Source organism: Petromyzon marinus, chromosome 66, assembly GCF_048934315.1.
Source record: "Petromyzon marinus isolate PM22_M1 ecotype Great Lakes invasive population chromosome 66, UKy_Petmar_22M1.pri1.0, whole genome shotgun sequence".
NCBI classification, from domain to species: domain Eukaryota; kingdom Metazoa; phylum Chordata; class Hyperoartia; order Petromyzontiformes; family Petromyzontidae; genus Petromyzon; species Petromyzon marinus.
Genome location: NC_133732.1, coordinates 7,020,556 through 7,123,860, shown reverse-complemented (window position 1 = coordinate 7,123,860; position 103,305 = coordinate 7,020,556). Strand labels below are relative to the sequence as shown.

The 103,305-nt window shown below is 48.7% G+C and overlaps 3 protein-coding genes and 1 pseudogene across 5 annotated transcripts; 1 reads left to right on the top strand and 3 right to left on the bottom strand.

Moving 5' to 3' along the window:
* Positions 1-2,272: 2,272 nt before the first annotated feature.
* On the bottom strand, positions 2,273-46,529 carry LOC116956634 (uncharacterized; annotated as a pseudogene).
* A 13,338-nt stretch (positions 46,530-59,867) lies between these two features.
* LOC116956627 (odorant receptor 131-2-like) lies at positions 59,868-64,455 on the top strand. The gene is made up of 2 exons (XM_032978391.2): positions 59,868-60,627; positions 61,214-64,455. Exons 1-2 carry the CDS (start codon positions 59,868-59,870, stop codon positions 61,537-61,539), a joined length of 1,086 nt encoding a protein of 361 aa, XP_032834282.2. The 3' UTR covers positions 61,540-64,455.
* Positions 64,456-65,197: 742 nt separating this feature from the next.
* LOC116956573 (uncharacterized) lies at positions 65,198-79,458 on the bottom strand. 3 transcript variants are annotated; one of them, XM_076054610.1, is made up of 5 exons: positions 79,372-79,458; positions 72,555-72,660; positions 69,521-69,604; positions 68,012-68,149; positions 65,198-66,379 (listed from the first exon to the last, which is right to left on the bottom strand). In XM_076054610.1, the coding sequence occupies exons 2-5, from the start codon at positions 72,658-72,660 to the stop codon at positions 65,295-65,297; spliced, it is 1,413 nt and encodes a 470-aa protein (XP_075910725.1). In that variant the 5' UTR covers positions 79,372-79,458; the 3' UTR covers positions 65,198-65,294. The 3 variants fall into 3 exon arrangements, with proteins under 3 accessions (XP_075910725.1, XP_075910726.1, XP_075910727.1); XM_076054611.1 differs by lacking the exon at positions 79,372-79,458 and adding an exon at positions 74,486-74,616; XM_076054612.1 differs by lacking the exon at positions 79,372-79,458 and adding an exon at positions 70,842-70,983.
* LOC142906532 (uncharacterized) lies at positions 79,276-102,063 on the bottom strand. The gene is made up of 10 exons (XM_076054544.1): positions 101,646-102,063; positions 99,770-99,875; positions 98,583-98,666; positions 97,169-97,309; positions 94,696-94,821; positions 92,071-93,392; positions 88,212-88,562; positions 85,690-85,801; positions 84,341-84,481; positions 79,276-83,190 (listed from the first exon to the last, which is right to left on the bottom strand). The coding sequence occupies exons 2-10, from the start codon at positions 99,873-99,875 to the stop codon at positions 81,629-81,631; spliced, it is 3,945 nt and encodes a 1,314-aa protein (XP_075910659.1). The 5' UTR covers positions 101,646-102,063; the 3' UTR covers positions 79,276-81,628.
* Positions 102,064-103,305: the final 1,242 nt, after the last annotated feature.

The following is a 103,305-nucleotide window of genomic DNA, read 5'->3' as shown; positions in this document are numbered from 1 at the left end:
GGCTTTTGTTCGTGTGGCACCCAAGCTATGGAACGCCTTGCCACTTGAAACCAGGGCAAAGTCGGTCGATATGTTTCAGTTTGGTAAATATATTTAAGTTCGCTTTGAAAACCCATCTCTTTAAAGTGACCTTCCCTCTTAAGTTTGGTCGGTTGCTCCATTCCATGCATTGCGCATTGGGATCCTAGGATATAATGCGCATGATACATTTTGATTATATTGTTTCGTTTTTCCAGCAAGTTGGGACTTTTCAGCGAGCCAGACCAGAGCTCCCTACTCTGTCAATTCCTGAGAAATTAGATCAACAGTTAATTCACGACCCCCTTGAATTAAGAATTTTGGGAATCAGTATGCGAGTGCAGTCTTGTCCGTGTCTCGAGTGAGGAGTAGGTGTCCGTGTTTGTCTCCGTATGTCTCCTTGTCTCCATATCTGTATGTGTGTCTCTGCTGCAGCAGAGGTGTAGGGAATTCCAACAGGACCTGCACCTCTCCTTTATTGATCTGATCAAGGTCTATGATACCACCAATACGCCTGGGCTCAGGGATGTTCTTCCTGCTTTCAGTCCCCGATCCTCTGCTCACAAATCATTACGGACCTTCATGATGGTGGGCATTGCACATTGGGGCCGTGGCCGGGAGTCAGAGCCATTCCCTGTTCACCTTGGGGTGTGACAGGGGATGTCCTCTGGCTCCCACATTATTTAACATTTTTTTCGACCACGTAGTTGGAGAAGCCTTCCATGGCTGTACCGGAGGAATCTCCTTCTGGTGCAGATACAGTGGGAGTCTGATCAATGCCCGGGTGCGGTTGAGGGATGGCTCCCAATTTGTCAACCATGTTATGTGTGCTCATGATCTGGTGATTGATGCTCACTCAAAGGAGGAGTTGGAGGCACTGCTTTTGAGCCTGGAGCGTGCCACTAAGAGGTGGGGCCTTACCATTAGCCCCACCAAAACTAAGCATCTGCCTGGTTATCTTGTGTCATCAAACACTCCGCCCCCTCAACTCTCCATTGGCGAGGCAGTTGTTGAGTGTTAGGGTTTTCGTACATGGGCAGTGTGCTCATGACCAGCTCCGGTTTGACAGCAGATGTCTCACTCCAAATCAGTCGAGCGGCATTATCTTTCCATCGGCTGCTTACAAGAGGATATGGAGCTGAGTGGACTTGTCAATGGCTGGTACCAGCGGTGTTAAGATTGGCCTCTGGAGGAGGCTCATTGAGGACGCTACTGGGTAGTTGGATGCAGTCGCCCTCCAGCAATAACGGAGGGTAGAGGAGCGACGCTCACAACAATGAGCGGAGCACCGGGCAGCTAAAACACAGCAAGTTTGCACAGTAGGGGGCACAGTCATCTCAGTCAGTCAACCCATGGTACCTGGGTCTATCCCATGACATCCTGCCAGCGAGCCTTCGACACTTCACGTGGCCTTAAAGTGCACATAGGCTGGCACACGTGCCGTGCTGATGTTACCGCTACTTAGTGGCGAATGGTGGTTGCTATTGTTGTTGTGTCTCCGTTTGTATGTCTCCATGTCTAGTAAGTATATTTATGCCTGTGTCTGTTCCTGATTATCTGTGTCTCAACATCTCTCTGTGACTCCGCGTCCGTTTGCCCAACTGCACCATCACTTGGTAAGGTGGCACCTTAACACAAAGGTAGGCTTCTCTGAAATCTATCTTTTTTTTGCGACCGTGACTTCCACAATGCTTAAGATTACCCTGTTTCTTGGGAAGGGGCTATACTTCAAGTCGTCAACCCACTACTGCTTAATTTTTCAAATACAGTCCGACTGGACATGGGTCCCAGAAACCTATCAGGCTTCTCAGGTGGGTAGATAGTGAGTTGGACGAGAACAGGAACCTGTTGTATAGGCCTTTTTCCAAAAAATATATATTAAGAATGATTCTGCCTTTTTTTTGTAATAATCGATTGAGGTGAGCATGGGGCATGAAAGGGTGGAGGCACACCCCCACCCCTCACACTCCAGCTGCCTTGCCACATAAAAGCGACTGGAGGGAGGTCATGAAAATCCATTAAATAATAAAACCCCGGGGCAAAGGGAGGTTTAATGACAATCTGGGAAATCTCCACGGGGCGGGGGACCATGGGACACGACCTCCACGGACGTTTTGGACACATTTCACAAACAATCCTCCAGACCCACTGGCATCTAGAAAAACAGCCTGGTCTCACATCGAAACTTGCTGACACAGCCTTTACACCACCTCCAGTCGGCTCTCCACGGACGGCGAAAGCCGCAGGGCAAAGGGATATTACAACCGGCAGTTTATTTAACAACGGCAAAAGTTCGAAATTTAGTGACAAGAATAAATCGACATTATAGACTGCCAGTACACTCCCAGATTAAGAACCAGACTGCAGTCTACATTAGTGGCTTTTATTATTACTTACATTACCCTTATTCACCTTATATATTTTCATTCTTATTGTATCTTTCTATCTACATGACTTTACCGAAAGAACCAAATAATATGAATTCCGGCAGTCACGAAAACTTAAGACAAAACTTGGCTATATCGTCAAATGCAGGATATCAAAATATAACTAGAATAAGATGCACGGATCCCTGGTGACACAGACGGTGAACAAAGTTTAATAAAACCCTCGGAATACCTGAGGAAACAACTATCGTACATCACAAATTTTGGTTAAACAAACCATATAATAATGAAGTATTAGACCTAGCGTAATTCAAAATAGATACAAGGCGAAATAGGTCAAACACACACGACCAAGATAATATGTATTCCATTGGGCCAGGGCCTCCAAACCGCCTTTGTCTTCCAATAATTTGACACAACACATGGTAGCAATAAATTAGGTATGAAGGGAGGGCCTCCCCTTGAGATAGCAAACACAACGAAGGCAGGGGGGAGGGGGACGCAAACCAAAACATAAACATGGTGATGGAATTTCGATTTAAAGCTTTCGTGACTGCAAGGATTCATCTTCTTTGGTTATTTCGGTAAAGTCACGTAGAATGAGAATAAAATAATAAAAAAACAATAAAATTCTCGACAGAGCTTCAATAAATTTATTGAAGCTCTGTCGTCCCAACAGGTCTGTCCCTTTCACCTGAAGGTCACTTGTGTTGTGGCCGAAACGTCGTGAGAATTTTATTGTTTTATTTTATTCTCATTCTACGTGACTTTACCGAAAGAACCAAAGAAGATGGTGATGGAAAGCAGCCAGTCAAAGGTCAAAAAGGGGGGGGGGGGGCAACCAGGCGGCTGCAGCAACGGGAGGAGAACAAGACAGAGGGATTCTGTTTTTCACAAGAGAAACGCAGAGGGGGGGAGAATTTCACACATAAGCAAGGACACAAAACACGCAACTCAGTGCTGCGAGGGCCAGGCTTCGGGGCATGGCCTCGAGATCAACCATGGGTGTCGTGTCTCGCAGAGAGAAGGGACGATGCATTGTTAAGAGCCGAGTTTGGCATGGACCGACAGAGTGTCGCTGAAAGTTTTATTCGACAGCTACCCTTGTGTTGGGTCGCTTGCCGAGTCGAGGACTGCGATAAAAGCTGTATTATGCTAAGCTATAAGAGTTGTGAGAAGCTAAAAAGATGCTAATACAATCAACGAGTTTTGAGAGCTAGTGATCCAGCCAGCGACGAGCAGCTCACAGCAGGAGCCCTCTTGGAAGAAGGGCGGAGAGCACGAGGCAGTGGAAAGAGCCTGAAGGAAGGGTGGGAGAGGCATCACTGGGTGCCCGCGTGAAGCTGGCAGCTGCACACCAAAGGAGAGAGCACGAAGCAGTGGAAAGAGTCTGAACAGGCGCAGCCCTGAAGGGCGGGAGAGGCATCATTGGGTGCCCGCATGAAGCTGGCAACTGCACGCAAGGGTATGGAGCACGGAGCAGTGGAAAGAGCCTGACCAGCTACCAACAGGAAGAGTGTCGGCGTTGGCGAGAGCGCCGTGGGTTCGACCCACACACACCGACAAGCACCAGCTGGGAACCAAGACAAGAGTGAGGAACGGCGACCAGCGGACGAGCTGCGAGCGTTATCCGACGACGGCATCATCGCGCCAACTCAACTACCAACCAGCAGTGGAGAGAGCTGGCACAGCCAAGAGGAAGAGTGTCGGCGCAGGCAAGAGCGCTGTATGTCCAATACACACACGCCGTCCCAGCGGCCCTGCTGGGATCCTGAGGTATTTTCAGTACAAGGAATGCTGTACTGCGTTAGCCGCCAATTCAACAAGTGGCAAAGAAGACACGCACACCATTGGAAACCTCATTTGCCAGTAACAAAATACGATAATTGGTTTTTTACCCTTTTATCTGGCAACAAAACTGACACCTTTTTTACAAGGAGTCATGTTTACATTGACCACAATACCTGCGGTCGGAACGCAAACAAAAAAACAACAACTCTAATAATGTATTGGCACTGTCCTTGAAATTGATTGGTCCACACCCGAGACAGCTTTCTTTAGAGCCTCGTCTCACGTTGGTGTTGGACCAGAAGACGCCAAAAGGCGCACAACTCAAAAGACAATGCACCATCACAGTATGAGAGCTCGGGGTAAGCATTTACACCACCAATCAATTTCAAGGACAGTGCATACATTATCAGAGTTGTTTTTTGTTCGCGTTCCGACCGCAGGTATTGTGGTCAATGTAAACATGACTCCTTGTAAAAAAGGTGTCAGTTTTGTTGCCAGATAAAAGGGTAAAAAAACAATTATCAAGACACGCACACACAACACGCATATTGGGACTCATAAGATTGTTCCAAAAAGTTTTCTTTGTCTTTCGAAATGGGGTGCCATTCCAAGGTGGTGCGTTAAATATTAGCCGATCGTGAAAAGCATCGCTGCCCATTGAGTTACATGAATACGGTCGTTTAGAGTAATTTTAGTAATTTGTTTCCGTTAACTGCATAATCTTACCAATGAATTAATTGATGACTACTTTTGCTTTAGGCACATGTTTCTTTATTACTGTTCGTATGAATATTGTCACAAATTTTAAGGACCTTTTCCCATCGCCGTGTATGCTCGCTGTACTCTGAGGGATTAGCCGATTGTTTTGTGCTCAGTTAACAAACCTAACCAGAGGGTTATTTGTACGGATAAATGAATAGGACGTCTCGAGGAGGACTGTGTTGACAATTCCGAGCATAAGTGTTCGCATGTTAAGAGTGTTTTTAGATATTAAAGTTGCTTAACACAGAAGAGTCTGAGTGGTTCCTTCCTAAGTTCATGCATAATAATCTTAATTATAAGAACTGTTTCCTGCGGTGATATCTGAATTGTGAGACCTGACATAAACACACTAAAACATCATCAGTAAAAGTTAGTGAGAATCATTGTATTATCCCGATTGATACTATAACCCTAGACAACAATGCCAAGCCTAATTAGCATAATTACATACACTTGCATAACTTCATACAATTACACCTTCATTTTATTATCACGATTGGTAATACCCCTTGGCAACGAAACAGGGCCTCATTAGTATTAAGTAATAATTTGCATAATTACATAAATTAGCATAAATTAAAAAAATTAAAGACCGAATATATACAAGAAACCCCTGTATGGATCTAGAATGACTGTCAAAAATCGCAACATTGTACAAACCCCTTCCTCCTCTCCCTTTAGATGTGTGGCTTCTCGCGGAAGTGTGTTTCAGAATGCCGATTTAAGTGAGAATGATTTGGAAATCCTTCCCCACACTCCTTGCACACGTGCGGCGTCTAGCCGGTGTGCGTTCTCACGTGTTTTCTCAAAGTGGAACAACGTGAAAACGCCTTGCCGCACTCCGTGCACACGTGCGACTTCTCGCCGGTGTGCGTTTTCGTGTGTCTTACCAAGCCGGTGCGCAACCTAAACTCTTTCCCGCACTCGCTGCACACGTGCGGCTTTTCACTTGTGTGCGTTTTAGAGTGCGTCTCTAAATTGGAGCGCTGGGTAAACCTCTTTCCGCACTCCTTGCACACGTACGGCTTCTCGCCGGTGTGCGTCCTGGAGTGCGTCTCCAGATTGGAATTCTTTGAGAACCTCTTCCCGCACTCGTTGCACGCGTACGGCTTCTCGCCCGTGTGCGTCCTGGAGTGCGTCTCCAGATTGCAACGCTGCGAGAACCTCTTCCCGCACTCCCTGCAAACGTACGGCTTCTCGCCGGTGTGCGTCCTCGAGTGGATTCTCAAATCGCAGGGCTGCGCGAAGCACTTGCCGCACTCGGGGCACACGTTCGGCTTCTCGCCGGTGTGCGTTCTATAGTGCTTGTTCAGCGAGGTGCGCGCCGTAAACCCCTTACCGCACTCCCTGCACACATGCGGCCTCTCGCGGGTGTGCGTCCTCAGGTGCGTCTCCAGGTTGGTCCGCTGCGTGAACCCCTTGCCGCACTCGCGGCACGTGTGCATCCTCTCGCCGCTGTGTATCCGCGAGTGCGTCTCCAGGTTGGAGCGCGTCGAGAACCCCTTGCCGCACTCGGCGCAGGCGTGCGGCCTCTCGCCGCTGTGCGTCCTCGCGTGCGTCTCCAGGTTGGAGCGCTGTGCGAACGCCTTGCCGCACTCGGCGCAGGCGTGCGGCCTCTCGCCGCTGTGTATCCGCGCGTGGTTCTTCAGGTCGAAGGGCCTCGCGAAGCCCTTGCCGCACTCCTCGCACTCGTGCGGCTTCTTCCTGTCGACGCCGAATGCAGAGGCCTCGAGCGACTGCCGCCGCCCGCTGCAACGCGAACAGCCTCGCAGCATCCCGCCGGTGCGCCTTTCCCCGCGCCCCTCCGTCGGGAACCATCCACCCGGCTCCCTTGCACACTCTGCGCAGGGTGGTCCCGTCGCACTCTCGTCGTCTAGGCAGCACGTTGGTTTCAAAACCGACAGACAAGGTACAGGGTAAAATATAAAAAAAAAAGAATTAAAAACCTCGGTCACGCGTGCCATCCCGGTAGATTACGGATCAACCTCGCTGCGGTCAACACTACGGCTCCACTTTGCGGACAAACCAAAAATCAAACTGGCATATCGGGCCACACATGGCAACTTTGATTTGTTTACCTCTGTCGGATGGCGGAGGGTCAATAATTAACCAACATTATTAGACCTACACGTTTTTGTGTTCGTTGCACCTCCGATTAGCACAGCTGGCTATGTATGGTGCGAAAGAAGTTTAACGTACATAAACCATCACGTGAACTCTGATCGTACTTGCAGTGGCTTTTGGCTGGCCATCGAACAAGTACAGCCACCGCATTGCGCGGCGCTTTCAGGTGCGATATATACTACACTATACTATACACTACATTAGTCGCTACACTATACCCGACACTATACACTACACTATACTTTTGGCTGGCCATCGAACAAAGACGGTCACCGTATCGTGCGGCACTTTCAGATGCGCTTTTGGGGCCGTCTGAACGCTCTTCCTTCCGATATTAGGAAGCCACTGGGAGCAATGCACTTTTAAATCATCGAGATTGAGATACTCATTGTTTTAGAACTTCTTTTTGTGTTTAGTTTGTTGTCCCCCCGCCCCCCGCACCTCCGAGTAGCACGGTTGGCTACGTACAGTGCCGAAGAAGTTCAACGTACATACATGCACGATCTAACCGAAAATAAACTAGAGTCGAACCTCTCTTAATGATGGTAATTGGTTCCATGAAACCGGTCATTAAGCGAGTGTAGTGACTGACTTGGAGAGGTAACTTCTTGGAGGCAATTCTTTAATTAAACACCGAGCAAATTGTTACCCACTCTCTGCTGTTACACGACGCTCTGTCTGCCGCTTAAACGCAACTATATACCGGTTGCTAGGCTACAACACAACGCTAGCCATCTGACACTGACGACGCTGAACTAAGACAGCCACCTACTGCTAGCAGCGCAATTATCAAGTGGACGACGACAGTGACGAAGGGGACAGCGACGAAGGGGACGACGACGAGGGGATCCCAATGCAACGACGGCCCCGATCCCCCGCTCGGGGTCCCCTTTTATCCTGTTAGCGTGGCCTCGCTCCACCTCGGCCACGCCCCCCTTTTGAAACCCACGAGCGGGTTCTGGACGCGTCCCCTTCCGTAACCTTCACCCTAGTTCCCTCTCGGGTCGGTCACGTGGCCTGCTGTCAATCAGGGCTGCTTCACTCTGCAGATCCCCTTCGATGCCAGCAGCCAGCGCTATTCTACGTAGTGACCCACTTGATGTCACTACACAAGCACAGGAAATACACGTTAAAGGCTGAATTCTTTCCGATACCATCGAAAGTTATAATTTTTCACCCAGAAAACGTACTTTTAAATATTTAAACAATGGATATACATATAGAAACAAGATTATAAACACGTAATATTAAAAGAAACGTGAATAATCAATGTGTAGTGACTGACTTGGAGACGCACGTCCTTGGAGGCAGTTCTTTTATTAAATCGAGCACCCTTTGAACAATACACACCCTACGCTGGTACACACTCTTCTCCCTCTCGTTTATACACAACTCTACTACGTAAGTTGCTAGCCTATTCACAACACTAGCCGTCTGACACTGACAGCGCTGAACCGAGACAGCCAACTACCGTCTAGCAGCGCAATATCAGGTGAAGACGAGAGCGACGAAGGCGACGAGACGGCAGCGACGTTGGCGACGATCTTTAACAGCAACGACGGGGATCCCACTCCAAACGACAGCCCCGAGGTCCCCTGCTGGGGCCCCTCTTATACTCCGCTCCGGCCACGCCCCCCTTCTGGAACCTACCAGCGGGTTCTCGATGCGCCCCTTCCGTAACCTTTCCCCTGCATCCCTCTCTGGTCTATCAAGTGCCCTGCTATCAGTCAGGGCTGCTGCAAGCTGCAGATCCCCTTCCCTGCCAGCAGCCAGCGCTATGCTGCTACGTGACCGATTCTATGTCGCTACACATGCATTCATGTTTACTGTACCTACAACAGCCCGTCGTTAACAGGGGAATGAATGGTAAGCGAACACATTGGGCTCTATAGAGGTCCGTCGTTAAATGATTAGTTAACAGGGGTAGTCGTTAAGAGGAGTTCTATTCTACACTACTATACACTACACTATTATACACTATACTACTATACACCACACCAGTGGCAGGCCGTGTGTTTTACACCTAGGCCTTCAGAGCTATCCTCCCGAAATTAAACCGCCTTCGAATAACCTCACCATGACATTAGGGCTATAGGCTATTGCCATTCGACGTAACCACCCCATATTCACAGTGACTGTAACCTTTATGGAGTGTAATAAAGTGGCTTAACACGTGAGCGTTACAATACACTAATTGCAGAGAACATGAATACATGGTGACTGAAACCATCAAGGATGTACCACTATTACGCAGTTTGACAGGATGCTGCATCACAAATAGACATCGCATAGCCCAAATCAATGTCATTACAAAAAAAACAAGAACTCACAACAACCATTCGCATTTACTCATACGACCACCAAGCAAGCATAAATGCCGTAAAATACCAAAAACACAATCAGGATTCAAGAGGCTTCCCCACATATTCCAGCCAAGCTGCTGGACCTAAACGCACATTCCACCATGCACACTCAAAGGCACAGCCAGGCCATTGAATCAGAACATCATTCACACCAGCAGCAACGATCTAAAGCAATAATAATAAATAGCTAGTAACAGGCCCGGCGCCAGGATGAAGTCTGTCTGTCTATCGATCTCCTCCGCTCCGTTTCAGTACTATGGATATCGCGGCACCTACACACAACAAATAGCACTGTCTATGGGTGCTGAAACAACAGCTAAGCGATAGTCACGTGTATCTCGGCCAATAATTTTGCTGTCTTTGCAATTTTTCCATAGATACATGAGGCTTAAATAGAGGGGACAAAAAAATACAACTAAATACAAAAATACTAAAGCTCCCTTAAAACCCCTCGTGGTGCCGGGTCCGACTCGTAAAGATACATAAAAATCCATTAACCCAAAGCTGCTCATCATTTGAAGACAAAGTCCATCCTCCTTTCTTTCTTTACAAACAGTTCAATGACACGGTTGTACAGTACATCGGTGCGTTTCAGTTCCAATAAAAGGTCCTTCTCGATTGCCATGGAGGCCAGTGCTGACAGTCGAGCCTGCTCAGTCTTATTTCTTGAACCTGTTTTCATGCGTTTTAGGGCTGAAAATTTCCGCTCGACAGAGGCAGCGGATACTGGGATGGTCACCGCCAAACATGCCAATGCGTAAAGTTGACGCATGCTCCCGCATAGATCTTTCTGCTGAAGGAAAGCGAGGAGGTCAGCAGGGCTTTTTGCTTCAAAATCTGTCATGGCATACATCACAGTCAGTTCTGTTTTAAGCCGGGGCAGGTCGAAGAGAGTTCCGTGGCTCTGCGTTAAGCTGGAGAAGGCCGCATCCGGGAATTTTTTCCGGTATGTCTGAAACTGCCGAGGGTCGAGGAGGGAGAGAAACATGACTTTCTCGTGGTCTTTAAACCGGTTCCGTATCTGGGCAAGGATGTTGTCCAAAATGTCGCTGTGAAGTTTCTGGTACCTTGCGCGAATGTCCCCCTGCGCTTGGCCTCTCCGTGTGCTTGGCGCACCTGCTTCGCGCAGAGTAGATTCATAAATCTCACCAAATTGCCCTCTCTCCCTCTCAATGGTGTCACAAAACTCGTCCATTCTTGCCAGACAGAATTGTACATCGAGTGTTTTGTTCTGCAGTATTCCAAAAAGCACATCCGAATACTCAAAAATCACATGAAAAGTGGAAAGCAAAAAACAAAACTCAAAATCACTCAGATGTGCATTGTATCCGTCAGCACAGCGCACAGAATCCTCGTCGTATTCATCATGGTGCTCTAATATGTGCTCAAATAGCGCCTTTAGGGCAACTCTCGTCTCAAAGACTGTGCTCACCAATCTTGAACTATATTGCCACCTTGTTGGTGCCACACGAGGGAGATGCCGCTGGCAGATATCGTCAAGCAGCTGCGTGCGCCGAGGGGATCTGGAAAAAAACGCAGCTAGGCCATTGAGATGCGCAAAAAAGATCCTACATTCCCTAAGCTTCGATGCCCCTTGAGTCAGTACTAAATTAAGTCCACGTGCATAGCAATGTATAAACAAAGCCATAGGAGCCCTCACCTTAACTTTATCCTGCACCCCATTCAGTCCAGATGCCATGACGACAGTGCCATCAAAGCACTGTGCCACAACTTTATCCAGGCATTCGTGTTCCTCCAGGAATCGGATAATGAGAGCAGCAATGTCATCAGCCTGCTTGCCGCTCGTAACATCGTCAAATCTGACAAACCTCTCCTTGACACCAGTGTCTGTCACATAACGGAGCACCAGTGGCAGCTGGGCTGCAGAACTCACGTTTATAGTTTCGTCCACTATAACTGTGACAAAAGGTGCTTTATTGATCTCCCTTTTTATCTCCTCTCCTATCACTTCAGCTATAGCATTAATCAGGTCGTTTTGTATTTTGCCTGAAGTACCAGCAAACACTTTGTTAGTGGAAAGGTGGTAATGCAAGTCTTTGTCGTGCTCGGCCAGGAAGGAAATAAGCTCGACAAAGTTACCCCTATTTGTGGACTCCTTGCTTTCATCGTGTCCCCTAAATGAAAGCTCTTGTTTACCCAGAAAGATGACACAATCGATCAGTCTTTTCAGTATTTCCCTATTTTTCTTGACTTTTTCGTTGTGGAGCTCCGTTTCCCTTCGCATTTGTTCGTTGAGTTGTTGATCCACTCGGGTGTCTCCGAACGTTTTCAATAGCACCGTTGCTTGCAAGTGTCCTGCCGTGCTTTGGTGTCTCGTTGCTGCCTTGGTTAGGCAATTCAGGTTTGCAAACCCAGCGTGGCTCCAAACACCATATCGGTCGGTTGCAAATAACAGGCATTCCCAGCAATACAATTTGCAATGTTCCTTCGACGCTGTAAGCCAGGTGTACCTTTCGTAGTTGCTCGATTGAAAGTGCCGCACAAATCCTTTCCCTGGCTGGGACAGGGCTGCTAGCTGCGGGGTTGGTCGACCCTTCCTCACAATTTCCAGCTTTTCTTGAAAGGTCCTTCTCGTAAAAGGCTTTGCCAGTAAATCCGCCACCAAATCCATTTCTTCTCCTCCTTCAGCCAGTGCGTTAAAAAACAACAGGGCTAAGTAAAAATCTAAACAAAAAAATCTAAAGCACTACATCTAAAAATCTAAACGTCACGAAAGAAAGTTAAAATAAATCTTAGATGATGCTACGTTACGTGCTAGCTAGTTTTACTTCAGTTAGCTAACTGGCCCTCCGATCTCGCCACACGAAAAATGCTAACGTCTGGGGCTAAGCAAACTAGAAGGCTCCAGGGTGTCAAAGAATATGCCCAACCTGGCAAACTCGAAATCTGATTGGTTAAAGAATATGACAATCAACAACATCGTCCCTATTTGCTTCAACAGCAGAGGGGATTCACTCGAAATTCTGAAGGCCTCAGGGTAGATTTTTCACCCGGAGACAGCACAGGCGGAAAATCTGATTCGATAAAAGCTCGAATTCATATGAGCTGCACTGAAAGCAGTGCAACTGAGGGAGATGGTAGCATTGAAATGACGTTAATAGACCGATAGGAACAAACTTTGTAAAATACAAATAGCATTAATGAAAATATATATTAAATTCTAAGAATAAACTTTACTGACTTAAAGCTTTAGTAACTGCAGGAATTCATATTCTTGGGTCTTTCGGTAAAGTCACGTAGACAGGTTCAAAGAAAATAATAAAAAGTAACAGAAAACAACGACGTGTTCGATCGCAACGTCGAAGACGACCGCTTAAGTTGCGATCGAAACGTCTTAGTTTTCTGTTATTTTTTTTATTAATTTCTTTTAACCTATCTACGTGACTTTACCGAAAGACCCAAGAATATAATTTTCTGATTCTGACAATCTCTAGCCCAGCAGAGAAGGCTTTGCTGGCCCTGACGGCCCGCCTCTGCACTACACTATACTACTATACACTACACACTACACTACTATACATTACACTAATATACACTACACTATACACTACTATACACTACACATTGGGCTCCATGGAGGCCTGTTTTTTTAAGCGATTAGTTGTTAACAGGGGTGGTCGTTTTGAGGGGTTCTACTCTACACTATACTACTATACAATACTATACATTACGCGACTATATACTACACTATACTACTATACACTACACATTGGGCTCTACGGAGGCCTGTCGTTAAGTGATTAGTCGTTAACAGGGGTGGGTCGTTAGGAGGGCTTCTACGGCACTTTTTAATCAATTGTTACTCACCTCGACCGATGTCCTCTTCCTCCAATTCCACCTCGATGAAGTTCTGGTCTGCGGTGGCCGGACATCCTTGGGAACTCCCCGTCTCCTCTGGCCTCTCATCGCTTCTCTCAACTTTAACATTCTTGAGGTCTGGATCTATCAAGAAGAAGAACAGCGTGATATCGAGAGGTTTAACCCTTTCCTATTCGGAAGGAAAACTCTACTAAAGTAACCTTATCGGTACACCGAGGCTCCCACCACAAGGCCACGTGCGAGGGCGTGTGGCACAGTTTTTGTGCTGGCTATCGTAGTAGAGTGGCGGCGGTCGTGTCGCTGCTCCGTGCACGTGGTTCTAGCTCTCCTCCCTGCATCCCAGAACCCTGCTTTTTCCCCAACCCCCTTTCCCTATACCATACCTGTCAAGCCATATGGTTTACCCCGTATTCTTGTACAGGGAAATTGAGTTTTCAGGTCCATACGGCGTATAACCGTTTCAATACGGGCAAAAGAAAATTGTCTATTTATTTGTGTTTCTCCCTTGTGATGGGACTTTGTAGGATTAACTTTGAGATTTTTAAGGGCACGCGGTGACGAATAAGGTCTGAATTGCTCTGTAATAAGGTAGGCACTAATAAGGGGTTGACAGGTATGTTATTATCATGTGTAGTGGCGAGTGTAGTGGTGAGTGTACTAGTGGCGAGTGTACACGTGGTGAATGTACTAGTGGTGAATATAGTGGTGAGTGTACAAGTGGTGAGTGTACACGTGGTGATTGTCTATTTGATTGTGTTTCTTCGTTGTGATGGGACTTTGTAGGATGAACGTGGAGATTTATAAGGGGCATGGGGGTGACCAATAAAGGTCTGAATTGGTCTGTAATTGGGTAGGCACTGATAAGCGCTTGACAGGTATGAGCATCTCTGTTTTTGAGCTCCAACCAGCAGTGGAGAGAGGAGCGGTCCAAGGAAACGGCCAAGCTTCAGGCTGTTAGTAGAAGCTCGGCAGGACTATGGACCGTGCGGTTAGAGCGCTGATATTAAAACAAATATATTTTTGTAATGCACCAGGGTCTTTGCGTTAACAGTCCCTGTGTGAATTTCGGTGGACGCCCGGTGGGGAGTAGGGATGGGCAAAGGAACTTCAGCAGAAGGGAAGGGGAGAGGAGAGGAGCACAAGGAGGCTGCCTCTGACGTCACCCTATGGTGGGAAGGAGCCAACAGGTGCCTGGCTCACTTCCTCTGCTCTGGCGACAGTGTCGGGCAGGTGGTGGTCCACAACACGCGGGGTCGAGCTTCACCTGGAGTCGGGGTTGTTTGTGATTGCAGGCCAAAGCGGGTGGTAAATTCGAAGGCGAAAAGTTCCTTATTTAAGGGTGTGCGAGTGTTCGGGAACACGTAAGCTTAGGTGCGAGTGTCGGGATAAAGGGGGGTCATTCTGAAAGATATTGAGTGTGCACTGTGGTGTTCTAGAGATACGCTACTGCTTGAAAACTACCATAGTGGCTCGTCTAAAAATTAAAGACAGACCAACCCTATTGAATCGCCTCAGATGCAGGGTCTCAATTGCTCTTGCTAGACTCGACCCACAATAACACGGGAGTGACCTGGCTGACGAATATATAAGTGACGCCAATAAAGGTGAGCCTGTGAAAGCAGACAAGAGACTAAGCGTCACATACACTATACGCTACACACTACACTACGATATACTACACTATACAGTATATACACTATACACTCCGCTACACACTACATTTCTATACACTATGGTCCACTACACTATACACTACACTACTAAACATGACAGTATAAACGAAGATACACTACACCACTAGACTTAATTGAAAATTGATTTCTTTAGAACTTATTATTTTGTGCGTTTAGTTTATTGTCCTTCCCCCGCACCTCCGGTGAACAGTTAGCTACGTACGATGTGGGAGAAGTTCCGCGCGCATACGTACATACAGCACGATCAGGCTATGTCTGGCAATAAAACAAGAAGGCATTCAGTTTTTTTTATCCGTGATCAAAGTGGGAACCCACCTTGACCAATGTCCTCCTCAAAGAACTCCGTCTTGATGAGGCTCGGGCCAGGAGTGGACAAACGTCCGTAGGAATCTCCCGTCTCCTCTGGTCCGTCGCCGGCTTCTTCACCTGAAGCAAAATTCACATCCCGGCCTGTCATTTTTGGAAATGAGAAACACTGTTTATGATAGACGGTGGGTCTAATTTATGTGTAATTTATAATAACAAGGTAGTCCAATTGTATGAAAAATAAGAATAGGTTTTACCCTTTCTGGCAATAAAACAGTTGTGTTAAGATGTTCAAACGCCAAACAGATACCTTTTGCAAGGAATCATGTCTGCATTAACCACATGTACTTGTGGTGAACATGCAAACAAAACATGCTCTACATCATTAGACCTCCTTTGCCAGTACCAAAATATAATAATATGGTTTTTCCCCTTTTTTCTGGCAACAAAACTGAAACCTTTTTAAAAGGAATCATGTTACTGCACGTATTGTGGTTAATGGACACATGATTCCTTGTAAAAAGGTTTCAGTTTTGTTGCCAGAAAAAAGGGGAAAAACCCTATTGTTATAAAACATGCTCTGATAATAATGCATGCATTGTCCTTGAAGCTGATTGGCCTACACCACAGACAGCCTTCTTTATGGCCGAGTCTCAACAATGTCAGAGCAGAGACCACCAAAAGGCGAACAGTACAAAGACAATGCAGGTATCAGCGCACGAATAACTTGGGTTGAGCAGCTATATAGTCAAACAGGACCGCTTGGGATTCAAATTAATTTGCTGCTATGCATTTCCACATGATATGCCACTTTGTTAAGCTTATCATTTGTGATAGCCAGGTCGCTTCTGAAAAATAAGTTAATACCTCAGTGGGCTTTACCTGGTCAGATAAAAAAGTCGTTTAGTTTTATTTGTATATATATTTTTTCAAGAAATTTGTTTACCTTTCCTATACTTTGTACTACTATCAAGTCGTTGTATTATGTTTGTTGTCAAAACGTTCAGACCCCCGTGCCCCTGATTGGACAATTATAAATGTTGCAGTGGGTTTTACTCTCCAACATGCAACCGGTTCGTGCTGAACTAGTAACTAAATGGCCACGTTTTGTTTACGTGACAAACCCCATACTGATTGGCCATGTCGGGTGGTGGCGGCGGGTTTAACGACACATTTACATTCACGCGATCTAACCCCATGCAAACCATCGTGGTGACGAAAAATGCTACGTAAATTGAAAACACATGAAAATTATTGTAAAGTTTCCACAGTAACAACCATTCTATTTAGCACGTTCTTAAGACTGCCATCCACCGGAGCGTCGGCTGTGTAAATTAGGCGTCGCGGTTTCGGAGATCCGAGGCATCTCCGGCCGATCTCACCAGCGGCAAGGAGAGCATCTTCGCGTTTGACCCGACAATCGTAGCGCACGCCAAAACTCGCGTCGTCTTCGCGTTCTTGTTTGATGAATGGCAAGTCGATTCGAGAATCCATCTGAGAAAGTGCAGACAAACAAAAAATTACTATTATCTATTTCATTTATTTGGTATAGCCCTGTGAGCCATTCGGCTCTTGAATCGGGTGCAACCGCAACAAACAAAAAAACATGAACAAGAAAACATCTTAAAGTGACTATGTGTGACTGCGCAAACAGAAAATCCAGGAAAAACAGCAAAATATTGCTGAAAAAGCACCGTACACCAACGCTGTGTGCAAAAATCCCAGTGGGATGCAAGTCAAACAACAACCACAAGACAACTTAGATTAAGGCCATCAGTCTAACTCCGTACTACAATAAACAAAAACATGGCCAAACCAAAAAACGTTTTCGACATCACCAAAATAAAGCCATAAAAGCAATGTAACAGTGATCATAGGAACTGTGACCGAATTTTTTACAATAAACTACATAAACAACATGTAACACCAAACCATAGAGCCACAGCTGACTGCATGAGTCACTCCGCAAACAACAGGAGCATCAGTTGGAGTACCAAATTTTTTTCAATGCACCTTTAAGATCAGCACGCTAAATCAAAATACAGATCATACTTTGCAGCGGTCATCCTGGAGCGAAACATTTTATTTTATGCCACTGATTAACAAATGATTAACAAAATAACATCTCTCCCCCCACCCCCCTTATATGTAGCCTGTAATAGACTGTTGGGGCAAGTGCTGTTAGCGAGTAGCAGCGCCTCTGAAGGCAGGCACGGCACACCAAGGGGGTGGGTGACCAACACCACGCCCGGCCGCCTTTGTCTCTCCCCAGTGGCGATATTGCGTTGTGCACTACCACTCCCCATACCGGCACACGCGTTTAGAGCGATTTGCCTGCTTGCCAGGGTCGCTTCTGACAAAAAAAAATAGCTATTACATAGGAGCTCGGTGGGCTTAGCTGGTAAAAAAATATACAACACACCACACACCACTTCTGCACCGTATCACACACACACACACGATAAATAAGATACCTGTCAACCCCTTACCAGTGCCCTACCTTATTACATACCAATTCAGACCTTATTGATCATCACGTGCCCTTGTAAATCTCAACGTTCATCCTGCAAAGTCCCATCGCAAGGCGAGATACGCAAATGGACACATCTTTGTGCGCCCGTATTGAAACGAATGTAATGCCGTTATGGGCCCCTGAAAACACAAATTTCCCCTGTACAAGAACACGGTGAGGTGGGTGGGGGTGGGTGGTGGTGTGTGAACCGTACGGGTCGGCGAGCAATGCTAACAAATTCACCTCCAGGCGAGGCTAACCCGGGCGGCTTGCTCAGCAGCGTCTTTGAAGATTCACCCGCAGGTCTCAGCGATCAGAGGCAGCCGCCATCGACGTGAGGAGGCAGAGGAAGAAGAGGAGGAGGAGGATGAGGGCGTGGCCAATGACGCGGAGGCTCCAACGGACAGCGACGAGATGCGGGCACAAGACGACCGGACGGAGCTGAGTGCGTAAGGGGGAGGAGCTTTGCACAGGGATGGGGGATGGGGGAGGGGATTGCCAGTACGGCCAGTCTTCTTTGGTTCTTTCTGTATGCTTTAACTTAGCTATTTCAATGCTAAATTCTATGCTAATTCCTTTGTCAAGGGGTGCCTCTGCGGATGTGTATGCTTTAACTTTAACATAGCCATTTCTGTGACCAGTCACAAGCTAATCACTCAGCCATTTCAATGCTAAATTCTATGCTAATTCCTTTGTCAAGGCGCTTTGTTTCTTCTCACACAGCTTAAAAGGTCGCGATCTGAGCGTGGCTTTTTCACTCCAGCGCTGTCCTCCAGACAGTCTCGTCCCTTCACCTGATGGAGGCCGCTTGTGTTGTGGCCGAAACGTCGTGATAATTTTATTGTGTTATTTTATTTTATCAATTTATTATTTTATTCTCATTCTACGTGACTTTTACCGAAAGATCTTCTTCAAATCATGTAGAATGAGAACAAAATAATAAATTAATAAAATAACACAATAAAATTCTCACGACGTTTCGGCCACAACACAAGTGGCCTTCATCAGGTGAAGGGACGAGACTGTCTGGAGGACTTTACTGAAAGAACCAAAGAATATGAATCCTTGCAGTCACGAAAGCTTTAAATGGAAATTTAACCGCCAGTACGGCCAGTCTTAGTATATATGAAAAATCTTGATTTGAAGAGGTATAATTTTTAGGTATCAAATAATACCTACGTGACTTTACCGAAAGAACCAAAGAGTATATATTTAGAAACTAAAAATTTGAAGGCCGTAGATTTAAACCCTTTCTGGAAATAAACCGGGAGTTGTGTTAAGATGTTCAGACGCCAAATAAATACCCTTTTGCAAGGAAATCAAGTCTGCGTTAACCGCACACGGTACTTTGTGAGCATGCAAACAAACACGCTCTGATAATAATAATAGACAGGCATTGTCTTTGAAACGAATTGGCCTATACCAGAGACAGCCTTCTTTTTAGGTCTAGTCTCACTACAAGTGTCAGACCAGAAAACAACGCCCAAAGGCAAACACAGTACAAAGACAATGCACTACCAGATGTTCTAAATCGAACCAAACATTAAACTAATTTTCAATGGTACAGTATATTTTTTCAAGTAGTGGTACCCCAAACTTTCGCAGCCCTTAAAATTCCCTTTTCACACCATCAATAGGTAAACTCCCCCTCCCCCCCTCGCCAACCGGCATGTTCACCCGCATGTACACCACCTCTACACCGTTCATCATGCTAAGTCGGCCAATTAAATGCTATTTTTTATGCTAATTCCTTTGTCAAGGCACCTTAATTTCTCTCACACAGCTTAAAGGTCGCGGTCTGAGCTTGGCTGTGTTTCACTCCAGCGCTGTCCTCGAGACAGTCTGGTCCCTTCACCTGATGAAGGCCGCTTGTGTTGTGGCCGAAACGTCGTGATTTTTGTTTTATTTTTTACCTGCGTGACTTTACCGAATAGAACCAGAGAGTACTACCAGATCATTTAAAGCTCGGGGTATAACAGTCTTGTCTCTAACGCCTCGTGTTTAGTTAACGTAAATTTGATGTATATACAACGCGGTGAATGTTATTATAGGTGTAACCAGTGTGGTTGTTTAACACGTGGGCTTTCGCGACCCAATATCCATGAGGTTTTTGGGTTAGATCGCGTTAATATAAACGTGTCAATAAACCCGCCACCACCCGACACAGCCAATAAGTAAGGCTTTGTTCCGTAAATGTATGTTGATTACCCTATAAATAAGCCAACCAGTAATTCGATATCCCTTGTAATGTTTATGCAAACATTAACCCCCCACCCTCTAACCTTCGCACCTGATTGACTCACAAGTGTTATGTATCTTTTAATTTTATTGTTTGTTGCGGTTGCACCCGAATCAAGAGCCGAATGGCTCACATGGTTATTCCAAATAAATGAAACTGAAAACTGAGATTACATTTATCCCTCTATTTAAGACCGAAACAAGAGAATTTCTCCCCAAATCTGGCTGTCACCTGATGATGCTGGTTGTAATTACTGGCCAAACGTACTCAAATTGTAAATGTCGTGGGTTTATTCTCCAACACAACTGTGTGCTGGACTAGTAACAAATTGGCTACGTTTTGTTTACGTGACAACCCCGTTACTAATTGGCTGTGTCGGGTGGAGGCAGGTTAAACAACACATTTTCCTTTACGCGATCTAACCCAAAAAACCTCTCATCATGGACAGTGTGGTTGTGTTACCAATAAATGGTGCGTACATTCGCGCTGCAGGATAATTAGTGGGTGTTAAACCCGTGACTTGCTGGTTCACGGTTGGCTTGGGATAGCTGGGTTGGTGCGTTAGAGCCACGATCCTTCGTCAAACAAACGTTAGGCGATTTAAAGCTTTCGTGACTGCAAGGATTAATCTTCTTTGGTTCTTTCGGTAAAGTCACGTAGAATGAGAATAAAATAATAAATTGTCCTCCAGACAGTCTCGTCCCTTCACCTGATGAAGGCCGCTTGTGTTGTGGCCGAAACGTCGTGAGAATTTTATTGTTATTTTATTTTATCAATTTATTATTTTATTCTCATTCTACGTGACTTTACCGAAAGAACCAAAGAAAACGTTAGGCGGGCACGTGACTCGATTTCCAGAGCCACGTGACCACCGGACAAGGGATTTTCAATATCAGGAGGCTCGTATCGAGAAGCCAATCGTGACGCCAGCAACGCCGATATATTACAAGAGTCACGTGACCACTGGACAAGGGGATCTTGAAGAGGGAGGCCCGGGACAATTGTGACGCCAGAAACGTCGATTATTACAGAGTCACGTGAACACTGGACTAGGGATCTTGACGAGAGGCAGAACCGTATCGAGGGGCCAAACGTGACGCCGGCAACGTTGCTATGACAGGGTCCATTGGCGGTACCTTGTGTGTGCGCTGGGAACCATACGAATAAACAGATGCCGTTTTGGAACCACGTCACCCCCCACCCCCCTCCTCTGAAAGTCCTTGTTGTGTGTGTGCACGTGGCCGGTGTTGGGAGCCAGAGGCCGAGAGTCGTGTCGCAGAGGGAACCAACAACGAAAAATCGACGCAGGAGTGCTACCAAAACCTTTATTTTAGTTAATTATTGAAGAGCGCCACACCCCCCCCCGTGTGTCCTTGATAACGGTCATGGCCAGGAAAGATCCAAGGCACAGTGGGCACGGGTGACACAGGGAACACATTTTTGTTTTTATGTAACGCGAATTGCGAATTGGATATAGTAATGCGATCACTGCGCCAGTATGAATAATCAGTGGTTTGTCATACGGCTGCATCGGCGTGGCACCGTCGCACAAGGCTTTGGGATGCTGCTGAATGCTTCGAGATCAGTGGTTCTTAACCTTTACTGCAGCCTTGCACCATTTTGGTTCTCAATAGTAAAAACATTTATGTTAATAAATACATAGGTTTCATGAAACAAGGCAGTTGTATAACAATAGGTTGTACCCTTTCTGGTAATAAAACAGGCGTTAAGATCTTCTTTGGTTCTTTCGGTAAAGTCACGTAGGATGAGAATAAAGTAAAAAAATAAGACAATAAAATGCTCACGACGTTTCGGCCACAACACAAGCGGCCTTCTTCAGGTGAAAGAACAGAACTGTCGGGACGACAGTGCTTTAATGAGTGCTGCTGGGCACTCTTATTTTTATTTCATTATTTTATTCTCATTCTACGTGACTTTACCAAAATAACCAAAGAAGATGATTCCCTGCAGTCACGAAAGCTTTAAATCGGAATTTTGGCGTTAAGATGTTAAAACACCAAACATAATCATTTTTAAAGGAATCCTGTCTGCATTAAACCACACGTACTTGTGAACATGCAGAGAACATGCTCTGCTAATATATGCATTGTCTTTAAAACTGATTGGTCCACACCAAGGTAGTTAGTACAACGTGGTAGTTGTACTTACGTGCCCGTGCTAAATTTGATGATTTGCCTTCCGAAAAAAAACATCTGGCGTTGCCTCGCACCCCCAGAAAGGGCATCTCGCACCCCCAAGGGGTGCATGCACCCCAGGTTAAGAACCACTACTCTAGACCCTACCCACGCACCTCAGTCTTTGTACAGGCCTGCATTGTGCATCACCTTGCGTGTGCTTTAGCCCTCCATTACATTATTTATTGTAACATTTTTCCCAAAACGCGGTGTTCTTCGGGAACGCAACTACTGCCACCGCGTTATACAACAGGCTGCACCAGTGTTCTTAACTCATTTTCAGAGGGGGGCCACTTTCATCAGCATTGTGAGGGAGGGCCGCCAAACCATTTGAAACCATTGGGGGTTTGACAGCAGCACGATGATGACGGGAGGTGTTGTCGCTTTTTGTCTTGTCGGGGTACGCACGTTGGGGGCTTGGTAAGGCCCCACTGAGCTGCTGTGTAGGACTTTTTTCAGAAGTGACCTGGCCATGACAAATGATGGCTCAACGAAGTGGCTTAGCATCACGTGGACATTGATAGCAGCAGCCAAATACTCTCAACGAATGACGTTGATTCTAAATTTGGAGGGAAAAACCGGAGGACCCGGAGAAAAATCCACGCGACAACGGGGAGAGAGACACGCAAACTCCAAATATACAGCAGGCGTCAGTCGGGATTTAATCCACGACCTCCTGCACACCAGGCGAGGGAGTTAACATCTCACTACTGCGGCGCCCGCGTGTAACCTCGTGTGTCCATGTGCTAGCACGTCTCTAAATTGTGTAGCCGGTGTGCGCTTACCTGTGATGAATCGCAAGTGTGTGTTGTGCACTCTGCTACGTGTTGCTGCAATTGCTACGGAGAGCCACGTGCGTTTTATTTTTATAAGCGAAATGCAATGATGATCAGAGATAGGACCCCAAGCCTCGCATGCACAGCAGTGTGTAGACTATTCAGAGAAAAAAGGTACACACATGTAACCGGCTCGCCCTATCCCTCTCCTCCCAGTGATCGTAACAAGGGGGCAGGATAGATAATAAAAACAATAGACGAATTTTGATTTAAAGCTTTCGTGACTGCAGGGATTCATATTCTTGGTTCTTTCGGTAAAGTCACGTTAGAAGAGAAACAATAAAAATATAAAACAATAAAATTCTCATCAGCTGTGGTTTTCACACCTGATGATTGGTTGTGTTGCAGTCGAAACGTCGTGAGAATTTTATTGTTTTATATTTGTATTATTTTATTGTTTCCCTTCTACGTGACTTTACCGAAAGAACCAAGAATAATAATAGACGAGTTCGGAGGCGATTAGTGAATACTCTGTATTGTGTTTTGCCCTCCTCTCGAGGATCGGGTGACTCCACCACCAAGTGGCACCAGAGGGTTGTTGAACGGCGATTCTTTATTTAAAAGTGTTCTTCTGAGAAGCATTCGTGCATCTGTAATCATGACCAGATGTACACCAATCAAACCCACGTTACACAGCACCTCACTGCTCAATACATGTACTGTACAGTGTCCACCCGAATCTAAATACGTGCCCTGTACCCTGAATTGATTACTACATTGGTGGGCACGGTCTCCTGTGCAGTCACGTGAGTCTATGGGTCCAATCCATGGTCATCATTATCTACATTCACAATTATACGTGTGATTCATTACATTAAGCCCATACTGGCTACACCCAGCAGTGTGTAGTCTATTTTAGAGTATGGGGCACGCCCAGCAGTGTGTAGACTATTCAGAGTACGGGGAACGCCCCCAATTCAGATGTTGGGGTCGACTCCGTGCTGAAGGACTGAGCGGTGTGATGTGCAGGATGATGTAGCAGGGGCTGTGTCTGGTCATGATTGCAAGCACGTGAATGCTCCTCAGAAGAACACTTTGCTACAAAGCACTGTTGCCATTTCACAAACCTTTGGTGATCCATCTCTAGTGGAATTGCCCAACTTCTCAGGAGGCCTGGAACAAAACGCAGGGTATCTACTCATCATTATCTCAGAACTTAGATTATTATTGGTGTCATCTATCAAGCCAACCTGTCCCCCTCGTTATGATCGATGGGAGCAGAGGGACGGGGCGGACCGGCTACGAGTCCGATGCTGTGACAGCCTCTTCCTGCGCACCTCTCATGGCCCCGCAGCATCATCGCCAGTGCGTTCTAGAATGCACCTCGAGATTGGAGCGCTGCGTGAACCTCTTCCCACAGTCTTTGCACGCGTGCGGCCTCTCGCCCGTGTGCGTCCTGGAGTGCGTCTCCAAGTTGGAGCGCTGCGTGAACCTCCTGCCGCACCGGTCGCACGCGTACGGCCTCTCGCCCGTGTGCGTCCGCGAGTGGGTTTTCAGGTCGGAGAGCTGCGCGAACGCCTTCCCGCACTCGGCGCACGCGTGCGGCTTCTCGCCCGTGTGCGTCCGCGAGTGCCTGCTCAGGTAGGTGCGGGCCGCGAATCCCTTGCCGCACTCCCCGCACACGTGCGGCCTCTCGCCCGTGTGCGTCCTCGAGTGAATCTCCAAGCTGGAGCGCTGCGTGAACCTCTTCCCGCACCGGTCACACGCGTACGGCCTCTCGCCCGTGTGCGTCCTGGAGTGCGTCTCCAAGTTGCAACGCTGCGTGAACCTCCTGCCGCACCGGTCGCACGCGTACGGCCTCTCGCCCGTGTGCGTCCTCGAGTGCAGCTCCAATTTGGAGAGCTGCGTGAACCCCTTGCCGCACCCGTCGCACGCGTGCGGCCTCTCGCCCGCGTGCGTCCCGGAGCGCGTCTCCGATTTGGAGCGCTGAGGGAAGGCCTCGCGGCGCCCGTCGCACGCGTGCGGCCTCCCACCTGCGCCCGGGCGCGGCTTCCGCCTGCCCCGGCCCTTGACGTTGGTGCGCAGCGCGAGGCCTTGGGGCGTCGTCCTCCCGGGTTCGTCCGCCCTCGCTCTCCGTCGCCTGCCGAGGTCTTCCTGCCGGCGCCACTCGGCGTGCGGCAGCATCCCCGTGGCTCGTCCTTCGTCTAGCGCCGCGCGCGGTTTGTTTTCGCAACGGCCACACGCGCAAAAGCGGGGGGAAAGAAAAACGCACCTGTCGGTTCTTGCGAGGTGAGGCTCAGGTAACTTTAAAAATACATAAATATGTAACATGATCGCTGCAGTGATGGCACTGAGAAAGCATTCTATAGCGGTGATGCTAAAACTACTTTTTTTTTATTTTACCGGGTAAGGCCCCACTGATCTGCTCTGCAGCTCTTTTTCAGAAGTGACCCGCCCATCACAAATGATATCTCAACGAAGTGGCTTATGTGGAAATGCAAGCAGCCAAATACTCTAAACGTGTGACGTTGATTTTAAATGTGGAGGGAAAAACCGGAGGACCCGCGTAAAAATCTACACGACCAGGGGGAAAGAGATACCGCAAACGCCAAATATACAGCAGCAGGCGTTAACGGTTGGGATTGAACCCACGACCTCCTGTATATCAGGCGAGGTAGTTAACATCTCCTGGCCACTGTGCTGTGCTGAAAGTTCACCATGAAGTCGTGTTTATCAGTTACAAACTTTCCGACTCGTATAGACAAAATCTTTGATTGGGTATGCACTAGATAAGAGCTAATTGTGTTTTTGGGGCTGCGTCTTCCTTGAAGACAGGCAAAGCACCTCCGATTAGCGAGGTCGGCTACATATGGTGCGCGCACATTAGCAGATACTGAATGTCCAGTGAGACAACTCTTCTGTTGTAAGGAGGAAAGCATTACAGGGACTCCTCTACTTATGAACATTCGACTCAGACTTTCAGAGATACAAACAAACCTGTCCATATGTGCAGTTGCTTTTTTGGACCGAGAGTTGTAAGTTCAACCGCTGCGCGATAGATGGCGGTGGTGGCATCTACATCTGCAGAACATCAAGAACCAGTGGCATCTACATTTACAGGAGATCATACAACTTATAATAATAGGGTTTTTCCCCTTTTTTCTGGCAACAAAACTGAAACCTTTTTACAAGGATTCATGTCTGCATTAACCACAATACTTGCAGTCAAAATGCAAACAAAAGAACATACTATGATAATATATGCATTGTCCTTGAAACTGATTGGTCCACACCAAGGGACGGCTTTCTTTTGAGCCTGGACCCAATTGGTGCTCGACCAGATGACGCCAAAAGGCGTACAGCTCAAAGACAATGCACAGTATGTTTGCATAGTATGTTTTTTTGTTTGAATTTTGACTGCAGGTATTGTGGTTAATGCAGACATGAATCCTTGTAAAAGGTTTCAGTTTTGTTGCCAGAAAAAAGGGGGAAAAACCCTATTATTACATTTTGGTACTGGCAAAGGAGGTCTAATGATGTAGATGCTCACCCCGAGCCTTCATTACTTTGATAGTGCATTGTCTTTGAGCTGTACGCCTTTTGGCGTCATCTGGTCGAGCACCAATTGGGTCGAGGCTCAAAAGAAAGCCGTCCCTTGGTGTGGACCAATCAGTTTCAAGGACAATGCATATATTATCATAGTATGTTATTTTGTTTGCATTTTGACTGCAGGTATTGTGGTTAATGGAGACATGAATCCTTGTAAAAAGGTTTCGGTTTTGTTGCCAGAAAAAAGGGGAAAAACCATATTATTACATTTTGGTTCTGGCAAAGGAGGTCTAATGATCATAGAACGTTTAAAGCCATTCTCCGTGTTTAGTGTACATACCGTACAACATGTTTGGAATTGACGGGAGTAAAGTTGGACTTACGAACAAGTTGACTTACGAACAGACCTCTGGAATACTAACTCGTTTGTAAGCAGTCCCTATACGCGTCCAGCCACTTTTGTTGAGCTATCATTTGCGCGATGGCCAGGTCGCTTATGAAAGACAGCTAGACAGCACCTCTGTGAGCCTTACACCTTGTAAATAACAAATAGTTTTATAGTTTATTACTGTGGGTGTATTGCAGCACTGCTGAGCTGTGATCGGTGATGCAACAAGACATTACATTTTGATTTAAAGCTTCCGTGACTGCAGTAATTCATATTCTTAGCTCTTTCGGTAAAGTCACGTTGAAGGGAAACAATAAAATATATATTGTTTTTATATATATTGTTTTATATATATTGTATTATTTTATTGTTTCCCTTCAACGTGACTTTACCGAAAGAGCTAAGAATAAGAAGCCATTACTTCTTTTTTATGCGTAGTCAAAGTGGGAACTCACCTTGACCAATGTCCTCCGCCAACAATTCCACCTCGATGAAGTTTCGATCTGCAGTGGCCGGACATCCTCCGTGGGAACTCCCCGTCTCCTTTGGCATCACAGTGGGACCCTCGGCTTTAATGATCTTAACATCCTGAGCTGTTAATTGATAAATACAATTTTAAAAGCACAAATGTTAATGCTAGATAGGAGATCTAATACAGTTGATCATCGATTATCCGGCTGCTTCCAACGTTATCCAGCTGCAGTCCCGGGCCAATCCGGCGAAACTGGCAAAAGCACTCCAAAAGCTGCAACTAGTCCGGCGATCGGCACCATGTCCGTGACAAAAAAAGTACCTATGCTTGATTTCAGCGTTAAATATTATATACAGTACATTATACACTGCATACAACGTAAGACAATGAAAATACTGCACATTACCCCATGATGCAGAGTCTTCGAGATTGGAGTGTTGAGTACAGTACATTAAACAGTCACTTTTTAAAGTAGGATATTTATTTTGTATCTATTTGTACGTTTATTCATGCCAATTTTAAAGAGTTAATAAATGTAAAACGCATAAAAAACCTACAAACCATGTCATACAAGAATGTGCAAAAGAAAACGATTTTAAGTAAGCTGCTCTGTTACTCAGGGTTCCGACCAAGGCCTTGGGTCGACTGCAGCTGGTCCAGAACGCTGCCGGCTGCCAGGATGCTCAGGCAAACCTCATTCCGTGACCACGTTACCCCGATAATAAAATCTCTACATTCGCTTGCAATTAAATTTAGGGTCCAATTTAAAGTGTTGCTGCTAATATACAAGGGCCTTAAACGGCCTTGCACCGTTTCACATTCAACATCCGATTTCACTCGGACGCGCCGTCACGACCTCTACCGATCCCTAAATTTAAATCTGCTCCATGCGCCGAGAACTTAACTCTGTACGTGGGACGACTGAGCCTTTGCATGCGCTGCGCCAAGACTACGGAATGGCCTGCCACCCGTGGTCAAACAGGCGAGGTCACTCAACCTTGCTAAGGTCTTCTCGCCTGGCCAACACTTCCCATGTATGACCCAGTGGACTTTACACTATTTATATTTCCTAACTTAGTGTACGGCACACTGAAATCCTCGGATGAATTGTGCCTTATGATCGTCAACTATTACCATTATTAAATAATGATTTAGTGATTTATCCGGCGCCCCCTCCCCCCGAAGCCGCTGGATAATCTATGATCTCCTGTACTTGCAAGAACGATGCCGTTAAGAAAGAACGGCTTCGGATGCTGCTGATTTTTTTTACTTTACCACTTTTTGTCTTAAAAATAATGTTTGAGTCTCGTAAAAGTTCTAGTTTATTTCGCGTCGAAGCCAGGCGAGACCCCGGTGACACCAGGATGTGATGCCGGGGGATCACAAAAATGTTGTCTCACTGGGCTTTCAATTCAAATGGAATCAGCAGTCAATTCTATTCATGTCGGCCGTGTTAAAAGTGGTGCGTGCCGGCAAGACCAATGGTTATTTTTGGGTTAAAATAAAAAAAATAGTTGATAGTTTTTTAAATAAAAATACAAATTCTGGGCCAGAACTGGGCTGTTTATAGTTTGCCAATCAGGCATAAGGCCCCAAAATAAGCTATGTAGCTCTTCTTTAGATCACAAATGATAGCTCAATCATCATCGTGTGGAAATTTATAGCAGAAGCCAAATAACTATAAACACGTGACGTAGATTCTAAATGTGGTGGGGGGAAAAACTGGAGGGATTTGGAGAAAAATCCACACGACCAACACGAAGATGCAAATTCCAAATATACAGCAGCAGCAGGCATCGTCAGGGTCGGGATCGAACCCACGACCTCCTGCGTACCAGGCGAAGTAGTTAACATCTCCTAGCCACCGTGATGATGATGAGAGAGAGACACACAAATACTACAATTATACAGCAGCAGCAGGCATCGTCAGGGTCAGGATCGAACCCACGACCTCCTGCGTACCAGGCGAGGTGGTTAACATCTCCTAGCCACCGTGATGATGATGAAAGAGAGACACACAAATACTACAAATATACAGCAGCAGGCGTCAAGGTCAGGATCAAACCCACAACCTCCTGTATACCAGGCGAGGAAGTTAACATCTCCTAGCCATCGTGATGATGAGAGAGAGACACAAATACTACAAATATACAGCAGCAGGCGTCAGGGTCAGGATCGAACCCACGACCTCCTGTATACCAGACGAGGTAGTTAACATCTCATAGCCACCGTGATGATGATGAGAGAGAGAGACGCACTCCAATTATACACCAGGCATCGTCAGGGGGTCAGGATCAAACCCACGACCTCCTGCATACCAGGCGAGGTAGTTAACATCCTCCTGGCCAGATCCGCCGATCTCACCGTCATCGACGTCCTCCTCTTCGTATTTCACCGTCAAATCTGACCACATCTCGAGGCCGAAGCTGTCTTCTTCATTTTCCTGTTTGACGGAAGGCAACTCGGCGTGTGAAGCCATCTGTGGGGGAGCACACAACGAAGACAACAGCAAAATCTCAACGTTACGTTAGATGTGAACAAGTACGCAGCAAAAACAATTACCTGCATACCCAGGGTTGTACATGCGAATTCACGTCTTGTGACAACGAGTGGACACGGTGCGAGAGAGTGAATGGCAGTGTCAATGTGAATTCACCTCTTGTAACAAAGGTGAGCGCGATGCGAGAGAGTGAATGGCAGTGTGAATGTGAATTAACGTCTTGTGACGAGTGAACACGGTGCGAGAGAGTGAATGGCAGTGTGAACGTGAATGCACGTCTTGTGACAACAGTGAATACGGTAGGAGAGAGTGAATGGCAGTGTGAATGTGAATTCACGTCGTGACGAGTGAACACGGTGCGAGAGAGTGAATGGCAGTGTGAATTCACCTGTTGTGACAAAGGTGAGCGCAATGCGAGAGTGAATGGCAGTGTGAATGTGAATTCACGTCTTGTGACAATGAGTGAACACGGTAGGAGAGAGTGAATGGCAGTGTGAATTCACCCCTTGTAACAAAGGTGAGCGCAATGCGAGAGTGAATGGCAGTGTGAATTCACCTCTTGTGACAAAGGTGAGCGTAATGCGAGAGTGAATGGCAGTGTGAATGTGAATTCACGTCATGTGACAACAGTGAACACGGTGTGAGAGTGAATCGCGGTGTCGATGTGAATTCAACTTTAGTAACCATGAGCACGGTGCTTGAGAGAGAGACAGAGAGACACAGACAGAGAGAGTGAATGGCGGTGTGAGTGTGAATTCACCTCGCGCCTTGAACGAATTTCACCACCAACCTGTGGGTCGCTCCAACGCAGCAGAGCGGCGAGATGCGGGACAAGACGGCGAGACGCGGGACAAGACGGCGAGACCCGGGACAAAACGACGAGATGCGGGACAAGACGACAAGACGCGGCTCAAGACGGCGAGATGCGGCACAAGACGGCGAGATGCGGGACAAGACGGCGAGATGCGGAACAAGACGACGAGATGCGGGACAAGACGGCGAGATGCGGCTCAAGACGCCGAAATGCGGATAAAAGACGGCGAGATGCGGGACAAGACGGCGAGATGCGGGACAAGACGATGCGATACTGAACAAGACGAGATGCTGACCAAGACGACGCGATGCTGAACAAGACGACGCACTGGGAACGAGATCTCGACCCGAATGCATCACAGAAGCGGATGAGGATTGCATTTCTTTTTTTTTGAGCCTGGATAGATGAGGATGATGAGCTGCCAACTTCGTTGAGTTGACTATCGTTTGCGATCGGCTTGTTTCTGGAAGAAAAACATAGATCTGGATCGCAGCTCAGTTGGCGCCTTACATGGACAAATAACAAAATAAATAATAAAGTATTAAAGCTTTCGTGACTGCATAAAATTACTCATTGTTTTTTTTTTGGTAAAGCCACGTATGTAGAAATACAATAAAATTATGTTAAAACAAAAAACAATCACGACGTTTCGATCACAACGCAAGCGATCTTCATCAGGTGTCAAGAACAAATCACGGAGGTAAATACAACAAAAAGATGAGAGACGAGAATTCAGCAAACCTGAAAAAACATTATGTGAAGCACATCCAGTCAGGCCAACAACACAGTTAGACACTTCCTGGCGGACCACGAATTTCAGAAGAGTGTTAAATTTCGTGCTCAACCTTTGGATTGCACATACCAGCATAGAATGAAAAATACGAGATACACGGTCAGTAGAAATACATATACAAGTCCACCAAGAGGTAAGGAGGGAGGAAAGGTGGACAGGGAGGCAGAGAGAGAGGGGGGGGGCAGAGGGATGAACAGCAGCTTAAATAGGAAATACGGTTGGAGGGGGGGAGGGGCCAGAGCGAGAGAGGCAGCTCAAACACGCACATCTTACACATACAAAACGGCAGCTCAAAAAAGGACCACCTCTTGTAAATACAAAACGGCAGCTCAAAAAATGACCACCTCTTGTAAATACAAAACGGCAGCTCAAAAAAGGGCACATCTTACACATAATTACAACGGTAACTTCCCCGTAGAAGTGTGATAATAAAGTATTAAAGCTTTCGTGACTGCATAAAATTACTCATTGGTTTTTTCGGTAAAGTCACGTATGTAGAAATACAATAAAATTATATTAAAACAAAACACAATCACGACGTTTCGATCACAACGCAAGCGATCTTCATCTGGTGTATTTACAAGAGGTGGTCATTTTTTGAGCTGCCGTTTTGTATTTACAAGAGGTGGTCCTTTTTTGAGCTGCCGTTTTGTATGTGTAAGATGTGCGTGTTTGAGCTGCCGCTCTCGCTCTGGCCCCTCCCCCCTCCAACCGTATTTCCTATTTAAGCTTCTGTTCATCCCTCCGCCCCCCCTCTCTCTCTCTGCCTCCCTGTCCGTCTTTCCTCCCTCCTTACCTCTTGGTGGACTTGTATATGTATTTCTACTGACCGTGTATCTCGTATTTTTCATTCTATCTATGCTGGTATGTGCAATCCAAAGGTTGAACACGAAATTTAACACTTCTGAAATTCGTGGTCCGCCAGGAAGTGTCTGTGTTGTTGGCCTGACTGGATGTGCTTCACGTAATGTTTTTTCAGGTTTGTTGAATTCTCGTCTCTCATCTTTTTGTTGTATTTACCTCCGTGATTTGTTCTTGACACCTGATGAAGATCGCTTGTGTTGTGATCGAAACGTCGTGATTGTTTTTTGTTTTAATATAATTTTATTGTATTTCTACATACGTGACTTTACCGAAAAAAACCAATGAGTAATTTTATGCAGTCACGAAAGCTTTAATACTTTATTATCACACTTCTACGGGGAAGTTACCGTTGTAATTATGTGTAAGATGTGCCCTTTTTTGAGCTGCCGTTTTGTATTTACAAGAGGTGGTCATTTTTTGAGATGCCGTTTTGTATTTACAAGAGGTGGTCCTTTTTTGAGCTGCCGTTTTGTATGTGTAAGATGTGCGTGTTTGAGCTGCCGCTCTCGCTCTGGCCCCTCCCCCCCTCCAACCGTATTTCCTATTTAAGCTTCTGTTCATCCCACCGGCCCGCCCCCCCCCCCCTCTCTCTGCCTCCCTGTCCGTCTTTCCTCTGTCCTTACCTCTTGGTGGACTTGTATATGTATTTCTACTGACCGTGTACCTCGTATTTTTCATTCTATCTATGCTGGTATGTGCAATCCAAAGGTTGAACACGAAATTTAACACTCTTCTGAAATTCGTGGTCCGCCAGGAAGTGTCTAACTGTGTTGTTGGCCTGACTGGATGTGCTTCACATAATGTTTTTTCAGGTTTGTTGAATTCTCGTCTCTCATCTTTTTGTTGTATTTACCTCCGTGATTTGTTCTTGACACCTGATGAAGATCGCTTGCGTTGTGATCGAAACGTCGTGATTGTTTTTTGTTTAAATATAATTTTATTGTATTTCTACATACGTGACTTTACCGAAAAAACCAATGAGTAACAAAATAAATTTTGATTTAAAGCTTTCGTGACTGCAGGGATTCATATTCTTGGTTCTTTCGGTAAAGTCACCACGTAGAAAGGGAAAAAATAAAATAATAAAAATATAAAACAATAAAATTCTCACGACGTTTCGACTGCAACACAAGCATCCTTGCTGTGGTTTTCACACATGATGATTGCTTGTGTTGCAGTCGAAACGACGTGATAATTTTGTTTTATATTTTTATTAGTTATTGTTTCTCTTCTACGTGACTTTACCGAAAGAACCAAGAATATAAATAAAACATAATTTATAATCGAGGTTTTATTTGTTTTGGGTTTGACCGCGTAAATGTGTAAATGTTGCGTCGTCAAAACCCGCCACCACCCGACACAGCCAATTAGTAAGGGGTTGTCACATAAACAGAACGTGCCAAGTCGTCACTAGTACAGCACTAGTGTATAGTTTAGTGTATAGTCTAGTGTACTAGTACAGCACTAGTGTATAGTGTAGTGTATAGTAGTGTAGTGTATAGTAGTGTAGTGTATAGTGTAGTGTACTAGTACAGCACTAGTGTATAATGTAGTGTATAGTAGTGTAGTGTATAGTAGTGTAGTGTATAGTGCAGTGTATAGTGTAGTGTACTAGTACAGCACTAGTGTATAGTGTAGTGTATAGTGTAGTGTACTAGTACAGCACTAGTGTATAATGCAGTGTATAGTAGTGTAGTGTATAGTATAGTATCCTAGTACAGCACTAGTATATAGTATAGTGTAGTATACTAGTACAGCACTAGTGTATAGTGTAGTGTACCGTGTAGTGTATAGTGTAGTATACTAGTACAGCACTAGTGTATAGTGTAGTGTATAGTGTAGTATACTAGTACAGCACTAGTGTATAGTGTAGTGTATAGTGTAGTGTATAGTGTAGTATACTAGTACAGCACTAGTGTACAGTGTAGTATATAGTGTAGTGTATAGTGTAGTGTATAGTGTAGTATACTAGTACAGCACTAGTGTATAGTGTAGTGTATAGAGTAGTGTATAGTGTAGTGTATAGTGTATGGTGTAGTGTATAGTGTAGTATACTAGTACAGCAATAGTGTAGTGTATAGTGTAGTGTATAGTGTAGTATACTAGTACAGCACTAGTGTACAGTGTAGTATATAGTGTAGTGTATAGTGTAGTGTATAGTGTAGTATACTAGTACAGCACTAGTGTATAGTGTAGTGTATAGAGTAGTGTATAGTGTAGTGTATAGTGTATGGTGTAGTGTATAGTGTAGTATACTAGTACAGCACTAGTGTATAGTGTAGTATATAGTGTATTGTATGGTGTAGTGTATGGTGTAGTATACTAGTACAGCACTAGTGTATAGTGTAGTATATAGTGTAGTGTATGGTGTAATGTATAGTGTAGTGTATGGTGTAGTATACTAGTACAGCACTAGTGTATAGTGTAGTATATAGTGTAGTATCCTAGTACATCACTAGTGTATAGTGTAGTATATAGTGTATAGTGTAGTGTATGGTGTAGTATACTAGTACAGCACTAGTGTATAGTGTAGTGTATCATGTAGTGTATAGTAGTGTAGTGTATGGTGTAGTATACTAGTACAGCACTAGTGTATAGTGTAGTATATAGTATAGTGTATGGTGTAATGTATAGTGTAGTGTATGTAGTAGTATACTAGTACAGCACTAGTGTATAGTGTAGTATATAGTGTAGTGTATGGTGTACTATACTAGTACAGCACTAGTGTATAGTGTAGTATATAGTGTAGTGTATAGTGTAGTGTATAGTGTAGTATACTAGTACAGCACTAGTGTATAGTTTAGTGTATGGTGTAGTATACTAGTACAGCACTAGTGTATAGTGTAGTATATAGTGTAGTGTACAGTGTAGTGTATGGTCCCCAACCCCCGGGCCACGGACCAATACCGGTCCGTGGCCTGTTAGGAACCAATTCACAGCACGTTGGCAAAACAAAAACAAAAAAATGTTCCAACGGAAATAGAATGACGGTGCTTCAAAGTGACAACAAATATAGTAATTCGAACAAGACCAAGGATTCATTGTAAGGGGTTTTTTCGGAGTTAGAGCGCTTAAATATAAAATGTGTCGTGAACCCCCGACCACCCGACAAAGCCTAACCCTTCACACCTCCAATTAGCACGGCTGGCTATCTACGGTGCGAAAGAAGTTCAACGTATGTATGACGAATTAGTAAGGTTTGTCACGTGAAAAAAGACATGCCAACGAGTTACCCGGTTCAGCACGTTCGGGTGTGCTGGAGAGCGAACTCGCTACGTTTACAATTCGAGTGCCGTAACGTTACGTTGGTGATTACAAGAGCTTCATCAGGCGATTTGCCAGGATTATTGTACAATCACACCGGTGTGCTGAAGTAGTAGTTCACGTGTGACAAACGTTACTAATTGGTGGTGGTTTATCGACACATTTATATTCACGTGATCTAACCCAACAAAACCTTTATTGTGAATATTGGTTCGCGGAAGCCAACGTGTTAAGATTAAGAATTACTACACTATTTAATATGTATGAAACAATCGCCAAGTTGCCACGGTAATAACCACTCTTTAGGTTTGATATGGCCACAAGAACAGGTGACTTCACCTTTTCCCGTTCCGATGACGTCTGACAAGTTGCAGGGGTGGTGGGGGGTGGTGGGTCGGGTGGTGTCCCGTTCACTGCCCAATCTCAGAACAGTGTAAGCGGCTCAGCGCTCATTTTATTTAGAGAGCGGAGTAGCAGCAGCAGCATCGCCGTTGTTTTTATATAGACGTCGTTGCTCACCGCAGATAACCGTAGCGACACGACCACCGCCACTCTACAATAACCGGCGCCAAAACTGTGCCACACGCCCCACCCCCCCCCCCCACGTGGCCTTGTGGTGGGAGCCTGGGTGTGCCGATAAAGTTAACTTATCTTAGTTTTTTCTTCTGGTTCCTTTCCGATGACGTACACACACACACGTACGTATGTCTAGTACTTCATCGGAACGGGAAAGAGGTCAAAGTGCAGGGCTGACACCACTAAAGACCCCGGTAGGTCAAATCCGGCAAGCTGCCCATGATGAATTAACCGGGTTCTGAAGTGAAATCTAAAATTAGCGTCTAGTTTTATACTGCAGCGTCTTACTCCATAAGCGCTTTTACAACATTTATACAATTGTATAGTGGTTGAGATAATGAAGAGTGGGATTCTTATTAAAAGTGGTGGTGGTGATGTAGTTATGGTGACAGAACAGGCGGGAGTGGTTACGGAGGGGTTGGGGTTGTGATAGGGGTAGTAACAGGTGTAATAATAGGGGTATGGGTAGTGATAGGGGTTGGGGTAATGATAGGGTAGTGATACGGGTATGGGTAGTTATTGGGATATGGTTAGTGCTAGGGGTAGTAATTCGCGTATGGGTATTGATAAGGGTTGGGGTAGTGATAGGGGTAGGTTTAAGGGTTGTGTTCGGGGTAGAGATAGGGGTAGTGATAGTAGTGATAGGGGTTGGGGTTAGTAATAGGGACGTGATAGGCGTTGGGGTAGTAATAGGGTAGTGATACGGCTATGGGTAGTGCTAGGGGTAGTGATATGGGTATGGGTTGCAATAGAGGTAGTGATAGGGGAAGTGATAGGGGTTTGGGTAAGCCTGGTCGTAGCTTGGGGTTAGGCGGTATCAGCAGCAGGATGATGCTGGGCTAGGGGAGAAGGGATGGGGGTTGTTCTAAGGGAGGAACGGACGATGCAGGTTAGTTCATGTTCACATTCTGGCGACCAAAGACTGCCCCCAAAAGAAGCAGAAATGTGTTTCCCCCACCCCCAATAAAATTTGACCAAATTGTAATTCAAACGTCAACAAGCACTGGTGAGCATTCGTACGAGCGCAGGGCAGGTGGAAAAGCAGAGCCCTCCCTCCGCTGTGGAACAAGAGGTCGCCTGAAGGGATCTCGGAAGCAGTTGCGTGATATCCACTTGCGCGGGACCCCCCCCCCCTCAAATATGACGTCACGAAGCTCTGCCCCCCCCCCCCCCAAATAAAAGATGCTTCAAATCGCTTTAAACTATCGTCATTGTAGTGCGTATTTAATGTGGCGCTGCACTCTGATGTTGTAGGAGAAAACATTTGTCAAAAAGTCTGTTTAATTAAGTAGAACGTGTTGTCTATATTGATTTATAGTTGCGCATTTTGATGTGACGTCACATTTCTCAAACAACCCCCCCCCTCTCGTCACACATCGTCACAAATGCCTGACCCCCCCCCCCAGGTGCGTGACGTCATTTATGGACGGCCCCTTTAAACTGCAAACATTTTCTCATCCCATCTCGGATTTTATTTTTAAAAAAGCGCTTTTGTCAATGCGCCTTACAAGAATGATAAATGGTACACCAGTATTGGCTGACGGGAAAAAAGGGATGTGGGTTTGAGTGTTGGGAAAATTATGTCAAGGGAGGGTAATGATTGTGAAAGGGAGCGAAGTGAGGAAGGGGGAGGATGGTAGGGGGCCGTCCATAAATGACGTCACGCACCTGGGGGGGGCGGTCAGACACTTGTGACGATGTGTGACGAGGGGGGGGGGGGGGGTTTGAGAAATGTGACGTCACGTAAAAATGCGCAACATTATAAATAAATATAGACAACACGTTCTACTTAATTAAATAGACTTTTTAATTAATGTTTTCTCCTACAACATCAGAGTGCAGCGGCACATTAAATACGCACTACAAGGACAACAATAGTTTAAAGCGATTTGAAGTATGTTTTATTGGGGGGGGGGGGGGGGGGCAGAGCTTTGTGACGTCATATTTGAGGGGGGTTTGACTTTTTGTGACGTCATTTATGGACGGCCCCATAGGGAAAAGCGTGATGGCCAGGTCGCTTCTGAAAAAGGGTTACTACGTAGCTCAGTGGCAACATCCAAAACATCTTTTTTGTTTGTTGGACGTGACGAGATTCGATTTCTGCACGAGTCGTCATAGACATTAAATGTCAACAAAACAAGAGCCCCTTTATGTAGCCGTATCCAGTGGAACCCCTCTTAACGTCCACCTCTGCTAAGGGGCCATCCATTGAGGACGTACGCATGGAGGGGGGAGGCAGGGGGGTTAACCCAAATGCGTATGCGTAAGTATGGGGGGGTCTACTCACAATGTGCGCATAGGAAACGGGGGGGGGGGGGGTGGTGAAGCCTCGATAATAATTTGTCTACATTGGCCTTCAAATGAGTTAGATAGTCCGGCGGTGGACTATCTGTTTGCTTAAACGCGTTCATATTATTCATCCTTGATCGTTTCTGCGTGGATTAAATATCGGCCGTTCTATAGGATTCGAGGGTGGGGGGGGGGGGGCATGCGTCAAGTGAACGTAGGCAGGTGGTGGGGGGGGGGGGGTGTGTAAGAAGTACACGTGCCTACAGGGAGGGGGGGAGGGGTAAAATTTTGACAGATTGTTGCGTACCTACTCAATGGATGGCCCCTCACTACTCATCGCTTTGACGACGGGGCCACCACAGAGCCCAATGTGTTCGCTTACCGAACATTCCCCCGCTAACGACGGGCTGTTGGTAGGTACGGTAAATATGAATGAATGAATGCATTGATTCAGCGTGTTTCTTTTAACATTATGTATTTATAATGTTGTTAGTATCTTTGTGTATCAATAACCATTGTTTACATATGATAAAATACTTTTTTTGGGGGGGGGGGGGGGGGGTGAAAAAGGGGTAACTTTCGACGCCATCGGAACGAATTTAAGCCTTTAACCGCGTATTTCCTATACTCGCTTAACGACCAAATCACTCAACGACCCATTTCGCCGGAACCAATTTACCGTCGTTGAGAGGAGGTCTTCTACTGCGCGTGTAACGATTCGGGTACTAAATCCATTCCCCGTGCTCACGGGGGGGGGGGGGGGGGTACACGCATTACGACGTCGCTCTTAAGAAATAACTTTCAATCTACATCGATGAGATTTGTAAATACACGCTCTGGGCCGGTGCAGTTTGATTCAAGTGGAGTGTGCGATGCGGTCTGCAGGGAAGGAGGACGCGCGAGTCGTTTAGCGGCAACGTCGAATGGCAGTGCGGTGGCAACGCTCGCGGCCTCACGGCAAGAAAGGGAGGCCTGGGTTCGACTCCCGATTGGGGCGTCTTCCCGCGAGAGTGGAGTTTGTACGTAATTCGGCGAAAATGTCAGGATTGTGGTCTAAGGTATGGGAGACCGGACGGATTTATGTGTTTTTATTTATTTTTCTCCCATCATTTTCTTGTTGTGTGCATTTGTTTGCTCTCTCGTTATTTTTGCATTCAACTTTTAGTTTTTTGATTTGCTAAGTAGTGGGGGGGATTTTTTTCAGCCGTTTACCATCTGTGTAAGGGACTGGCTAATTGATAACAATAATAATTTAATTTACCATATCGCAATTCGTGCAATTTCCATCCCACAACGCAACACATCAATTACCCAGTCCCTTATATATAGATATATAGATGATATAAAAAAAACCCCACTTACTTAGCAAATCAAAAAGTTAAACATTAATAAGTGAATAACGATTACAAAAAATGCACATAACAAGAGAATGATCATCACAGAAAGTGTTACAGTAAAACCTTGGATTGCGAGTAACTTGGTCTGCGAGTGTTTTGCAAGACGAGCAAAAATTTTAAACAAATATTAACTTGATAAACGAGCGAGGGTCTGGCAATACGAGCAGTGTACGTGTACGCTTTGTACTGCCGAGCGTCACGTGATCACAACTGATATACGAGTGCTTTGGATTACAAACACATTTTCTGGAATGAATTATGCTCCTCGCAATCCAAGGTTTTACTGTAAATAAATCCGTTCGGCCTCAATGGCCCAGAACACAATCCCAACATTTCACCGGATTTAAGGAGACCCTTCACAGGAGCGGTGGTAGAGTGTCCAAAAAGTTATGAGCCGGTTGGAGCGTAATGATGTGCAGTGTTGTGGGATGCAATTGCATGAATGACGTAACATAAAATAAAAATTACTACAGGTTCGTCTGAGGTTCCTCCCGCAGCGAAATAAAAGTACAATGTAACCGATGTTGCGCGTACGTACGCATGCATGTTGAACCTCTTTGTAACAACGGTGAACACGGCGCGAGAGAAGCGAATCGCATGTGTGCTAAAACATTGGCAAAAACATGAAGGATGGCGAAAAATGACACTGCGAAAAAACTCGGCACGACAACCCTCCTCGAAAATGGCTATTGAGACTCGGCGAAGATAATTTCGCAGGTAAACAAACAACAGAATAATAATAATATCCCAAAGAAAACTATTTAGATTTCAATGGCTAATTAAGAGTAATCGTTCCTGTCAAAAACGCTTCCAGAGGCTCACCCCACGCGCGTGGATTCTCAGCGAGGCGAGTTTTTGTTGTTTGTTTTACGCCTCGCTTTCGCATCATCGCAATCACCGCATCGCGCGAATTCCTTTTCCCTCCACCCCCCACCGGCCCCGCCCCTCGCTTCCCTTCAGACGGCCGCGTTCTCGGCCGCGTTCCCGGCCGCAATCCCGGTCCCGTTCCCGGCCGCGTGCCTCCGGGAGTGCTTGCCGAGAGAGTTGCGCGTCGTGAAGGCCTTGCCGCATTCGGCACAGGCGTGCGGCTTCTTGCCCGTGTGCGTGCCCGCGTGCCGCTCCAGGTCGAAGCGCTGCGCGAAGCGCTTGCCGCACTCGGCGCAGGCGTGCGGCCGCTCGCCCGTGTGGGTGCGCGCGTGCTTCTTGAGCGTGGACGAGTAGAGGAAGCCCTTGCCGCACTCGCTGCACATGAACCTCTCGCCCGTGTGGGTCCTGCGGTGCGTGTTGAGGGCGCAGCGCAGCGAGAAGGCCTTGCCACAGTCTGCGCACGCGTACGGCTTCTCGCCCGTGTGTATCCTCGAGTGCTTCTTCAGGTTGGACGAATACGAGAAGCCCTTGCCGCACTCCTCGCACATGAACGCCCTCTCGCCCGTGTGCGTCCTCGAATGCGCGCTCAGGGCGGACGGCTGGGAGAAGCCCTTGCCGCACTCGGCGCAGACGTGCGGCTTCTCGCCCGTGTGCGACGCGGCGTGCGCCCTCAGGTCGGACAGCTGGGGGAACCTCTCGCCGCACTCCCTGCACGCGTACGATCTCTCGCCGCTGTGCGTCCGCGAGTGCGTCTCCAGGTGGGAGCGCTTCGAGAACCTCTTTGAGCACTCGGCGCACTCGTACGGCTTCTCGCCCGTGTGCGTCCTCGCGTGCGCCCTCAGGTCCGACGGCTTCAGGAAGCCCTTGCCGCACTCGGCGCACGCGTGCGGCCTCTCGCCCGTGTGCGTCCGCGCGTGCTTGTTCAAGTCGGCGCGCGCCGGGAACCGCTTGCCGCACTCGGCGCACGCGTGCGGCCTCTCGCCCGTGTGCGTCTTGCGGTGCATCTCCAGGCTGTAGCGCTGCGTGAATCCCCGACCGCACTCTCCGCACACGAACGGCCTCTCGCCCGTGTGCGTCCTCGAGTGCTTGTCCAGCTGGGAGAAGTGCGAGAACCGCTTGCCGCACTCGGCGCACGCGTGCGGCTTCTCGCCCGTGTGCTCCCGGCAGTGCGTCGCCAGGTTGGAGCGCTGCGTGAACGCCTTGCCGCACTCGCCGCACGCGAACGGCTTCTCGCCCGTGTGCGTCCGCGAGTGGTTCTTCAGCACGGAGAGCTGCACGAAGCCCTTGCCGCACTCCTTGCACACGTGCGGCATCTCGCCGCTCGCGTTCGCCACGACCCTACGACGGGCGGGCTTAACCGCCGGCGCGGGAGCGTCCGGAGGTGCCCCAGCGGGGCACGGCTTCTTCCTGCTGCGCTTCCTCCTGCCCGGGGCGCAGGCCCCGAGCTTCTTCCCGCAGCGCGTGCAGCGTCGCAGCGTCTGGCCGACGACGCGTCGTTTCCCTCGGCCCGTCCTCGTCGTCGGTCGCCCGCCGAGGCCCCTCCCGCAGTCTGCGCACAGCAGCCCCGGGGCGCTTCCCTCGTCTGCAGCGCGGGTGCCGACACAAACGCATAAAACGAAACGCAAAAGAGCGCGGAGTTTTAAGGTGCAGCACATAAAAAAATAACAGCAAGGTTCGGTGGATTATCCGCGCGCGCGTGCGCGCGCGCGTGTCTCTCCGTTCACAACGTTTCAAACTGGATCGGACGGTCAACGTGGAAGACAAGAGCCTCGGTTGAGGTATCTACCAGATCCAGAGCTCTTAGATTTTTAACGGCTGCTTCTTTAATGCATTTCGCTCGAGGAAAAAAAGTTAGCTCCATTGGCTCATCACCGGATTCCTCCAGGACAAAGATTCGAAATTCGTCAATTCGTTTGTTTCTCAATCCGAAAGTCCTGATGATGGTCGCGGCGGCAGCATGTCGAGTAGGACGGTCCAGACCTCCCTTTCCTGGAGACAGACTCTAGCTCTACATCTCTATACACTACTACACTATACACTAATGCACTATACACAGACTCTAGCTCTACATTACTATACACTACACGACTATACACTACTATACACTAATACACTATACACAAACTCTAGCTCTACATTACTATACACTACACGACTATACACTACTATACACTAATACACTATACACAGACTCTAGCTCAGACATGGGCAAAGTACGGCCCCCGGGCCGTATACGGCCTGTTGGGCTTTTTAATCCGGCCCGTCGAACTTTGTCCAAATATTATTATTATTCAATTAAATTTTACCTTTCTCCTGTAATGCCCCCATGTCCCCATTAGATGGCGCACTTTGCCTTGCAAATAAATGCTTTGCTACCTGTTAAAGGCCAAATCCTTTCATGTAATGATTTTTACTTCTAATTTATATTAGTTCACACAAACACTCCATCCATCTGTTCCTGGCCCGGCCCCTCTGTCAAATTTTAGAACCCATTGTGGCCCGCGAGTCAAAAAATTTGCCCACCCCTGCTCTAGCTCTACATTACTATACACTACACTACTATACACTACTATAAACTACACTACTACACTATGCACTACACACTACTATAAACTACACTACTATACACAGACTCTAGCTTTTCCTGGGGAATTTCCACGCATTCCCAGGCCAGCCGAGTGACATCGTCCCGCCAGCGTGTCCTGGGCCGGCCCTGGGGTCTTTGCCCAGTGGGACGTGCTGCCCGGTAAAGTTCCAAGAGTCGTCGTTAAATTCGTCGCCGACCGGCGAAACGTCACGGTTACTCAAATTGGAAACGTTGTTGTGGGTTTTACTCACCAGCACACAACCACCGGTTCGTGCTGAAATGGTGAATTGGCCACGTTTTGTTAACGCGACGCAAACCCCTTACACCAACCGGCCGTCCAATTCCTGGCTTTCTCCGCCGATGCGACGACCAAAGTGGGACCCCGCTCCCTCTCACCTTCTTCGCCACCAACGTCCTCCTCCGACAACTCCACCTCGATGAAGTTCTGATCGGCGGTGGCCGGGCAACCCCAGTAGGGACTCCCCCCCGTCTCCTCTGGCCTCCCACTGGCCACCTCCGGTTTAATCATCTTCAAATCCTGAACTGCAATTTTGGAAAGAGGACAAAAACACAAAGTACACAATCGTTTCCGATATGAACGGCAATTCTAATAAACACACACACATACAAGAAAACAGATTTAAGGCCCCACCATTTAGCCGTGGAGCTCTTTATCAAAAGCGACCTGGCTATCACAAATGACAGCTCAACGAATTTGCTCATCACCATCATCATCGTGTGGAAATTTATAGCAACCAAATACTCTCAATGCGTGATGTTGATTCTAAATGTGGAGGGGAAAAAAACGGAGGACCCGGAGAAAAATCCCCGCAACCACGGAGAGAGAGACATGCAAACTCCAAATATCAAGAGTCAGAATATTTATTCATACTGGAGGAATCCGATGAGCTATAAAGCTCTTTTACACAGATGTCCAGAAGGGGCATGGGATCGGAACGTTACAAATTTACAGCAGATGACGTCAGGGTCGGGACGAACCCACGACCTCCTGCATACCAGGCGAGGAAGTTAACATCTCCAGGAAACAGTGGCGACCCGACCTCAATCAGAATCAGAACATGTATTCATCCTGGAGGAGGAATCCAATGAGCTGTAAAGGTCTTTGTCACAGATTGTCCCAAGCGGGGGGTTCAGAGAACCCGAGCTCCTTGTCCTCGTCCAGAATTGAGCTCCTTTAATCTCAACACCCAAGCCCCTGATCCTGGTCCAGAACTGGGCTCCCTCTTGGATGTCAAGAACCCTCCTTTGGGGGTTCACAGAACCTGAGCTCTTCGACATGGTCCAGAATTGAGCTCCTTTGATCTCAACACCCGAGCCCCTGATCCTGGTCCAGAACTGGGCTCCCTCTTGGATGTCAAGAACCCTCTCCCCGGCGGGTTCTCCCCATTTGGTCGTCGGTTCTGTGTCAACAAAACAACAAGAAGCGGGCGGGCGGGCGGGCGGGCGGGCAGGGCAAGGTAGGAAGCCTTACCAACAGCAGCAGCAGCCTCGGAGTCTTCATCCTTCACCATCAAATCCGGCCAAATCCCAAGGCTCGCATCTTCTTCGTATTCCTGTTTGATGTTCGTCAAGTCGATCTGAGAAGCCATTCTGGAGGAAGTGGCGGAGGAGGGGGAGGAGGGGAGCAAATAATATATCGATTAAGACGCCGAAATAGATTGCGAGCACATCCCAAGCAAGTTTTTTTTTGTTCAACGCGCACACTTTGAATTGCGCGCAAAAATGTAGAAAACCCATTACTTTGACGGCAGAATTCATCGAATTGGACTCATGGCATGCAAGTGGGTGGCTCTGCGTGAAGCCAATGAGGCATTTCGAAAGGAAGCCAACCCACTTTTAGCCTTGAACAAGACTGCAAGGGGGCAAGTGCCAGCACCGACACGACCCGGCCGCCTTTGTCTCTCCAGTGGCGATGCTTTTTACGCAGCCGCACCAGGTACTCATTTGAGGCTGAGTTGGACCTAGGTGGAGGGCCCGTGACCGGTTAAAATAAATCGTCACTGGGTGTTGGTGGTCGTGAGCGGGAATGGAGCTCGGCACCGGCCCGGGGTTTTCGAGGCACAGCGAGGCGCTGACCACCACCACCACCCACCACCACCACCCACTACCACCCACCACCACCCACCACCACCCACCACCCACCACCACCCACCACCACCCACCACCAACCACCAACTACCACCAACCACCACCACCCACCACCAACCACCACCCACCAACCACCACCAACCACCACCACCCACCACCACCCACCACCACCAACCACCAACACCAACCACCACCACCCACCACCACCACCAACCACCACCACCCACCACCACCACCCACCACCACCAACCACCAACACCAACCACCACCACCACCCAACACCAACCACCACCACCACCACCCACCACCAACCACCACCAACCACCACCACCAACCACCACCCACCACCAACCACCACCACCACCCACCACCAACCACCACCCACCACCACCAACCACCACCACCACCAACCACCACCCACCACCACCCACCACCACCACCAACCACCACCACCCACCACCACCACCACCAACCAACACCACCCACCAACCACCACCACCACCCACCAACCACCACCAACCACCACCACCCACCAACCACCACCAACCACCACCACCAACCACCACCACCAACCACCACCACCCACCACCACCACCACCCACCACCACCACCCACCACCACCACCCACCACCACCCACCACCACCACCCACCACCACCCACCACCACCCACCACCACCACCCACCACCACCACCACCACCCACCACCACCCACCACCCACCACCACCACCCACCACCACCACCCACCACCACCACGCCGCTCCGCAGTGAACAGAACGCACGCAGTGCCACCACCAACACCACCCCCACGACACGCGGGCTAACAACAACAAGAATAATGATGTTGAGGCCAGCGAGGGCCCGGAGAGAGAAATTGGCAGTGATGGCGAATGGCGAATTCACCTCGCGGCAAGTGGCGGCAGCGGCGGCGGTGGTGGTGGTGGCAGTGACAGAGGCAGAGAAGCCGCGAAGGGACGGCGACTCGATGTCGGCACAGACGCCGAACAAAACGGTGCGGTTGGGACACTCCGCCCCAACCTCAACCTCCAACCGCCCTCCCTCCCCTCCCCAACCGCCCTCCCTCCCCTCCCCAACCGCCCTCCCTCCCCTCCCCAACCGCCCTCCCTCCCCTCCCCAACCGCCCTCCCTCCCCTCCCCAACCGCCCTCCCTCCCCTCCCCAACCGCCCTCCCCTCCCCAACCGCCCTCCCCTCCCCAACCGCCCTCCCCTCCCCAACCGCCCTCCCTCCCTCCCCTCCCCAACCGCCCTCCCTCCCTCCCCTCCCCAACCGCCCTCCCTCCCTCCCCTCCCCAACCGCCCTCCCTCCCTCCCCTCCCCAACCGCCCTCCCTCCCTCCCCTCCCCAACCGCCCTCCCTCCCTCCCCTCCCCAACCGCCCTCCCTCCCTCCCCTCCCCAACCGCCCTCCCTCCCTCCCCTCCCCAACCGCCCTCCCTCCCCTCCCCTCCCCAACCGCCCTCCCTCCCCTCCCTCCCCTCCCCAACCGCCCTCCCTCCCTCCCCTCCCCAACCGCCCTCCCTCCCTCCCCTCCCCAACCGCCCTCCCTCCCCTCCCTCTCTCCCCTCCCCAACCCCCCTCCCCAACCCCCGTCCCTCCCCCCCCAACCGCCCTCCCGCCCACCCCAACCCCAACCGTCCTCCTTCCCCAACCCCCCTCCCTACATCCCCAACCCTCGTCCCTCCCACTCCAACCCCCCTCCCTCCCCAAGCCCCCTCCCTCCCCAACCCCCCTCCCTCCCCAACCCCCCTCCCTCCCACCCACTCCAACCCCCCTCCCTCCCCAACCCCTCCCTCCCCAACCCCCCTCCCTCCCTCCCACCCCAACCCTCCTCCCTCCCACCCCAACCCCCCTCGGGTTCGATCCCGAACCTGACGATGCCTGCTGCTGTCTATTTGGAGTCTCTCTCATCATCATCACGGTGGCTAGGAGATGTTGACTACCTCGCTTGGTATGCAGGAGGTCGTGGGTTCGAACCCGACCTTGACGCCTGCTGTACAATTGGAGTTTGCGTCTCTCTCTTCCTGTGGTCGAGTGGATTTATCTCTGGGTCCTCCTCCAGATTGGCCCCCTTCACATTTAGAATCAACATCAATGCGTTAAGAGTGTTTGGCTGCTGCTATAATTTCCACGTGATGATGATGACAATAAGCCCACTTGGTTAAGCTATCATTTGTGAAAGCCTGGTCGCTTCTGAAAAAGAGCCACATTGCAGCTCAGTGTGGCTTTACCTGGTCAAATGAAATAAAATAAAAAGAGTTTAAAACAGTCTATCCGTGAAATATGTAACCTAACTTCTTATAAATATGAACAAATTATGTTGATGCTTCTGGTTTGCTTTGTGTTTTTCCGTAATCCCAGTCTCCGTTTAAAAAATTATCCCCGTGATTTGTGTCGCTAAGCGGCAACTGTTTGTGGATACAAATGTATAAATAGCAAGCGGCAGATTATTGAAGTATCACCTCTATCCCCACGGGTATCGAAACTTCACGCCACCGTGTGTGTCGTGTTGTTTAGAATAACAACAGCCTATTCCTGGCCACTGTGTGTATCTCTCCAGATATATCATCATGATCATGGGCATGTCAGAGACACTGAGCCTGTACTGATGATACTCTAGGTTCAAGCCCTGGGTCTGTGTGTCTCTGGTAGAGTCACAATGGCCATGTCAGAGACACTTAACCGATACTGATGATATCCTGGGTTTAAGCCCTGGGTCTGTGTGTCTGGTAGAGTCACAATGGCCATGTCAGAAACACTTAACCGATACTGATGATATCCTGGGTTTAAGCCCTGGGTCTGTGTGTCTGGTAGGGTCACAATGGCCATGTCAGAGACACTTAACCGTTACCGATGGCTATCTGGGTTCAAGCCCTGGGTCTGTGTGTCTGGTAGAGTCACAATGGCCATGCCAAAGACTCTTAGCTGTTACCGATGACTATCTGGGTTCAAGCTCTGGGTCTGTGTGTCTGGTAGAGTCATAATGGCCATGTCAGAGACACGTAGCCGGTACTAATGATACCCTGGGTTCAAGCCCTGGATCTGTGCGTCTCTGGTAGGGTCACAATGGCCATGTCAGAGACACTTAGCCGGTACTAATGATACCCTGTATGTAGGAACCTCGCCTGGTATACAGGAGGTCGTGGGGTCGATCCCGACCCTGACGCCTGTTGTATATTTGAAGTTTGCGTCTCTCCTCGTGGTCCTCCGGTTTTTTTTACCCCTTCCACATTTAGAATCAACATCACACATTTGGAGTATTTGGCTGCTGCCTTAAATCCCCATGTGGTGATGATGATGATCATGATAAGCCACTTCGTTGACCGATCATTTGTGATGGCCAGGTCGCTTCTGACAACATTAAGCTCAGTGGCACCTTACCTGGTCAAATACAAAAAGCCACACTTTTCAATTCAGCTTCGTTCAAAATCAACAATGCGTTTCGAGTGTTTGGCTGCGATAAACTTGCACGCTTAGGGGCCGCTCGTCGAGGTGGCGTTAGGAATTGCGTGACATCCACCTCGTTGCCCACGTGGGATCACAATGTCCCCCAAAGCACGCACGTGGATGTTGGTAGGCTCCTCGCACAGGCGTCCAAAGACAAAGATCCCACACGTAGCCTTAACAGACTGTAAGGGGCAAGTGCTGTAAGCGAGTAGCAGCACCTATGAAGGCCGACCGGCACGGCACACGAGGGGGTGGGTGGCCAACAGCACGCCCGGCCGCCTTTGTCTTCCCAGTGGCGATGTTTACACACCGCATCAGGTACTCATTTGAGGCTGAGTCTACATAGGGGAGGCCCAGGACCGGTTCAGATAATCGTCACTGGTGTTGGCCGTGAGCGCAGCGTGCTAACCGCTGCACCACCGCTCCCCACAAATTTCCACCCATCTCACACACACCTCGCCCCCCCCCCCCCCTGCATCACCGTGTTGTTGTGTATATAAGAGCAGAGATGGGGTGTGCATTTGCAACACAGTTTGGATAGTAAATTGTATCTGAATGCAACGTTGTACAGAAGCGTTAGAGAGAGATCTCTTTATAGATATATAAAATAAATAGTCATAGGTCTAAAAGTGAGTTTATGCATTTCTATGCGAGTCTTGTGTGTGTCTGCGTGAGTCAGTGGGTCTCTATGTGAGACTATGCGTGTCTCTGGGTTCTAATGTTAGCCAATGTATCTATGTGAGACGATGCGTTTCTATGTGAGTCTGTGGGTCTCTATGCATTTTTATCACCTATGTGAGTCTATGGTTCTCTATGCGAGTCTTTGCATTTCCTACCTGAGTCAAGGGATCTCTATTTGCGTCTCCTATGTGAGTATGTACGTCACCTATTTGAGTCAGCGGGTCTCTATGTAAGTCTTTGTGTTATCCTACGTGAGTCAGTGGGTCTGTATGTGAGTTAGTGGGTCTCTATGTGAGTCTTTGTTGTTCTCCCATTTGAGTCAGTGGGTCTCTATGTGAGTCAGTGGATCTTTGTGTGAGTCTTTGCATCTTCTATGTGAGTCAGTGCGTCTCCATGTGAGTCAGTGTGTCTCTATATGAGGCTGTGCATTCTCCTATGCGAGTCTATGCGTTCTCTGTGAGTCTGTATCTATCTGTGCGCGTCTTTGGATCCGTATTTGAGTCAATGTGTCTATGAGTCTAAGCGTTTCTATGTGAGTCTGTGTCTCTATGTAAGTCAGTGGGTCTTCATGTGAGTCGGTGGGTCTCTATGTGAGTCTCTGTGTAAGTCTTTGCATCTTCTATGCCAGTCAGTCGATCTCTATGTGAGTCGGTGGGTCTCTATGTGAGTCGTTGCATCTCATGAGTGGATGTCTGTGTGAGTCAGTGAGTTTCTATGAATTTGTGTTTTCCCATTTGAGTCAGTGGGTCTCTATGTGAGTCAGTGGGTCTCTATGTGAGTCTCTGTGTGAGTCTTTACATCTTCTATGCCAGTCAGTGGGTCTCTAAGTGAGACAGGGGACTCCTATGTGAGTCAGTGGGTCTCTATGTGAGTCTTTGTGTTTCTATGTGAGTCAGTGGGTCTTTATGTGAGTCGCTGTGTGCGTCTGTGCATCTTCTATGCGAGTCAGTGGGTCTCTATGTGAGTCAGTGGGTATCTATGTGAGTCAGTCGGTCTCTATGTGAGTCAGTGGGTCTCTTTGTGAGTCTTTGTGTCTCCTGTGTGAGTCAGTGGGTCTTTATGTGAGTCGCTGTGTGCGTTTTTGCATCTTCTATGCGAGTCAGTGGGTCTCTATGTGAGTCAGTGGGTCTCTATGTGAGTCAATCGGTCACTATGTGAGTCAGTGGGTCTCTATGTGAGTCTTTGTGTCTCCTATGTGAGTCAGTGGGTTTCTATGTGAGTCAGGGGTCTCTATGTGAGTCAGTGGGTCTCTATGTGAGTCAGTGGGTCTCTATGTGAGGCAGTGGGTCTCTATGTGAGTCAGGGGACTCTTATGTGAGTCAGTGTGTCTCTATATAGGCGTTGTGTTCTCCTATGTGAGTCTATGTGTTCTCTGCGAGTCTGTATCTATCGGTGCGCGTCTTTGGATCCTTATTTGAGTCAATGTGTCTGTGAGTCTAAGCGTTTCTATGTGAGTCTGTGTGTCTCTATGTGAGTCAGTGGGTCTCTATTTGAGTCGGTAGGTCTCCATTTGAGTCGTTGCATCTCATGAGTGAGTGGATACCTGTGTGAGTCAGTGAGTTTCTAAGTATTTGTGTTCTCCCATTTGAGTCAGTGGGTCTCTGTGTGAGTCAGTGGATCTCTATGTGAGTCTCTGTGTGAGTCTTTGCATCTTCTATGTGGGTCAGTGGATCGTTATGTGAGTCAGTGGGTCTTTATGTGAGACAGGGGACTCCTATATGAGTCAGTGGGTCTCTATAAGAGTGAGTGGGTCTCTATGTGAGTCAGTGGGTCTCTATGTGAGTCAGTGTGTCTCCATGTGAGTGAGTGGGTCTCTATGTGAGGCTTTGTGTCTCCTATGTGAGTCAATGGGTCTCTATGTGAGTCTTTGTGTCTCTTATGTGAGTCAGTGGGTCTCTGTGTGAGTCTTTGCATCTTCTATGTGAGTCAGTGGGTCTATATATGAGGCTGTGTGTTCTCCTATGTGCGTCTATGCGTTCTCTGTGAGTCTCTATCTATCAGTGTAAGTCTTTAGATTCTTATTTGAGTCAATGTGTCTGTGAGTCTATGCGTTTCTATGTCAGTTTGTGTCGCTGTGTCTCGGGGCGTCTCTATGTGAGGCTTTGTGTCTCATATGTGAGTCAGTGGGTCTTTATGTGAGTCAGTGGGTCTCTATGTGAGTCATTGCATCTCATGAGTGAGTGGATGTCTGTGTGAGTCAGTGGGTTTCTATGTATTTGTTTTCTCCCATTTGAGTCAGTGGGTCTCTATGTGAGTCAGTGGGTCTCTATGTGAGTCTCTGTCTGCGTCTTTGCATCTTCTATGCGAGTCAGTGAGTCTCTATGTGAGTCAGTGGGTCTCTATGTGAGGCAGTGGGTCTCTATGTGAGTCTCTGTGTGAGTCTTTGCATCTCATGAGTGAGTGGGTGTCTGTGTGAGTCAGTGGGTCTCTATGTGAGTCAGTGGGTCTCTATGTGAGTCTCTGTGTGCGTCTTTGCATCTTCCATGCCTGTCAGTGGATCTCTATGTGAGTCGGTGGGTCTCTATGTGAGTCAGGGGACTCCTATGTGAGTCAGTGTGTCTCTATATGAGGCGTTGTGTTCTCCGATGTGAGTCTATGCGTTCTCTGTGAGTCTGTATCTATCTGTGCGCGTATTTGGATCCTTATTTTAGTTAATGTGTCTGTTAGTCTAAGCGTTTCTATGTGAGTCTGTGTGTCTCTATGTGAGTCAGTGGGTCTCTATTTGAGTCGGTAGGTCTCCATGTGAGTCGTTGCACCTCATGAGTGAGTGGATGTCTGTGTGAGTCAGTGAGTTTCTAAGTATTTGTGTTCTCCCATTTGAGTCAGTGGGTCTCTATGTGAGTCAGTGGGTCTCTATGTGAGTCTTTGTGTCTCCTATGTGAGTCAGTGGGTTCCCATTTGAGTCGGTGGGTCTCTATATGAGGCTTTGTATTCTCCTATGTGAGTCTATGTGTTCTCTGTGAGTCTGTATCTATCCGTGCGCATCTTTGGGTCCTTATTTGAGTTAATGTGTCTGTGAGTCTAAGCGTTTCTATGTGAGTCTGTGTGTCTCTATGTGAGTGATTGGGTCTCTATTTGAGTCGATAGGTCTCCATTTGAGTCGTTGCATCTCATGAGTGAGTGGATGCCTGTGTGAGTCAGTGTCTAAGTATTTGTTGTCTCCCATTTGAGTCAGTGGGTCTCTATGTGAGTCAGTGGGTCTCTATGTGAGTCTCTGTGTGAGTCTTTGCATCTTCTATGTGGGTCAGTGGATCTCTATGTGAGTCAGTGGGTCTTTATGTGAGACAGGGGACTCCTATGTGAGTCAGTGGGTCTCTATGTGAGTCAGTGGGTCTCTATATGAGGCTGTGTGAGTCTTTGCGTCTTCTATGTGAGTCAGTGGGTCTCTATGTGAGTCTTTATGTCTCCTATGTGAGTGAGTGGGTCCCTATTTGAGTCGGTGGGTCTCTATGTGAGTCTTTGTGTCTCCTATGTGAGTTAGTGGGTCTCTTTGTGAGTCTTTGTGTTCTCCCATTTGAGTCAGTGGGTCTCTATGTGAGTCAGTGGATCTTTGTGTGAGTCTTTGCATCTTTTATGTGAGTCAGTGCGTCTCCATGTGAGTCAGTGTGTCTCTATATGAGGCTGTGTATTCTCCTATGTGAGTCTATGCGTTCTCTGTGAGTCTGTATCTATCTGTGCGCGTCTTTGGATCCTTATTTGAGTCAATGTGTCTGTGAGTCTAAGCGTTTCTACGTGAGTCTGTGTCTCTATGTGAGTGAGTGGGTCTCTATTTGAGTCGGTAGATCTCCATTTGAGTCGTTGCATCTCATAAGTGAGTGGATGTCTGTGTGAGTCAGTGAGTTTCTAAGTATTTGTGTTCTCCCATTTGAGTCAGTGGGTCTCTATGTGAGTCTCTGTGTGAGTCTTTGCATCTTTTATGCGGGTCTCTATGCGAGTCAGTGGGTCTCTATGTGAGTCTTTGTGTCTCCTATGTGAGTCAGTGGGTTCCCATTTGAGTCGGTGGGTCTCTATATGAGGCTTTGTGTTCTCCTATGTGAGTCTATGCGTTCTCTGTGAGTCTGTATCTATCCGTGCGCGTCTTTGGGTCCTTATTTGAGTTAATGTGTCTGTGAGTCTAAGCGTTGCTATGTGAGTCTGTGTGTCTCTCTGTGAGTGGGTCTCTATGTGAGTGCATCTCTATGTGAGTCTTTGTGTCTCCTATGTGAGTCAGTGGGCCTCTATGTGAGTCTGTGTGAGTCTTTGCGTCTTTTATGTGAGTCAGTGGGTCTCTATGTTAGTCAGTGGGTCTCTATGTGAGTCTTTGCGTCTCCTATGTGAGTGAGTGGGTCTCTGTGTGTCTCTGTGTGAGTCTGTGCTTCTTCTATGCGAGTCAGTGGGTCTCTATATTAGCCAGTGGGTCTCTATGTGAGTCTTTGTGTTTCCTATGTGAGTGGGTCCCTATTTGAGTCGGTGGGTCTCTATGTGAGTCTTTGTGTCTCCTGTCAGTCAGTGGGCCTCTATGTGAGTCTGTGTGAGTCTTTGTGTCTTCTATGTCAGTCAGTGGGCCTCTATGTGAGTCTTTGTGTCTCCTATGTGAGTCAGTGGGTCTCTATGTGAGTCTTTGTGTCTCTATGTGAGTCAGTGGGCCTCTATGTGAGTCTCTGTGTGAGTCCTTGCGTCTTCTATGCGAGTCAGTGGGTCTTTATGTTAGTCAGTGGGTCTCTATGTGAGTCTTTGTGTCTCCTATGTGAGTGGTTCCCTATTTGAGTCGGTGGGTCTCTATACGAGTCTTTGTGTCTCCTATGTGAGTCAGTGGGTCTCTGTGTGAGTCTTTGCATCTTCTATGTGAGTCAGTGGGTCTCTATGTGAGTCAGTGGGTCTCTATATGAGGCTGTGTGAGTCTTTGCGTCTTCTATGTGAGTCAGTGGGTCTCTATGTGAGTCTTTGTGTCTCCTATGTGAGTGAGTGGGTCCCTATTTGAGTCGGTGGGTCTCTATGTGAGTCTTTGTGTCTCCTATGTGAGTCAGTGGGTCTCTATGTGAGTCAGTGGGTCTCTATATGAGGCTGTGTTCTCCTATGTGAGTCTATGCGTTCTCTGTGAGTCTCTATCTGTGTGCGTCTTTAGATTCTTATTTGAGTCAATGTGTCTGTGAGTCTATGCGTTTCTACGTAAGTTTGTGTCGCTATGTGTCAGGGCGTCTCTATGTTAGGCGTTGTGTCTCCTATGTGAGTCAGTGGGTCTGCTATGTGAGTCAGTGGGTCTCTTTGTGTCTTTATGACTCCTATGTGAGTCAGTGGGTCTCTTTGTGTTCCTGGGTCTCTATGTCTTTGCGTCTCCTGTGTCAGTCTTTGCATCACGTATGTGAGTATGCGTGTCTGCGTGATTCTCTGTGTCTCTATGTGAGTCAATGTCGAGGCCTGCTGGCCACGATGAGAGGGCTTCAGGAGAGATACCGCGTAGTTTTGTGATTCCTCCTCCGTTGAAGGAGCGCAGGCTACACTGGGTTTATCATACAGTTCATCGTATGGGTTACATGGCCACAATCACACAATTGTGGCTTGTGTCTTTAACGTATCTGTATGTCTCTGTGTATATATTTGCGTCTCTGTGTATCGCTTTGGGTCTCTGTGGATCTGTATCTTATCCCTCCGTATGGCTGATGTAGACTCAGAGCAGCAACTACAATTTCACGTTTAGGTGGTCAAACCATACAACAGTGTCAGGAGCCGCAGAGTAGTGTATCATCACTCTGATGTCTCCTTCGTATTTGTGGATCGGGGCATTGCGTCGTTATACGCTCTTTGGTCTGTTCTGGATGACCACAGTCGCACCACTACTCCTGGAGATCTATACTCTTTGGTTCTTTCTGTAAAGTCACGTAGGTATAAAATCAAATCATTAAAATCACTTAATTTATTTGATTTTCTACCTACGTGACTTTACCGAAAGAACCAAAGAGTATGGATCCCTGCAGTCATGAAAACTGCAAATCTAGATTATTACTCCTGGAGAGTTTTTAATTTTCCATTTGTGCATCAGGTGTCCGTATCTGCTGCCATGGTTTTGTGCAGTAGATGCGATTTAGAGGTAGACCATGAGTTTCTCGGAAGATCAAAACCAAGGGATCGTGTGCGTTGTGTCTCTTGCAACAAGGTGTTTGTGAGTTCTTTTGAACTCAGCTTGCCAAGCTTCATCAGGATTGAACACGCATTGTTGAAGGTTAAGCACATGGTTGCAAAAGGGGCCTGGCGTGACCCCAAGCAATGATGAGGGATGTTATGGAGGCCCTTGTGAATGGGAAAGGGCGACTGTTTTCCTCGATTTGCAGGACTTCCGGCAGCGTTGCGGCAGAAGGGTGGGGTAGGGATGTGCTGACAGTATGGGCAGCCCAGGGCGTTGGGGTCAACTTGAGGATGCCAGCGATACACCACCGCATTGCAGTGCTCAGGTGGACATCAAATCGGGTGTGAATATTTCTGGTCCGGATTGGTGCACAGTACTCGGCTATGGAGTACACAAGGGCCATCGTTGATGTCCGTAGCACTGGGTGATGATCCTCCTCAGCTTGTGCTTACTAGTTTCTGGGCTAGGTTGACCCTTTCTTTGGTCATGGTGGCTATCTTTTTCAGGTGGTCGCGGAAGGTTAGCATACGGTCCGACTTCACTCTGAGATAGGTTGGAGTGCAGTCATATCGCACAGCAGTGTTTTGCCGTAGAAAGTCACTTTCAGAGTGTGCTTGGTGCTAGTATTATCAAGATGAAATTGAGTGACTTGTTTTGTGGGGATTTGGCTTGAGTCTCCATTTCAAGAAATATTCCCCCATGGTGTTTAGATCTTGGCTCCGAATGGATTTGTGGTGCCATGGCTTCGAAGCCACTCTGAAAGCGCCACGACCCCCCCCCCCCCGACCCCCACACTGAGTACACACACACAGCACATACACGCAGTGCCCTCGCGTGGGATTGCTTGGCACAACGGGTTTTAATCCGAAGGATCCCGACGAGGAAAGTCCCACGGTTTCCCGGTGCCAGGGGATTGGCCGACCCTCGCAGGACAGGTCACATCGCGGTGTCCCAGAGTTGGCTTTATAGTGCATGGGCGTAAAGAGGGTTTACCGGGCCAGCCGCTCTGAGTCATTCACAACATCAGAAGCTGGGGTGTAAAAAGCGAGAAAGGCAGACGGTGAAGTCAGGAGAGCACAGCGCCACAACCCCCCCCCCCCCCCCCCCCGAACCCCCTACCGAATTCACAACTCGCAGGGCGTGCATTCGCCAGTCGGGTGTTATTCCGGATTAACGACGGCGAGTGATGCATTCTTGAGCGCGGAAGGGCTGACAAACGATCGCAGAAGCACCGGCCACAGCGATCCACGTGAGGGCAAAAGGGGAGAAAGCCGAGCTGTTACCAACAGGTAGGTGCACGATTGGCCGCGCGGTACGGCGTGACCCCGGGCTTTTGAAATCAAGCGGGTAAAAGGGGAGCCCGGGGGCCGTTCAAAAAGTTGATCTTCAACATCTTGGCTGACAAGACCCCCCCCCCTGCCGTCCTGCCTTCTGCAGGCGTTCGCAGCATCCATGCGATGCCAGCGAGTGCCGCTACGAGGCAGTGATAGGCGAGGCTTTCTCGTCCTCTTCCCTCCGCCTCTCACGGCGTCCGCGCGACGCCGTTGAGTACAGCTACGAGGTACATGGTAGGACGTTTAAGTGACCGAGAATGTAGGCAGCAGTAGGCTAGGCTTTTCTCGCAAGATACATCCCCCCCCCACCCCAGGTAGTGCCGACTGGGCAGCTTACTTTAAGGGATTCTGGTTTGCGCCGAGAATAAAGGTCAGCACAGAGCATAGGCGGTGCGGTGTCTGCGATTTCTGTGTGGAGCGGCTGCGTTTGCAGGCTGACTCCTGGGGTAGCGGTGGAGGAAACGTGCTGCGAGAATGAAACGCAGAGGGTTGTTCGCGGGATCGCTACCACGTTTGCGCGAGTGAGGTAATTGCGCAATTGTGCGTGGGCATGCGTTTTAACCCCGTGCATCTCCGAGGCCAGCAGCACGAGCATGTCCCTCGGAGAGGACGCTAGCATGGGGGGCCCCCGTCACTCGCGCCCTACCTGCCCAGCGAGGGATGGTGGGGTGGACGTCGGGCCCCACGGATTCTATGTCGCTGAAAGCGGCATATCAAAAAAATGCGCATGACCCGGTTGCTGGCATGCCGCTCGTGTAGACATTGAAGAGCATTGGCGCGAGTTACTGCTGAACCTTGTGGCAATTCATTGTTTGAGGAACCGGTTTGAGCTGGCTTTGTCACCCATAGAGACACGCAGTCGCTTATTGCTCAGCCATCGTCCATATCAGGTGTATTGTTTCGAGGCAGGGAATGGTCCTTGCCAGCTGCAACATCAAGCCCCTTAATCCAGACTCTTGTAGGATGATAATAAGTTCACAAAGGCTGCGCCAGTCTTGGATTGCTTCTGGAGTCCGGCCTCAATGTGCGTCGCCAGACCCAAAACTTGGTCTCAGCAGCTGCGACCAGGCCGGAATTCTGCGCTTCTTATTAAGGGATCACTAATTCAACAAGAGGCCTGATTCTCCAGAGGATGCTGCATTCCAGTGGTTTATAGGTCATGCACAGGAGTGATATTGGCCTATCGCTTTCCGAGTCGTCGGTTGGCTCACCCAGTTTGGGGATTGCAATAACCTTCGCCTTGGGTCGTAGTTGCGTTGCTAGTGACCAGAGTGGAAAGTTGATTTGCCGCTTGGGATCGAAAACCAGGTGCAGATCTTCGGCGGACATCCAGTCAGCGAGGTATTTTCCGTCGGCCTCATCTACTGCATAGCCACACATAGTATGGTGGCTGTTAAAGTCACCAACGTATAGAACTGGGATTGGTGCACTTGGGAGCGCTGGCTTTGGCTATTTTAACTAAAGGCTTTGTACACGTTTGGTAATGTGCAGCTCCCCTATTTTGACGCTGGTGGTGTAGGTGTCTTCTTTTTCAGTTGGTGGGAAGGTGTAGAGCTCTCCGATGGTGTTCTTTTCGCATATGGCCATGCCATATTTCGTGTGGTAGTGGCTCGTCGTGAGGTTATATCCGTGGATGTGGTAGCGACCAGCATGTAGGAGTCATCCAAGATGTGGGTTTCTTACACGCCAGGACATAAATGTTAAGGGTTTCCATTATGGTCGCGAGATACTTGTACATCATCCGGGAGAGTCCCTCAATGTTCAGTTGAGGGATCCTTGTCCCAGGGCTTATCTGTGCCACGTTGTTGTTGCTCGGGAGACCGGGAAGTTGATGATCGATATATACTCGGTCGCCGCATTGATGGCATTCGTCGTGATTTCTTACTTAACACAGTGGGCCGTGTGAAGGCTGCCATCTTCCACCCCATGGATTTCTATGCATCTGTGTCACTGTGTGTGGGTGGAGGGTCACGCAGTCCCCTATGGAGGGGAGGGGTGGCACATTTTTTTACAGAGTGCGGAAGGCCTAGCTAATAAGTGTTGTACTGTAACCGAGCCTATTAATGTGAACTGAGAACCGTGGTCGTGGAGTAACAGTAATTGTGGAGTCTGATGATGTTAAGGAGGGAGAACCAACTACCGCTTCCTCCTGCGTTGTGTCCCACCAGCTGGGCTGCAGTTAGTCAGCTTTCTGAATGTTGTTGTAGGTGGTGGCTCCGCATGCTGTGGGTCTTGAGATTTGGGGGAGTTTGTTTGGCTTTAGTCCCCTCTGCAGCAAGGCGAGGTGTTGTACTTACCCCCATCCCATGTAGGAGTGGTGGTTGGTCACGTTCCCGAAGCTCTCTCCAAATTCGCATCCTGGATGTTGACCCATCACCCCCCTGTGCAGCTTCTGATCCCGAGGAAGGGAAGGGAAAGGGGGGGGGCGGTGGGAGGCGGCTGCGAAGGAAGCCAGGCCAGTGCCCGGCCAATTAAGTGGGTTTTTTTTTTTAACGTCGCACTGACCACCACTAAAACCGTCATCGAGGTGAAATTGACGTGGTTAATTTTAATCCGAAGCTCGAATTAAGGAGGGAAAAAAAAAAACTCAACACAGAAAAAAACAATTAACGCGGTGTTTGTTGTTGCCGTTGTCGTTCCTGGGCAGTCATTGGTGACCGGAGCTGAGGCCATCAGCTCACCACACCCGTGACCTCGGTGCGATCGCCGTGGTTGGGCGATAACAAAAAAAAGAAACTCCCTGACGATTTTCAGCGGTGCCGGCTCCGGAGCTCTCCACCTCCGAGCCACTCGAATCCAACCACCTCCGAGATGCAGCAGCGTCTGATGAACGCAAGTGACCCCATCAATTCAACGTGGGGCAACGCGACGGGCATCAACGCCGCCGCCAACACCACCGCCGCCGATTACGCGTTCATCGTCGTCATCACATTCGTCCAGATATTCAACATTCTCATGACGCTACCGTCCGTTGCCTTCCTCATAATCACCCTCACCACCGTCCTGGGCAGCGCCGCCCTCCGCGAGAGCTCACGCTACCTCCTCTTCGTCAACCTCCTCGCGTGTGACAGCTGCTTCCTCGTCAACTCCAACGCGATGGCCACCCTCGTGTGGCGCCGGGTGACCATTGCCTTCGTGCCCTGCTACATGTACATCACGCTCGCATCGGTGCTCAACCACGCCGGCGCGATGTTCGTCACCGCCATGTCCGTCGAGCGCTATGCGGCTGTCTGCCACCCGCTGCGCTACCACGGCTGGTTCGGTCTGCGCGCCACCCTCCGCGCCATAGCCTGCATCTGGTCTGCGGCGAGCGTGTGCCCGCTGGTGGAGGCCATGCTGGCCTTCTCCGGTGGAAGCTCCGACGAGCCGAGCCTCGACCAGACGTCGTTATGCATGCCGAATCGGATCGACTCGCTGCTCCGCCACCGGACGGCGCTGGTCGCGCTCCGGGAGCTGGCGAACAGCGTCACGTTCATAACGAGCGTCGCCGCGATGCTCTTCACCTACACGCAGATCGTGAGGGCGGCCAGGAAGAGTGCAGCGTCTGGAGGCAGAGGAGGAGGTGACGGAGGTAATAATAATTTTTAAATAACAATTTAAATTTGTGATGCGGCGCGTGTCAGCCGTAGATCCCACCAATGCACCACCGTGTAAGGAAATGTACGTGTGTTGAACTTATTTCGCACCATACATAGCCAACCGTGCTAATCGGAGGTGCGGGAAGCAGGAAATAAACAAAACCTGCAGGGAAAACTGCCAGAACTATAGGGGGGTAAAAGCGAGTTTCAAGATAGACTTGAGTACTGCTCACGATTCTGATTGTCTTCTTAGCAGTCTGGGAGTTGCAAAGTGGCAAAATCTCAATCACACCAGGACCAAAACCCTGACCTTGGAGTACTGAGAAGGCGATCAAAAGATCTCAGTGACCTCGTTGGGCTAAGCCATTGAGAGCCTTGTAGTCAGCAGCAGATGAATCTTACAGTCGGCCACTCCATACTTGACTGGTAGCCAGTGCAGAGAGACAAGAGAGTGGGCGTGTGATGATGATAATGACGGTATGCCCACGAAGCGGTGTGGTGTGCATAAGCACTCTAGCCGCTGCATTCTGAACGAGCTGGAGTCTAACCCAGCGGCACCTCGCTCGGAATCCCGAACAGGTGGTGGTGGTGAAGGAGATTTGAACTCCGCGCGCAGGGCACGCAACACGGTGGCTCTCCATGGCCTCCAGCTGCTCCTCTACCTCAGCGCGCTGGGCAACGAGGTCTTCCTGCTGCTCCTCGTCTTCGTGACGAGCAACGCGAAGATATTCACTCTCTGCAGGATCTCCCTCTACATGGTGCTCTTCGTGACCTCCCGAATGGTCATTCCGCTCGTCTACGGCCTCAGAGACCAGGAGCTCAGGAGGCAGCTGAAGAGGAGGCTGGCGTGCGGCGCTTCAGGAAAAGTGCGGCAAAGTTTGATGCATGGGCCAGCAATGTCCTGATGGTGGTGGCGGAGGGAGGAAGAGAGAGGGATATGGGGGGAAAAGGAGGGATAAGGAGGGTGGTACCAAGTCGTCGTCTTGCTCTATTTAAGGCCAGAAGCAGGTGGATGGATTCACTATTCTGGCAAATCGCCCGATGATGTTGGATGCAATTACCAGCGAAACGTCGTATTCAAATTGTAAATGTTGTGGATTTACTCTCCAACACACAAACGGTGGGCTGCAGTAGTATACTACACTATAGACTATACTAGTAACTAATTGGCGCGTTGTTTACGTGACAAACTTTACTGGCTGTGTCGGGTGGTGGAGGGTTACGACACATTTATACTTAAAGTGATCTAACCCAAAAACCTTTATTATGAACACATTGAGTTGCAGGACTCTTTCTCTGGCGGTTACCAGGAGAAAACTCACATGTATGAGGGGACAACGCTATATCCCCGTACAGATGGAAACAGGTTAGTGCACTCGACGGGGCGAGGTTTGGGAAATCGACTGAGCTTTGAGAGGACAAAACACGACACTTCGTTACAGTCTGTGTCCTATAATGCATGTTGTTTTCATAACGGAAATTGGATATAACGCAATGAATGTATTATAGGGAACAATTTTTTTTATAACACGGATGCGAATTGGATATAGTAACACGATCGAGTCAACATAACTACATCGCGTGAGTAGGAACAAGCAGTCGTAACTGCTACCTCGGTGTAGCGTACTCACCACAAGGCTGCTGGATGCTCCTAGAAGCTAATTGTTCAGTCCTGCTTTGCCCGATATTATATAACATTTCCAGAATAATGCTCACACATTAATAATGCCGTTCACGACCCGCGTGTATTGGCATAAAAGGTTTGACCCAAGGCCGTAATTATAATATATATTGGGAGACACACATCCCCCCCAATATTCAAATATGCTCAAAATGTCCCCCCCCCCAATATATTGCTATAAAATAGATTTGTTTATATGATTGTGGTTATGGTTGTACTTTATTAATCCTTAATCTCTGCTATTATATACAATGAAACAAGAAAAGGTAAGAAAGAAAAAACAGAGCAATGTAATACAATACACTATTAGACATTATTGTAACAAATAAATAAGAAGTTAATCCTATGTGTTAGTTAATTTTTTTGTATATTTTAGGCAGGAAATTCATTTTCAAATTTAGATTTTTTTTTCTGGGAGGGGGAACCCCTGCAAGACTTGGTCCCCCCTAATGTTGACTCCATGACTACGGCCTTGGTTTGACCAAATAAATCTCCCCAATGATCGACACGGCCTTGCTATATCTTCATCCAGCAGTGGATAGAAAACGAATACTATTAAATATATGCATTTTAACTGCGTATATTTACGTAACGATGAAAATGTATTCTCAAGATCGAAGTACTTGCATCAAATAACGCGTGAATGGATAATTATCTTACGTGTAGGAGCCCTGCCCTATCCCTCTCTGGATCGTAACGAGGGGGACAGGTCGGCTCAATAGGCAACAATAACAATACAGTTCGATGACTAGTAGACACTCAGCGTTGTGTTCTGTCCTCCTGGGGAAGTCGAGCGACTCCACAACGGATGGGCACCGGAGGTTCGTGAAACGGCAACGGCGCTTCGGAGCCACGTGCTCTCTCGCGGGGAGCCACGTGCTCTCTCGCGAGGAGCAGCCACGTGCTCTCTCGCGAGGAGCGGCCACGTGCTCTCTCACGAGGAGCAGCCACGTGCTCTCTCGCGGGGAGCGTCCACGTGCTCTCTCGCGAGGAGCGTCCACGTGACTGCAACCGTCACCAGACACAGCCCCTCCCACATCACCCCGCACGTCACACGGCTCGGTCCCCAAAATCTGAATTGGTGGAGGGGATGCCCCGTACTCTGAATAGTCTGCGCACTGCTGGGTGTGCCCCGTACTCTGAATATTCTACGCACTGCTGAGCTTGGCCTGCTATGCACGTGCTGCTTGGGATCCTATCTCTGATCATCATTGCATATCCCTTATGCCGTCATAAAAAAACGCACGTGGCTCTCCATAGAACTTACAGCAACACGTAGCAGAGTGCACAATTATACGTGCGATTAATCACAGCTACGCTCAGTGGGATTATGGGTATTTTGTCCCAGTATATAATCTACACAACCCTCCTCCGCCTGTCATATATCGATGCTGCATGTGCCACAAGAGAGAGAGGATCCACGTGATTTGTGAATGCAATTGTGATCAACTAATCTTGATAATATATATATCTCAGGCGAGTCAAATCGGCACATTCCGAATACAGGGACTCCTCTACTTACGAACGAGTTAGGATACAGATGTAGGTGTTTGTATGCCGATTTGTTCCCAAGTCCAACTATACTGTCAATTCCAAGAATGTTGTACGGCACGTACACTAAACACAGGGAATGGCTTTAAAAGTTGTATATTCTCCTTTAGATGCCACTGTTTTTTTAATGTTCTGCAGATGTAGATGCCACTGGTTCGTCATGTTGCATCTGCATGAAAAACGGACAGGTTTGTTCGTATCTCTGAAAGTTCGTAAGTCAAATGTTCTTAAGTAGAGTCCCCGTACCTCACACAATTAACCCCTTTCCCCCTGGTACGATGATGTACATGGACGTACGTGAACCTCTATTTTACTCTGAATGTATTGGTGACTACAACAAAATGTACGACGGTCACAAACTGCATTGCTAAGGAAGAACTAAGGGTGGGACAACACCCTAAATGACGCAAGTCAATTCCATCACCTATTTTTATTACACGCTTTCTATTAACTCACTGTCTGTTGTTGTATCCTCAAATCTTGTAACTCAATTTTAACCAACTTCCCAATGTGCTATCGACTGCAAACTTGGCATACTTATGTCATACTGATGACAATAATGTATTCTATCATAAAAATATATTTTTAAACATTCTTTTTTATATGTTTTGTTTCGGCTTGGTTCGAATTGTCTTACACGTTTTTTGTTGTTGTATCCTCAAATCTTGTAACTCAATTTTTACCCACTTTCCAATGTGCTATCGACTGCAAACTTGGTATACTTATGTCATACTGATAACAACACTATATTCTATCATTAAAAATATATTTTTAAACATTATTTTTTGTTATGTTTCGGTTTGGGTATAATTGTCCACGCTCAATTGACGTTGGCTGTAAATCACCACGGTCGTCCCCTTACGTTGTGGCAAGCTTCGGGCCCACTTCCTGGAGTCGTGGAGTTCTGCCATTACTCGTACGGTACATTTCATGAAAGCGTGTTAAAAATGTTTTTTTTTTAATATTACTTATTTGTTTATTAACGCAGAATGGGATGTTTCTGCTGTATACCCGCCGCTGCGTACGTGTGAAAAGTAGCACTGCAACGCGTGTGATGCGGCTCTCGGAACTATTTTGGTCAAAGGCAAATGACTAAAAAATGTCTCTCCTCCTTATTCTCTTTCTTCTTTGAAAGGTTGGCCGACCCCCCCCCCCTTGCTCTCGAGCAAAAGTTCTTAACCTGGGGTGCATGCACCCCTTGGCGGTGCGAGACGCCCTTCTTGGGGGTGCGAGACGCCCTTCTTGGGGGTGCGAGACATGGCCGTTTTCTTTCTTCAGAAAGCAAATAATCGAAAACACAAATGAAGCACGGGCACGTAAGCACAATTAAATTGTTTCATCAAACCCTCTGTATTTATTAGCATCGTACATTTTCTCGCGATTGAGAACCAAGCAAGGCTTGCGGTAAAGGTGAAGGACCGCGCTGCTCTAGAGCAAGGTTTTCATCCTCGAGTGCGTCGCCGAATGCCTATTCAAAGCCGACATCCTGCTGAACGCCTTCCCGCACTCCCGGCACGCGTGCGGCCTCTCGCCCGTGTGCGTCCCGTAGTGCGCTTTCAAGCTGGAGCGCTGCGTGAAGCCCGCGCCGCACTCCTCGCAGACGTGCGGCCTCTCGCCGGTGTGCGTCCGCGCGTGCCTCTCCAGGCCGGACAGCTGCGCGAAGCCCTTCCCGCACTCCCCGCAGGCGTGCGGCCACACGCCCGCCCTGGCCCTCGCGTGCGCCCTCGCGTGCCTCTCCAGGCCGGAGCGGTGGGCGAAACCGCGGCCGCACTGGTCGCACGCGTGCGGCCACTCGCCCGTGTGCGTCCTCGCGTGCTCGTCCAGGTGGTAGCGCCGCACGAATCCCCGGCCGCACACCGGGCACGCGTGCGGCTTCTCGCCCGTGTGCGACGCGCGGTGCTCCTCCAGGTGGTAGCTCTGCGCGAACCCCCTGCCGCACTCCTCGCACGCGTACGGCCTCTCGGCCGCGTGCCTCTTCGCGTGCGCCTCCAATTCGGCGGGCCGAGCGAACGCCCGGCCGCACTCGGCGCACGCGTGCGGCCTCCTCCTCTCCGCCGCGTGCGACGCGGAGTGCAGCTCGAGGTTGTAGCGGTGGGCGAACGCCCGGCCGCACTCGGCGCAGGCGTGCGGCCTCCCGCCCGCGTGCGCCTTGGCGTGCTTCTCCAGGTTGGAGAGGTGGGCGAAGCCCTTGCCGCACTCGGCGCAGGCGTGCGGCCACTCGCCCGTGTGGGTCCGCGCGTGCGTGCTCAAATTCGAGAGCGTCGCGAACTCCTTGCCGCACTCCTGGCAAGCGTGCGGCTTCCTCCGATCGGCGGCGGCGGCGGCGGCGGTCGCGGCGTCTTCGAGCGCCTTACCACAACGTGCGCAGGCTCGGGGGATCTTGTCGTCGTCGTCGTCGTCATTACTGTCATCGGCATCGTCGATGCGCTGCGCTTTGTCCACCGTTGTTCTGCGGCCTCTGCCCTTGCCGCACTCCTCGCACAGCGGTTCTGTCGTCGCCATCACTTCGTCCGCTGTAGCGCGCGCGTTAAACAAAAGGGTGCAAACGCGACGGCTCGACTTAACCGATGCGCTGGAAAAAAAAAACCTACGATGAATGTGAGATACGGTCACCGGTAAACGTTGTACGGCTTAAAGCTTTCGTGACTGCAGGAGTTCATGTTCTTTGGGTCTTTTGGTAAAGTTACGTGGAACATTTCTTTTTACAGAAAAACTACGACGTTTCGATCGCAACACAAGCAATCGCATTGTGATCGAAACGTCGTAGTTTTTTGTAAATGTTTTTGTTCTACGTGACTTTACCGAAAGACCCAAAGAATAACATTTTATGGTTTTTATACTCTTTGGTTCTTTCGGTAAAGTCACGTAGATAGAAAAATAACTAATAAATCACGACGTTTCGATAGCAGCACAAGCCATCGTATTCAGGTGAATACAGCAGGCGGACTGCTGAGGCAGGAGGAAATGTAGCGAGAGCTACTGCAACCACAGGTTATTTACGTTTGTGGTGGGTACAACCCAAGGGTAAGTGGGCGGGGCTAGGGATGGAATTTGCAAGTAAATGTAAGATCGCAGAGCTAGCATACCTTGGCTAATCCGAGGGGACATGACTTCAACCGAGAAAATGGATGCAAAATTTTGCAATCTTTGGAAGGACGTTGATCAACCAGGTATAGTGTTAACTTTTGTGTTGGCCGACTCTCTGAGATTACATTTCTAAGTTTGCCAAGTTTGATTTATTTTTTCTCTCTCTCACCTTGTTCCCTCTGTAAATTTCACCCCCACCCTTTCGCCCGTTACGGCAGCCCCTCCCCATCCCTAGCCCCGCCCACTTACCCTTGGGTTGTACCCACCACAAACGTAAATAACCTCTGGTTGCAGTAGCTCTCTCACTACATTTCCACCTGCCTCAGCAGTCCGCCTGCTGTATTGTTTCACCTGGAGAAGATGGCGTGTGCTGCTATTGAAACGTCATGATTCACTAGTTATGTTTTCTATCTACGTGACTTTACCGAAAGAACCAAAGAGTATGAATTCCTGCAGTCACGAAAGCTTCAAATCAAGATTGTATGGTTTGTTCATTTTATGCGTAGGCTTTTCACGGGCAATGTCATTTGAGTTTTGGTTCGACGACCACTTAGGTTCGATGTCCAGAAAGGATGGCACCAGTGTGTATGTACGTTGAACTTCTTTCGCACCGTACGTAACCAAGTGTGCTAATCGGTGGTGTGGAGAAAGACGACACACTAAACACAAAAAGCAGTTCTAAAGAAATGAGTTTTCAAACTACATTATGATTTAAAAGTGCATCATAGCTCCAAGTGGCTTCCTAATATCGGAAGGCCATTCCAGATGGCCACAGAAGCGCATCTGAAAGCGCCGCTCGATGATGCGGTGACCATCGTCTTTGTTCCATGGCCAGCCAAAAGCCCCTGCTGCTGCTGCTGCTACGAGGATGACCAGAGTTGGCGTGGTGATGATGGTGAATGCTCCTTGATGAGATCAGCGAGTGATTGTGGTTCTTTTTCTTCCGCTCACGTCGCGATTTCCAGCAGTAGCACGACTGCGACGTATGGTCGGTGATGAAAACAAAACAAGATAAGTGTCGCAATTGCTCTGTGTAGCCATCAGACGGGGACTCTCACCTTCACCCGTGTCCTCCACCGATAACTCCACCTCGATGAAGTTCTGGTCCGGAGCATCCGCAAGTCCACGGCAATCGCCCGTCTCATCCAGCTGGCTCTCGCCAGCTCCTTCGACTTTAACAAACTTCACATCTGGAGCTGTGATTTGGAAAATGGGAGTGCGTGGTGGGGAGTAGAGTGAGATGAGGGGGGGAGAGGTCGGAGAGTGCGTGGAGGGGAGTAGAGATGAAAGGGGAGAGGTAGGACAGTGCGTGCCTGTAGACTCAAAACTGTCCAAAAACTAACACTCTCCATAGACTTGATTCGGAGCTTTCGTGACTGCAGGAATTACTCTTTGTTTTTTTCGGTAAAGTCACGTAAAAATAAGAAATAATAAAATAACATAATAGCGTACGACGTTTCGGTTGCAACACAAGCAGCCATCATCAGGTACAGAAGAGCTAAATTTACGAGAGAGAGGAAACACAGAACCCCAGATGTATATACAGACACCCAAGTAGGGGGGAACTAACACAGATACAACAGAGGACACAGAGAGAGAAGCATACCAAACAAACAGGGTTTAGCAAAATTTGGAAACCATATAAAGCAACACAGACGGTCGGTCAAAACACAATTAACGCATAGTCTGGTTGATTACGCTATTTCAAAGATTGCTAAATTGCAAGTTAAGTATGAAATTTAAAATACAGACCGCGCACACACACATAGACATCCATGTAGAGCGAACCAGCACAGACACGCACAGTGAAGTCGCCTTAAATAGGCAGAGAAGGTAAGGCTGAGAGACAATGGGACAAATTAGCATGAGGTATGCATGGAGCAAAGGGGGCGCGGCAGCACATACTCGGAAACACCAAGGCCCACACACAGGCAGAGACAGCACAGAGACACAAATCCAAGCCAAGACACAAAGGCAGATACACAAGCAGATACAACACAAAGACACAGACCTCATACCTCCCCGTAGAGGTGGTTCAGACTTGATTCGAAGCTTTCGTGACTGCAGGAATTACTCTTTGGGTTTTTCGGTAAAGTCACGTATAAATAAGAAATAATAAAATAACATAATAGCGTACGACGTTTCGGTTGCAACACAAGCAGCCATCATCAGGTACAGAAGAGCAAAATTCCTCTCTCTAGTAAATTTAGCTCTTCTGTACTTGATGATGGCTGCTTGTGTTGCAACCAAAACGTTGTACGCTATTATGTTATTTTATTATTTCTTATTTATACGTGACTCTCCATAGATTCAACACTCCCGATAGACTCAACACTGCCCATAGACTCAACACTGCCCATAGACTCAACACTGTCCATTGACTCAACACTGCCCATTGACTCAACACTGCCCATTGACTCAACACTGCCCCCGCACCTCCGATTAGCATGGTTGGCTACAAACGGTGCAAAAGAAATTCAACATACATACATGTGTACGTACAAATCTTGGCTTAGTTTTGCCTCCGATTCTTGGCATCTCTGTCTGCCTGTAGGAAGGGGTCTTACCGTCTTCCTCCGCTTCGGTTTTCACCTCCATCCTCAGTGTCTCAGCGCCGGGGCTCCTTTCATCCTCTTGCTTCACGACTGCTCCTGTGCATGAGTACAAAGATCCCTGTGTAGCCTTAACAGACTCTTGGGTAAGTGCTGTTAACGAGCACCGATGAAGCCAGCAAAAGCAGACCAGGTGGGTGGGTGGCCAACACCACGCCCGACCGCCTTTGTCTCCCTATTGGCGATGTTTGCACACCGCACCAGGTACTCATCTGAGGCTAAGTCGACCTCGGCGAGGCCCAGGTACCGGTTCAGATAATCGTCAACGGCGTTGGCAGCGAGTGGAAAACGAACTCGGGTCGCCGGGTTCGTAGTGCAGCACGCTAACCGCTACACTACCGCTCCCGTTCACACGCACGTACACACACCAATAACAATACTCGCCATTCGCCACTGAGTGACGGTAACCTCACTTTGGTGCCTGTGCCAGGCCAGGTGCACGTTGAGACCACGTGAAGTGTCAAAGGCTTGCTGACAGGAGGTCTCAGGACAGACCCATCAGGTGCCATGGGTTGGCTGACTAAGATGACTAACAGATGCATCAGCTGTATCCCCTACTGTGCCAACTTACTGTATTTTATCCACTCGGCGCTCCACTCGTTGTTGTGAGCTTCGCTCCTCTGCCCTCAGTTGCTGTTGGAGGGTGACTGCCTCCGACTGCCCAGTAACGTCCTTAACGAGCCTCCTCCATAGTGGCAGATTTTAACACTGCTGGTATCAGTCTTTGGCAAGTCCACTCAACTCCAGATCCTCCTGTACCGCATCAGTCCATCTCTTCTCCAGCCCGTGTCGTGCCCATTTGTCCCCCTCTATGTGGGCAAACAGAAGCTGCTTGGGCATGCGGTGGCTGGGCATGTGGGCTACATGACCCAGTCAACGCAGCCTTACCTGCCGGAGGAACTCACTGATGGGAATGTGTCCAGATCTTTCAAGAATTTGTGAGCTCCTCAGACAATCCAGCCTAGTTAAACCCAGGATGGAGCAGGGAGGGCATGACCATGGCCGAGAAGATCCAAATCTTCTTGTCGAGCGACCAGGTAGCTTCCACAAAGCATTACGCAGCCAATGAAAAAATAATGCCGCCTGACTGATTCGGAGTGAGACCTCTGCTGTGAAACCGGAGCTGGTGATGAGCACACTGCCCAGGTATGGAAAACTATCCACTCTCTGCACAACTGCTCCATCACCAATGGGGAGCTAAGGGGGTGGAGTGTTTGATGGCACAATATACCTTGGCAGGTACTTAGTTTTGGTGGGGCTGATGGTAAGACCCCACCTCTTAGTGGCACACTCCAGGTTCAGCAGCAGCATCTCCAACTCCTCTTCTGAGTGAGCAGCAATCACCAGATCATCAGCATACATACCATGGCTGACCAATAGGGAACCATCCCTCGACCACATCCGGCCTCCCATTGTATCTGTACCAGATGGAAATTCCTCAGTTACAGCCATGGAAAATTTATCAAACTACATAGTCAGCAGTTTCCCTGCTGTGATTGTCTCACCTGATGACGGTTGCTTGTGTTGCGATTGAAACGTCGTGATTTATTTTATTTTCTACCTACGTGAGTTTACCGAAAGAACCAAAGAGTATGGATTTCTGCAGTCACGAAAGCTTCAAATCCAGATTACATGGTCAAACATGATATGAAATAATGTAGGAGCCAGAGGACATCCCTGTCGCACCTCAAGTTGGACAAGGAATGGCTCTGACTCCTGGCCACGTAGCTTTACCCAGGCTTGGCCACCATAATGAAGGTCCTTAATGATTGTGAGCAGAGAGTCAGGAACTCTGGAAGCATGAAAAACAGCCCACAGCCCTGGCCTATTGATGGTATCATAGGCCTTGACTAGGTCAATAAAACAGAGATGTAGGTCTTGTTGAAATTACCTACACCTCTGCTGTAGCAGACAGAGAATAGGCATCTGTACAGGACCGCCCTGGTCTGAAACCACATTGGGGCTCCGCAAGCCTCTGCTCAACATGCCTGGAAAGGCGATGTTGAATAATCCTTGCCAGGACCTTTCCCAGCACACTGAGAAGAGACAGATGCCCCTGTAGTTGTTGTAATCCTGCAGAACTCATCCTGTGGTCCAGACAATTGTTATGATGTCATGTAGGGGTGTCTGCACACAGATGCTACCATCCCTCAGAATTTCGCTTGGGAGATCGTCTTTGCCCAGCACTTTTCCTGGTCTTAGATTCCAGATCGCCCCTCAGCCAACCACTCAGAAGGGGTGGCTACTTCTGCCAATATTTCAGGCACCACAGCCCTAGCAGGGTTGTTCCCACCTTGCCCCATGATGTTGTCTGGAATGAGGGATTTCCCCTCTCCTCAAAACCTCACTGAAATGTTCTGCAAATTTGCAGACCTGTTCCAGGGGATTGGAGATCAGATTGCCATTATTTTCCTGAAGGATGGTGATAGGTGCAGCGCTGCAAGTTACTCTTTTGATGGAATTACATAGTGATTTGTGATTGCGGGCTACTGAGGCAGATTCCATCTCCTCAGCAACTTGGGCCCACTACTCATGGTACTGGATTTGTAAATGTTGCCGTGGGTTTACTCTCCGACATATACTCTAAAAGCATGACGTTGATTCTAAATGTGGAGGGGAAAAACCGGAGGTACTCAGAGAAAAATCCACGCGACCATGGGGAGACAGAGACACGCAAACACCAAATATACAGGCGAACCTATGACCTCCTGTATACCAGGCGAGGTAGTTAACATCTCGACACGGTGGCACCCATACAAGACATCTCGGTGCATGAGATGTATCTGTGCCCTCTTGTGCAAACACGTGAACATTAATTGGATGCACAGGGCATGCAGAGCAGATCCCTGGAACAGCGTTTGAGTATTTCAAGAGTTGCATTCAGGGTCAAATGCCCTTTTCGCTGCATGTCAATTAGCGCCGTGACTGTTACGTACTAACAACAAATAATAATTGCTTTGCAGCCGACGTTTTGAAGGCAGACTCTCACCAGCGTAAGCAACTGCACGATCCACCGTCAGGTGAGGAGCCACTCCTGGGTTTGGATGCTCTTCCTTTTCCTGCTTGACGAACGGCAATTCGAAGAGCGAATCCATCTGAGGAGGAGCGGAGAAGCTCAATTACCCATCGACGGTTGCCGCTGTTGCCCCCGGCGCCGGAATCTCTCCGTGGTAAAACTCTAAACGCCCATGGGATAGATCGCGGATAAGCAGTCACCCCCTGAAGCGCGTGGAAATTATGGGGACACGCACGAAGACAAAGATCCCCCGTGTAGCCGACAATGGACTGTTGGGTCAAGTGCTGTTAGCGAGCACCTATGAAGGCTACCGGCACTGCAGACGACGGGGTGGGTGGCCCAACACCACGCCCGGCCGCCTTTGTCTCCCCAGTGGCGATGTTTACTACACACCGCACCAGGTACTCATTTGAGGCCGAGTCGACCTAGGGGAGGAGGCCCAGGACCGGTGCAGATAATCGTCACACCGGTGTTGGTGGTGGCTCTGAGGATGAAGTGACCCAACAGTGATGAAAAGCAGGAGAAAAACTGTGTATAGTACTGTAGAGTGTATAGTCTAGTGTGTAGTGTATAGTACTGTAGAGTGTATAGTGTAGTGTATAGTGTAGTGTATAGTGTAGTGTATAGTACTGTAGAGTGTATAGTGTAGTGTATAGTGTAGTGTATAGTACTGTAGAGTGTATAGTGTAGTGTATAGTGTAGTGTATAGTGTAGTGTATAGTACTGTAGAGTGTAGTGTATAGTGTAGTGTATAGTACTGTAGAGTGTAGTGTATAGTGTAGTGTAGTGTATAGTGTAGTGTATAGTACTGTAGAGTGTATAGTGTAGTGTATAGTGTATAGTACTGTAGAGTGTATAGTGTAGTGTATAGTGTAGTGTATAGTGTAGTATATGTTGAATTTCTTTCACGCTGTACGTAGCCAACCGTGCCAATCGGAGGCATGGGGGAAGGACAACAAATTAAACACAAATATCAGTTCTAAATAAATTTAATTAAGGAAATGGTGTAGTGTATAGTATAGTAGTGTAGAATATAATAGTGTAGTATATTGTATTGTATAGTGTGTAGCGTATAGTTTATGTAGTTTATAGTGTAGTGTGTATTGTAGTGTAGTATGTAGTGTAGTGTGTATTGTAGTGTATAGTGTAGTGTGTATTGTAGTCTAGTATGTCGTGTGTAATGTAGTGTATAGTACTGTAGAGTGTAGTGTAGTATGTAGTGTAGTGTGTATTGTAGTGTAGTATGTCGTGTATAGTGTATAATGTAGTGTATAGTGTAGTGTATAGTACTGTAGAATGTAGTGTGTATTGTAGTGTGTATTGCAGTGTATAGTGTAGTATGCAGTGTAGTGTGTATTGTAGTGTATAGTGTAGAATGTAGTGTATAGTAGTATAGTGTATTGTGTATAATGTAGTGTATAGTGTAGTGTATAGTACTGTAGAATGTAGTGTGTATTGCAGTGTATAGTGTAGAATGTAGTGGTGTGTATTGCAGTGTATAGTGTAGAATGTAGTGTAGTGTGTATTATTGTGTATAATGTAGTGTATATTAAGTGTATAGTGTAGTATATAGCGTAGTATGTAGTGTAGTATGTAGTGCAATGTATATTTAAGTGTATAGTGTAGTATGTTGAACTTCTTTCACACCGTACGTAGCCAAACCGCGACAGAGGCGTAGGGGGAAGGACAACAGACATTGTGATTCTTAAACGTCTTCTTGTAAGTTTTAATGCGAGGGTGAGTAACGCTCAGCCTGTGCGGCTTTACCAGGCGCCTGGGTGTCAATCCACTGCTGGATGGATCATCCACCCACAACCCACCCAAATCACGCCTCGCAGAGGTCGTGCGCAGGTTATTTGACCATACTTCCCCACGCCCTGTCAAGGGCGAGTTGAATGACTCACCACACAGTGTTGTGTCTCTCCCCACGTCTCTTGTCTCTCTCCACGTCACTGTGTTTGTCTCTCTCCACGTCTCTGTCTCTCTCCAGGTCTTTGTCTCTCTGTCTCTGTCTCTCCCCACGTCTCTGTGTTTGTGTCTCTGTATGTCTCCGTCTCTCCCCACGTCTCTGTTTCTCTCCACGTCTCTGTATTTGTGTCTCTCTCCACGTCTTTGTCTCTCTTCACGTCTCTGTATTTGTGTCTCTCTTCACGTCTCTGTCTCTCTCCACGTCTCTGTATTTGTGTCTCTCTCCACGTCTCTGTATGTCTATCTCTCCACGTTTCTGTATTTGTGTCTTTCTCCACGCCTCTGTCTCTCTCCACGTCTCTGTATTTGTGTCTCTCTCCCCGTCTCTGTATTTGTGTCTCTCTCCACGTCTCTGTATGTCTCTCTCTCCACGTCTCTGTATTTGTGTCTTTCTCCACGTCTCTGTCTCTCTCCACGTCTCTGTATTTGTCTCTCTCCACGTCTCTGTATTTGTGTCTCTCTCCACGTCTCTGTATTTGTGTCTCTCTCCACGTCTTTGTCTCTCTTCACGTCTCTGTATTTGTGTCTCTCTTCACGTCTCTGTCTCTCTCCACGTCTCTGTATTTGTGTCTCTCTCCACGTCTCTGTATGTCTATCTCTCCACGTTTCTGTATTTGTGTCTTTCTCCACGCCTCTGTCTCTCTCCACGTCTCTGTATTTGTGTCTCTCTCCCCGTCTCTGTATTTGTGTCTCTCTCCACGTCTCTGTATGTCTCTCTCTCCACGTCTCTGTATTTGTGTCTTTCTCCACGTCTCTGTCTCTCTCCACGTCTCTGTATTTGTCTCTCTCCACGTCTCTGTATTTGTGTCTCTCTCCACGTCTCTGTATTTGTGTCTCTCTCCACGTCTTTGTCTCTCTTCACGTCTCTGTATTTGTGTCTCTCTTCACGTCTCTGTCTCTCTCCACGTCTCTGTATTTGTGTCTCTCTCCACGTCTCTGTATGTCTATCTCTCCACGTTTCTGTATTTGTCTTTCTCCACGCCTCTGTCTCTCTCCACGTCTCTGTATTTGTGTCTCTCTCCCCGTCTCTGTATTTGTGTCTCTCTCCACGTCTCTGTATGTCTCTCTCCACGTCTCTGTATGTCTCTCTCTCCACGTCTCTGTATTTGTGTCTTTCTCCACGTCTCTGTCTCTCTCCACGTCTCTGTATTTGTGTCTCTCTCCACGTCTCTGTATTTGTCTCTCTCCACGTCTCTGTATTTGTGTCTCTCTCCACGTCTCTGTCTCTCTCCACGTCTCTGTATTTGTGTCTCTCTCCACGTCTCTGTATTTGTGTCTCTCTCCACGTCTCTGTCTCTCTCCACGTCTCTGTATTTGTGTCTCTCTCCACGTCTCTGTAGTTGTGTCTCTCTCCACGTCTCTGTCTCTCTCCACGTCTCAGTATTTGTGTCTCTCTCCACGTCTCTGTATTTGTGTCTCTCTTCACGTCTCTGTATTTGTGTCTCTCTCCACGTCTCTGTCTCTCTCCACGTCTCTGTATTTGTCTCTCCACGTCTCTGTATTTGTGTCTCTCTCCACGTCTCTGTCTCTCTCCACGTCTCAGTATTTGTGTCTCTCTCCACGTCTCTGTATTTGTGTCTCTCTTCACGTCTCTGTCTCTCTTCACGTCTCTGTCTCTCTGTCCTCGTGTCTCTTGTAGCCCCCCCCCCCACCACATTCACCGTCCAGCGAAGCGGCAAGATGCAGCGCGAGACGCAACAAAACGAACGAGCCCAGCCCTGGCCCGGCCCGGCCGCTCAAGGAGTCCACGAAGTCGTAGATCCAACGAGGGGGCGGTGCCGGCCATGTGGGCGTGACCTGGGGCGGTCACCAAAATGTTGTGTCGTTAAACCCGCCACCACCCGACACAGCCAACTAGTAAGGGGTTGTCACGAAAACAGGAACGTGCCAATTCGTCACTAGTACAGCACTAGTGTGTTGTGTAGTGTATAGTGTAGTGTACTAGTACAGCACTAGTATATAGTGTAGTGTATAGTGTAGTGTACTAGTACAGCACTAGTATATAGTGTAGTGTATAGTGTAGTATACTAGTACAGCACTAGTGTATAGTGTAGTGTATATTAGTGTAGTGTATAGTAGTGTAGTGTATAGTGTAGTATAGTATAGTACAGCACTAGTGTATAGTGTAGTATATAGTGTAGTGTATAGTGTAGTGTATGGTGTAGTGTATAGTGTAGTATATAGTGTAGTGTATAGTGCAGTGTATAGTGTAGTGTATAGTAGTGTATAGTGTAGTGTATAGTAGTGTATAGTGTAGTGTATAGTGTAGTATAGTACAGCATTAGTGTATAGTGTAGTGTATAGTGTAGTGTATAGTGGAGTATACTAGTACAGCACACCGGTGTGTTGGCGAGCCAAGCCACAACATTTACAATCCGAGTACGACGTTTCGCCAGTAACCACAACCAGCTTCATCAGGCGACAGACAGCCTGTGCTGTACTAGTGACGAATTGGCCACGTTCTGTTCACGTGACAACCCTTACTCGTTGGCTGTCTGGTGGTGGCGGGTTTAACGACACATTTATATATTTACGCGATCTAACCCAAAAAAAACTCTTATGGACTAATTAAAATAACGAAGATGTTATCATTTCAATTCCCTGCGGGCACGTACAGGGCGGGCTTGGGGGGATATGAATTAGAATTCGTTTCTCAACGTTTTGAAGAATTTATTGGTTGTACGGACAAATCGAATAATTATGCCTCTTGTTTAAAACTAAAAATACGCTCACAAAGACATTAAACGGAAAATAGGGGGCAAAACGTTTCCGAGTTTACCAACAAACCTCAGGCTCGATCTGACCTTGGGGTTTAGGGCTGGGGGTGTCGTTTGGACGGTTCGCCCTCGGGCGCCAGGTTGCTCACAAGCTAATCGAGGGCCGCCCCTGGATCCAACCGTTGGCCCCATCTGTGTGTTTTGTGTGTCTTGCAAATTACAGGGACTCCTCTACTTACGAGCACTCGACTTACGAACTTTCGGAGATTGGAACCCGTCCGTTATGTCCAGTTGCCTATTCGGCCGGAGAGTCGTAAGTTCAACCGCCGCGCAATAGATGGCGGTGGTGGCATCTACATCTACAGAATATGAAGAACCAGTGGCATCTACATCTACAGGAAGATTATGCAACTTTTAAAGCCATTCCCCGTGCTTCGCGTTCATGTCGTACAACACGTTTGGAATCGACAGGAGTAAAGTTGGACTTACGAACAAATCGACTTACGAACAGACCTCTGGAACTTAACTCGTTCATAAGTAGAGTCCCTGATGTTATTTTCAATAATTGACGACTGTTTGGATGTTTCCACAGTGGCTAGGGTATGTTAACGACCTCGTCTGGTATATGGGAGATCGTGGATTCCATCCCGACCCTGACCGCCTGCTTTATATTTGGAGTTTGCGGTGTCTCTCTCTCCCCGTGGTCGCTTGGATTTGTCTCCAGGTCCTCCGGTTTTTCCCTCCACATTTGAAATAAACATCACGCGTTTATAGTATTTGGCTGCTGCTATAAATGTTCACGTGATGATAAGCCACTTTATTGGGTTATCATTTGTGGCCAGGTTGCTTCTGAAAAAAAGCTATATAGCTCAGTGGGCCTTACCTGGTTAAATAAAAGTGTTTTGTGGACCAATCAGTTTCAAGCACAATGCATATATTATCAGTGTTTTTTGTTTGCATTCTGACCACAAGCATTGTGGTTAATGTAGACATGATTCCTTGTAAAAGGTTTCAGTTTGGCGTTTTAACATCTTAACATCTTTGTTGCCAGAAAAAAGGGGAAAAACCTATTATATTTTGGTACTGGCAAAGGAGGTCCCATGATGTTTCATTTAGTTTAATCTTCCCAGCGTCAAAACTCTAAGCTACATTAAATCTTGACGACCTCTCTGCTCCTGAATACAGATTACATTTTTAAAAAACCCATACCCCACCCTCTACCTGACTCTGCCAGGTAGAAGGCGGTGGTACAGCAACACATTACTCACTATGCTAACTACATAAATATGTAGCGGACACTCTCACCACCAACACGTGGAGACAGGTCAGAATTCCAGTCCGTTAATTCCACCTGCGTCACCCACACAACTCCTTCATCCACAGCTGTCTCCTCGTCCCTCCATACACAACTCTCTCCACACACAGCTCCCCCCTTCATCTACAGCTCTCTCCACACAGCTCCCTCCTTCATCCACAGCTCTCTCCCCTCGGCCCTCTCCTCTCTCCGTCATCCATAGCTCTCTCCACTCCTCTCGCTCACTTCCCTTATCCCTCCTCCAAAGTCCCCTCTTATTCCCCACGGTCCACTCTCCCATCCCTGCCCATCCCCTCATTAATTCGCATCCACCAACCACAGATTGTCACACCTCAGACCGTGTCTCATCTCCCGCCATCAATCCCCTCTCTCCATACATAGCCACGTGCGGAAAGTTACCAAAACTGAAGTGAAAATGTTGTCTTCAAAGATGTTCTCGTCAAATTGCCGTCGAGAATAACTATGCCATCATCCACTGTTCCTGGTTTCAACATTCCCTCTTCCGTCGTGCATATCAAACCCAGCGATGGAGAGACATGGGGCTGGTGAGCTATGAATTGGTGGTGGTAGGGCCACTCCTCCTACACCGATCCCTCACCAACCGCGGGGGTTAGGTTCCCGGAAAATGCCGCCGTAGGCAAATTTGCGGTTGGTAGAGGGGGTATATGGAAAATACGCGTGGTCAGACTCGTCATAACTTAACTAAGTCGCCTGTTTATTAACTAAACACCGAATAGAATACAGCACATTACACAATAACATACATAAACATGACATTAACTTTACATACCTTTAATATTAACGATGATGACTATGACAATGAGATGATGGAGAAGGGGCTGGTTAGAATGAGGAGTTGCTCAGCTCCCCCTCCTCCTTCTCTTGACTCTTCCTCCAGGCCACAGACGCAACTCACTCACTCACTCCCCTTCACCACTCGCTTCCACGCTGCGGGTCCATGATTAAGGGGCAACATTAACGTGAATGTGGTTGCGACGATGCGACGCGGTCTATGCGCTGCGAGAATCACAGTAGCAGTCGAACCCCTCTTAACGACGGTAACTGGTTCTACAAAACGGGTAGTTAAGTGATTTGGCCGTTAAGCGAGTAGGGGAAATACGCGCTTAAAGGCTTAATTCGTTCCGATAGCATCGAAAGTTACCCCTTTGTTCACCCAAAAAAACATACTTTACAATATTTAACCAATGGATATGAATACACAAACATACTTACATTATAAACAATATTAAAAGAAACATGGTCAATCAATGCATTAATGAATATTTACTGTACCTGAAACAGCCCATCGTTAACAGGGGAATGGTCGGTAAGCGAACGCTTTGGACTCTATGGAGGCCCCATCGTTAACCGATTAGTCATTAAAGAGTGCTCGTAGAGAGGGGTTCTATAGTACAGTAACAACAAAACGCACGAGAAGCCGATCGGCCGTGCAGGGCCACAGGTGGCGCTGTGGCGAACCACGCCCCCCCCCCCCCCGGGAAATTTGCAACGTCACGCAATACAATGACGTCACGCTGTAATGCATATGACGCGATGCCTTAATTCCGTGACTTCATTAAAACCGTGCTTTACCCGTGGATACTCAAATTTCCCAGGCCGCGGTTGGTTTGTTATACAAATAACAAAACCGTGAAATAACATGAAACTGCGGTTGACAAATCCACGGCTGGCATGGAAGAAAATAAACTGCGGAAAATCAACGTGGTTTCAGATCGGGAGGGAAATGCAGTTGTCAAATGTTTAGTGGCATGGAATGGGTCACTACGTAGCAAAGCGCGGGTTGCTGGCAGATAAGGCGATCTGTAGTTGCAGCAGCCCTGTCTGTCTGCAGGTCATGTGATAAGTCAGAGAGAGATTGGTAGAGGAGGCACGTGAGGTAAGCCCCGGGAACCCACGAGTTGGTTCTATAAAGGGGGGCCTGGCCAGGGCAGAGCGAGGTCACGCTAGGAGGATAAAAGGGGACCCCCAGCGAAGGCTCAGGGCTATTGCTTGGAGTGGGATCCCGTCGTGCTGCTGGAGTCTCCGTCGCCGTCTATGTCTTCACCTTCTCGGCATCGTCAGTCAGGCAGTCTGCCAGCTGTCCTGAGAGTTGTAGTTACCTCTTGTGAGCTGTGAAGTGCCTCCTACTCCTAGTGTCTCTGAGTGCGTCACTACATATGTAATGCATATCACAGAGAAAACGTTAGATTATGGATATGTATGCATGCTTTGTAGACTTTTTCGCAAGTATATGATTTGGTGATAGGCAGCCATTAACAATAACATTCATTCGGAATGTAACAATTCAGTTGTGAAATACATTTTTCTACGCTAAGCATACATGCATCAGACCATGCATTTTGGAATGATCTTCAATTGATGTTTATAGTTTTTTTGTTTTTGTTTGTTAAATCCAACCGTGAAAAAAACGTTACAAGCACTGTCGTGGGCGCAGTCAGAAATAAAAGAGCATTTAAAAACATTCAACGTCGCTTTACATTTAAAAATAAAACGCTTCAATAGTGTGTTCTATAAAATGGCTGTTCACAATATCGTTCAATGAAAACCGTGTCCCACAATCCTTTACACACAATGCGTATTCTAGTTTTTGTCTTTTAACCGGTGTTGACACACGAACAATACTCTTTCCAACTCTCCTTGTACGACTGTTTGGCACCTCGCCAATTCTAATCTAATTGTATCCTAATAGAGGCAGCGCCTTCAATCAAGGCGCTCTCTTTGACATAGCCGAATGAAATGGCGACGCAGAATGGAGTGATGTTGTTGGCACTCGGGAGAAGTGCTATGAGGGTATTTAGGAGTGACAGTAACGATGAAGGGGTGCTTAGGGGGAAGGAGTGGAGAGGCAGGAAAGAAGAAGGGAATGAATGATGGAGAATAGGTGAGGCTTTGAGAGAGGAATGGAAGGGGGGTTAAGGAGGGGGACTGCTAAATACGTCTAAATGCGCACGCTATGCAAAACCCTCTCCGCAATTCTTGGACACGTTTTGATTCTCCCTTCGGGTGCGTTCTAAAATGCCTTCAATTCAGTTCTCACACTCCTTTAGCAAGTGTGGATTCTCCCTCACGTGTGTCCTACAATGCTTATTTAACTCATTAAGTGCTGCAAACCCCTTCCCACACTGCTTGCACACGTGCGGCTTCCCACCGGCGTGCGTTCTGGAATGCTTCTCTAAATTTGAACGCTCCGTAAACCTTTTACCGCACTCTCTGCACGCGTACGGCTTCTCGCCGGTGTGCGTCCTAGAATGAGTCTCGAGATTGTAACTCTGCGAAAACGCCTTCCCGCACTCCTTGCACACGTGTGGCTTCTCGCCCGTGTGTGTCCTGGAGTGTTTCTCCAAATTGGAGCGCTGCGTGAACTTCTTTCCGCACTCCTCGCACATGTACGGCTTCTCGCCCGTGTGCGTCCTCGAGTGTTTCTCCAAATTGGAGCGCTGCGAAAACCTCTTGCCGCACTCGTCGCACGCGTACGGCTTCTCGCCGGTGTGCGTCCTGGCGTGCGTCTCCAGGTTGGAGCGCTGGGTGAACCTCTTGCCGCACTCCTTGCACGCGTGCGGCTTCTCCCCGCTGTGTATCCGCGAGTGGGTCTTCAGGTCGGAGGGCTGCGCGAAGCCCTTCCCGCACTCCTTGCACACGTTCGGCTTCTCGCCCGTGTGCGTTCTGGAGTGCTTGTTCAGGTAGGTGCGCGCCGCAAACCCCTTGCCGCACTCCCTGCACACGTGCGGCCTCTCGCCCGTGTGCGTCCTGGAGTGGGTGTTTAAGGCGCAGCGTTGCGAAAACGCCTTCCCGCACTCCCTGCACACGTACGGCTTCTCCCCGGTGTGCGTCCTAGAGTGCATCTCCAAATGAGAGCGCTGCGGGAACCTCTTCCCGCACTCCTTGCACAGGTACAGCTTCTCGCCGGTGTGCGTCCTAGAGTGCATCTCCAAACTGGAACGCTGTATGTACCTCTTCCCGCACTCCTTGCAAACGTATGGCTTATCACCGGTGTGCGTCCTCGAGTGCGCCTCTAAATTGGAGCGCTTCGAGAACTTCTTCCCGCACTCTTGGCACGTGTGTGGCTTCTCGCCCGTGTGCGTCCTAGAGTGCGTCTCTAAATTGGAACGCTTTGAAAACCCCTTGCCGCACTCCTTGCACGCGTGCGGCTTCTCGCCCGTGTGCGTCCTCGAGTGCGTCTCTAAACTGGAACTTTTTGAAAACCTCTTCCCGCACTCGGTGCACACGTGCAGATTCTTGCTGGCGTGCGTTCTGGAGTGCATGTTTAAAGCGGAATGCTTTGAAAACCCCTTCCCGCACTCCTTGCAGATGTGCGGCTTATCGCCGACAGCGTCCGTCACTTCGCACCCTCTTGACTCCTCCGCCAATGCGGAATCCTTCCCGCGTGGTACACTCGGGCGCGTCTTCTCTCCGCTCCGTTTCCTCCTGTTCGTGCGTGGCGCAGAGCCTTCAAGCTTGTTCCCGCACCGCACGCAGCCTCGCAGGGCCTGACCGATGCCTTGCGCCTCATCCACCTTCCTTCTTAACCGTCGGCCACGATCCGTCTGGCACACTCTGCAAAGTAGTCCGGTTGAATTTCCTTCATCTGCTGCACACGGAAAAAAAATGTTGCAATCATGCAAAAGCGTGATGCGGGCAAAACAGTCCGCGGTGTGCGCGGCACAACTCCGGTATTTTTTAAATCAACATCACCGCGGTGATCTCACTGGGAGTCACTACGAAGGCTTGATTGGCAGTAACAAAATTGAGCTTTCATTGGGTATCTAACTAGACGAGACGTTTTTTTTTGGGCTGCATCTTCAATGCACTAGGGCAGGGTTTGTCAACTAAACGTTGGTGGTGGTCTTCTTCAGCTTGTGGGATAGAAGAAGGGTGGCACGGTGGCTTAGGAGATGTTAACTACCTCACCTGGTATATAGAAGGCCGCGGGTTCAATTCTGACCCTGACGCCTGCTGTATATTTGGAGTTTGCGTGTCTCTCTCTCTTCTCGTGGTCGTGTGGATTTTTCTCCGGGTCCTACGGTTTTTCCCTCCACATTTAGAATCAACTTCAAGCATTTAGAGAGTATTTGGCTGCTATAAATGTCCACGTCATAAGCCACCTCTCGTTGCGCTATAATTTGTGGCCAGCTGGCTTCTGAAACAAGAGCTAAACAGCTCAGTTGGTAAAATAAAAATAAATTTCGATTTAAAGCTTTCGTGACTGCAGGGGATTCATATTTTTGGTTCTTTTGGTAAAGTCACGTAGAAGGGAAATAATAAAATACAAATTAAACAATAAAATTATCACGACGTTTCGATTGCAACACAAGCAATCATCATCAGGTGTGAAAACCCACAGCAAGAAATTTAGAAAAACCGCCACTTTCTTTAAAAAAATGTCTTGCTGTGGTTTTCACACCTGATGATGATTGCTTGTGTTGCAATCGAAACGTCGTGATGATTTTATTGTTTAATTTGTATTATTTTATTATTTCCCTTCTACGTGACTTTACCGAAAGAACCAAGAATATAAATAAAATTGTTTCTACTTTTTAAGATAATTAACAGTTTACTCATTTGCTGTTTCTTCCATTATAATATCATATCACTCCTGTCTCAACACGTCAGAACCTCCAGAACACAAATTGTTCTGCCACCTCACTTTCAACGTCCACCTCATTCACCATAGCATGACACTGATTAATGATTCAGCAGGAAAACATTGCATTTTTCTCTGCAACCATAGTGGAACTCACCTTGACCAACATCTTCCTCCAGCAACTCCACCTCGATGAAGTTCCGATCTGCAGTGGCCGGGCATCCTCCGTGAGGGTTCCCCGTCTCCTCCGGCATCATCACAGTGGGTCCCTCGGCTTTGACGATCTTAACATCCTGAACTGTGATTTGGGAAAGGAAAAAACGCACAAGAGTTCATTATAGACTGAACGGCAATATGATAACAGAGACATTTCGTGAACAAAGACGGTGGTCACCGATTCATCTCGCGGCGCCTTCAGATGCGCTTCTGCGGCCGTCTGGAATGCTCTTCCGATATTAGGTAGCCAGCAGGTTCTATGATGCAATTTTAAATCCCGATTGAAAACGAATTTCTTTAGAACCGCTTTAGTTTGTTGTCCTTCCCCCCGCACCTTCGATTAGCGTGGTCGGCTACGGACGGTGGTGCGACAGAAGCTCAACGTGCACACACTGAGATCGGAGTGATGTTTTCGTGAAAGTCAAGACAAGGGTTCATGTATTTATCCCACGTGACGCAAGGTGACGTAGATGACCGTATTTTCCCGCATATAACCCGCGGGGTATACCACTTTTGACAAACAAAACAAGACCCTGCGGGGTATATGGAGGTGCGGGCTATCCACAAAAATATTTTACACGTGTGACACGTCATAACTCTTTACATTTTTTCATGTTATGACTATCCACTATGCAACACTTACCTTCGACTAAAGCACTGCTGAGTAAACCACTCGCACTAAAATTGCACGTGTTATCACATTTTAAATGAATTCTTTGTACAATTAAACGACAATGTTTGAAGTGCGCGCACTGTTTACCGGCGACGGGAGAGCTGGGGGGAGGGAGAGGTGGAGGGGTGGGGCAAGGCAACGGCGTCACCGTAGTGCCGCAATTATCTGCGCAGTGCGCAATCTACCAGTGCTAAAACTGTACTTACATATCTACCAGTTATGTGTTACTTATTTATTGGATATTTACTTTTGTTACTTATTTACTGTTTTAAGTTCACTCGTTTCCGGTTCGTTTTTTTGTTCTTTGTGCACGTTTTGATTTTAATGTTAACGATTGATGGCAGAATGTATTACAAATGTAAACTTCGTATTAATATGATGGAATTAAGCTGCGGTAACGACGTTAAAGATATGAATGCATGCGGGGTGTACGGAGGTGCGGGCTATCTGAAATTAGTTTCACACGAAACGCTACCTTTGCGGGGTATATGCGTCTGCGGGCTACATGCGTGGAAAATACGGTACTTACCTACTCTGAGAGACACACAGAGGCGCCTCCGTCCATCTCACTGGGGACGGGGTTCAGAGACACACAGGGGCGGCTCCGTCCATCTCACCGGCAGCATCGACGACGTCTTCACGCTTTACCGTCAAGTCGGGCCACGTCCCAGGACACGCGCCATCGTCGCGCTCTTGCTTGATGAACGCCACGTCGGGGTGAGGATTCATCTGAGGGGCAACGGACATCGAGAGCCGTGTCCGTCGCTAATTGTTCAGAGGTGGTAGTGGGTGGTGGTGGTGTGCCACCGTTGCCGATAAAAAGACAGCATCGTCACCTGCAGTGAGCGATTCGTCAGGTTGTCGCCACGCATGATTTGAAACCGTTTGGGGGGTTTGACAGAAGCACGATGACGACGACGATGATTATGGGGGTGGCGTTGTGCAGGGAATCCTCGGTTGTACGCGCTTTTGTCATTTTGGAGCAACGCGCGCTGTGTATTTACGAATTTTTTAGGAGTATATTGTGTGTACATGCATTGTATTGATATAAGCCGGGGATAATAGAGGCGATTACTTCTGCGAGTGTGAGCGAAATCCCCTAACCCCCTCCTTTACCATTATATCTGGTGGGAAAAATTGCCTTTGACATATGCGATTATGAGATACGCGCGTTCTTCCAGTAACGCATCTAACGTGCATGTCAAGGAGTGCCTGTATTGTCAGGCACAGTAGGGGGCACAGGTGGTGCATCAGCCAGTCATCTCAGTCAGTCGACCCGTGGCACCTGCTGGGTCTGCCCCGTGACCTCCTGCCAGCGGGCGTTCGACACTTCACGTGGCCTCAAGGTGCACATAGCCTGGCACAAGCGTCGTGGTGTCACGTCACCGCCACTTAGTGGTGAATGGCGGTTGTTGTTGTATTGTCAGGGAGCGGTGGGTGTAGCGGTTAGCGCGTTGCGCTATGAGCCCGGCGATCCGAGTTCGATTACCGCTCACGGCCAACACCATTTTCGATTATTTGAACCGGTCCCGAGCCTCCCCTAGGTCGGCTCAGCCTCAAATGAGTGCCTGGTGCGGTGTGTCGTAAAACATTGCCACTGGGGAGACAAAGGCGGCCGGGCGTGGTGCTGGCCACCCACCCCCTCGTGTGCCATTCCGGCCTTCGTAGGTGCTCGCTCACGGCACTTGTCCCAACATTTTGTTACAGGCTACACGGGGGATCTTTGTCTTTGTATTGTTGGGGGGGGCCGCACTGAAGGCCGACGAAGGGCCGCCAGTGGCCCCGGTCGGGCGATGCAATGAATAAAACTGAGTGGATCGCAGTGTGAATGTGAATTCACTCCTTGTGGCTAAGGGTGGGCACGGTACGAGCGAGTGGATCGCAGTGTGAATGTGAATTCACCCTTTGTAGCTAAGGGTGGGCACGGTGCGAGGGAGTGAATCGCAGTGTGAATGTGAATTCACCCTTTGTAGCTAACGGTGGACATGGTACGAGCGAGTGGATCGCAGTGTGAATGTGAATTCACCCCTTGTGGCTAAGGGTGGACACGGTGCGAGAGTGAATCGCAGTGTGAATGTGAATTCACCCCTTGTGGCTAAGGGTGGACACGGTACGAGGGAGTGGATCGCAGTGTGAATGTGAATTCACTCCTTGTAGCTAAGGGTGGGCACGGTGTGAGGGAGTGGATCGCAGTGTGAATGTGAATTCACTCCTTGTAGCTAACGGTGGACATGGTACGAGCGAGTGGATCGCAGTGTGAATGTGAATTCACCCCTTGTGGCTAAGGGTGGACACGGTGCGAGAGTGAATCGCAGTGTGAATGTGAATTCACCCCTTGTAGCTAAGGGTGGGCACGGTGCGAGGGAGTGGATCGCAGTGTGATTGTGAATTCACCCCTTGTGGCTAAGGGTGGACACGGTGCGAGAGTGAATCGCAGTGTGAATGTGAATTCACCCCTTGTAGCTAACGGCGGACACGGTACGAGGGAGTGGATCGCAGTGTGAATGTGAATTCACCCTTTGTAGCTAAGGGTGGACACGAGGCGAGGGAGTGGATCGCAGTGTGAATGTGAATTCACTCCTTGTAGCTAAGGGTGGGCACGATACGAGCGAGTGGATCGCAGTGTGAATGTGAATTCACCCTTTGTAGCTAACGGTGGACATGGTACGAGCGAGTGGATCGCAGTGTGAATGTGAATTCACCCTTTGTAGCTAACGGTGGACATGGTACAAGCGAGTGGATCGCAGTGTGAATGTGAATTCACCCCTTGTGGCTAAGGGTGGACACGGTGCGAGAGTGAATCGCAGTGTGAATGTGAATTCACCCCTTGTAGCTAACGGCGGACACGGTACGAGGGAGTGGATCGCAGTGTGAATGTGAATTCACCCTTTGTAGCTAAGGGTGGGCACGGTGCGAGGGAGTGGATCGCAGTGTGAATGTGAATTCACCCTTTGTAGCTAACAGTGGACACGAGGCGAGAGTGAATCGCAGTGTGAATGTGAATTCACTCCTTGTAGCTAACGGTGGACACGGTGCGAGTGAATGGCTGCGTGAGTGTAAATTCACCCCTCGTGACAGCAGTGAACACGGTGTGAGAGACACACAGTGAAAGTGAATGGCTGCGTGAGTGTGAATTCACCTCGCGTCTTGAGTGAATTTCACCACCAACCTTGCGAGATCGCTCCAACGCAGCAGCAGCGACCACGCAGCACAGCGACGAGACGCGGGACAAGACGCGGGACGAGGCGGCACAAGACGCGGGATAAGGCGGCGAGATGCGGCACAAGACGCGGGACGAGGCGGCGAGATGCGGCACAAGACGAACGTCGAGACGACGCCGTGGTGGCGGTAGCGGCGGTTTCCAACTCTCGGATGAAGGTCCCATGCATTCACGGGAGATGTTGACTACCTCGCCTGGTGTGCATGAGGTCGTGGGTGCGATCCCGACCCTGACACTGCCTGCTGCTGCTGTATATTTGGAGTCTGCATCTCTCTCTCACCATCATCATCACGGTGGCTAGGAGATGTTGACTACCTCGCCTGGTGTGCAGGAGGTCGTGGGTGCGATCCCGACCTTGACACTTGCCTGCTGCTGCTGTAGATTTTGAGTCTGCGTCTCTCTGTCTCTCCCCGTGGCCACGTGGAGTTTTTTTTCTCCGGGTCCTCTGGGGTTCAAGCCCTCTCCCACACACATTTAGAGTCAACGTCACAGCGTTTAGAGTCATTTGGCCGCTGATGTTCGCTTCCACAGGATGATGGTGACGTAGGAAGCGGCCACTCCGTTGAAGCTCTCATTTGTGTGGGCCAGTCGGCTTTACCTGGTGAACATTTTTTATATGTATATAAAGTTTCATTTGCGTGCATTGCGGCTCTAAGGGGCCGTCCATAAATGACGTCAGGCACCTAAGGGGGTGGGGTCAGACATTTGTGACGATGTGTGACGAGGTGGTGGGGGGGGGGAGAAATGTGACGTCACACCAAAATGCGCAACTTTAAATAAATATAGACAACACGTTCTACTTAATTAAATAGACTTTTTAATAAATGTTTTCTCCTACAACATCAGAGTGCAGCGCCACATTAAATACGCAACTACAATGACGATAGTTTAAAGCGATTTGAAGCATCTTTTATTTTCAAAATGGAAATATGGTTTTCTGGGCGGGGGAGGGGGGGGCAGAGCTTTGTGACGTCATATTTGAGGGGGGGTCAAAAATCGCGTGACGTCATTTATGGACGGCCCCTAAAATTATTTTGGGAGCCCTTGCGCTTGAAGCTTCAACTATGCGAGTTCAACTCAACCCCCGATTAAGCTTGGATTGAGAGCTGAACTCGAGTTCAAGAGAACTCGCAAACAAACTCCGCGCACGTTGTCAAAGACTGCTGTGGTGGCTTGCGCAGTGGGTGACTGCGGTTTAGGGGTGGGCACCACGAGCAGCTTCGTGGAAGATCAATCCCCAGGGTCTCTTCCGCGTTGGGTCTTTCGCAAATCGCTTTAAACTGTCGTCATTGTAAAATTTCGATTTAAAGCTTTCGTGACTGCAGCGATGCATATTCTTGGTTCTTTCGGTAGAGTCGCCACGTCGAAGGGAAACAATAAAATAATAAAAATATAAAACAATAAAATTCTCACGACGTTTCGACTGCAACACAAGCAGTCATCATCAGGTGTGAAAACCAACGGCAAGAACATTTGAAAGGAGTGGCGGGTTTTATTGATTTATTTTTAAACGTTTGCACCACGGAGAGCGATTTGACAGTTTTGTTTAGATGGACGAGTCCATCTATGTTCGGAAAAGAGGGGGGAAACGAAAAACGTGACTTTACCGAAAGAACCAAGAATATCAATCACTGCAGTCACGAAAGCTTTAAATCAAAATTTAACTGCCTCTACGGGGAGGGTTTCCACATAACTTTAAGATCCTTCAACAAACTCCGGGATAAGAAGGCTCAGCTGATCGAGTCTCTCACCTTTCTGAAGAGATGCCGCGACTCTGGGGTAATACCACTCGCATTTACACTGACCTCTGCTGTTGTAACTTCTTCTAATGCGAAACGAATTCTTTTACATTAATTTTTCGTCTCCCCCCTCCTCTTTTCCGAACATAGATGGACTCGTCCATCTAAACAAACTGTCAAATCGCTCTCCGTGGTGCTAACGTTTAAAAATCAATAAAACCCGCCACTTCTTTCAAATGTTCTTGCCGTTGATTTTCACACCTGATGATGACTGCTTGTGTTGCAGTCGAAACGTCGTGAGAATTTTGTTTTATATATATTTTATTATTTTATTGTTTCCATTCAACGTGACTTTACCGAAAGAACCAAGAATATGTCGTCATTGTAGTTGCGTATTTAATGTGGCGCTGCACTCTGATGTTGTGGGAGAAAACATTTATTTAAAAAAGTCTCTTTAATTAAGTAGAACGCGTTGTCTATATTTATTTACAAAGTTGCGCATTTTGATGTGACGTCACATTTCTCAAACACTCCCCCCACCCACCTCCTCGTCACACATCGTCACAAATGTCTGACCCCCCCCACCCACGCACCCCTAGGTGCGTGACGTCATTTATGGACGGCCCCAAAGGGGCTTGCGGCGTGACTTCAAGTGATGGCGAGGGTCGTTATTGATGTTCCTGGTGAATGGGGAAGGCAAAAACTAGCGATGCCATAAGGGGCGTGAAGTTATGCTCCAGCTACGTGTGACAACACAACCGAGTGTGGCTAATGCGGATATGTAAATTATCACGCGAAGAAGGGTTACTTGTAAACAGTTTATTACTTCGATGTACACGTGCATATCATTGCTATGAGGTCGCAATCATTACACACACACAAAGTTCTTGCCACATATTCACCACACTACCTACGCTGATCTCGTCAAGTAGCATAAGCCATCACCACGTCAACTCCGGTCATCATCGCGCGGCGCTTTCAGATGCGATCCTGCAGCCGTCTGGAACGCTCTTCCTTCCGACATTAAGAAGCCGCTTGGAGCTATGATGCACTTTAAAATCATCATCATCATCTCGATTGACAAACTCATTTATTTGAGAGCTGCTTTTTTTGTGTTCAGCTTGTTGTCCTTCCGCCGGACCTCCGATTAGCACGGTCGGTCTACGTACAGTGCGAAGCAAGTTCAGCGTACATTTTCATTCTGATATCAATATTATGATTCGGGCTGGAGACGACCCCCATATTTACACTCCACTTTCAATGAACTGAACTGCTACGGTGGTGAGGTGTTAACTCCCTCGCCTGGTATGCAGGAGGTCGCGGGTTCGATCCCGATCCTGATCCCGACGCGTGCTGCTGCGTATTTGGAGTTTGCGTGTCTCTCTCTCTATCTCTCTCCACGTGGTCGCGTGGATTTTTCTCCGGGTCCCCCCCCCGGTTTTTTCCCTCTCCACATTTAGAATCAACGTCGCGCCTTTTTGGCTGCTGCTATAAATTTCCACGCGGTGATGAGCCCACGTCGTTGAGCAGCTCTCATTTGTGATGGCCAGGTCGCTTCTGAAAAAGAGCTACATACATAACGGCTCAGTGGGGCCTTACACCTGGTAAAATGAAAAAAAAACGTTCAGTTGAAAGTGAGGATTCTGATTCAACTGGGACATGATTGTTGTAGTACAAGAAAGAATTGCACTTCATCTGCGATTGTGACAAAGGGGAGAACACGGACGCTCCAAATATACGGGCGTCGGGATCGAACCCACGCCCTCATGCGTACCAGGCGAGGGAGTTAACAACCCCTCGCCCCCGCGGCACCCCAATAAGCGAGACGGGCATTCCTCGAACTACGAACTCCAGATTAACGTTCTTTTTTGTTGCTTTTACAAAATTTGAATTGAGCGCTCCGGTGGGGGGGGTGGGGGGGACTTCGCCTCCTTCACCGACGTCCTCCTTTAAAGTTTTTTTGTTTTAAATAGTTTTTTTTTTTCTTCCAAACAGTTCCATTCAGTTTGAACCGCGACCCACCAAGGCGCTCACTCCGCGGCGTGCTTCAGCACGTGCTTCTCCAGATTGGAAAGGTGCGCGAAGCCCCTCCCGCACTGCGGGCACGCGTGCGGCCACTTCCCCGTGTGAGCCCTCAGGTGCTCCTCCAGGTTGGAGCGCCGCACGAACGCCCTGCCGCACTCGGCGCACGCGTGCGGCTTCCCGCCGGCGTGCGCCCTCGCGGCGTGCTCCTCCAGGTGGGAGCGGCGCGCGAACCCCTCCCCGCACCGCTCGCACGCGTGCGGCCGCCCGCCCGCGTGTATCCGCGCGTGCGTCCGCAGGCTCGAGCGCGTCGCGAAGCCCCTGCCGCAGTCGCGGCACGCGTGCGCCCGCCCGCCCGGGACGTGCGTCCTCGCGTGCGCCTCCAGGGTGGAGCGCTCCGCGAACGACTTCCCGCACTCCCCGCACGCGTGCGGCTTCCCGCCCGGCTCCCCGCCCTGGACGCGCGCCCTCGCGTGCGCGTCCGCTGGGGGGCGCGCCGCCAACGCCGCCAACGCCGCCAACGCCGCCAACGCCGCCAACGCCGCCCCGCGCTCCCCGCCCGGGACGTGCGTCCTCGCGTGCGCGTCCAGGGCGGGACGCAGCGCGAAGATCTTCCCGCACTCGGCGCAGGCGTGCCCCTCCTCACCGGCGTGCCCCGCCTCACCGGCGTGCCCCTCCTCACCGGCGTGCCCCTCCTCACCGGCGTGCCCCTCCTCACCGGCGTGCCCCGCCTCACCGGCGTGCATCTTCGCGTGCCTCTCCAGGTCGGGGTGACGCGCGAAGCTGTCCCCGCACTCCCCGCACGCGTGCCGCTTCCCCTTGGCGTGCGTCCTCGCGTGCGCCTTCAATTTGTAGCCGTACGCAAACCCCTTGCCGCACTTCTTGCACACGTGAGTCCACTCGCCCGTGTGCGACATGGAGTGCGCGTGCAACAGGTAAGGCGTCGTGAACCCCTTGCGACAGACCCCGCACACGTGCGGCTTCTCGCCCGTGTGCTTCCTGCAGTGGATCTTCAAAGTGAACCACCGCGTGAAGCCCTTCCCGCAGTCCTTGCACACGAACGGCTTCTCGCCCGTGTGTATTCTCAGGTGCGTCTCCAAGCTGGAGCGCGACGTGAAGCCCCTGCCGCACTCCTTGCACTTGTGGTTCTTGCCGAACGTCGAGGAGGCCTCTGGGCGCGACGGGGCGAACCCGAGCGCCTTTCCGCACCGCCCGCAGGTTGGCGGGGTCTGCCCAGCGACGCGGGCTGCCCGCTCCGTGCCCACGCCGGGGCGTCCGCCCTTGCCGCCGCACTCCTCGCACGGGGCCTCCGGTTCGTTTGCTTCATCCGTTCCGTCGTCTGACGCAAGGAAGACGAAGTAGAGCAAAAGAGTGAGCGTCGGACGTCTGGCAGGTCGCGGGGTGGTGCGCGGGTGGGTGTCCCCCTTTCACCGCCGAATCTCGGAACGCGCGAGCGGCTCAAGGTGAATTTTATTGAGGGGGAGACGTAGAAGCGGCAGCAGCGCCCGTTGCTTTCGCAAAGACGTCGTTGCTCACCGCAGGGAACCGCAGCGACACGACCGCCGCCGCCACTCTACGATAGCGGGCGCCAAAACTTTGCCACACGCCCCTCCCGCGTGGCCTGATGGCGGGAGCCTCGGTCTACCGATAAAGTTACTTGGTTTTAGTTCCGATGGCGTACACATGCGCACGTACGCCAACCCGGGAAAAAAGCTGGTGACGTACGTATGTGCGTCGCCGTAATGCTAAAGGGTTAAGAAAGGAAACGAAAAAGCTAGTACTCATTTTCAACGACATTCTTATATAAACGAGAGACGTTTTCGTTTTTTTAACCTTACGGCACTCTGAACCCCTTTGTTTGCGCCTGCTGTGCCCCACAGACACCCAAATAATACCGAGGGCGCCCCCTTCTCCTCGTGTCCGTGAATGCAGAAAAACGGGATGCGATTTCGCGATTGCAATGAACGAACGAATGAATAAGTACGTCCGACATTTCTCTGCGACGTGATCAGAAGTGGGACTTCGCCCACCTTCGCCGGCTACCGCTATGAATTTCCACACGACCACGACGACAAGCCACCACTTCGTTGAGCTATCATTTGCGACGGCCAGGTCCCTTCTCAAAAATAAGTTGCATAGCTCAGCGTAGGGCCTTATGCCTGGTAAATAAAAAAAGATAGTTGTAAGCAGGGACTCCTTGACTTACGAATGAGTTAGTTTCCAGAGGTCTGTTCACAAGTCAAATTGTTCGTAAGCCCAAATTTACTCCTGTTGATTATAAACATGTTGTATGACATGTACATTAAACATGCGGAATGGCTTTAAAAGTTGTATAATCTCCCCGTAGACGTAGATGCCACTGGTTCTTCGTGTTCTTCAGATGTAGATGCGATCGCCGCCATCTATTGCGCGGCGGTTGAACTTACGACTCTCCGCCCGAACAGGCAACTGGACATAACGGACAGGTTTGTTCGTAAATCTCTGAAAGTTCGTAAGTAGAATGTTCTTAAGTAAAGGAGTCCCTGTAGTTGTAGACTTTCTTACTGTTGGGTGTATTGCAGCACCGCTGAGCTAAGATTGGTGATAGAACAAGAATATATTACGTTTTTTTTATTTAATCCGTGATCAAAGCGGTAACTCACCTTGACCGTTGTCCTCCTCTGACAACTCCACCTCGATGAAGTTTCGGTCTGAAGTGGCCGAACATCCTTCATGGGAATAATCTGCCGTCTCTTCTGGCCTCTCACCAACTTGAACCATCTTCACACCTGGAACAGCGATAAAAACAAGAACAAAAACCGTACCGCCTGTACGTCTTTCGCGCATGGAAAGTCTGAGACATTAAAACAGCGGGAGGAGATCCCAGTGCAATGTTACAGGGCCAGACGACAATGAGGAAGTACGCTGGAACAGTTACAGTGTTTATAAGAATGTCATGCGATGCGGATAATGTTCGTGTCATTACAGTGCTACCGTTAGTGACGGTGGACCCCGGTACAGTGTTAGTGTCAGACGATCTCAGTACAATGTTGCAGTGTCGGTAGACCCTGGTACAGTATAACAGTGACAATAGACCCCGGTACAGTGTAACAGTGACAGTAGATCCCGGTACAGTGTAACAGTAACAGTAGATCCCAGTGCAGTATAAGTGACAGTAGACCCCGATCCAGTGTTAGTTTGAGCATTGGTTCTCAATAGGGGCTACGCGGAGCCCTGGGGGTACGTGGCGACAATGTCCCAGGAGGGGGTACTTCGAGGGGTGATTTATAAATGCGTGTGAAATGAAATAACGCGTGAGAGAGTCATTGGTGAATAGTCACGTTGTGTGAATCTGCCAATATAAAATAGCTACATTAAAGATTAGATTCGTATGGTGACCTAGAATGATATAAACGACCTTTCGAAACTCGTTGATCGTAAACGACGCCTGGTTTCTAAGAGTGACCAGTGAGCGCGAAAACAATTATTTCACCTAATGCAGAGCGTCCGTTGAATGTTTTTTTTGCATTCGCTTGCAATCATCAGAAGCTAGTTAGGGATAATATACCTCACAAAATGGACAATTGGTTAAAACACCGACATTCATTATTCATGACATTTATTTCTCGGAACCACGTTGGTCGGGGTCAGGCCAAGGGGGGTAAAACTCCTCGGTTTAAACTAAATTCAACAAGGGGGAGTAACGGTAGCCAAACAAATGTCGAGAACCCACTGCATTAAAGGAAGGCCGTTGCTAAGTTCAAGCAGGAGTGTTTCTCAAATCACCGTTAGAATACGATGAACTATTAACTACAGTTGATCATCGATTATCCGGCGGCTTTCAACATTATCCAGCGGTCCCGGGCTGATCCGGCAAAACCGCTCCAAAGGCTGTAACCCTGTCTGGCAATCGTTAAATGTATGGTTGTTGAAACAAAAGCATAGTAGTAGTACATAGATCACCCCGTGCAGAGTCTTCGGGATTGGAGTGGTAAGTATGGTACAGAAAATACGGTAACCAATTTCATATCGTAAACAAATTTCAAACACTAAAAAGCATATACACAGCACCTAAACATATTCTAGGCGAGCATGTGCAAAAATAAGCTATTTCAATAATGATAATTTTGCGATTATAATCGGATTTTCAAAGACGACGGATAATCATCCGGCGTTTTTTAAAATTCGGCGCCCCCTTACCACCCGATAATCGATGCTCTACTGCATGTTTATCTCACCAGGCGTAAGGCCCACTGAGCTACGTAGCTCTTTTTCATGAGCGTCCTTGCCACCACAAACGAAACAACAACAAAGTGGCTTATCATCATCACCACGTGGAAATTTATAGCAGTGGCCAGATTACTCTCAATGCATGTTGATACCGAATGTGTAAGGGAAAAACTGGAAGACCTGGAAACATCCACGTGACCACGGGTAGAGAAAGAAAGTGATACAGACTCCAAATATACAGGGTGCTTCGAAAAAATGTTGACACTTATATGGGACTATCTTTTTAAATGGAAAAAAAGAACGGATAACACTGTAACATGATAGCAAATGTAATGTTAATAGCTTCAAAAAATCAAAGAGTCTCCATCGTTGTCAACGTGTGCCTGGAATATTCTCCAGGTGGTCTCCTGAGCCCAGAGGCAGCACATTTCTTGTGGTATTGTTGCAAATTCTCAGAAGTGTTAACATTTTTTTTGGAAGTACCCTGTACAGCAGGGGTCAGGGTCGGGATCGAACCCACGACCTCCTGCATACCAGGCGAGGAAGTTGACATCTCCTAGCCACCGTGACGATGATGAGAGAGAGAGACGCAGACTCCAAATATACAGCAGGCGTCAGGGTCAGGATCGAACCCACAACCTCCTGCATACCAGGCGAGGAAGTTAACATCTCCTAACCACCGTGACGACGATGAGAGAGAGACGCAGACTCCAAATATACAGCAGGCGTCAGGGTCAGGATCGAACCCACGACCTCCTGCATACCAGGCGAGGTAGTTAACATCTCCTAGCCACCGCGGTGCCCCAATAAGCAAGATGCAGGCATTCCTCGTTGTACGAATTCCTCCATGTACGTTTTTGTTCTCTTTTACGAAATTTGAAGTGGGCGCTCCAGATGGGGACTCACCTTCTTCACCAACGTCCCCCTCCGACAACTTCAACTCGATGAGGCTCCGGTGTGAAGTGGCCGAACGTTCTTCGAAGGAATCAGCCGTCTCCTCTGGACTCGCACTGCATCCTTCGACTTTAACAATCTTCACGTCTGGAGCTGTGATTTATCATATGCACCGTTGCCTTTTGATTAACGAGGTCAAATGCATCCGATAAACGGGCAAAACCCCACGCAAAAAACACTCACATCAATGACGCAACAATCACTGCCGACATTAATGTGCAATGTAGAACTGCTCGTTGTTGTGTTTAGTTTGTTGTTCATTCCCCACACCTACAATTAGCATGGTCGGTTACGTACGGTGCGAAAAAAGTTCAACATACATACACTACATACTAGACTATACACTACACCACTCATTTCTTTACAACTGCTTTTTTGTGTTTAGTTTATTGTCCATCCCCCGCACCTCTGATTAGCATAGTTGGCTACGTATGGTGCGAAAGATGTTCAACATACATACATTACACTATACACGACGATAGACTACACTATACACTACTGTGCACTACGATACACTACACTATACACTACATACTAGACTATACACTACAATATACACTACGCTATACACTACACTACACACTAGACTATACACTATGCTGCACACTACACTATACATGGCACTATACAATATGCTACACACTACACACAACTGTACACTACATATGAGACTAAACACTACACTATAGTACACACTACACTATACACTACTATACATTACACACTACACTATGCTTCACAATACGCTACCGTACACTACAATATACAATACTTTACACTACGCATGTATGTATGAAGGAGGGCCATTGCCCCAAATATTGCCCATTCTGTAGTTTTCCTCCCGGGGAAGTGCGTGTTGACCAATGGTTTGTTGTTTTATGCCTTTGTTGGCATGTGCTTGTGCACCACGGCCCAACGCAGCATCACCAAACAATCTGCCCAACGATGGAAGGAGGTCAAACCGGCTGGTCGGCTGGCGGGAGATGTTTCTACCGAAGGGTCGTATCGTTCTTGACATCTCGTCGTTGTCGTCGTCGTCGTCATTCGGCTCATCCCTCAAGACCCCACACCTCTTCTCTCTGGCCCCATCCTTCCCTCCCATTCCTAGGTCACCCACGGTAATTCCCGTTCCCACTGTACCGTTCCCACTGTACCTCCCTCCCCATACCCCCATCCCCGTCCCCCTCCCCTCTTTCCCCTCCTCCTCACACATGCCACCGTATCACTTGTAGCTAAACGATTGTACCATTTATAGCTCTTGTAAAGCGCCTTGGATTTCAGGCGTTATATAAATACAAGATATAAATATAAGATTTCAGCTCTGCCTTGCACCTTAGGAAGTGGGGGGGGGGGGCGGGGTTCTTACCATCTTCCTCCACTTCCGTTTTCACCACAATCCTCAATGTCTCAGTGGCCGGACTCCCCGCATCTTCTCGCGTCACGACCTCCCCTGCACACACGTGCCGCGCGGTCACTCGGCTATTAAGAGCGACTGAAAGTAAAACTCGGTTGTATGTATGCAGGGTGCTTCAATGTTCAACACTTGTGAGAATTTGCAACAGTACCACAAGAAGCGTGCTGCCTCCGGGCTCTGGAGACCACCTGGAGAAGACTCCAGGCAACGCGATGGGAGACTCTTTTGGCTTTTTGAAGCTGTTAACATTACATTTGTTATCATGTTGCATTGTGTTATTATCCGTTCTTTTTGAATTAAACACGATAGTCCCCTGTATATATATACCGCCATTTCACAACAAGGCCTCAGGGTGCATTACAGCAGAGTCCCGGCAACATTAAAGCTAAGGAGACAAACAACCCTCAGCGCAGACGGACGCGGCTTTTTGGCTTGCCGTCAAACGAAGACGGTCACCGTTTTCTTTGGTTCTATTCGATAAAGTTTGTCCCTTCACCTGATGAAGGCCACTTGTGTTGTGGCCGAAACGTCGTGATTTTTGTTGTTTTATTTTTTTACCTATGTGACTTTACCGAATAGAACCAAAGAGTATGGATCCTTGCAGTCACGAAAGCTTCAAATCTAGAACGGTCACCGTTCTTCAGGCCGGAAAAGACGGTGCCCCGAGGCTCGCACAGGGCCATGCGGGAGGGCACGTGGCACGGTTTTGGTGCCATGCACGCTGAACTTCTTTCGCAACGTACGTAGACAACCGTGCTAATCTGTGGCTCTCTGTAAGGTCTCTATGGGTGTCTCTGTGGGTCTCTATAGCTTTGAGTGTATGTGGGTGTCAGTGTGTACGGTGAACTTCTTTCGCACCGTACGTAACCAATTGCGCAAATCGGAGGTGCGGCGGCCAGCTACCGTAGAGTCGTGCGGCGGTCGTGTCGCTAGGGTTCTGTGCGGTGAGTAACGACGTCTTTATAAAAACAACAACACTGCTGCTGCTGCTGCTATGCCTCTTTCGAGATCAAATTAATGCCGAGCCGTTCGCGCGCGTTGCGAAATTCGGCGGCGAACGGGACAGCCCACCAGCACACCGCCCTGCGACTTGCCAGACGTCATCGTTGAACGGGAGAAGGGTTAATAAATTGCCTCACCGGCATCTGAATGTTCACGTTTCACCGTCAAGCCAGACCACACCCCGGCGATTGGACTTTCATCGTTTTCTTGTTTGATGAACGGCAACTCGAGACGTGGCTCCATCTGAGAGAAAACAAAAAGTAGCGGCTCATACACCCGACTGAACGCGCACACCAACACCAATGCCCGGCCATTCGCCACTAAGTGACGGTGACGGCAACGCGGCGCCCGTGCCAGGCCAGGTGCACTTTGAGGCCACGTGAAGTGTCGAAGGCTCGCCGACACGAGGTCTCGGGACAGACCCAGCCGGTGCCGAATAATACAAAATGTCCGAGGCAATTAAATATTTTATTTCTGGGGCACTATTTTTTTTTAACCAGGGGTTTGTACCAAACTCCGCGACCTGGGGTGCCAATCGATCCGAAATCGGTGCCACAGTCCGCGATGGCGAAACGCCAAACATCGGCATGCGAAAAAAGTCCGTCATCGAAAAATTCAACTTTGACGAGTGCATCGTGTACAGCTCGTCAAGATGAGTCCATTGGCGCATTGCCGACCATCAACAAACTAAAAAAATGACTGCATCACGGACATTATGCGAGAGCCCGGGGTACTATGGTACCTCGGAATACTGCCATGAGGTTCATAAGCACACACACACACAGAGCAGCATATTCCCTTTGTTATTCACGAACTTGCGATTATGGCTATCCGCGACACGCATCTGGAAGTCGACACGAATACCCCATGGAGAGAGAAAAAAATAAGAGAGCTAGAAGTGGTGAGATAAAGCGATAAAGTGATGAGAGATGGAGTGATGAGATGAGGACAAGTTAATTTATAAACTATTATTTTATACTTTAATATTTACTTGCTTCATGTCTATACCCATTTTTTGCGTTCTTGTGATACATTCCATTTAATATCTTGTGTTTAGTTATTTATTTTTTAATTAATAAAAGAAAAGAAGGGCGAGAGAGTGAATCTGAGTGTGAATGTTCAATTCGCCGCTTGTGACAACGGTGATCACGATGTGCGAGAGAGTGACTCTCAGTGTGAATATTTAATTCGCCGCTCGTGACGACGGTGAACGCGGTGTACGAGAGAGTGAATCTCAGTGTGAATGTTTAATTCGCCGCACGTGACAACGGTGAACGCGGTGTGTGTGAGAGTGAATCTCTGTGTGAATGTTCAATTCGCCGCCCGTGACAACGGTGAACGCGGTGTACGAGAGAGTGAATCTCAGTGTGAATGTTCAATTCGCCTCTTGTGACAACGGTGAACGCGGTGTGCGAGAGAGTGAATCTCTGTGTGAATGTTTAATCCGCCGCTCGTGACAACGGTGAACGCGGTGTGCGAGAGTGAATCTCAGTGTGAATGTTTAATTTGCCGCTCGTGACGACGGTGAACGCGGTGTACGAGAGTGAATCTCTGTGTGAATGTTTAATTCGCCGCTCGTGACGACGGTGAACGCGGTGTGCGAGAGTGAATCTCAGTGTGAATGTTTAATTCGCCGCTCGTGACAACGGTGATCACGATGTGCGAGAGAGGGAATCTCAGTGTGAATGTTCAATTCGCCGCTTGTGACAACGGTGATCACGATGTGCGAGAGAGTGAATCTCAGTGTGAATGTTCAATTCGCCGCTCGTGACAACGGTGATCGCGGTGTGTGCGAGAGAGTGAATCTCAGTGTGAATGTTTAATTCGCCGCTCGTGACAACGGTGAACGCGGTGTGCGAGAGAGTGAATCTCAGTGTGAATGTTTAATTCGCCGCTCGTGACGATGGTAAACGCGGTGTACGAGAGAGTGAATCTCTGTGTGAATGTTCAATTCGCCGCTCGTGACAACGGTGAACGCGGTGTACGAGAGAGCGAACCGCGGTGTGAATTCACCTCTCGTCTTGAGTGAATTCTTTCACCGCCGTTGCTTACAAAGGGGCGTCACAGTCGGAGCGACGAGATGCGGGGACAAGACGAGGAGGTGGGGGAGAAGACGAGATGGGGGATAAGACGAGGTGGTGGGGGACAAGACGAGGAGATGGGGGATAAGACGAGGTGGGGGACAAGACGAGGAGATGCGGGGGCAAGACGAGGTGGGGGACAAGACGAGGAGATGGGGGACAAGACGAGGAGATGGGGGATAAGACGAGGTGGGGGACAAGACGAGGAGATGGGGGACAAGACGAGGTGGTGGACAAGACGAGGAGATGGGGGACAAGACGAGGTGGGGGACAAGACGAGGAGATGGGGGACAAGACGAGGAGATGGGGGACAAGACGAGGTGGGGGACAAGACGAGGTGGGGGACAAGACGAGGTGGGGGGGGGACAAGACGAGGTGGGGGGGGGACAAGACGAGGTGGTGGGGGGGACAAGACGAGGTGGTGGGGGGGACAAGACGAGGTGGGGGGGGACAAGACGAGGTGGGGGGCAAGACGAGGTGGTGGGGGACAAGACGAGGTGGGGGGGGACAAGACGAGGTGGGGGGGGGACAAGACGAGGAGATGGGGGACAAGACGAGATGGGGGACAAGACGAGGAGGTGGGGGACAAGACGAGGAGGTGGGGGACAAGACGAGGAGGTGGGGGACAAGACGATGAGATGGGGGACAAGACGAGGTGGTGGGGGACAAGACGAGGTGGTGGGGGACAAGACGATGAGATGGGGGACAAGACGAGGTGGTGGGGGACAAGACGAGGTGGTGGGGGACAAGACGAGGTGGTGGGGGACAAGACGAGGTGGTGGGGGACAAGACGAGGTGGTGGGGGACAAGACGAGGTGGGGGACAAGACGAGGAGATGGGGGACAAGACGAGGTGGTGGGGGACAAGACGAGGAGATGAGGGACAAGACGAGATGGGGGACAAGACGAGGAGATGGGGGACAAGACGAGGTGGGGGACAAGACGAGGAGGTGGGGGACAAGACGAGGTGGTGGGGGACAAGACGAGGAGATGGGAGACAAGACGAGATGGGGGACAAGACGAGGTGGTGGGGGACAAGACGAGGTGGTGGGGGACAAGACGAGGTGGTGGGGGACAAGACGAGGTGGTGGGGGACAAGACGAGGAGATGGGGGACAAGACGATGTGGGAGCTGCTTGTGCAGGGGTGGGCCCAGGTCACGCGAACATTTTGTTTTTGTGTTACCAGGCGGAAGGCCCCCACTGAGCTGCTGTGTAGCTCTTTGTACACGTTGTTGTTGTTGTTATCGTTGTTGTTATCGTTGTTGTTGTTATCGTTGTTGTTGTTATCGTTGTTGTTATCGTTGTTGTTGTCGTTATCGTTGTTGTTGTTATCGTTGTCGTTATCGTTATTATCGTTGTAGTTATCGTTGTTGGTATCGTTATCGTTGTTGTTATCGTTGTTATCGTTGTTGTTATCGTTGTTGTCGTTGTTGTTATCGTTGTTGTTGTTATCGTTGTTGTTGTTGTCGTTGTTGTATTCTCGACTCTGTTGTATCCTCAAATCTTGTAACTCAATTGTAACCAACTTCCCAATGTGGTATCGACTGCAAACTTGGTATACTTATGTCATTACTGATGACAATACTATATTC

What these genes read in the sequence shown, in the direction of transcription:
- LOC116956627 (XM_032978391.2), top strand. Translation starts at nt 59,868, where the DNA reads ATGCAGCAGCGTCTGATGAACGCAAGTGACCCCATCAATTCAACGTGG. An exon ending in CAGAGGAGGAGGTGACGGAG is followed by an intron (nt 60,628 to 61,213) that starts GTAATAATAATT and finishes AATCCCGAACAG; the next exon opens with GTGGTGGTGGTGAAGGAGAT.
- LOC116956573 (XM_076054610.1), bottom strand. Translation starts at nt 72,660, where the DNA reads ATGGATTCGCTCTTCGAATTGCCGTTCGTCAAGCAGGAAAAGGAAGAG. An exon ending in AACCGAAGCGGAGGAAGACG is followed by an intron (nt 68,150 to 69,520) that starts GTAAGACCCCTT and finishes TCCAAATCACAG; the next exon opens with CTCCAGATGTGAAGTTTGTT. An exon ending in GGTGGAGGACACGGGTGAAG is followed by an intron (nt 66,380 to 68,011) that starts GTGAGAGTCCCC and finishes CGCGCGCTACAG; the next exon opens with CGGACGAAGTGATGGCGACG.
- LOC142906532 (XM_076054544.1), bottom strand. Translation starts at nt 99,875, where the DNA reads ATGGAGCCACGTCTCGAGTTGCCGTTCATCAAACAAGAAAACGATGAA. An exon ending in ACGTGAACATTCAGATGCCG is followed by an intron (nt 98,667 to 99,769) that starts GTGAGGCAATTT and finishes ACGTGTGTGCAG; the next exon opens with GGGAGGTCGTGACGCGAGAA. An exon ending in GGAGGAAGATGTTGGTCAAG is followed by an intron (nt 83,191 to 84,340) that starts GTGAGTTCCACT and finishes TTCCGTGTGCAG; the next exon opens with CAGATGAAGGAAATTCAACC.